Consider the following 121,896-nt stretch of genomic DNA (forward strand, 5'->3'; position numbering starts at 1 on the left):
TTACAACTGTATACTTTCATGCAACATTGCATCTTCACATTGAATTTTATGCAGGCACAGAAAAGCCCTACCTCTGCTGATTAAAGATTTTTTTAGATACAATGTCCAGAATATACCTACACTGACACTGAACATCACAAATGATTGCTCTGCACTCTTTTGTCCACTACTTTTGCCAGTCTAAGTTTCCAATATCGTGGGTGAGTCTCATGGAACACAAAGAGGCATCGTATAACTTCCATCCTCTGTTGTCTAACAGTAGATCACCTACATCTCTTTGCCAGCTCATACTTTTGTACTTCTCTGTGCAACCTTTTTAACGTTACGCTTCTCATGTTACCGTTTCCTAAGGATTGGTTTTGTTATAGGTATTCTTCATTTGGAAGTACCTGGGATTAAGTGATTGATAAATGATTTTAGCAACTATATTCCATAGAGATGAACAAATCTTGACAACGTCAAGGTTATACTGTTAAATGCGCACTAAAATAAATGCAGGTAATATAAGCAAATCCTTACCAGAGTCAGCAGCGTTTGCTATTGACATGAAGGTGGAGTTGTCATCAAAACCAGTTAAGTTAAAGGCGGTCAGGTTAGGATTTTGCTGAACGCTTGCAGTCATAATATTAATGGGAGATTGTTGGGATCCGTTGCAATATTGTGAGGCAATCTTGGGCCAGGTGATAAAATCTATTACAAATCAGGATTCCAAAAAAAATATACATTTAAAATTTATGATAAAAAATTATAGAGTTTTATGGTGTCGTGGAATATTAGGACACAAACAAATAATAGATAAACATATGAATAAATCACACTTACTGCATGCTGGCTTGTGATAGCACCATACTGTTTAGGGTGAAATCACAACATTAATAAATATAACCAATGAAAATTCCTATCAAAGTTTTTCAATAGCTTTTAGTGCCTACTTTAACAGGGTCACACAAAATAAAACTACATATTCCCAGAGTGATGAACTTCAGTAACACTCACCCAATGGAGTGTCCGCACTGCGGACGATGGGACACAGAAGAGCAACAAGGCAAGTTACTAGCAAGACAATCATCTGCATCAAACAATACATCAAATTAAAACAGAAACAATGCTGCTTATTGAATTGGATTATAGTTTGAAATGAGAAATGAAATCAATCACACACACACAGGCTAATGTCACCTATCCCTGGTCTTACCTCTTACCTCTGGTGTTACCTCTGACTTGATTCACCGGTGTTCATTCCTGCCTTTAGTACTCTTCACACATCACATGTAGTGGGTGGGTCACTTTCATCAGGTCATCTGCTGCCAAAAAACTGCATTCCCATCTGAAGCTCACATGGCACATTGCTAGGCATCATATATCTTTGGAGATTTCTTAAAAATTCATAGCAGTCACTTTGATTTCATCTTATCTTACAGTTTTTACATCTCAGCATCACATGGGTCATGTTAAGAAAACAAAGGTTACTAAAACAAGCTTTTGCTCAACAGCCTTTAAAATTAGTTAAGATAATTTTCTAGCTGTTGATTTCCAAATGTTTCCAAAATAATTGAAATATATGGTTGTAAATAGCACTGGTTTAGATTAATTTAAACAGTCTTGGGTACTGAATAACCTTTCATAAAGTTTCTTAAAAACAAGGATTCATTAGTAGCGAAACAACATTATACCCAAGATCAATCCATTTAGTGATTTATTAGCTGTAATTTAACTAACAGTGTCATCATAAAAGTGTCATCATCGTTTGATGATGTTATTCCAAACATAATCATTTTTCTGTAGCATTCAAAGGTGGAATAATGTTAACCTGTATTGTTAATATTATTATTAGCCTGTATTGTTACCGTAATTTCAGACTCACCCATAGCAACATGTGTCTGCTTGCACAAATATTAAGATGTCATCTGATTCTAAAGAGCAGTTTTCTGCATTGACAGCCATTCAAAGGTAGCTGTGTGTCAATCATCCTCATTCTTCTTTAGAGGTTATTGTAAAGGGCGTTTAAAATATCATGCATATTTAAATAAATGATATCATTTCATTTATAGACTATCCTACTTGATTTTGTAACCTTGTTTGAATTATTTAAAAAAAAAAAAATTTTTTTTAATTTGCAAAGAAATTAATGTCCAACACAATTGCATGACAAAACTAAATTATTTTAAGGAATGGCAATGCGATTTTTTATAAAAATAAATATAAAATGATGTCCATGAAGTATAAAGTATACTTTGGATATACATACTGTATATACATCTAGTCATATATTAGTTATATTAATCCACCTGATACCCGAGATACAAAAGTGGGACAGGTGTAAGCTACAGCTATTACATAATAAGGAAGTATTCCTTCAGCAGTAATTACAATTGCTCATTTTAAGTGTAGGCACAAAATTTCACAACACATATGTGTCCCACCTCAGCCAAATTAGATGTGTTAATATATTATTTATTCATATCTACACTAATGCTGGGATGTTCCATGAAACTAATCTTCCCAAATGAATCATGAAACTTGAATGCCATAATTTCAGACTCACCCATGGCAACATGTGTCTGCTTGCACAAGTATTAAGATGTTATCCGATTCTAAAGAGTAGTTTTCTGCATTGACAGCCATTCAAGGGTAGCTGTGTATATTTTTTCTCCCAGTTAACAAATAAACCACAAATGCATCAATGCATAAACATTTTATCAATCCTTGGCTCCTCTTAAAAAAATATATATATATTATTAAACAAATTTGAATGCATTTCTGTTATTTGGCAGTTTTAGTCATAAAGACAGAACAGAAAATGGCATGATGAATAGATAAAACATGCCTTTCTGAACCTATATCAGTTTGATCTCTTTCAGTCTCTTGGCTTATCGACTACAGATTCTTCTGACAACTGAAATCTATTTAAAAATATTAGTCTTTGTAAACTATCTGCTGCATAACCACCTCTTACCTGACTTACTTGTATTTTATTTCTACTTTTATGGCTTTTCTGGACAGCATGATCCCATTAGCCCTGGTGGCAGATGCCAAAATTTTAATAGCATCATTGACAGCCATTGAAATGTATCTTTGTATTGTGACAATGTTTTGTTTGTTTGTTTCTACAAGCATCAAATAAATTCAAAATTTTCCGTAATGTTTAGGGCTGTGAATCTTTAGGTAAACAGCAAATCGATTATATTCACTATCCATAAGGTTTCGATTCAATTAAAGAATTTATTTTTTTTTTAATTCAGAACTATCCGATTTTAGACAATTCACAATTAAATTAGATTCTGCATTTAAAGTAAAGTGCATGACATATGGCATATGTAGAAATTTACCCTTGTAAAAAGTCATATATTTAAAATTGCCTACATTTATTTCGGACTAATCTTTTAACTAATTTACTGCATCACTCGAGACTTACTGATATAAACATTCAAATGTAAACTTTGCTTAAAGGAGCTGTATGTAAGAAATATATTTCAGTTAATCATAAAATAGCCCTGAGGTGTCACTAGACATTAAGAAATCATGTTCATTTCAAATACTTATATCACTGACAACAGTAGTCCGGCCAGGATATTGTCATTTAAAAAGTGGACTTGCAGCGACTGATGTTGATGTTGTCATTTTGTGTTTTGGCCTGACGCGCTTCCCTCCACCTCTACCAATCTACCATCCACCATCTACCAATCACGAAGTCAGTAGTGTTTCGGGATCCATGTTGCCAGCTTTGCTGTAACCTACCCTAACTCCAGTCGGATAAAAATGTCTAATGTTACTAAATCAAAAAGACCTCGTTATAATTCAGAAATTCGTCATGACAAAGTCCGAAATAAAACCAGAATTTGTATTGGAGATGGTTTTGAAAGATGGAGACTTCTGAAAACGGAGAAGAATTTGAACACAGACGCCAACGTTGCTTATTTTCTCCTGGACAGATAAGATTCGTCTATGCTTGGCTAATTTGTACTTGATGTCAATGGACATTTCATATATTCATGACAGTCGAGCAAAGTTATGCATGTTTGTTTAAAGTAACATAACGTTAGCTCACATGGACGTATGCTAACATTAGCAATGCATTATAGGAGCACGTTTCTCTGTCATTATGCTGAGACGCTGAGGATAACAACATTAGCACGCCCATTATAGCAATTTGAAACGTACATTTGCAGAGTAGGTTAAAAAAATACAGCTGGCCACTTTCACTTATAGCATCAGCTAAATGAATAGCTGTATCTTTGATATTGGTTACACATAGAGACATAGGCTTGTACTTATACTTACATTAATGACAGATACATAACGTTACAAGTTAGACTAACAGCTACCGTTCTGTCTGTCACGTACGAGCATACATCTTTACGATTATACTGTCACATAAAGAGCATAAATCTTTACGATTATAGTGTCACATATGAGCATACATCTTTACGATTATACTGTCACATACGAGCATACATCTTGACGATTATACTGTCACATACGAGCATACATCTTTACGATTATACTGTCACATACGAGCATACATCTTGACGATTATACTGTCACATACGAGCATACATCTTTACAATTATACTGTCACATACGAGCATACATCTTGACGATGATACTGTCACATACGAGCATACATCTTGACGATTATACTGTCACATACGAGCATACATCTTTACGATTATACTGTCACATACGAGCATACATCTTTACAATTATACTGTCACATACGAGCATACATCTTTACGATTATACTGTCACATACGAGCATACATCTTGACGATTATACTGTCACATACGAGCATACATCTTTACGATTATACTGTCACATACGAGCATACATCTTTACGATTATACTGTCACATACGAGCATAGATCTTGACGATTATACTGTCACATACGAGCATACATCTTGACGATTATACTGTCACATACGAGCATACATCTTTACGATTATACTGTCACGTACGAGAATACATCTTTACGATTATACTGTCACATACGAGCATAAATCTTTACGATTGTACTGTCACGTACGAGCATACATCTTTACGATTATACTGTCACATACGAGCATACATCTTTACGATTATACTGTCACATACGAGCATAAATCTTTACGATTGTACTATCACGTACGAGCATACATCTTTACGATTATACTGTCACATACGAGCATAAATCTTTACGATTGTACTGTCACGTACGAGCATACATCTTTATGATTATACTGTCACGTACGAGCATACATCTTTACGATTATACTGTCACATACGAGCGTAAATCTTTACGATTATACTGTCACATACGAGCATACATCTTGACGATGATACTGTCACATACGAGCATACATCTTGACGATTATACTGTCACATACGAGCATACATCTTTACGATTATACTGTCACATACGAGCATACATCTTTACGATTATACTGTCACATACGAGCATAAATCTTTACGATTGTACTATCACGTACGAGCATACATCTTTACGATTATACTGTCACGTAAGAGCATAAATCTTTACGATTGTACTGTCACGTACGAGCATACATCTTTACGATTATACTGTCACGTACAAGCATACATCTTTACGATTATACTGTCACATACGAGCGTAAATCTTTACGATTATACTGTCACATACGAGCATACATCTTTACGATTATACTGTCACATACGAGCATAAATCTTTACGATAATACTGTCACATACGAGCATACATTTTTACGATTATACTGTCACATACAAGCATACATATTTACGATTATACTGTCACATACGAGCATAAATCTTTACTATTATAGTTAACTAATTTTTTTAAATACATAATTGCTTATCAAAATATCTCTCATGAAGCATAAACATAATTAACAGGAAAAAACTTACTGTGTACGTCTGTTCGTCACTTGCCATTGGAAGCTCATTGAAGCATCCTATGTTTCTGCTGAATCCTGCAGCTTATCTGGCAACCTCGAGTCAGGGGGTAGGGGGAGGGGCAGCCTGATCTCACAATCAAAACGTACATATTTAGACGTAAATTAAAACTGTCCAATACGTATGTGCTTTTACGTATTTACAGTGTCGTTTACGTATTATCTGGACGTAATAACATGTTCCATACGTATCTAAATTTACGTAAAAACAACCTCAAATACGTACAGATAGAACGTGTTCTCTGACCAGTCAGTTATCCATAGAAATTTGCTCATGAAGCTGCTTTTAAATGCGTATCTGATAAATATTTTTTATATTTATGTATATTTTCCCTTTTTATAATTTTTTTTGATAAATGTAAGATCCCTATACCCCACCCGAACCTAAACCTACCCATTTTATACAGAATGTTAAAAGATTAAAACATAATAAAACACAATTTTAGTAAAAATGTAACATTAAAACGTTATTTTGAGCCACTAACGTTAATCCTACACCTACCCCTTAACCTACCCATAACCATTTCTTAAAACTACATAACGTTACTGTTATAAATAAACAAATAACAGACAAACAAATGTAACATTAATCATTTATTTTTTGCGAAAATATCAAAAGTGGTACCAAAAGTAGTTCAAATGATAATGAGTTCCAGTCGCAGTCCTCTCTGGATGTAATAGTTTTTATAGTGTACAGAGCAGAATTTAATTTATTAATCCGTGAAATTATGTATCTGTCTTCTCTCCGTGAAGGCACACTGGCGCAGTAATGATTTCAAATGTCTTTCAACTGAAACACAACATGTCGCAATCTGTGACGAAATAGGTGAGAACCAATGAGCGTTCGATAACAGTGCCGTAAACCATGTCATAACGTGGTGGCGCACTGGCGCTATTTTCAAATTCAAATCGTAACGACCGCGGGCTTTGCCTTTGACCGTGACGGATGCTGTTGCTGAAAATGAAGATGAAGATCGTTTGATTAAGGGCTGAATTTGGATATGTTCCTTGCAAACATCTGGATTCTAAAGATATGGATTACAGCAAACAAATAAAATGGATGTGATTTGTAATGTTATGCTGTGCTTTTGTGTATCTATGGTTGTATGGTCAGTCATTGGATAGGAGAAAATCACAAAATGGTTAAACAATTAACGTTAACGTTACATAAATTGTATTCATTTTAAGGTTTCAAAGTGTAGGCTCGTTTAACATTACGTAACTTAATCCCCCGAAATGAGTTTGCAGCATGCACAGTGATGTTATTTCCTATTAAGTAGATGAGTAAACTGCTTTCAATAAATTCAATAAAAACATGTATTGATATGACAATTAAATATAACAGATTTAAATCATTAAAGCCACGATTTTAATATTAATACATGGGAATTCATATACATTCACACTTTACGTTAGATTATTTACGTTTTTTTAGCTGCTAACACGTAAGTATTTGTACGTTTTACTGCTATAAATACGTCTAAGTTGTAAGTTTTTATGTGCATGAAAACGTAAGTAAATGTACGTGTGGTAGAACCACATTTAACGTAAAAATACACACAAATTCTCATGGGATCACGTTGGGAGGGGATACATCGCTCTACAGTATTTTTATAGTGATTGCAGTACCAGTTTTGGCCACAATCCTACATATGGCTCCTTTAATATTAAGACCAAAATGTGTTTTAATATCACTAATGATGAGGGTTATATATGATTTTTAAATAATAAATGTCGTTTAGCAATATATTTAAAGTGTACCAGAAGTATACTTGAAATACAGTAGGTTCACTTTAGCACAATCAAATACACTTCAGTTCATCTTTAGTTGGACATCATCACTACTTCTGATTTAGCATACTTCATACCAGTTTAGGATATGAAAAGTAAAATTGCAGGGTAGTTTCATTAAGTAGGCAATATATTTTTTTTAATAAATTTAATACATTTTTAAATAGAATAAGTTTTATTCTTTATTATAATAAAATAATGTTTTGTTCCTAGGTTCATTAAAGTCTTCAGATCTTCCGAGGTCAAATGTGTGGAATATGTGCTGACTGCTACCAGGTCTTGTTTGATTTGTGATTTATTATGGCTGATAATAAAGATTGGATTTATATTTTCAATGTTTTGCTGGAAACTCAGAAGCAATGGCCAGGAGATTCTTTGGTACCTTTAGCAGGATTCTTTTATGAGAATGCCCTGCCTGGTGCTCCAGTCATTAAAAGTCTAACAAATTGCGCTTTTGCACAGAATGTTACAGCACGGTACAGTTCGATATGGTTAATTTTTGGAGAGTTTTCCACTGGCTACAGTACCTGTTACCTGGTAGTTTTTTATATCACTTCGGTTGCGGTTCTGTTTTGAACGAGTGCACCTTTTTTAACAGCCAAAAAGTTTTGATGACTGTTAATGAAGTACAGACGTTCCTTTCGTTGATAGCAGAGGAGCGGATCCAGCGAGAGCTTTATGGGGCGAGGCAGAATGAAAACTTTTTTTAGGAATCATGGCAGTAGAGGCGGCACAACTATAACGACATGTGAATAATCCCGTCAACTCTAAAGCGACACTAAACGGCAGTGCAAGCCCCGAACCAATGCAAACAGTGCTTAGCCAAGCCTTGCCAAACCATACTGAGCCGTGTCGTACCATGCAGTGGAAAAGCACCATGAGGCAGTTATACATTATAGTTTATGGGGGGCAGTGTTTAGGAATGGAGACAAAGCACCTGGGTGACGACCTTAAACAAAGATGGCAAATGAAGTATTTAGGTATAGCAACCTGCCCCATTTCATCAGTCCTAATCCAATCAGATTATTTTATCCAAACTACTCAAAGACTGGGGCAGGAGCACCGACAGCCATTATAAACAAAATCTGACTTACAGCACTCTTAAAAATAAAGGCGCTTAAAAGTTTTTCACAGCAATGCAATAGAAGAACCATTTTTGGTTCTACCAAGATCCATTCAATAATAAGTTATTTACCTTTGTGCATCCCTCCTGTACCTGTAACAAAAGTGTCCCCCGAAGGCTTATAATGACACAAATTTTTATTTCAGTACAGAAAGCTCAATTTGATCCATTTTTATAAAATAATAATTATTATTTTAAAATAAAAGAAACTTGAATTATTTATGTTGTTTTTTTCCATTTTTTATTTTACTTATTTATTTGGTGATTTTTGGAGACAAGTGGATAAAAGAAGGAGTGACAACAGTGTTGGACAAGAGATTCGAGGCGTGGAAATGTTAACAGTAACAGACTGGTGTGTAAGTTCTATGCCACGAGCTTTAAATATTTCACATACTTCTGAAAATTCAGCGTTTAGTTGATCCTGATAAGCGCTCATTATCACAGTTGTAAACAGCGGCGTTCTTCTTTCGTGGGGGGGTTTGGCATCATGGCCATAGACTATGGTAATGGCATCTCTGTTTCCAGGTGAAACGTTAAAGAACACGACACACGTCTACCAGAAATCTTGTATAATTCAACCAATTCAACGACGACTTCGAAACTCCTGAAGTGTTTCCACTTTTGTGTGCCGTATGCATCAGAAATTTAGCCAACAGTCCATGGGCTTGATGTCTGAGAATGAAACTAGAAGAGAGAGGACCAGGCCTGGACTCTATTTGTGTTTTGTGTGCAGTTTTCCGTGAGGGGCTGCTGTTTTACTTTCAGTTTTGTGTTTATTTTATTATTAAAGTTATGTTTAAATATTTGCCACTTCTCGTCTCCTTCTTCCCATTTTACGAAATGTTAAAATGAGCAAATAAGCAATATTGTTGCAGTATATACAAAAAAAGACAATTCCACTCTATTTTTATCAAAAACCTACAGATGCAGTTAGAAAGCGATCACTGATTGTTTCTAACGCCATCTGTTGGGGAAAATAAAAGTCATAAAATTTCATTTTATGGTTACTGGACGGATGTTTAAAGGGATACTCCACCTTAAAAATAATTTTTTTTATCAATAATCCTTATCCTTATGTCATTCCAAACCCATAAAAGCTTATTTCGTCTTCGGAATACAATTGAAGAAATTTTGGATGAAAACTTTGGAGAATATGAACTGAACGCAGAGTGTAAATACACACAGAAAACATTGTGGCATGACTGACACACTATAACATATGAAGTTTGCGTTCAGCTCATATTCTCCCAAATGGCGCTATGGTGATGTGGAGAGACCCAGAAAAGAGGAATTGTTGAATAAAGTGATTTTGTTTTCATTGTGTGCAAAATTATTATCCTCACTTCATAACGTTACAGTTGAACCACTGATGGTAGATGGACTATTCTGACAATGCTTTTCATTCTTTTCTGGACCTTGTTAGTTTATTTTACTTGGCAGTCTATGGACATTCACAAGCCTCCTGGTTTTCATCCAAAATATCTTCAATTGTGTTCCGAAGACAAACAAAGCTTTTAAGGGTTTGGAATGACATTAACAATGATTGATTCTTTCGCCTTTTTTAAATTATATAATAAAATGTATAAACAGTATACAACTGTGCACAACATTTACAAGAAATGTTGCCAGTCATCTCCACACCAATGGAAAAATTGGAATGCAAAAGAAAAGAATAACAGGGGAAGAAAATAGAGAAGAGTTTGTATTTGTTATTTATACTGCCATATAAAGTTATTTAGTCGTGCAAAACAAAAACAAAAAAATCACAGCTGGTACACCTGTGTACAAGATGTGAAACAATAAAGAGATTTGATTCGATTCGATTATATTTAAAGAGGGAGTGTTATTTATATTGCATACGAAATAAAAGAGTGAATTCCACTGCAGTAAAGACTCTCTTCTAAAATCTTCTCTTAAAACAAATGAGGAAAGCTTTTAAGAGAGAAAACAGAAGGTGGAAACTCATAGTTACATAACAAAACTTTGTGGAACAATGCATTGCCATCTAAACACTCAAAAACAATGAACGCTGAACCGTACAAGAGAGAACATCCTGAAAGAGGAGAAGAGGGATATTGAGTCAGAAAAAGACATTATTTTAATCGTGAAAAGCTACATCATTATCAATCATTATAAAATAATTCAAATAACTTCTTCTCACCACATAATAACAGCAGCTTCTTCATCAGCTCACTCTTCTCTTCAAGTCTGTCAATTACAGTGTCTGTGTCCAAAGCCACAAGAATGTCCTTTTCAATGGCCATCAGTGAATGGAAGACAGGCAACTCCTGAGCTTGTTTTTATGTATAACTTAGGTTATTGAGAGTGTCACCAAGAACTTGTATGCAAGTTCAAGCAGGTGATATGCATCTGTGCATGTTGAATCTTTGGAGAATCTGATATCATACTTGCCCAATAAAATGATAATTTCCAAAAAATGTCCATGGTCAATGGTGTCAATGTCCTACATATATGCATCCTCTTTCTCCACCTGTCTGTAGGCCTCCCTTTCTTATAACTTTCACAACCTCTACATATTCCAAAACTTGACGACTCCTCTTCACCTGATCTCTGTGAGCTTTCAGTTGACTGGCTCCTAAGTGGTTGCTAATGTCAGCTTTTGAGCATTTTAAAAAGTAAGCTTTAGCACGGTTTCTTTGTGCCTTACTTTTCTCATGCTCTTCAACTCTGTGGTGCACATGTCTCCAGTCAGAAATTCCAGTCACTAAAGAGCTTGAGTCAATTGCCTTGCTGAAGGCCAGGCAAACAAAACAAAACCATACAAAGCATGACGTTTGTTGCAATACATCAGCCACTGTCCTAGCATGCCAACTCTACTGGTAAACACCTTCTTCACCACAGGGTTGATCACATCTTGTCTGGGGTGGTGTTTTAAAAATGCCTGTATTTTGGTTGGGTCAGGATGAACAAAGTAATCTATTGCCTGATCCTCCACTCTCTCCTCCACTTCTATAACCTGGCTTGACTTGATAAAGAGATGATTAATTGAAGCTTTTTCCTGCCAAAATCTTGCTAAAATCAGTACAATTTAAACAATAACATTTATTGTTTGATGAGCAGACGGGATTATAGTTAATAATGTGTTACAATAGTCAGTCAAAGTTATGACTGCTTTAGGAACTAACCAGAAGTTTAGGCCTAAACATTAGGAGAGGTAACCTCTCTCATTCACCATTATATTGAAGCTACTTCTTACCGATTCAACTACTTCCTCTTCCTCCTCATCCTCCTGCCTTTCCCTGGTCTGGCCCTCATCACTTACAACAGAGCAACAATCCTGTTATCATGGCTCATCACCTGCTCAGCCTCTTGTTGTTGTTGCACAGACTTCGGCACTGCTGTCGAAGTAGAGTAGCTGCAGTAAACATAATTTTTACACATTTGGCAGCACCAGCCTCCAAACTTAAAATTCTCTTTTCCTGGAGCTTTTCACTACCACCTTTGCATTTTGATCTGTCCATTTAGAGACACAATTCATGCAAAGATTAAGTGGAGAGGGGTGAAGCGATCTTCATAGGCAGGGCCTATGAAGTCTGTCTATAGAGCATTGTGATTGGGTGGTTAATACTGTTCAGTGCAGGAGACAAAGCAATGGGCCACTGGCTGCTCGCTGTCCATGCTTGATGGTCCTTGGCAAAAAAAAATAAAAAAATAAAAAACCTTCTTGGTGATTTGGCCCATTAAGTGTGTCACCCCACTGGGCAAATGTACAGTATACCTCATTACCAATTCAGTCATGCTTCAAATTGGTTGATAACATCCCATTATATATGAATTATAATTTAACCATATTAATATTCATACAATTTAATAAACATATAAAGAAAACTTAAAAATATAAATATGATATAAACTCATTGGTCTCCACCAATCACTGAAAAAATAAATATTAATAATAATTTACAAAATGTCATTTCCCAGCAGAAACATCAAACGTGTTATAATGTGTTTCTATGAGAGTGTGTGTGTGTGTAACGTGTGTGCATGTTTTCAGCACTGGGTAAATTCTGTAGTCTCAGCCCTTCAACACTTTTTTTTTTTTTTTCTGTACATTCCATATTTCCATTAATTCCACTTACAGTTACTTTTTTTTAATTACTACTCAATTTTTGTGTGTGTATTCCCAGTTCAATTGTGACAAAAGTAAAGAAGCCTCGAACCATAACAATAAAAAAAAAGTAAGTTTTGAATCAAGACGCACAAACATGAAAGAACCGGCGCTTTCTTACTTTTTTATAATCTGAAGAACCTTCTTTCAAGACAAAGAACCTTTTGTGAAACAGAAAGGTTAAGGTTCTTTATGTAACCATTTAGACATAAAGGTTCTTCTATGGCATCATGAAGCATATTTTTAAAAGTGAATAAGAGAAATAGAAATGACATCTTGCGACAAACTTTGTTTAACAGAATCTTTCATCTGATGACATCATCTTTACCATGAACACTAAATACAATGTATTGCATCTTTTTTCAGGTGATTGTATGTTAGGACATAGGGTCAGTAGGTCTAAGACAGATTCTTAAATTTGTAATCGCACAGCTTTTATGGAGATGTACTGTTTTCTACAATTAAATCCTTCACTTTGGTCCTCACAGTCGTCCCTTAGAAGACATTTAAGACTAAAAGAAAAACAAAGAAACAAAACTTATATAATGTATGGGTGCAACAGAGATCCTCATTCCTAAAACTTTAGTTCCGAATTGTGCATCCGGGTGTAAATTTTAAGCAAACTTGCAGACAATAATTTGTTTTTGAGGTAACAAGATAGGAAAGTTTCCCTGGAAGAACAGGAATGAGAAACCATGTTCTTTAACAAACTTACCTAACAAAACAAGACACTCCTGGAAACAGTTTGCATGCACGCTTCAAATGACCAAACAAAAGGTTATGAAACAACAGTATTGTTTAGCAGGCAAAACCAAAATAAGAAATTCCTCACTGTCGTTCCCTAAAATCATGATAAAGAAAATAGAAAAACAAAACATATTAAACTCTCTGGTTTGTACAAATATTTAAATAATATAGATGAAAGTTTTGGCATAAATATTCAAGGAAAAGTCTGAGCTGAAATCCAGGGACTACTTAGCATGTACACTGAAACGGCATACCACAGTTACACTCACAATATTGATTGTGTGAAAACAGCCATCTTAACATCTGCTTGTAGTTGGATCCATGCCAACATCACAAGCCTGGAGCTTCATTCTGGAGTCATGAAGTCACAAAGAGTCATGGAAAATTGTGAAAAATGAGTATGACTTTCTATAAGATCACATGATGAACCAGCTCATCACACAAGATTGTTGTAGGGCTGTGGCCTTCAGTGAGCCGTGTCGACATTATAAGGTTTCCTTCTGTAGGAATCTCTGTCTCTGAGAAAGATTTGTTATGTTACACACATATATATACACATATATATATATATATGCAAGAAGTTTGAAGAATGGATGGATGATTAAATTATATTGATTACATTAATTACATTTACATCAAATTGACATGATCCATTATCCATTTATAAACATTTGAGTTTATTAATCATTATTTCTCTGTATTCTGTTTGTTGTCAAAAAGCGTCTTTTTACCTTTTTTGTAGCCATTTCCATCAAGCCACAGTGCTTTAAAACAACAAACAGTTTTGTAAGATGAAGTTATGTAAGCTGGCATCAAACCCAGAGAATAATAAGTCCAGGCAAAGCTCTTTGTCTCCTCTTTTATTCTTTTCATTTTGTGTGTATGTGGGAATACAAAAGGAATAAGGTCATGTGGTTTCAATGGTTCTTTTGAACAGTGGAGAGCAGGTTTTAAGTGACCCATAAATATGTTTGTGGGTGTGTGTGACCTGTCATTATACTAGGGGTGGAACAGTTCAAATTTCTCACAGTTCGGTTTGTATCATGGTTTGGTATGTTATGTTTAGGGGAAAACTATACTGTAAAAATAAAGAAAATAAGAATAATCTATCTACCTAGAAACAACAGCACAGATCAATACAAAAGAGTAAAGATACAGATAAAATAAACAGTGATTTTCAGGTTTGTGTTAGGAAGGTCTAACATTAGTTTATAGGTACAGAAATTGATAAGTAATGAAATGTAAAACAGCATTGCATATTTGACTATAAATTAAAGAGTAATCTTTATTAAAGTTACAAAAGCTATTCAATCAAGAGCAGTGACCCCAAACACGAATCTTTTCACTGGGCACCAGCTCGTGTCCTCTGGCTCTTAAATGTTTAATCAGCAGTTGATATCAGCATGTGCTGTTCAGGTCTTACGGGTGATGATGGAATAAATGACTGCTTTTTGTCTATCTGAGATGAGCTCAGGCCCAGAGAACCATGCTGCATCACTACATAGAATTGATGCGTAGCTTTCTCTTCAACACAGTCTCACTCTCTACTCGTCAAATGTCTGACGCATGGTCAAGGGATCTGGCGTCACTTTTTTGACGCACCTTTGGTGTTATTTTTCAACGTGCAGGTTAGTCCGACAGACTTCTATAGAACTCAGCAGCGTTTAAATTTGAAGTCTTGGGTCAGCACACCGCAACGAGACTAAATAAATAAAGATAAAAATGAATAGGTTACAAAAAATTATATATGACAGAGATCGTTTTTATCTGGCCCTCCAACTTGTTTTTGAGGTTTAAAAATCCTCGCAATCTGATATCAAAGTGCTCTCTCTGCAGGGAAAACGGCATTAAAAGGTGAGTTTAACAACGCTCCAAGGCGTGTGCAAGTAAGCGGTTTAACCGTTTTCTTACAACCAATTCTCGCTTATTCATAGTTTATCACTATGAAATCACGTTCAAGAAGCCTCATCAGTGTTGCCAGACGTACGATAATTATTGTATTTGTACGATAATTTTAACCTCTGTACGATGAACGATCAATAATGAAAAAAATCCCGTAATGTACGATAATTTCAGAATTTTATGAAAATTCAAATGATGGTAGTTGCAGTCATAGGGCTTCTATACTCATAAACGAAATCGGCTTATTACAGACACTATAAATGCGTTTGTATGCACTTCAGGGTGTGTTAAGAATCCAGGAGAGTGCCCTGCTTTAAAGCCAACGAGCACTTTGTTGCGGTCCATGACAGCAAGAACCCTTTCAACATCTGGCAACACGCAGTTTTCCAATGACAGCGGCTCAGATGTGGAGTTAACTGCACGCAGCAACAGCTAAATTCCTTCTTCACTGGATGCAACAAACAAGTGTTAAATATAATTTTAATATGTTTTAATATGTGCCGCGACGCAGAAAGTCACTGAAAATAATGGGATAGTATTTGGTCGCACTGCTTCCGTTCAACCATACGGCTAGTTATTTATTGTGGAAATATGCAGGTCGTGTCAAAATGTTGTTGGTTTAGAATAGATAAATAACTGTTTTCACTCGTGTACGAGAATTATTTCCCAAATACGAGAATTTTGAACTTCTGGTACGATACTTGGGAAGTTACAATCTGGCAACACTGAGTCTCATTCAGCACACATCACGATACTTGCCATCAGTTTCCATGTGCCACAGGTTCGGTGAGTATATGTAAATACGCTCTTTTAATGCCTGTTATAAAATGTATTCTGTCTTCTTTATTAATCAGATTAGCGCTGTATTGTTTACTCGCTGTATTAGATATTAGAAAGGACACATTTTTCCCCTCTTGCAGTTCATTCAAATCAGTTTATATTTTAAATATTTTGCTCACAAAACATTATTAAAATTCTGTTTATAATTCTATTTTATTCTAACCCCCCTTCTTATTTTTATTATTATGTTTAGTTTTAGCTGAAAAGATGTAAAGGAAGCAGTCAGCCCTGTGGTGTTTCTGGAGAGGTATTCCTTCAGAAATGGAGAAGACAGAAAGCTGCGGAGGCAGACATTTGCAGCAGTAAGTCTGTGATAGTTTGACCTTTTTATCAAACTGCTGTTATAAATTGCACAGAATTTGTTGTTTCTTAAACTTTTGCACTGTCCAAATACCCACACTTGCCATCTTTGCAATAGACCACTTGATTACTTATTTGACGTATTTCCTGTGTTTAGCCCAAGTGTTCGAGTGAGCATGGTGACCAAAAGTGTGTGTCGAACCTTTCATGACCTGATGACAGTGGTTCCCAATCCTGGTCCTGGAGAGCCCCAACACTGCACGGTTTTGGTGTCTCTCTTATCTGACAAACACACTCTTGAGGTCTTGGAGTCTACACTGATGAGCTGATTAGTTGAATCAGGTGTGTTTGATCAGGGAGACATCTCAAATGTGCAGTGTTGGGGTTCTCCAGGACCAGGATTGGGAGCCACTGCCTTATGGGACACACTTAAAGGTCCCATGACATGGGTTATTTCCTTTTCTTTAAATGCTTTTTAATGTTTCCTTAGGTGTACTTATATTGTTAGTATGATTTTTACATTTAAAATTTAGAAATAAAAAGCATTTTTATATCCTGATATTTGCCCTCTGGCTTGAATGCTCTGTTTGGAGGGGCGTGTCTACTGTGAGACTCCGAGTAAACGACAACTGTTGTGATTGGCTGACATCTTTGCATTTGAAATGCGTATTACATGTGGACCCCTCTCAAATATGTGTATATATATATATATATATATATATATATATATATATATATATATATATATATATACTACAGCTGTCGAGATTAACGAATCGTGGATTTGTTGATTATATAATTATTTTTTTGATCTTTTCCCATCACATGAAAGGCTGCAGTGATGAGCTGAGTAGACAGAGTCTGTTTATCGCGTGAATGCAGTCATCTGGTCATTATTGCAACACGTTTTCTCTCACAAAATGCTTTCACCACAACTAACAGCAAACACATGAATACAGTAAGAGCTCCGCTGTGCAGCATAACAGCGTCATTCATTGTAACGGCAGTTTGGGCAAGAGTGCAGATATATTCGCGATGTGTGACAGCTCCGAAAAAAAGGGAGCGTTCTTTGATCGCTCTCTGTAGTTAAATCACAATTTAAATAACAAATTTGTTTCATGCTACTAAGAGAAACAACGTGAAGTTGATCGTTTAGTCACTGGCTTGATTCACTGATGCATAAACAGTATTAAACGATTTAGAAAGAAAGTCTGTGTGAACTTGAATAATTAGCTACACATCAGAAATCACTGATCACAGATCAGGCATTAATAAACACTGTTACTCACTGTTTGTGCCGGTGCTGTCGAATCCATATCATAAAAGTCTGTTTCTACGCATGTCCTGACATTGCGACTGAATTATATGTAAATATTTGGGCGGGCAAAGCAGAGAAAGGGGAGGTAACATTTCTCTTTACAACGTCACAAAGAGGAGATTCCAGATCAGCGATTCCATTTTCTCAAAGGCAGAGAAAGATAGAAAAATCTCGATTTGCACCGATTAAAATTTCTAGAAACTTGGGGACCATATACAGGCTAGGGGAACTCATATTAATGTTAAAAAACCTCAGAAAGTGAAATTTTCATGTCATAGGACCTTTAAGTGTTTACAGAGATTTTTTTTTTTTTATTCAATTTAGCATTTTAAAATAAATTCTAAATCTCTTTTCATTAGTCCCTATTACAGAGGACAATAAAATTTTTGGTGCTTCTAATTAAGTGAAAAAAAGCAGTTGCAAATGATGTACAAAATAAATATACTTTTCTGTACACCAAGAAAACATGCAACACTTTGTTTTACTACCAAATTATTCTCAGTATCTAATTATTATTATTATTACTATTATTATTATTAATATTTCACATACATTGGAAAGGTTTCCGTGACCAGATCAATTTTACACTACTGATAGCAGTCCTTTAAGCATGTAATATTTTTTAAAACAATTCATATGAATATAGCTTGCTATTATTGACTAGCTTTTAATAATAGATGCATTTAACATTTAATTATACAGCATCTTTACAGAGGCTGCTTTTATGGTCAAAAAAAGTTGCATGTAATGAAATAATATTTCCTTCCTTTCTGTCTTTCAGGACTGTTTGCAGATAATGCAGTTCTTCTCCATCCTGCACAAGAACTCACCTCTTTAACTCTTTAAATCCCCACCACACACAGAAATGGTCCCTTGATCAGTGTTTAGACTTTGCAGTGGTTTGATTTTTGCAGAAAATGCTACTTTTTTTAATTCTAAGCTTATAATGAATACATTGTGACCTTCCAGCAACCCATATATTGTATACAGAACCAGTGATCAAAACAATAGTTGAAAATAGTATTTTCGTATATTGATAAAGCATTGTGTTCTCTTTTTCAAGCTTCATACATTAAACTTTACTTCTGGTGCTTTTATCATAAAAAAAATCATCAGTTCTCATCAGGAGTTTTCGTAAAGGACGTATTCATGCACAGCCATCCCCTAGTTCCAGCCATAGAGTGAATGATGTTATTGTCAGTTTTATTTCTGCATTTTTATGTAGCAGGTGTTGTTTGTTTTCCTGAACACATTATCTTTCTTCCATTGTTCTGACAATCAGTGTTTATTTGATTCTGTGCTGATGGAGTTTTATAGATGATATTGCACACTTGACATGCATGTCTTCATGGTTTTTATTTTCTGAGTTTGAAACAGTGTGTTGTATCACTTTTTGGTCAATTAAATTCTCCAGTGTTCTCGTAAAGACTATCTGTATTTACTCATTGTTTTTAAAACAATAAAGCAAATGGCTTTTCAAAATAATTCATCTAGTAACTCCCTTTATATGTATATATATATTAAAAAAAGGCATATTTGTGATTAAATATATACAATAATAACTTTCTGGTGTATTGTTGTTCCAGATGTCATTAATCTGATTTAAAAAAATTATGTCTTAAGTAAAAAATAATCCTGGTAATTAATAATATGTAGTTTTTCAAGTGTAGAATAAACACATATGAGCCTACCTAGTAAAATTATGAATTTACCAAGAATTTTCAACACACAATGTTCACCATTTTAATTTTATTGAAGCATAGACTATGAAGTTGATAAAGTAGCATCAAGACAAACACGATTCAAGGAAAATAATAATGGATAAAAAATTCATTAATATCATAAATTAATCAGTTCACACAGATGAGTGATGAAATGTCCTTAAAAGTAAAAAGATTCCATCCAGTCAACTGTGATACATATAAGACATTTGATACTGTTCCAGAAAATAATGATTCCCATCATCACATCTAAACTGGTTTCATCTCCCCATCATGATCTTCTTCTCTCGTGTCTGGAAACAGTTTGTGGCTGATATCCAGCACTGATGTGGAGTAGCCTTTTCTCAGCCAGAGGATCTCTCAGTCCAAACATCTCATTTTCAGACAGTTACCAGACCTGGTCAAAGTAAAACAAAAAACACAACAATCCAGATGAAGTTGTTTAATGGACAGAGAGCTCAGCTTACGTTCTGTGTGATTTTAGCAGGGTGAGCAACTATGACCCTTGTAGTACTGTACACTTACCATTCTTCAAGCTGCTTTAAGACCTTTTGAGAAGCTTTTTCTCTGAAGACAATTTACCACATCCTCTTCTTTCATTCCTTTCAAGAGCATCACTTGGTCAAAACCCCTCATTTGGCTGATGAGATCATCTGTACAAATTAAAATACTGCAATAAAAATTTCATTCTGCAAGAATTACGGTAAAGGACTTGCTCATGAGACACCCCATAGCATGTGACAGAAATTTTTGCCTCTATAATTCATCTATTGTTGCAGTAAATGTGTCTTTTTTTCCTCTAGAATCTTTCTCCAAAGTTCCTGACTTCTCTCACAAATGTGTTTTAGTCTGTGCAGTGTAAGGCCTGGCTTCAAACCAATCAACTATCAATTCTTAATTTATAACAAAACATGTATGAAACAATGAAATAATGTAAACCACTTTTATAAAACTTGTATTCTTTTATTTAAGACAAACAGGTGGTGTTTTTTTTTTTTTTACTTAAAATTTAAAAATGTTCCAGTCACACTTTGCCAACATGCTGTAATTGTAATAGCTGTATCAAAAAAAAAAAACATATTAGAAAGAATAATTACGGCTGACATGAACAGTCCTGTAAGATAAAATCATAAAGTCCTGTAACACATAACACAGCATTGCTTCAGCACACACATACCAGTGGACTTCTGTTTGTTTGAGCACAACATGGCCGTCTTCATTCCTCATCCTGAGCAAATAATTTCCTTGGTCTTCCTTATCTTCTGAAAAACAAGATAATCTCTACTTACTCTGTGTGCAATTAATATTGTTCATTAAACATATAATTAAGTTAATTTAAAGTAAGATTAAGACCAGAGCATTTGAGGAGTAAATGTTGATTCAAAAAAACTCTAAACAAATGAAATGTACCTGGGAAGAGCTGATCATGGCTAGATTTACTGAGACTCAGTAATAGCTCTTAGTTTTTAGGAAGATTTGTGAGGGTTGGCTCACCAAAAACTTCTGAAAAAGAAGAACAGCATTATCTGCAAACAATCCTGTAAGACAGAAAGAAAGGAAATATTATTACATTACATGCAATTTATACATTACTGTGTGTATGTGTGTGTGTAATTATACAGCCTCTGTAAAGATGCTGTATAATTAAATGTTAAATGCATCCATTAATAAAAGCAAGTAATTAATAACCAGCTATATTCACATTAATTATTTTAAAAATTATTACAAGCTAACAGGACTGTTATCAGTAGTGCGCAAGTCTTAATAATGCTAAAGTGCAGTGCCCTTAATGCACACTAAACCCACACTATCTCCAATACCGCTCCGGAGCTCTATACCAGGCTTAGTGTATTCCATCATGCATCATGTTTTGGAATAAATTGTGAGAGTTTTTGCAGAGATCTCACAAGGGGTCACGGAAACCTTTCCAATGTATGTGAAATATTAACAATAATAATAATTAGATATTGAAAATAATTTTTCACTTAATTAGAAGCACCAAAAATGTAATTTTCCTCTGTAATAGGGACTAATGAAAAGAGATTTAGAATTTATTTTAAAATATAAAGTTGAATAAAAAAAAAAAAAATCTCTGTAAACACTTAAGTGTGTCCCATAAGGCAGTGGCTCCCAATCCTGGTCCTGGAGAACCCCAACACTGCACATTTAAGATGTCTCCCTGATCAAACACACCTGATTCAACTAATCAGCTCATCAGTGTAGACTCCAAGACCTCAAGAGTGTGTTTGTCAGATAAGAGAGACACCAAAACCGTGCAGTGTTGGGGCTCTCCAGGACCAGGATTGGGAACCACTGTCATCAGGTCATGAAAGGTTCGACACAAACTTTTGGTCACCATGCTCACTCGAACACTTGGGCTAAACACAGGAAATACGTCAAATAAGTAATCAAGTGGTCTATTGCAAAGATGGCAAGTGTGGGTATTTGGACAGTGCAAAAGTTTAAGAAACAACAACATTCTGTGCAATTTATAACAGCAGTTTGATAAAAAGGTCAAACTATCACAGACTTACTGCTGCAAATGTAAAATAAAATAGAATTATAAACAGAATTTTAATGTTTTGTGAGCAAAATATTTAAAATATAAACTGATTTGAATGAACTGCAAGAGGGGAAAAATGTGTCCTTTTATTTATTTACTTTTTTTGGATTTACATAAAAAGGTATCAAAAGCATGGTACAGTAAATGTGTGATATGTCATATAAAAGCACAAAAACGACCATTACAGTTGTACAACCATAGTTAGTTTGATGATTTTTCTATTGTTGTATTGATTAGGTAAAAAACATGGTAAATGTCCCGTTCCTGGATTTTAACTTCAAATTTAATTTGTTACTATTGTATGTGTTGTGGTTACCATGATTTTACTACAAATTTACATCTTTGAACCTGAAATGAATATATTGGGAGTCTATGGCACGTCACGTGACAGACAGAGTTTAATCACACTAGTTAGGAGGTGTGTTCATTTAGTTAAACGCAATGAAACTCAAAGACAGCCTCGGATGACTGATATAATACAGCGAGTAAACAATACAGCGCTAATCTGATTAATAAAGAAGACAGAATACATTTTATAACAGGCATTAAAAGAGCGTATTAACATATACTCACCGAACCTGTGGCACATGGAAACTGATGGCAAGTATCCCGAAGTGTGCTGAATGAGACTTCTCGAACGTGATTTCATAGTGATAAACTATGAATAAGCGATAAGCGAGAATTGGTTGAAAGAAAACGGTTAAACTGCTTACTTGCACGCGCCTTGGAGCGTTGTTAAACTCACCTTTTAATGCCGTTTTCCCTGCAGTTGAGCGTTGCTTTGGTCAAACTCACCGCTGAATGCTGTTTTACCTGCAGTTGAGTGTTGTTAAACTCACCACTGATGAACGCGCTAAGCCTTTGCACAGAGAGCACTTTGATATCAGATTGCGAGGATTTTTAAACCTCAAAAACAAGTTGGAGGGCCAGATAAAAACGATCTCTGTCATATATAATTTTTTGTAACCTATTCATTTTTATTTTTTTATTCTCGTTGCGGTGTGCTGACCCAAGACGTCAAATTTAAACGCTGCTGGGTTCTTTAGAAGACTATCGGACTAACCTGCACGTTGAAAAATAACACCAAAGGTGTGTCAAAAAAGTGACGCCAGATCCCTTGACCATGCGTCAGACATTTGACGAGTAGAGAGTGAGACTGTGTTGATATTTTGGGAAAACCTACACCAAGTATTCAGTACAGTCATAAAGAAAAGGTTAGATAGACAGACAGACAGACAGACAGATAGATAGATAGATAGATAGATAGATAGATAGATAGATAGATAGATAGATAGATAGATAGATAGATCATAGGTGTGATCGACAAAGGAAAAAAAAGCACCACACGCACACAGTGACATAATTTACATAGTATAATAATAAATTAATAAAAAAAAATATTGTACTTGTTTTTTGTTTAAATGAATTTATAAATTAAATAATTAAAAAAGGGAAGAAAAATTTAAATACACATCTAAATTAAATGATTGAACAAAAAAATCATAAAAGGAGTAATGTGGGAAATATGCTTCAAAGACTGGGCAAAATAGGGATGAAATCTAAAAAAATCTGTCAATAACTCGCTGCTGACATGCACAAAAACTAGTCATTTATTGGGCATTTCTTGTCCTCCCAGATGTTTTGTTTTTCCTTATTTCTATGGTGTCCTTTACATCTATTAAAAATAACATCTTTATTTGCCTCTATTTTTGAAAGGTATCTTTTCTTGTGTTTTTGTTCAGCCATTTTGTCAGTGCTTTTTATAGACTTCTAATTCACAACAGAAGACGATTATTAGGTTGAACGTTCAGAATACGATTCCATAGGTTATATTCCAGCACGAATTTCGCGAATGGACAGCGACTCTTAAGTAGCACGTAGAACGCGTTCATGTCAAGTAAAGTTTTTGGGAAAAGCGCGTGGAATTGCGGCGAGCGTTTATAACCTTACGTTGAGAGCGCTCTTCAGAGCTAAGATACATTGTTATCGGGAAACTCAACCCAGATCAGATTTAAGCATTCTTTAAAGTGAATCGGTTCAAAGGAGTCATTAGTTTGCAAATCGGACGAGTCATTAGTGGACAGATATGCTCATATGCTCCGCGCATATAACCTTACTCCCAAATATATTTTTAGGTCGCACAGATTAAATTTCAGGAGCATATATGACAAAAATGTTGGCTATTTCGAGCCTTGTAGAATCTGCTAAACTCTCTAGCTAGAAGTAGCCTACCCGACCCATCGCAACCGCCTACACTCCGACCCCACCCCGCACTTTTTTTCTTTTTCTTTTTCTTGATTTATGAGAGCATCATTTTCAGGTCGGAAAAGCCGGATTTCCGGATTTTTCCGGAAGAATCACACCCCTGATAGATGTTTTTGTTTCTGAAAGAAATGTGTAGTAGTAATAGTTAATTGTCTCTTATTGGCCTGATTAGCCACAAGTCGTACAAATTAATAAAAGAATACATATTATATACACAGACACTTTGAGTTTGAAGGATTAGTGTAGATTTAATAGATTACATTTGCAAGAGTGTCTGCATTGCATCTACACTGCTTTGACCATCAGTGTCACCGGCTTATGCGTTTTGAGCATTTTAAAATAGTAAACAGCCAATTCAACTGATCTGGAATTTTTAAAAGCTCTGTTTCTCTCATCACTAAATTCTAATTCTTGGCTGTCACATAATTGTTTTTATTTTGTTTTTTTTGTAAAACCATCCAACCCGAACATCCTGTTGCAATTGATAATACATTAACACAGAAAGTTAGTGGGGTGTACAAGTCCAGAGAGTTCATAGGGATCTCTTTAGTTTTGGAGGGGTGAGAGTTGGGGAAGAGAGAACATGGTGAAGGATCTTTGTTGCCCCTGAAATCCGAGATGCAAACTTGGACGTGCAGTCTATTTATCTCCTCCCTCTCTGCTGATTCTGTTCTGCTGATGTTGTCAAAATAGTACAATCCTTTAAAAAGTTGCATCAGATTTTGTTTTTTTAAAGTAAAAAACTGAATACAATATCACACAATGAAGAACTTATAGAAATCACAAAATCAAACTTAAATCCAAAAAAGACCCATACAAAATCTGAGAACATAGTTAAAGAATGCAATTACAGTTTGAATTTTATGAAAAAAAAAATATTTTGCAATATTTAAAATATAAATCATTGCATAAATGTGTCACGATATGTGCCAAGACTATATAATCAATAAATGTGAGTTGTTCAAAGGTTTTTGGTTAAAAAATAAAAATGCTAAAAATTAAATACAAAGTATGTTACAATATGCTTTGTTTGTTCCTACTGCAGCTTTTAAATGGATAGTCCACCAAAAATCATTTACTCACCCTCAAGTTGTTGACATTTGTGAACATTTGTTGGTCCCCACTGACTTCCATAGTATTTTTTTCATACTATGGAAGTCAATGTGGACCAGCAACTGTTTGGTTTCCAATATTCTTCAAAATCTCTTCTTTTATGAATAAATACTGTTCTCTTCCCATGATCACAAAACCAGGACAGGTCATTTGGGAGCTCTAAACTTGTAAGAGCAGGATGAACCAAGAAAAGACCAGGATGACCAGTTTAAAAATGGAAACCAGAACAATACAAGCAGTTTTTTGACAGGTTTCAGTAGCTCTCTGCAGCTTATTGGTTCTTGTGTCCATGAGAGTGAGAGATAAAGATTAATGCAGGAAAGTAGGCTTTTTCATTTCTCATTGGAGGCTGAAATGAAAGCTAATGACAAAAAAAAAAAAAAAAACACAAATCAGTTTAGGCTGGAAATAGAAAAAGATAAAATCTTCTAATCATCAGACAATAGCCTATATATTTAACTAAAGCTGTGGTTCTCAACTGGTTAGACTGTACAGCAATAAAAAAAAATATAAATATTTGAATGTTCTCAATCCTCTATCCTTATATTTTACAAACTGTAATTTCCAGACAGAAATTTACAACATTTCACAATTATACCACTGAAATAAAAGCTATTATTGGAAGGGTTAAAAGTTTGAGGTTTTGAATATTTAAAGGTGAAGAATTATGATATGCATAATAGTATTATAACTTTAAGATGCATTTTTTTTCTCTCCATTTTTCAATCATCCATTTTTGTTTTACAGTAGAATTTAGTAATTTAGAATTAATATTTTTCTGTCATCCTTTTTTTTAATAATTGACAACAATTCAAATATTTTTTTTTTGCAGACAGATATATAGATATAATTTGAGGATAAAAAATATATTTTTAATTTATTTTATTTGTTAACAAATATCATATGACATCAAAGAACCATGAATATGCGAATATTCTGTTAAATTATAGAAATATTAACTTAAAATCTCTGTATTTATATATTCATTTGAACCCTTCTGTTAAATGATCACTTCCTATTTTTGCATGCTATTCTTGAATCTTTTATTTTGGTGAGACACCAGTTGAGAAACACTGTGCTAAAATATATTTGAGTATTGTGACAGAAGCAGGGGTACCTTGGCGAGTCGGGTGTGCTTTAGGGCTCTTTACTGTACTGCTCTGAGACAGAGCTTCCATAATCCACTGAAGAGAAGACGTGCAGTACTCTATCTGAAAACAGGGGAGCATTCATCTATCAACATCAGCTAGATATAGTTGATATGCAGCATAATACAGATATCGCATCATGTGCCCTTACATCGGATTCTAGTCCTCGCAGTCTGCGGTCAACATTGTCCACTCTGAAACACACATCACATTAACATTCTGCTTTAATCTGAGGAAAAAAAAATTTGATCACATTTTTATTTGATTTATCTGACTCGGATTGATAGTTTATACTTTTTTTTTTTTAGCAAGTAAAAGGCCTTTTATTATAATTGTATAAATATCCGCCATCAGGCAATAGTTCATCTGTCTTTTTGCTTTGGAATCTTTACTGATTTTAGACAAGTAAACATAATTGTGGTGTTTTGGAAAGAAGACCCTTTGGGCTTTACTTTTTATCAACCAGATTTGATAATGCTCAAAAATATTAAAAGTTATAGACACTGAAGTGCCTTGAATTTTTTTTTTTACCACATTTAAATATTTTTTTTTATTTGATATAAAAATACATGAAATCAGTCCTGGCGCAATCTAGAAAAGTAATGGGTTGAAAGTCACATGTCTCATGAGTTTCTATTTCAAATCTGAATAAAATGAGGCTCCTGCAAATATTTTTATGAGACTAAGGCTACGTTCACACTGCAGGGCTTAATGCTCAATTCCGATTTTTTGAAAAAAATGTGATTTTTTTTTTTTTTTTTTTGCAAGGCCGTTCACATTTCCAATTAAATGCGACCTTTTGTGATCTCCTGTGTGAACATGAAATGACCCAGAAGTTATCCGCATGCGCAGAAGAGTACTCAACGGCCAACGACGTCACTCGTTGTTTGCGGAAGTAGCTAAACATGGATGTCATAACAACAGTGTAGTCAACAGCGGAGGTCGTTTAGCAATATTAAAGTTATTTAAGCAGCATCGTCCGCCATGGTTGTTGTTTATCTTCTCATTCCCGCCTACTTCAACGCATAATTATGACGTTTGTAGCGTATCAATGACGTACGGGTCAGATACATGTGGCCTGGCCGTTCAGACGGAGGTCGCATTTCAAAAGATCGGATACGTATCGGATTTAGGACCACATACCCAAGTGGCCTGGGTCGCATTTGAAAAGATCGGATCTGTGTCGTTCAGACTGTCATGAAAAGATCAGATACAGGTCGCATTGGGGCAAAAAAATCGGAATTGGGTCATTTCAGCCTGCAGTGTGAACGTAGCCTATGTCTACACCCCACCCCCAAATATAAAAAAAATATTTACCAACTCTATTGAAGGCTTCTACAAAACTATTTAGTCATTAAGGCCCAATCCCAATTCTACCCCTTAGCCCTTCCCCGTTTCGCGCGTTCACATGAAGGGGTAGGGGTGTCTCGATTCTCTTTTGGTTGGAGGGGAAGGGGAAGGGCCAGATAGTCCTTCAAAATGAAGATTTTTCGGGACCACACTTCAACGAAGGGGTATGAATTATCTTGGCAACATGGCTGCTACACCGAACAAAAAGACACATAAATGTAAGCTTTTTTGGCATAAATAAAGATTTTAAGGAAATGTAATTTGTTTTATGTTACATTCAATTGTGAGTTCATATTAACGGTCATGTTACTCAAAGAAATGTTTGCAAAAAATCGCTAATATTTGCTAACGTCATATCATTACAGACTGCATGATAGTGCCACAGCATATGTCTGATCAGGGCGATAACTGCCGTAGACATTGATGGGGGCTAATCCCCCCAATAATTAGAAATCGCTAAACCCTTTTATCAAATATTGCCTATTCGAGAGAGAAAGAGAAATGGAAGTTGCCTGTATTCGCGTCTGTGCATTTAACTTTTTAGAGCGAGTTTACTTAAAAACAGTGATTGTATCCTCTCGTCTCTGGAAAATATAATGTAGAGATTCAGTATTTAAACTGTATTTAATAAAAGTCGTGGGGCGGCGTTGACAAGTTTATTTTCTCCTGGAGATGTGAGTTGCGTGATTTCCAATATGTGTGTGTGTCAGTAAACAGCTCATTAATACAGAACGATAATTAAAGTTCTAATGCACACCAGCACATGTGTGTATTGTAAGAGCTAGACGACGAATGATGGCATGTGACGTCATGGTAGTGGTGTCCCAATCCTTAGGGGAATATTTTCTCCCCTACCCCTTGACACTCTGTTTCAAGGGACAAGGGGAAGGGGTAGGCGGAGGGGTAGGGGAAGGGGTATAAAATAGAATTGGGATTGGGCCTAAACATACTGTCCCATTGCATAGTTTTTTTCAATTATAAAACACTAGACAGAAACTTAGACATCATATAAGTGATTTATTTGAGCACTAGAAAAATACAATAAGAATAATTTGAGTAAGAAAAATAAGAATAATAATAAAAATAAAAATAAAGATTTAACTTTGTATTCCAATTACAGAAAATCCTGAGATTGCTAGAAATGCAGCATTTACAATAAATTACAATGCAAATAAGTGCTGATGGCCACTTATACAGATGGTAATAACACAAATGCGCCATAAAGTAAATAATCCAATATCTCTATTCATATAGACAAGTTCACTTTGATAGCCGTGATCATACAGTAATAGCGAGCTGATTTGGGCTGATTTGCACTCAAACAGATGATTATCATGCAGATACATTCACATTCAACGTAAAACACACTCTCACATATATAAAAACTGTTGAAAAAACAAAAAACAAAAACAAAAGGTGATCGCTATAAGTTCCGCCTCCATTAGCTGACAGGTGCGTCAGAGCGCGCCACGAGCCGTCACGAGAGATCGCCAAAATTCAAATATACTATCTTTTGCCTATCTTTCATTCACTTTTTTTCTGGTGGATCATCTCATTCTGTTTGTGACACCGTACACTGCAAAACCATGACGTTTTTTTACTACCAAGACGCAGTTTCTTAGCGTGAGTTATTCCATAATGGAAACAAACAGTTCTGTCGCTGAAGAACTGAAATGTAAACAAAGGAATTATGATCCATATCACAACGTTATTGCTTTGTTGGACCAAATGTGCTCCATGAGATGCCATTCAGTGGACCCTTACCTTTCTAACTAAACCGGGATTTACAGCTGTGAATGTGTTTATGACTCGTTATTACGATGAATCTGGTATGTACTGCATTCCCATTATTCATGTTTTTATGTGTACTGCTTACACAAATTTAGCAAACACGGTCTTTATAAGCTTCCATTGAAAAACAGCGAACTGTCATCGATGTTTGAGGCTTAGATCTTTATAATGATATATAGTTTGTCAAGATTAAATTTGTCCCGTTTCATTTAATCTATTCATAAACACTGACACGTGTGAGTTTAGGGGCGTTGAGGACCTGGATTACAGGTTAAAGGGAGCTTATAAAGTAGGGGTTTTGCGATATACCGGTATTGACGATAACCGTGATAGTAAAAGCAACAATTATCGATAATGTGTTCATTTAGTGTGTGATGATATATTGGTATTCGATATATTGGTATTCGAATTCTCTTATGATAACACCACATGTAAATATTCCAGCGCCAGTACCTGGTTGAGCTCCCTGGTGGTAGTATTGTGCCTTAACGCTGACACTTGTCAAACAAGAAGACCTCGCAGCTACTCCGAGGAAAGCCGTCTTCATCAGAGTAAGTTGCCATTATTTTATTAGTCATAGAATGGGAAACGTTAAATTAACCTGTTTTCTGTGTTCATATATTGAAAGGTGATTATTTTAATAATTACCACTGTGTCGAGTGGGGCGGGGCCGAGGGATGTGGGAACGAGCGAGGCCAGTGGAGTGATTGGGAAATGAGCGACACCTGCAACCCACCACCGGTCTCGAGTCCCACAGAGGAGATGGAAGGATATAAAACAGGAGCGACGACAGTGAAGGACGAGAGGATGTTTATTTAATGTTTTTGTTTTTATTTATGCACATCAGTCATCCGCGTCCAGTGCCACCGCCAGGCACCGCAGAGGAGATCACCCAGCTGGTGGAGGGCCGAGCAGCAGTGCGTCTGGGAACCGTAATTTTTTTTTTTCTCTCTCCCCTCTCTAGTCTCTGTCGCTCCTCCTTCCATCTCCTTTTCTCTCGCCTCGTCTGTCCTACCCCCAGGTTCCTGCAGGTCCCCATGAGCGGGTGGGTGAGTAGAGCGCAGTCTCGGGAGTACCCCCCGGCCTGCGAGGTATGTGACGAGTGGGGCGGGGCCGAGGGATGTGGGAACGAGCGAGGCAGGTGGAGTGATTGGGAAATGAGCGACACCTGTGACCCACCACCGGTCTCGAGTCCCACAGAGGAGATGGAAGGATATAAAACAGGAGCGACGACAGTGATGAACGAGAGAGGACCAGGCCTGGGCTTTATTTTATGTTTTGGTTTTTATTTGTGCGCATCAGTCGTCCGTGAGGGGCTGCTGCGCTGTTTTGTGTTTATTTTGTTATTAAAGTGTTTGTTATTAAAGTCTTTTTTCTTGACTCGTCTTATTTCTGTATTTGCAATCAATACTGTGCGTAGTAACACTTTATTTCTTTGTTCAAATCTAGTTGCATGATTAAAACTGATCTTGAAAAACTGACCAAACACATTGCTACATTAAACTGTAAAATCTTAAGTTGGTTGCAGTGCCATGCAATTAAAAAGGGATAGTTCACCCAAAAATTAAAAAATGCATCTGAAAACAGATGCAACCGGTTCTTGACTCAATCTTTCGTTCGTTATCTGGCTCGGCTCGGTGTTCATCTTCAGTTCTCTCTTCACAGCAGTTCAGTCAGTGTACTGTTTGAGTAAATTAATTACTCCGGGATATTGGTTTGTTTTAACTCAGAGGGAGTGTCAGTCACGTTAAAAAAAGTTAACAGCTTAAGTCATTTGTGGATTAATGCTTATTGGAGACGCGAACTGTTTCACACGATTCAGTTCGATTTGGTGAACTGATTCAAGAAGTTCCGGTTACATCGAGTGATTATTTTGTGAACCGGACATCACTAAACAGCAGTGAACGTGCTCACAGTGCTCACAACAGACCCGGAAGAGAAGACATTGCTGAATAAAGTCGTAGGTTTTGCTATTTATGGATCAAAATGTATTTTCAATGCTTCAAAAAATTCTAACTGACCCTCTGATGTCACATGACTACTTTGATGATGTTTTTATTACCTTTCTGGACATGGACAGTATACCGTACATTTTCAATGGAGGGACAGAAAGCTCTCGGACTAAATATAAAATATCTTAAACTGTGTCTTGAAGAGGAACGGTCTTACGGGTTTGGAACGACATGAGGGCGAGTCATTAATGACATCATTTTAATATTTGGGTGAATTAACCCTTTAATGTCTCATCTGCTGTCATTACACCCCCCAACTCCTAATGCATTTAGTATGATCTTTTTTTTTTTTAATTATTCACATTTTCACAGATTCTGCAAGGGGTGCCCAAACTTTCGAGGCCCACTGTACCAGATTTGTCGTAATAGCGAGTCATAAACACATCCACAGCTGTACATCCCGGTTTAGTTAGAAAGGTAAGGGTCCACTGAACAACATCTCATAGAGCACGTTTAGTCCAACGAAGCAATAACATTTTAATATGAATCATAATTCCTTTATTAACGTTTCAGTTCTTCAGGGACAGTATTGTTCGTGTCCGTTATGGAATAACTCACGCTCAGAAAACTGCATCTTTGTAGTAAAAAAAACAGCATGGTTTCGTAGCATACTGTGTCACAAACAGAATGAGACGATCCACAAAAAAAAGTCAAACATAGGTGGAAGGTTGTTTATTTTAATTCTGGCACTTTCTTGTGATGGCTTGTGACGTGCGCTGTGATACACCTGCCGTCTGATGGAGGCGTAACTTAGCGATTAGCTTTTGCACAAATTATTCTTAATTTTTTTTTCTCAACATTTTTCAAATGTGTGAGTGTGTTTTACTGTGCTATTACGGTGTAAACACAGGTATCAATGTGAATGCCATCTATATTAATCTATATTAATAGAGTGTAATTATTGTCTTTATGGCGCATTTGTATGATCGCCATCAGCACGATAATTGACTATATGAGCAGAAATCAGTGTAAATTCTGTATTTCTAGCAATCTCAGGATGTACTGTAATTGGCATACATAGTTAAATCTTTTTTTATTTTTATTATTTATTTTTATTATTCAAATTATTCTTATTGTATTTTTCTAGTGCTCAAATAAATCACTTATATGATTTCAAAGATTCAGTATTGTTTTATAATTGAAAAACTATGCACTGGTATGTTTAATAACTGAAATAGTTTATAGAACCCTTCAATACAGTTGGTAAGAAAAATGGGGGGGGACTAGACATAGTATCAGAAAAATGGTAGCAGGAATCAAAATTTTCACGGTATCTTCTTTGAAATAGAAAAACTTTCAACCCATTACTTTTCTAGATTGCTCCAGGACTGATTTCATGTATTTTTTAATCAAATAAAAGAAATTCAGTGTGGAACAATTTTTTTCAAGGCACTTCAGTGTCTATAACTTTAAATCTTTTTGAGCATTATCAACTCAAAGGGTCTTCTTTGCAAAAACACCAAAATTATGTGTGTAACACACTGAAGTAAGGAACTGTTGCAATTTTAAGTTAGGTAGGGCACTTTCAGCTGTGAGTCACAAAATAGGGGTGCTGGCTAACAATTTTCTAAGATATTAAAAACCTGTTATTTACTCTGTCATTATAGTATATGGAGTGTACATTGATTTGGAAAAAAAAGTAATTTAAAGCAGTTTAACATGAAAAAATTTAATACTTTCGCCAGGCACTGTATATATATATATATATATATATATATATATATATATATATATATATATATGACCCCGGAGCACAAAACCAGTCTTTTTTTGAAATTGAGATTTATACATTATCTGAAATCTGAATAAATAAGCTTTCCATTGATGTATGGTTTATTAGGATAGGACAATATTTGGCTGAGAGACCGCTATTTGAAAATCTGGTATCTGAGGGTGCAAAAAAAGGGTTATGGTATCAAGAGCTCAAGCTCCTGCAATATCTGTGCTAGCCTTTGCGAATAAACACTCCACTATAAGTACAAGCCTGTTATCCTTACAGAAAACGCCCCAGGTTAAAAAGTCAGTCATCTGATTGTAATGTGCATAAAAAATACACTTTATTACACAGACAGGAGCACACACACACACACACACACACACACACACACACACACACACACACACACACACACACATATATATATATATATATATATATATATATATATATATATATATATACACACACTCATCTAAAGGATTATTAGGAACACCATACTAATACCGTGTTTGACCCCCTTTCGCCTTCAGAACTGCCTCAATTCTACGTGGCATTGATTCAAAAAGGTGCTGAAAGCATTCTTTAGGAATGTTGGCCCATATTGACAGGATAGCATCTTGCAGTTGATGGAGATTTGTGAGATGCACATCCAGGGCACAAAGCTCCCGTTCCACCACATCCCAAAGATGCTCTATTGGGTTGAGATCTGGTGACTGTGGGGGCCATTTTAATACAGTGAACTCATTGTCATGTTCAAGAAACCAATTTGAAATGATTCGAGCTTTGTGACATGGTGCATTATCCTGCTGGAAGTAGCCATCAGAGGATGGGTACATGGTGCTCATAAAGGGATGGACATGGTCAGAAACAATGCTCAGGTAGGCCATGGCATTTAAACAATGCCCAATTGGCACCAAGGGACCTAAAGTTTGCCAAGAAAACATCCCCCACACCATTACACCACCACCAGCAGCCTGCACAGTGGTAACAAGGCATGTCAATGTTCTCATTCTCGTTCTCATTCTGTTTACGACAAATTCTGACTCTACCATCTGAATGTCTCAACAGACATTGAGACTCATCAGACCAGGCAACATTTTTCCAGTCTTCAACTATCCGATTTTGGTGAGCTTGTGCAAATTGTAGCCTCTTTTTCCTATTTGTAGTGGAGATGAGTGGTACCCGGTGGGGGTCTTCTGCTGTTGTAGCTCATCCGCCTCAAGGTTGTGCGTGTTGTGGCTTCATAAATGCTTTGCTGCATACCTCGGTTGTAACGATGTAACTGTTATTTCAGTCAAAGTTGCTCTTATATCGCTTGAATCAGTCGGCCCATTCTCCTCTGACCTCTAGCATCAACAAGGCATTTTCGCCCACAGGACTGCCGCATAATGGATGTTTTTCCCTCTACACACCATTCTTTGTAAACCCTAGAAATGGCCCGTCTGGCATCAACAACCATGCCATGCTCAAAATTGCTTAAATCACCTTTCTTTCCCATTCTGACATTCAGTTTGGAGTTCAGGAGATTGTCTTGACCAGGACCACACCCCTAAATGCATTGAAGCAACTGCCATGTGATTGGTTAATTAGATAATTGCATTAATGAGAAATTGAACAGGTGTTCCTATTAATCCTTTAGGTATATGTAAAATACAACAGTATGAACAGATAACACTAAACTCATATTTCAGGAGGTTTTTTGACTCACTTAGCAGTCATGCGCTTTAGCTTCTCAGAGTCAGTCCCTCTTCGTTTTTTGCTCTCGAGAGTCAGAAAGTTCTCCTTCTGGAAGGTCTCCCATTTCACCAGCCTGTTAGCATCTTTACCCTTTAACTGCAGTGCTATTATAAAAGGCAAATGCACAATTTTTACTTTACGTCACATTTTAAATTCAACAAATCTGCTTGAACTGCAGATCATTTCTAATTTTACCAAATCGGTGGAGTTTGGTGGACGGCACTTTGCGTAAGTTTCTTTTGATTAAGAGGTTGATGAGGGATAGGATGATGAATGGTGGAGCGAGTGTTGGACGGGAATGATACTCCACTATCAGATTATACCGCTGAAACTTCCAGTATGTGTCACTGCGCTCCTGAACCTTAGAGAAGGTGTAGCTACAGAAACAGACACAAAGAGAATGGAAATACATGGATGGATGGATGGATACGTTGATGGCTACAAACAGCAGATGAATGACTAAAACAAATACCTGAATGTGGCGATGAGCAGGTTGACTAGAAGGATGTTGGTGACTAGCAGGAATATGACCAGCAAAATGACCACAAGCCAGTTGTGGCTGGTGTCTCTACATGGCTCTTTTCCTTCATTAATCAGTGTCAGATTATCTGTGCAGTCTCTATCCCAATATTTGCCAGCTTAACATACACAGATACAATATAGTCAATGGATGTTAATAGAAAGTTGTGAAATATTTTTAGTTGTCAATATAAAGGAATAGTTCAGCCTAAAATTTAAATTTGTAGAAAAATTACTTATCCTCAATCAATGTAAGATGTACATGTTCATCAGAACAGATTTGGAGAAATTGCACTACTTAAATAGCACTACTTCAAATAGCTCACAAATGGATCTTCTGCAGTGAATGGGTGCCGTCAGAATGAGAGTCCAAATAGTTGATAAAAACATCACAATAATCCACAAGTAACCCACACCACTCTAGTCAATCAATTAACATTTTGTGAAGTAAAAGCTATGCGTTTTTAAGAAACAAATCCATCATCAAGGCATTTTTGTTTTTACCTTTTAACATGCTTTCAGCTTAAATGAGTCTTCTATCCACAATTTCACTTTCTCCAGTGAAAAAGTTATCTTGTTTCAACCACATATGCACAGTTCATGAACAGTTTACAAGCAAAAACAGTCCAAAGCAGTTCTAAATAAATATGTTGGTGAATTTTGATGTGACGACAGGGGACTTTTTTTACTGGAGAAAGCACTGTTATGAAATATGGACTCATATTTTTCCCAGAAAAAATGGCGTAAAGATAAAACACCCTAAGGATTTGTTTATTTATAATATTGTGATGTTTTTAATAGCTGCTTGGACTCTCATTCTGATGGCACCAATTCAATGCAGAGGATCAATTGGATCCATTTTCCAAATCTGTTTCAGTGAAGAAACAAACTCGTCTCCATTTTAGGGCAGCATGTTTTCAGCAAATTTAAATTTTTGAGTGAACTATTCCTTTAAGTGTAAATCAAAAGTGTACATACTGTCTATTTCTTCAACAGGAATATGTCCAAATATATGCAAATATGGTCTGTACAAGACTCGTCGAAACACTCTATCAGGGCTTGGGTCGTATTGGTATAATAGAGCTTGATTGGCCACGCCATACGCAATCAGAAACACCCCCAGGAAGAATAAGAAGAAGAATGCATCCTTTATCTGTGGTTCAATCATAGGAAATAAAAAAAGTAGTGAGATGTGAAAGGTCTCCAATTGTTGCTTTAAATTTTGTTTAAATTCATTTTAAACATTTTTTATCTGTAAACAGTTGACACTGGGATTGGGAGTTTAGTGGTGTAGAAGTCTTTTAGGCTTGGACGGCTTTTAAAATCATGAAATCAATCTATATTTTTCAGTACGGTTGCTTGGAAAGGTCTTGATTTTATAGTAATGCATTGTATGCATAATGATTTTTGCTGGATGGCATCTATAGAGCTTCATTTTGACTTTGATTGCCTCTCTGATTGTCTCACCATTTTGCCAAGTATGATGATTTGTGGACCCAGCTGTCTGTGAATGGCAAAAATATGGATGAGTCGGAGCGTGAAGACCATGTAGTCCATACACAGTATACCGCGTCCCATGTTAAACGACCAACTGAACATCCTGAGAAACATAAAAGTACACATGAATACAGTATTAGCATCATTACTCCAGTCTTCAGTGTTATGTGATCCTTCATAAATAATTATCATATACTGATTTGCTGCTCACAAAATCTTTCTTATTATCATCAACGTTGAAAACTATATTGCTAAATATTTTTGTGGACTGTCAAGCATTACCTGCAGCACAATCCAGCAATAAAGAGGGAGATGGCAAGCACATCAAACTTATTCCAAACATCCTGAAGATACAGCATCAACCTCTGACAAAACATCTTACTGCCCACAATGAATGTCTGGGAGTAAAAGAGTAAAAAGAGTTTGTTTCACTTCTTTGATACAGGGGTAAAAAAATAAATAAAATCTTTTGACTGAACATTTTTCCTTGGCCAAACCCCATTTTACAGCCATACCTGTAACACACCCAGTTTAAGACCAGTGTTCATCTTCTTGTAATTAGGAGCACTTGTTGTCCTAATTTGAAAAATTTAGGTGCACCTTCTAATCCATAATAAAACATTTGTCTTCCTAATACAAAAGTGACAATTGATTTCTTTTTAACTTTGTAAATTATTTTTTATTTTATTTTATTAAATGTATGCAGTGTTTCCTCTAGAAATTTTTCCAGCTCTGGTGGCAGGACTATTTCTCATGGAACACGCCCCCTCCCCACCCAAGAATCATGTGCACTCAGAATTGAATGAACTAACAAGTAAATAGTAAATAATAAAATAAGAACAAAAAAATGAATGGCAATCAATAACACAAACAAAATCAATAACAAGATACAAATGAAATTAACAGTACTTTAATTTTTTCAGTGAGGTCTAACTATAATCTATTCAACTGTACAATAACACTAGATAATATATATCTTCACTGTATAATGAAAGACAGCAGCAGGTTTATTTAGGCTGCTGTTTCTTTAAGACCTCATGCAGGATCTAATATACTGCTACACAAGGCTATATGCTTAGTGCTTGTCCTCTTTAAAAATGTAGGAGAACCTTCTGAGCAATAACCAAATTCTGATAAAAATTAGCTTCCCTAATAAGAGGAGACATTTGACTCCTTAAAGTGACTTACAGGGGTAATTTCTTTTTACTTTTGTAATGGCATCACAAAATCAGGCAGTACTTGTTATTGAACTGTTGTATTAAATCAATTTCACATTTGCAAACTCCCTTAATTATTAAAAGGGTTCTATTATGCTTTTTCACATTTTGAATTTTAGTTAGGGTGTGGTGTGTATGTTTGGGCATAACAAAGATCTACAAAGTTAAAAATCTAGTCCACACCAAATGGATATATTTCATATATTTTTTAATCCCTTTTCACGAACTACAATGAACGGATCGTTTGGACTACAGCATTGTTTTCCAGCGTTTTGTGATGCCACAAAGCGGCCCATTAGAATATCATTAAAATAATTCCTGCCTACATAAATTCAAATGATTGGAGGGTGGGGAGGGGCAGGGTTGTGGTTAGAACGCTTGATTGAGTACTTCAGACAAGAAGACGACAAAGAAGAAGAAGAGCTGCTGTACTGTAGAGCCAAGTTTTTGCCATGTTGAAGGAACACAGTTTTTTCACCCCCCTGCCCAAACGTCTTTGTTTGGTCTTGCTAAAGCGGACGCTGTCAGGCCAACCAGTAACTGATTTACATAGCTGCACCCGACCCGCACCCTATCATCACATTCAGGGTTTGTACAGTCATGAAAAACTTGGAAAAGTTATGGAATTTTAAAACAGCAATTTCCAGGCCTGGAAAAGTTTTGGAAAAATAAATAAAACCATAAAGTTTTGGAAAAGTCATGGAAATCTATTTCACAGTTCTCTGTATAATAGAATTATGTTTAATCCGGTCCTGAATTTGCAATTTGCTGCAAAACATTTATTCTATATAGCGTATAGGTCAGATGTAAATAAATAAAAAAATAAATAAATCCACACAAACCATCAGATTAAATCAATCATTTGAAAACCAATCACATCACATTTTGTTTTTCGGAAGGTAGGCCTTCACCAAACCCATAACTAATCGAGTGGATTGTGACAGGCTAGCGAAAAAGGTATTTTAATAATGTAAATTATGTGAAAAATAAACCGTTTCTTAAACCACCAAGCATGAGAGCATGCTTTAGTACACCCCCAAAACAATATTAAGACTTTGTAAAAGAGAATAATAGGACCCCTTTAAAAGCTGTCACTCTCCTTATCACAATCTGTGGGTGCACATAGAATGAGAGCACGCAAGTGAGTTCTCAAGACTCAAAATCACGTGCAAATGATACATTCCATCACTGCGTTATAAGCATGGATCCTGCGGGAATGAGTAGAATTATTAATAATAGCCACAATCCCATGCCAAATTCAAGTCCTGCTCTGCATTCTCTGCTAATAACCCAACTGTGAATTATGAGAGCAGCGTTGTGTTGTCAGTGAGACACTGCAGCTGTGGAGGGGATGATTTTTCGTATGCCGGCAGAACAACAACAACGCACTAGACATTTCTTTTCCTCTAGTATTTTACAACTGACGGAAATCCGTCCTAGCGAAAAAAACAGGAAGTGATTTGAGAAATGTAGCATCTACCTCTCGGATTTCCTCGCAGATGAACGTGAACACCCAGAAATACAGCACATACTCAGAAACAGCAGGGCCTTCAGGCGGAGGCGGCTTGAAGTCGACCAAAAGCACGTAGGCGTACAGAAACAGGAAGAGGAAGTACATCACAACGTTGCCGATGAATGAAGTGACAGGGGCGTACCAGAACTGCTTCCAGCGGGAAACCCAAAACGGGCTCTTCTTGGGTCGGAAACTTGTAGCAGTACCTGCTTACAGGAAGGAGTCAACAGGGAAGCCAATAAGGAAGACCTATTTTGGCCAACCTGATCAAGAACGGGAAACAAAATTAGTCCAGTGGGTTTTAAAATAAAAAACAGACCTTTTGTTATTCGCCTGATGTTATTTGAATCCTCATGATCGCCTTCACTGCTAAATATTGCAAGAAAATAATGGATTAAGAAATGTTGGTCTACAGAGATCTTATATAAATGCATGTATCATATAAAACCCAATTTACTGGTGTTTGATGTCAGCGAAGGAGAAAACAGTCTCTTCGTAATTACAGTCTGTTGCTGAAGGTGGAGGTGCAATCACTGATTTAACTTCTTCTGCATTCTCTGCTTTTCTGTAAAGATGATATTTCAGTCATTCTTACTAAACAGTACATTTTCAAATTGTAGCCTATTGAATAACATTTTGTGAAAATGGAAATATAAGTTCATAATTTCACTAGTAGGTAATATTTCTATTAATCTATTAAGACATTTTCTATGTGCTACTTTTGTTTTGGTAATTAAAAGTCAGTTTATCCCTTAATGTACTGTTCATGTCTTTTTGACCCAGATAAAAAGTTTTATGTTTGTTTGTGTTCTATTAAATGTTTAATTTTGTTAGTTCAAAATATTACCACAACACAACAAAAACAGATAAGTACATATTTTTATTATTTTATTATATTTATATTTTTGGAGTGTCAGGGAGTTTGTATACTCTGGTTCAGTTTTTGTCAAATTTGTGCAAATTTTAGCAATAGATTTAATGTTTTCTGTTATGAATTGTGGCATTACTTGATTTGTATTATCTTCTATCCTGTCGTATTAAAACTTACCAAGTTGGCATGATGATATATTTATTTATTTATTTTTATATACTGTATATGTGAACCTTGACCACAAAACCAGTCTTAAGTCGCTGGGGTATATTTGTAGCAATAGCCAAAAAATACATTGAATGGATCAAAATTATTTATTTTTCTTTTATGCCAAGAATCATTAGATATTAAGCAAAGATCATGTTCCATGAAGATAATTAATAAATTAATAAATTAATAAATTAATTTTTAGCAGTAGGACATTAATAAATGTCCTACTGTAAATATATTGAAACTTAATTTTTGATTAGTAATATGCATTGCTAAAAACTTAATTTGAACAAATTTAAAGGAGATTTTCACAATATATTTTTTTTTTGTACCCTCAGATTCCAGATTCTAGTTGTATCTCGGCCAAATATTGTCCTATTCAAACAAGCCATAATGTGTCTGAAGCAAACATTGAAAAACACCAACAACACATTGGCCAGCGACAGCCCATGACATCACTATCAGTGTGACTATAGTATTAATAGGTGCTGGGAGAACACGTTATCCTCTTCTTCGTCTGAAGCTTGTGTCCGAAGCATGGCAGGAAGCTAGAGGACACAGTTTCTCATTCCCTACTCAGGGAATCATGGTTACATAAGTAACCTGAGACGTTCCCTTTCAAGGGAACTTCGAACTGCGTTCTCTATGAGTTGCTATGGGGAACAGTATACCCACACCACCATGCTGAGGGGAGTGCAGGCCAGAACCATGGCGAGCACAAAGTACCAACTCTACCATTTCCAGTTGCCCCTGGGACGTTCGATGGCTGTCCGTTACATTATCCATTATGGTCAAAGGCCTAGGCAATATACCCAAACTTACTCCTGGGCACGGGGTAGAGCTCAAGGCTTGTAATCAAGCATAGATTCCTTTAAAGGAATACAACCAAGAGCCTAGCATCATACTAAGTCTAGGCCTGTCATAAAGGGGCTACCGCTTACTCTTGCATAAGCTTGCTGTAGGAAATGTCTCAACAGATCCCTAGTAGCAATACCCTGTTTAAATAGGTAATCTGAGGATACATAGGTGGAGTGGCACCCAAGATAAATGGGGCTTTTACCAGCTCAAGAATGGGCATGAAGCAACCGCAAAGCCCTTACCATATAAGTTTTAGTAAAGAAGGCAGAGTACTAGCATGTGAACTTACCACAGTATGGATTTTAGACAGTGTGCAAAGACTTCATGTGCACACTTAACATAACATGGATTTTAGGATACTGTTCTAAGGGGATCTCGTGGCACTCTGAAAGAGCAGCTCATAGATGGAATCTTACATCCCAAAACCAATATGTTTGAAAGTCATCAGAGCCCAGAGGGTCTTCTTTCCAAAGACACCAAAATGATGTGTAACACAATTAAGTAAGGACTGTTACAATTTTAAGCTAGGTAGGACACTTTCAGCTGTGAGTACCCTAATGAGGGGTCTGGGTAACAGGTTAAACTCATAGACCAGATTCACCTGCGATCCCCACGAGCTCATTCTCCTCCGTGCCTCAGCAGCGGCGGGTCCTGAACCACGGGAACCAGATGGCTGCCCCTCTTTCCTTGAAAAGAGAGACAAACTAGAGCGGAGCTTTTTCATCTGAAAACGCTCACAGTGCATGCTAATTGTCCCCTCAAGTGCTCTTTGCCCAAACAAAAAACGAAGAGACTGTGTGTGTCATCAGGTGTCAAATAACGTTGACACTGATGCACACATCCTCTAAACGTTTTGCTAGTGCTCACCATGATAGAAAAAAGGTCGCTCTTACCAATTTCAAAATGTACGTTTCAATCAAAACAGTGAAAATGAAGAAGAGGATGACGTGTTCTCCCGGTGCCTATTTAAACTATAGTCACACTGGTAGTGAGGTCATGGGCTGTCGCAGGGCAACGTGTTGTTGGTGTTTTTCAATGTATGCTTCAGACACGGGTCACGACGAGGCTGAACTGAGGAAATTTACATTACTTATGTACTGACTTGAAATCGATGAGGTTGGTGTAGACGAGAGGAGGAATGATCATCGTCAGCGCGAGTTTCCAGAGCTCTGTTCCTCTTTGCATGTCACCCCACCAGATCTGAGACAGCAGGGACTAAAAAAAACTATTTAACAAGAACTCTCACCTTATTTCAAATGAAACAATGAATATCTGCATGCCAACAGACCTGTACTCCATCATGGCTGAAGAAATAACGGGCATCAGCAGCCATGGCCATCTTCAGACAGGTGGCGTCACCCCACAGATTTGATTTGCGGATCAGCAGCTTGTAGGAATAACTTGCTTTGGTTTGGTAGCAAGTGCTGAACACATCTATCAAAACAATTAAACTTAAACTTTCTTTACCACTGGTTTTATAAGACACCAATAGCAAAGGCTATCACACATCCTACCATGAGCCATACACTCAAACTTTGTGGCCAACTCCTTCACAGGGAGCTTAGCGTCTGTCTCATTCTCCAGTTTAGACAACTCCCTCAGTATTTTGCATCCTCCCAGAGCCGTCAGAACAGACTCGCCACACTGAGAGAGAAAAGCAGCACAGATGAGCGGTATGCTATGAAAACATCTCTATCTGAAACAGATTATCTAATAAATCACAATAAACTTATAATGTGTGTTTGTTTGATAGTGAGGCAATAAAGCACTTTTAAATATTAAAAATCTAAATAACCTTTTCCACTATAACGAACGTTTTGCACTGTGAAAAAGGTTCCATAAATGTTCAAAGTATATATATATATATATATATATATATATATATATATATATATACACAGTTAATAAGGGAATCTGATATAATATAATTGTAATTAATCATAATTAATTGTAATTGTTACGGTCTCGAGTCCCACGGAGGAGATGGAAGAATATAAAACAGGAGCGACGACAGCGAATGACAAGAGAGGACCAGGCCTGGACTTTATTTTGTGTTTTGATTTAGTTTGTGCTGTTTTGTCTTTATTTTGTTATTAAAGTTTGATTTGATTGTCCGCCGGTTCCAGAATCCTTCTTCCCGATGATTAGGAAGTTTGTATTGTTACATTGGTGCTGAAGCCCGGGAGGAATGAGGGACGCGCTGCCAAAGATCACTCGCCGCTGGGGTGAACCCGCGGTGCCATCGAGCAGGCGTAGCAGTTGGGCGCCGGGGATGCTCGAGGCGGTGGGATGGAATGTGTTGCCGGGGACAGACGAGCTCGCTGCTGTGATGTGGAGGGGCTGCTGCAGCCTGTGAGGGAGCGGAGGAGTCGTCACCGTTCGCCTGGAGGCGGGAGCCTGCTGCCGTCCGTCATGATGCGGATGAGCAGGGGACGGGGGACTCCTGCTGGCTGCCCAAAAACGGAGGAGCCGTTGCCGTCCACCAGGCGACGGAGGAGTGTCGTGCCGTCCACCGAGGGCCATCCAGTGCCACCGCCAGGCACAGTGGAGGAGTTCACCCAGCTGGTGGAGGGCCGAGCAGCAGTGCGTCTGGGAACCGGAACTAATTTTTTATTTTTTTTCCTCTCTCCCCTCTCTCGTCTCTGTAGCTCCTCATCCTTCCATCTCCTTTTCTCTCACCTCGTCTGTCCTACCCCCAGGTTCCCGCAGGTCACCGTGAGGGGGGGGTGGAGTAGAGCGCAGTCTCGAGGGTTCCCCAGGCCTGCGAGGGGCCGAGAGCTGTGGGAACGGAGCGAGGCCAGTGGAGTGATTGGAAATGAACAACACCTGCGACACTCACTGGTCTCGAGTCCCACGGAGGAGATGGAAGGATACAAAAGGGGAGCGACGACAGTGAAGGCCAAGAGAGGACCAGGCCTGGGATTTATTTTGTGTTTTGATTTTGTTTGTGTTTATTTGATTATTAAAGTTTGATTTGATTGTCTGCCGGTTCCCACCTCCTTCTTCCCGATGATTATGAAGTTTGTATTGTTACAATATATATATATATATATATATATATATATAGCAAATTAGCTCAAAAGGGAAATGTATATAAACAATTACAATTAATTATGATTCATTGCAATTATATATATCAGATGCCAGTATTAACTGTCGCAGAATTAAATTCCCCTCAGCTAATCTGTCCGTCCAGCGAACATTCAGTGTAAGTTCATATCCATTCTAGGAAAGGCTATTTTCTTGGCCACAGGAAATTCTTTTATACATTATTAATGCATTAGAGCATGTAGCAAGGATAAAATTGTAAAGGGACAATAATTAGCCAGGCTGAATCAGAAACTCATTTAATTTGTGCACAAGAGTTTTTTTTTTAACTAAACACTATCACAAACTAGTCTAAACAAACAAACATACATACACTCACACATTCATACAAAAGAGGAGCTAAAGTGGATGACTGAAGCCATTAGAGAAACCAGAAAATGCAGTTATGGAAAATGAGTCAGAACTACCAGAGTTAAAAAGCATCAGTGCCATTTTACAACGTGGTCTACCGCTTATATTAAACCTCTGTTTCGTTTAGTTAAATGTACGATACTCGCATTGTCTTTGTGGCGGGAGGAGCAAATGACAGACACAGTGGGTGTGGCGTCAGGCCTAGTAGAGGCTTTTATTGACAGAAAAATAACCAAAAGAGGGAATAAAAGTATCCAAAGGGGAAATCATCCAAAATGAACAGGAAATCTGGTGTCCTAGCCATGCTGAGGGGTACGTTGAAGGGCAGTCAGTGTTCAGGAAGGAAGTATCCAGGTAAGGGGCGGAGTATGTGAAGGGCGGCGATTGAGGGACGGGGTGGCGTTGATAATTAGGGGGGAGGCAGCCGACTCGTCACACTTTGGTCATTGAAAGAGTGTCCGGATGCAGTCTCGTATGAAAGTTTTAATTGTTTGAAAGTTTGGTGGTGTTGGAGTTCTTCCGGGTTTGAAGTGTGATGAACTGCAAAAGTTTTCTCCCAGATAAAGGTGATGAGAAAACTAAGAGAGACATCAGCTGAGATCCTAGGATCTTTTATGAATGGAAAGTCAAGACCAAAGCCTGGCTCAAACTTAAAATACAGGAGACTTCTAGCTCACATCCTCATCTTCTCCATATCTAACAGAACCGTAGACTTAAGGGCTATATGTTGGAGGCCACCAAGCAAACCTTTAAAGTCTGAGGCATGTCACGCCTCTAAGGATGGAGTTTTCCAATGAGAAAGGCTGAATTTCCAAGCTGGAGGTTGGAAATACTGGGGCAGAGGGGTTATGACTCTTTGTCTGAGAACATAGTAATTTGTAAATGGAACTGGATTGGATGTTAATGCAAAGACTACTAAAGATTCTTAGAACACTAAAATGTTGCATAAATATCAACATATAATATTCAGGTGCTTCACAATAAATTATGTCGAGGAAAAGTTAATTTCAGTAATTCAAATCAAATTGTGAAACTCATGTATTAAATAAATTCAATGCACACAGAGTGAAGTAGTTTAAGTCTTTGGTACTTTTAATTGTGATGATTTTGGCTCACATTTAACAAAAACCCACCAATTCACCTCAACAAATTGGAATACTTCATAAAACCGATAAAAAAAAACATTTAGTGAATTGTTGGCATTCTGGAAAGTATGTTCATTTACTGTACATGTACTCAATACTTGGTAGGGACTCCTTTTGCTTTAATTACTGCCTCAATTCAGCGTGGCATGGAGGTGATCAGTTTGTAGCACTGCTGAGATGGTATGGAAGCCCAGGTTTCTTTGACAGTGGCCTTCAGCTCATCTGCATTGTTTGGTCTCTTGTTTCTCATCTTCCTCTTGAAAATAGCCCAGTGCTCCAAGATTTCTTGGTAAACGGGTGAAGTGACCTTGGTTTTCAAAAAACACAATGCAGATGACATTGCAACCCAAATCATTACAGACTTTGTAAACTTAACACTGGACTTCAAACAACTTGGGCTATGAGCTTCTCCACCCTTCCTCCAGACTCTAGGACCTTGGTTTCCAAATGAAATACAAAACTTGCTATCATTTGAAAAAAGGACTTTGGACCAATGGCAACAGTCCATTTCTTCTTTTCCTTAGCCCAGGTAAGATGCATCTGACGTTGTCTGTGGTACATGAGTGGCTTAACAAGAGGAATATGACAACTGTAGACAAATTCCTTGACACGTCTGTGTGTGGTGGCTCTTGATGCCTTGACCCCAACCTCAGTGCATTCCTTGTGAAGTTCTCTAAAATTCTTGAATCCAGTTTGCTTGCCAATTCTCATAAGGCTGCAGTTCTCTCGGTTGGTTGTGCATCTTTTTCTTCCACACTTTTTCCTTCCACTCAACTTTCTGTTAACATGCTTGGATACATGCACTCTGTGAATAGCCAGCTTATTGGCAATCAATTTTTGTGACTTACACTCCTGGTGAAGGGTGTCAATGATTGTCAGAGACCATTTTGAAAGCTCAGGAAACCTCTGCAGGTGTTTTGAGTTGATTAGCTTATTGTCATGTCATCATATTATAATTTGATGAGATCGTGAATTGGTGGGTTTTTGTTAAATGTGAGCCAAAATCATTACAATTTAAAGAATCAATGACTTAGACTATATTAGTCTGTGTGCATTGAATTTATTTAATACATGAGTTTCACAATTTGAGTTGAATTACTGAAATAAATGAACTTTTCCTCGACATTCTAGTTTATTGAGAAGCACCTATAAATGCTTATTTGCAACATCAGAAGACAAAGGCCCCGTCCACACGGGACATCTGGAGTTTTGGGAGAGTGAAACCAATATTTTTTTAAACCGGGTCCCAGAGTGGATAAATTTGAAACATTTGCGTTTTCGTGTGGACAGCGAATCAGTATATTTTCTGAAACGATGACGTCATCAGCCCATGTCTTGCCCCAGTCAGACACCTCTACATCACGTAACAGCAACAAAAACATTAACGCACACTGAACTATTGTCTTGTTATTAACTAACATTAACACAGATTAATAAATGTATAGTTCCATGTTCGTTTGTGTACCACACGCAAGGTTTATGCACATAATCCATGTCTTCTCCATTTTTAGTACATCTCTGTGGCAGAATTACAGCGCCACATGCTGGTCTGGCATGTATACTATATTGTTTTGTGGTTCTGTGTGGACTGATATTTCTGGGGATGAGAAAAAAAAAAAGATTGGATAGGGAAAGCTCTGGCTTTGTGTGGATGAAGCCAAATTCAAAGAGACCAAGCATGGTATCGGTGGGGTGATCTATCATAACACACACTCAAAACAGTATGCAATTCAAAAGACAATATTCAAGAACTGTAATGGTTCACACAGTGTCCTGAGGAGATTTGTGTTCTTTTCACTGAAAGGCTTTTCCATGAATTAATTATGGCGCTATTCCACTGCCTGTTACGAGTCAGCACGGCTCAGTACCGTACGGTTTAAGCTCGGCTTGCATTTCCACTTCCAGTTTGGTATCAATTTAGAGTGGGCAGGATTATTCACATGTCATTATAGTTGCACCGCATTTACTGCTATTACTCCTAAGATAAAAATGTTCATTCTGCGTCGCCCCATCAAGTTCTCGCTGGATCTGCTCCTCTGCTATCAACGAGAGGAAGGTCTGTACTTCAGTAACAGACAAAACAACTTTTTTGTTGTTAAAAAAAGGTGTGCTTGTTCAAAACGGTTGCGCTCGATCCTTTGCTGGCTGTGCTGATTTAAATCTAGTGGTTCTTTTGTGTCGCAAGAGTGGTTACGCAGGTAGCAACGATTCTCTCCAGCCAATCCATGATCAGCAGAGTTTGCACGTCATATTTTGGTAACGGTATGGTCCATTTGGAATTGTGACAAGTGGGGCAGGACCGAGACCCGTGGGAACGGAGTGAGGCAGGTGGAGTGATTGGGAATGAGCGACACCTGCGACACTCACCGGTCTTGAGTCCCACAGATGAGATCGGAAGGATACAAAAGAGGAGCGACGACAGTGAAGGACGAGAGATGCCCAGGCCTGGATTTTATTTTGGGTTTGGTTTTTATTTGTGCGCGACAGTCGTTCGCAAGGGGCTGTCACGCTGTTTTGTGTTTATTTTGTAATTGAAGTTCAATTTGATTGTCCGCCAGATCCCGCCTCATTCTTCCCATGAATATGAAGTTTATATTGTTACAGGAACCTCAAATGAGGTGGTACTAAACAAAGTACCAGTTATTGTACTCAGTGGAAAACCCCCCAAAAGTGGACCGTACCATGCCGTAAGGTGCTGTACCATGCAGTGGAAAAGCACCTTTAGAGAAGAGTCCATTTTTATGGGTAGTGTGTGTCTTTCCAAAGGGTAAAATAATTGAGAGTTGCTCTGCCCGCATTCCTTTGAGCAATAAATACAGTACTATTAGCATTGGTTGCCATGGAACCAGAGGCCTCTTCTGCCTTTTTGAGATGTTCGCCGAATTTCGGGGGAAGGGTTCATTATCATAAATTAAAACTGCCAGTAGGTGGTTGTAAATGTCTTAATGATTAAGTTGGGGTGGTGTTGGCGCAGTGGATAAGACACGTGCCTTTGGTGTGAGAGACCCGTGTTCGAATCCACTGTGAGACACCAATGTGTCCCTGAGCAAGACACTTAACCCGTAGTTGCTCCAGAGGCGTGCGACCTCTGACATATATAGCAATTGTAAGTTGCTTTGGATAAAAGCGTCAGCTAAATGAATAAAATGTAAATGAAAGTCATCGACTCATTTATTCATTCATTTGATTCGTTCAAATGGCTGATTCTTTCAGGAGTGAAGTAAATGGTTCTTTATAAATGGTTCATTGAATCAATAATTTGATGTAAATATGACACACAATCTCAAACGGTTAATTGTATTAAATTTTGCCCCATATCTTTCATTTAAGGCACATTTTCTAGGCTCCATCATGCAGTAAGTTGTTGCCCTGCCTCAAATGCGTTAATATTTTTAATGCGTTATTTTACTCCATAATTAATGAATAAAATTTGTGGCTTTTAAAATATTTGATATAAATTTTCAGGGTTTGTTTTGTTTTATGGAGAGCTTGTATATATATAGCAGAAAGAAATATTAACTACTACTCATCCTTTTATTTACACAAATGTCTTGTTAAAAATGTCTACAAATTGATGAAACTTATCCAAGATCATGTAAAAAACATAGACGCTGTTTCAATGTTTTGCAGCTGGGAGGCAATCTCAATGAACTTACATGACTCACTGTTTCACAGAGATTGCCCCCCAATGGAGAGCCATAGAAATTTCAAAACGTTTCGAAACATTTATGACGTAATGAAGCCTCGTTTACTGAAATCACATGACTTTGGCAGTTTGATACACGCTCCGAACCACGGTTTCAAAACAAATCATTCGCAAAAGTTTCGAAGCTTCACGAAGCATTCCATACTAGGGATAGGGGGAGTTCTCTGGGTTCAGGCTATATTCCAGGCTCGGAGCCCTCCCCCAAGGACAGCACGCCAAAATACACTTACTATTTGCTCAATCAGATTATATGTAAAGATGAACTTGTGAATCATTTTACATGAGTAAACTGTATGTACGCGGATAAAGTTGGATATAATATATATCCAACTTTATAGAGCTTGCAACAATACAGTTTACATTTAGCAATGATACAGACAATCACACAGGCACAATGTATGGGAAATTTAAATTTATTTACATCTTACAGTTATTAAATTATTTTTATTTACTTGGAGGTTAACTTTAATTGAGTTTTCAAATGTAATCTAAATATAAAATGGGAGAAATTAGCATGATCAATTAAATATCCAAAATCAAACGATAATGACACAATAAAAAAAAATCTCTCAAATCAGTCCATAACTGATATATTGTGCATCCCTAACAATATCATAATAACTACAGCAGCTCATCGGTAGCACTTTACCATTTCCCAGCATAAGATCGCCATTTCACCACGGTTCTGCAGCACCGCCCAGAGGAAGAGACATAACCACGGGTGCTTGCACATGGTTTGATGATACGAGTACTCCTCCTTCAGGGCCTTGCAAACCCTCTGTAGGGTGGTATTCAAAGACAACGACATTTCATTTTTAGGTACTGAGTAGACAATGCAAAAAAATATATATTTTCAAATTATACAGAACTAAAGTGTGGTCTGGTACCTTCAAAGCTTTTCTTCTGGTAGATGCTGCATCCACTTTGAGCAAAGACTTATAGAAGGGCTGGCACACCTCTCCCAAAAGGTCCTCCAGCAGCAGACTCACCTACAGTAGGATGAGAAATTGTGACATTTACAACAGCACATATTCATTCACACGACTGGTGCACAAAACATCCATAGAACTGCAGCTCTCTGGTCAGTTCCTTTTATTTTAAGTCATGAATATTTAGATCAACTCTCACTAAAAACAGCAGAAAGTTTTAAAACACTTAATGGGTCTAACTGAAATTCTGGGCCCGGTTTTTCAAAAATAATCCAGTAGGATTTTGGATAACGGATTGGATCAAATCTTGAAAATTTGTTTTTCAAAAGAAAAAACGGATTACATAATCGGATTAGATCACGTAATCCAATCTTGGTTTTGATCCGGATCAAACCTTTAGTTTGATTTTTTTTTTTTTTTTTTACTTTTTTGTAGGATTTGGATCACTTTGACCCAAAAAGTCTGGATTAAACTGATCCCATCAGAGGGGTGGATTCAGCATGGATTTCATGGCCAAAATGTCATGAAAACTTTAAAAATGTATTAAATAATACTATATTTGGATCATGCAGTATCTTACAAGATATCCTATTTATTCATAAGGTTTAATTTTATTTGTTCATCCGTCCGGCTACAGTGATTAGGTAGGCTTTAACGTATTCAGCTTTTCAGTATAGGCCTACAGCAAAGTAGAAAGAGTTTGGTCTCATAAAATAATCCCCCAAACAGCTGTCAAAATTGACCAAAAACAATAAATTATATTCTGTCACTAATTGATATATATATTCATCACAATCGAAAATATTTTTGTTTTTGGAATATTTATTAGTGATGCATGCAATGATTACAGAATAACCAAAAAAATGCAAAGAATGGCAATCACCGATTTTTGAAATCCAAAACAAATCAAAATCAGAAATAGTGTCTATTACTATTGCTATTGCATCCCTTGTTGCACGTCCTGTTGTGCATCATTGTCAGCACAGAGAGGGACATTGTGCTTAGTAGCGATGTTGTGCAGGACAATACAGGCAAGGGTTATGTTGCATGTTTTCTGTGGTTCCGCTCTCAGGTAGTTAAGGCATGCAAAGCGCCTCTTAAGATCTTCATTTAAATGCTTAATTGCACATCTTGCTCTGCAATAAGCAGTGTTGAAGCGTGCCTGCGCCGGTGTATTTGCTGTTAGAAAAGGAGTCATCAGCCATGGTAGGAGTGGGTAGGCACCGTCTCCTAATAATATGCCATCCGGTCGGTTGGTTTGGAGGTCTCTATATAGAGCGCTCTCCCTCAGGATGCGTGCATCATGGACAGACCCAGGCCACTTGACAATGCAGTTGGTGATGATGAGGTCAGCATCACACACAAGTTGGACATTGATGCTGTGCCTCCCCTTTCTGTTTATAAACTCCCATTCATTCTCACGAGGTGCTTGTATATGCACATGTGTGCAGTCGATTGCTCCAATAGTATTGGGCATAGTCCCCAAAAGAAAAAAGCTGCGCTTGGCTTGGGCAATCTGGTTGTACTTTGGAAAAGAAACAAATTCATTGACCAGGCTGGCCAGTGCGATTGACACATCTCTCACCACATCACACACAGCTGATTTCACCACTCCCATATAGTCACCAACAACTTGATAAAAAGTCCCACATGCACAAAATCGGAGAGCAATGAGCATCTGGTCTTCCACAGATAGACCGTGACTCCTTTGGGTTCTGTGTTGAAGTTTTGGCCTGAGAAGGTTCACACGGTATTCTTTATCAGCCTTCCCAAAGCGAAAACGGACATACAGCTCCTCAGTGGTGTATTGCTCCAGTGGCTTGGTACGTTCAACATACACTCTTTGACGGTATCCTCTCCTAGCAAAGTGGTGGTGGCGGTGGACAACACCTGCCATTTCACTGTCTCTCTGTGAATCCTCTGAGAAAGGCTGATTTTATTGTCAGTGTAGTTCGTCTTTTCAAACACACCTATTACAACTGATTAGTTTTGGCTTGCGTTCAATTGAGGCAATTGGACCCAAGGCCTATAATTGATGAACAATGTTCACTATAGTAAAGCAACGGAACCATGGACTCAAGAAGCTGTAGCTTCACTGCTGCTGAAACCAATGCACTACTATAGGGTGTTTGGTGCTATTATGGAAAAATAGTGGGAAGTTTTAATTCTGCTAAGGATACCAACAAAAACAAAAAAATGATGTTTGGATTTTAATCACAGAAAATGTGAATGCCATAGGGTCTGGCCAGAGGAGGACCACAGACCAAATCAAATTGCGGTAGAGGAATCTTAAGGCCAGGGCAACAAAGGACCATGCTGAAGCCAAAACCCACAAACAGGCAACAAGCCATTTAAGAGGGGAGATTACACAGATGTGGTCCTCGACATCATTGGAGGTGAGAAGTCGCAAGCTCTCCATGGTATTCAAGGTGTTGTAGGGGATGGCGAGCCTTGGATTGAGGAGGAGGAGGAGAATCTGCCAGTTCCTCCTGAGGCTGATCCAGAGAGCATATTTATATTGAATCTCAGCTCTGTTCCTGAGGAAGAAGCTGGATCCTCATTGGTTGAGCCAGTGGTAGTTGCCACAGGATCTCAGAGGAAAGGCTTGAAGCGCCCTTCATCAAACAAAGATGATGATAACAAGGCACTTCTGCAAAAAGAGACTGAAAGGGCAGAAGCACAGCTTCGTCTGGCAGAGGAACAACTGACTCTGACCAAACTGCAGCAAACCAAGGCCAGACTTGAGATCCGCCTCCTGAAGGCTACGCTCAGACAAGCTGGTCTCTCCACATCAGATGAGGAAGTCTGAAATTATTGTGGAGTATTTGACATTAAGTATTTTTATTTATTTAATGCATCTATACTTGATACTTGTTATAAATATCATCAATGTACAGTGTTTGTGTTGTAGGAGCGGACTGCTGGAAGAGGATGGGGTGGGGTTTTTCTTGTTTTTAGTTTTTTTTTTAATGTGTGGGTTTTCATTTCAAATAAAAATAAACTTATATTGACCCCACACTGGCTATTCTACTTGTTGCTCTTTACATATCTATAGTTCTACATTGTGATTTCCTATCCTGTTTGAGCACTGGTTATCCAGATTTGGTGATCCTGAAAAGTTCCTATCTGGATCAGATTGATCCAATCCGAAGTTGCTTTAAAAAACTGGCTCCAAAAGTAAGATGGATTACGCGATCACGGATCGCATAAAAAGGATTAATAAAAAACCTTTTGAAAAACCGGACCCAGGAATCAGGACACATCTTATTGTTGATGCACACTTTATACAGGCAAGCGGATGAGCCAAGTATATGTTATACAGCATCAGAGATGTATAGTAACGAAGTAGAACTACTTCACTACTGTACTTAAGTACTAAAAGGCGGTATCTGTACTTTACTAGAGTATTATTTTTTTCTCCTACTTCCACTTTTACTTCAGTACATATTTTCGATGAGTTTAATACTTTTACTCCAATATTTTTTTTATGTGCTGCATCGTTTCTCGTTACAATTATAAAAATGTTACGAATCATTCCATTACAAACCCACATTACCACTGCCAGAACTGTAGATGGCAGGTTTGATGAAGCTGGCACATCGAGCGAATCAAGTGATTAAGAAGACTGCGCGTGCTGACTGAACTGCTGTGAAGAGAGAGATGAACACCGAGCCGAGCCAGATAATGACTCGTTCACGAGTCAAGAACCGGTTGCATCGGTTTTCGGATCACCAGTAGTTCTTTCTGACAGTTCGATTCAATAAACCAGTTGAAGAAAACAGTTCGCCGGTTCTTTTGCGCTCAACGTAATGGTTATTGGCGTTGACTGCAAGCCTTCGGTTTACCTGGGCTCATAACACTAGCACAGAATCTGTTCAGAATCAATCACCAAAAGAATCAGTTCGGTTCAGACGCTCTGTGTGTTGGTTTGCTTCAAGCTGAATCACACATGCGCAGTATCATCAGCTCCTCGGTTCTCGAATCGGACACGTCTGACAGAAACGGTTCTTGACCAATGATCTATAATATAAGTTTTATATATAGATCAGTGTTCTTGACTCGTGAACGAGTCAGTCTGTTGTTCGTTATTTGGCTCGGCGTTCATCTTCAGTTCTCTCTACACAGCAGTTCAGTCAGTGTACTGTTTGAGTAAATGAATTACTCCAGGATATTGGTTTGTTTGAACTCAGAGGGAGTGTCAGCCACATTAAACAAGTTAACAGCTTAAGTCATTTGTGGATTAATGCGTATTGGAGACGCGAACCGTTTAAAACGATTCAGTTCGATTTGGTGAGCTGGTTCAAAAAGATCCGGTAACATAGAATGATTCGTTCGCGAAATAGTAAAAACAATATGTTCAAACTTTTGACTACTTTCTTTAATAACTACATAACACAATACTTGTACTTTTACTTTCAGTACTTGAGTAGTAAATTTTCAAATAGACTACTTGAAATACTTAAGTACAAAAAATGTTGAATACTTTAGTACTTCTACTTAAAGGGGGGGTGAAATGCTCATTTTCACTCAATCTCCAGTTAATCTTGAGTACCTATAGAGTAGTACTGCATCCTTCATATCTCCAAAAAGTCTTTAGTTTTATTATATTTATAAGAGAAAAATAGTCTGTGTCGATTTTTTTCGGAAAAACACGAGCTTCTGGAGGCGTGACGTGTGGGCGGAGCTAAAGAATCACGAGGGAGAGTAGGCTTTTGCGTTGAGAGCGTTTGGAAGTTGTGACATTACCGTGAGGAAAAAAAAACCATCATCCAAAACAAACCATGGCTAACAGTCAGATTCAGCCGTTTATTTATGATCCAGAATCAGATCACGAGGCTGAAACTGAACGAGAGCAGCAGCAGCAATGACTACAGCAGGACGTCTCTATGTGGTATGTATTGAAACTGTATATATTTGCTTAGCGGTTTTGGAAAATGACTAAGTTCCACTTTGTCGTCTTTTTTTTTTCTTTAAAGGTGTACAAGGTTTACTTGATGTGCTTACGCGCCGATAGCTAAGTTAACAACACAGATATATTTGAAGCAGTTTTACTCAACGCCTGCGGTTCCAACACACGATCGTGACCCTTTTTCGTTGGGATTGCATCATCCTTAAGAAATAAACGATATGCAAATCTGGCATCAAACTGGGCCTTGTTTGTAAAACAAGCATCTTCGAAATGCAGGGAACAAACAAAAACACTTGCACAACTCCGTCGATGCTCTGTAAAAATAAACTCCGTCCACTGGTCCCTTAATGCTTGTTTTTTTTTGGTAATCTGTGCAGGGTTGTCTTGCCCTTGCAACCAAAAACACACTTCTTTTGTGACATTTCGCGACGCTCTCGCACTGATCAGTGAATGTCTCTGCTCCGCTCTGCTCTACTGGAGCGCGCGCTCTTCCGGCAGAAGTGCCATTAGGACCCATATAAGGAAATTCCGCTCCATCTAACGTCACACAGACCCATACTCAAAAAAAACTTTCCGAAACTTGTGACAAACCGGAAGGAGCATTTTTGGAACAAAAATACTCCTTCAAACGTACAACTTAATTTTTGAAACTTTGTCCATGTTTAGCATGGGAATCCAACTCTTTAACTCTTTAACTCTTTAAAAAACTCAGTATGCATGAAATAGCATTTCACCCCCCCTTTAAGTGTGGTGCTTAAAGAGCACTTCAACTTCTACTCAAGTCATTTTTTTGATAGAGCACTTGTACTTTTACTCAAGTCTGGGTCTCTAGTACTTTATACATCTCTGTACAGCATGTTAGGAGTTTTCTTAAAGGCATAGTTAACACAAAAATGAAAATGAAGATATTTGTAATAAAATCTGAGAAATTTCCATCCTTCCATTCCAACTAACTCTTTGACGCTTCAAAGCATCCATAAAGAGATTATAAAACAAATCCATATGAATTTAATTGTTTAGTCCAAATTTACTAAAGAGACCCAATCACTTATCATGAAGGGACTGAATTTAGGCTTTATTTACATATAAACATGTGAACACTGATGTGCAAGAACAAATCTCACTGGTTATGGTGGAAACTAAAAAATGGAGCCATTTGCGTTCTGAAGACAAACGAAAGTCTCACAGGTTTGGAATGACTTGAGGGTGAGTAAATGGCAATTTTCATTTCTGCGATAAAACTCAGGAACAGTTCAAACCATAGTTTCCTGGTTATTTACTCTATTTACTCACCCTCAGGTTAACCAAGATCAATGTTTTTCCTGCCATTATATTAGGGGGACGACCCATCCCCCCAACAGCCCCCACCGGTCCACCTTGAAGGTTGTTAATTTCATTTAATTTAATTTTATATATAGCACCAGATCACAACAGAAGTCATTTTAGGTTTCATTTCCTATAGAACAGGTCAATACCATGTTCTTTTATTAAACAAACTAAAAAGCCTAATTGACACAAGACATGTAATTTCTATCTCTACATGGTCGCACATTTACAGTTCTCCTCTTCTCTGTATTGCACAGAGCAGAGTTGCGCACACACAAAGTTTCCAGCAGACAGAGAGCATGCGGCAGAAAATATGTCTCACCAACCACCTGAAAAGCAGACAAAAATATCTGTTCCTCTTCAGGAACTCGAGCTGCGTCAAGCGCTTTGGGGAAACGCCTTTGGCAAGATCAACTCTGAATATTGTGTGCAATCTGTTCAATGGAAGGGCGTGACGTCACGGGCGGCGCAGCTGACTTCAGCTTCGCGTCTTTCAGCAAGCACTCTGTGTGTGCATGTCTAAAGTCTGTCTTGTAAGTCTTATTTATTGTTGTCTGTCCCAATACACAACATAATGCCAAAGAGCAAAGCAAAGACAAGACATTTGAAGGGCGATTCCAGATCGTGCTATAGATTGTGTGTTCCTCCCTGCCCACGCTACATCACGGGTGGGGATACAGACAGTCTATGCGTGGTTTGCCTGGGATCGACGCTTCGATCCCAGAGGGCTCTCTTCGAGGAGGGAGCCTTCACCAGCGTTCCTCGCGATACCGGTCCTGCTTTCGCTGAGGCGGAGCCGGCATTCGTTGGGTTCACAGATCGATCTGATAGAGGGAATGGAGACGGGCACGTCCTTATCTCCTACCTTACCCATCAGATCTGCCCGATTCCTGGGTTCGGAAGCCTGAGTCCGAGCCTGAGTTTTTCCCCCCGAGCATCGGCTTGACGCTCCGCCTTTCTTTCTCCGAGGAAACTGACACGGAGGGCATCGCCGCGCTTGTAGTTGCACAAACATAAAGTTGCATAAGCAGTATACAATAAACAGTGTTATGCCTAACATTATACGGGCAGCGTTAATGAGCAGCTATTTAATCTCCGAGGGGATTAGTATTGTTTGTGTGACTAAGCTATTCGCGCGCTGTCGAGGCAACGCGTGTATTAAATCATTTTCAGTTTTGATGTGTATTTTTCCATACCCGACCGCTTGTCTGGTTGTTTAAACTCCATTTAATAAGGAGGAGTAAGTTCAATCACTTCAATGTGTACTTTATCACAATCTAGACCATGTTTACTTGTCTGATTGTTTGACTACAGTCGTGGCCAAAAGTTTTGATAATTACATAAATATTGGAAATTGGAAAAGTTGCTGCTTAAGTTTTTATAATAGCAATTTGCATATACTCCAGAATGTTATGAAGAGTGATCAGATGAATTGCATAGTCCTTCTTTGCCATGAAAATTAACTTAATCCCAAAAAAACCTTTCCACTGCGTTTCATTGCTGTCATTAAAGGACCTGCTGAGATCATTTCAGTAATCGTCTTGTTAACTCATGTGAGAATGTTGACGAGCACAAGGCTGGAGATCATTATGTCAGGCTGATTGGGTTAGAATGGCAGACTTGACATGTTAAAAGGAGGGTGATGCTTGAAATCATTGTTCTTCCATTGTTAACCATGGTGACCTGCAAAGAAACGCGTGCAAAGAAAAGCAACACTCTGGGCTAGCGACTTCCCAGCCTAATCCGAATCCGATGGAGCCGTACTTCAGGCTGGGAGGTCCACGGCTAAGAAGTCATGACGCATTTCGGTCACGACTACAGAGGGCGGCCCCTACTGGGGTAGAGCGGTGTCCACCTCATTACACGGTGCCCGTCTCACCTCAGTGCCCTCGGGAGGTGGGTCTGCCAGCCCTGCCAGAGTTTCAGGGCGCAGCGGCTTCCAGCGAGCACTGCTCTCAGTTATTTCCGCCCGTGAGCGTAGCGGAGCTGAGACGCTCGCCGTTCCTTCGGGGGCCTCTTATACCAGAGGTCAGTCTCGAGAGACTGATTCCCCTTAGTACATTTGTTAGCAGCGTGGAAACTACTGCCAAATGTATCTCAATGGGTCCTGCACACAATAGAAAGAGGCTATCGTCGGCCATCCACCGCCGACATTCAATGGGGTTACACCGACAGTAGTCGGCCCCCAGCAGGCTCTGGTGATGGAACAAGAAGTGAATACCCTATTAAGGAAGGCGGCCATCGAGGTGGTCCCTCCTCTAGACAGGGAGTCCGGGTTTTACTGCCGGTATTTCATAGTTCCAAAGGAGGATGGGGGTTTTGCGTCCGATCTTAGACTTACGTCATCTAAACCTCTCAGTAATGTCACTGGAGTTCAAAATGCTCACTGTCAAACAGGTTGTAGCTCAAATCAGATCCGAGGACTGGTTTGTCACAATAGATCTCAAAGATGCATACTTCCATATATCCATCCTTCCACAACACAAGAAGTTTCTGAGGTTCGCTTTCGGGGGCAAAGCCCACCAATATAGAGTACTTCCCTTCGGCCTTGCACTCTCACCCCGCACGTTCATGAAATGTGTAGATGTGGCTCTGGTTTCCCTTCGTATGCAGGGCATCTGCATTCTGAACTATATCGACGATTGGTTGATTTTAGCTCAATCAGAGCAGATGGCAGTTCGACATCGAGATGTCGTTCTCACACATATGGGGGAGCTGGGTTTGAGACTGAATGCCAAGAAGAGTGTACTTTCTCCAGTTCAGAGAACCACCTATCTAGGCATAGTGTGGGATTTGACCACGATGCAGGCACGTATGTCTCCTGCTCGGATCTAGTCAATCCTTTCCTCAGTCAAGAGAGCCAGAGAAGGCCAGTCACTCACTGTCAAGCAGTTTCAGAGACTGTTAGGGCTTATGGCAGCTGCGTCCAATGTGATACCTTTTGGCCTCCTGCACATGAGACCCCTAAAGTGGTGGCTCAAGACCAAGGGATTTTCCCCGAGGGGGAATCCATTACGAACTATCAAGGTCACGCGGTGATGCCTTCGTGCCTTAGACATGTGGAAGAAACCTTGGTTCTTGAAATAGGGCCCGGTGCTGGGAGCTCTTGGTCGCCGTTTTAACGCTAGCGACAGACGCGTACCTCACCGGTTGGGGTGCAGTCATGAGCAGCCACCCTGCCCGCGGTCTGTGGAGCGGTCACCATCTGACATGGCAAAACCAGTTGTCTAGAGATGCTAGCTGTGCATCGAGCATTGAAATATTTCCTCCCAGACCTGAAAGGTCACCATGTGTTGGTGCGCACCGACAACACATTGGCGATCTCTTATATCAGTCAGAATCAGAATCAGATTCAGAATCAGAATGAGCTTTATTGCCAGGTATGTTTACACATATGAGGAATTTGTTTTCGTGACAGAAGCTCCGCAGTACAACAGAATGACAGCGACAGAACATAAAACACATAATAAAAGAATATAAAAATACAAAAAATACAAATAAGTAGATAAGGAATGACAATATACAAATTAACAATTGTAGGCAGGTATATTACAAAAATGCAGTTATGTATGTACATGTATATTATGTGCAAAATTTAAGTGTATACTAAGTATGTGTGTTAGATAAATTAAGTGTATGTGTATATAAATATAAAGTGTAGTGTGTTCAGTGTGTATCAGCTGTTCATAAGATGGATTGCCTGAGGGAAGAAACTGTTCCTGTGTCTGGTCGTTCTGGTGCTCAGTGCTCTGTAGCGTCGACCAGATGGCAACAGTTCAAAGAGGGAGTGTGCTGGATGTGAGGGGTCCAGAGTGATTTTAACAGCCCTTTTGCCCACTCTGGATAAGTACAGTTCTTGAATAGATGGGAGAGTTTAACCGATGATTCCCTCAGCAGTCCGGACTACCCTCTGTAGTCTTCTGAGGTCAGATTTAGAAGCTGAGCTGAACCAGACAGTTACTGAAGTGCAGAGGATGGATTCGATGATGGTGGAGTAGAACTGTTTCAGCAGGTCCTGTGGCAGGTTAACCCTCTGGAGTCTAAGGGTGTTTTTGGGGCCTGGAGAAGTTTTGTCATGCCTTGACATTTGTGCTTTTTTCAGTTTCTTATAAATATCTAAATGGGTAAAGACTAATCTCACTGTAATCAGCACAAACTGGGCTGTAATAATATGTGAAATGCATGTATGTACATGATTGTGTTTTTGAGAAAAAAACTATTATGCGTGGTTAGTGAAAAACTAAAAATGTTAAAACACTTGAATAAGGCAAAAAAACACATAAAGAACAATGGTTCCCGGGATTTTTGAGAACTGGAGCTTGTAGCCTAGAATTTTTCTTTCTAAATGATGTGAAAATCATCTTGTTTACTCACTCACAGAAAACAATATATTGATTTAAATTTTCCAAAACACTTTTTGTTGGTAAAAGTCATATGCGAGTAGGCGTCAACTACCATGAAAATCATTGTGATTTACACCTGAGAAGACAAAGGCCTGAATAATGAGCTGCATAATGAGCCTTTCAGTCATCTGTGCCACTGAGAGGGAAGAGTTACAAGAAAGAATGCAATAACAAAATAAATCTATATAATTTTATGTTTGTAGTTTATTTAGAATATATTTAATTATCCCACAACATAATTTAATATCCACTTGGGGGAGCAGTTAAACAGTTTATTAGAAACAATCAAAGCTGACTTTCAAACAAATTGTTTGGCATGCTTACTCCAGTCACACAATCCTTCAGAAATCCTTTTAACAATCTTATTTTCTACAAAAAAAAAACAAACATTTGTTGTTATTATTATCATCATTATTATTAATGTTGAAAAGAGCTGAGAATATTTTTCTGGGTTTTTAGGGGGAATAAATGGAAAGAAAAGCATTGTTTTTACATTTGTTACAGTTATCTATTTGTTACATTTATATTATTTACATCAAGCTTTTGAAGGGTATAGTGTTGTATATTGTTATTGAAACTTCATAATGTTTCACTTGATTATACATTTAGTCAGGAATTATAGTTTGGAAAAAGTCTAACTAGTAAAACGTTTACACGTTATGTGAAAACTAGTACAAGTATATAAATAAATAAAAAGAGACTTACTCATGTTTATGATCTCTGCTGAATAAAGTGCTTCATTCTTTTTTTCTGAGGAAATCCATTTCTCAAATCCTCAACCACATGACATCTTTTTGGGGTGAATTATGTCTTATTCCTCTCATCGCGAAGCAAACAGTAAAATAAAAAAAACTTGAACAGTCTCGCTGCTTTTTCTTCTGTTATGGGCGTATTCAAGCTGCGCGCTTCAGTTTGAATCTGAATAGCGCGTTCGGCGCGGGAGCGTGGTCACATTAGATATAATGAAGGGAGACATGAAAAACAGACATCGCGTTGTTTTCATATGGATTACTTTATCACAGAATATCTGTTTTCGGCGGCACTTGTTTAGTTTAAAAATAGACATGTCAAGCTTTCTATAGATATCTCTCTCATGTATTTTCGTTGAGTATTCACGGAGTTACAGTTCATTTAAATTACGTGTTTGTAAAAGAAGATCAGCGCAGACAAAGGCTGCAGACAGCGCACCTTGTTTGTTATCTTTATTTTATAAGTGCACAAAGTTTTGTTGTTATTATGTCTGTATCCAAAAAAAAGTAGACCCTTTACAGATTCGATTGATGTATCGCTCTTATCTGTACGATTAAAACTGAAAGTGTAATTTAAGTTCTTTTCGGGGGTTATCAGGAGAAAATGACTCAAAACGCGTATCCGCGTTAATCGACTTGAGAGGGTTAAACTTCCTCAGCTGGCGAAGGAAGTACAACCTCTGCTGGGCCTTTTTCACAATGGAGTCAATGTGAATGTCCCACTTCAGGTCCTGAGAGATAGTGGTGCCCAGGAACCTGAATGACTCCACTGCAGTCACAGTGCTGTTCATGATGGTGAGTCGGGGGACTGCAGGAAGGTTTCTCCTGAAGTCCACAATCATCTCCACTGTTTTGAGTGTGTTAAGCTCCAGGTTGTTGAGAGTGCACCAGACAGCCAGCTCTTTAACCTCCTGTCTGTAAGCAGACTCGTCACCGTCCTGAATGAGGCCGATGAGTGTGGTGTCATCTGCAAACTTCAGGAGCTTGACAGAGGGGTCCTTAGATGTGCAATCATTAGTGTACAGGGAGAAGAGCAGTGGGGAGAGAACGCAGCCCTGGGGAGCTCCGGTGCTGATTGTACGGGTGCTGGATGTGTATTTTCCCAGCCTCACTAGCTGCTGCCTGTCTGTCAGGAAGCTGTTGATCCACTGACAGACGGAGGTGGGCACGGAGAGCTGAGTTAGTTTGGGCAGGAGGAGGTTTGGCATGATCGTGTTAAAAGCCGAGCTGAAGTCCACAAACAGGATCCTCACATAGGTCCCCGGTCTGTCTAGGTGTTGCAGAACATAATGCAGTCCAATGTTTACTGCATCGTCCACAGACCTGTTTGCTCTGTAGGCAAACTGAAGAGGATCCAGCAAGGGTCCAGTGATGTCCTTCAGGCGGGCCAGCACCAGTTTTTCAAATGACTTCATGACTACGGATGTTAAAGCCACAGGGCTGTAGTCATTTAGTCCTGTAATTTTGGGTTTCTTTGGGATGGGGATGATGGTGGAGCATTTGAAGCATGAAGGGACTTCGCACAGCTCCAGCGATCTGTTAAAGATCTTTGTGAAGATGGGGGCCAGCTGGTCAGCACAGGATTTAAGACAGGCTGGTGTAACACAATCTGGGCCTGGTGCTTTTTTCCTTTTCTGCTTCCGGAAGACCTGGCGCACCGCATCCTCGCTGATCTGTATTGCAGGTGTGGGGGAGAGGGGGGATGCAGGAGGTGTGAATGGTGAGAGCGGTTGTTTAGAGAGGTGTTCAGGATGGGTTGCAGGAGCTGTTAATGGTGTGAACAGTTGTTTGGAGAGGCATTCAGGGTTGGTTGCAGGAGTTGTTATTGGTGTGAACGGTTGTGTGGAGAGGCGTTCAGGTTCAGGTGATGGGTGTTCTTTCAAACCTGCAGTAAAACTCGTTCAGATCGTCTGCCAGTCATTGATTTTCCACAGTGCTGGGGGTTGTGTCTTGTAATTGGTGATCTTCTTTAGACTTTTCCACACTGATGCCGAGTCGTTCGAAGTGAACTGAGTCCTTATTTTTTCAGAATAATTCCTCTTTGCCACTCTGATCTCCTTTTCCAGTGTGTATTTAGCCTGTTTATACAAGACATTGTCCCCCTTCCTGTAAGCATCTTCTTTGGCCTGACGGAGCTGTCTGAGTTTTGCAGTGAACCACGGTTTGTCATTGTTGTCATTTAGTTGAGTCTTGGTAGGAATGCATATATCCTCACAGAAACTGATATATGATGTTACGGTCTCTGTGAGTTCATCCAGATCGGTGGCAGCAGCTTCAAAAATACTCCAGTCAGTGAGGTCAAAACAAGCTTGTAAATCCTGCTCTGCTTCATTAGTCCATCTTTTTAAAGTCCTTAATACAGGTTTAGCTGATTTTAGTTTCTGCCTGTAGGTCGGTATAAGATGAACCAGAAGGTGATCAGAACGTCCCAAAGCTGCTCGTGGAACAGAGTGATATGCATCCTTTATTGTTGTGTAACAATGATCCAATATATTACTGTCTCTGGTGGGACAGGTAACATGCTGTCTGCATTTTGGCAGTTCAAGGGAGAGATTGGCTTTATTAAAGTCCCCGAGAATGATTAAAACAGAGTCCGGGTGTTGTTGTTCTGTCTCTGTGATCTGCTCAGCGAGTTTCTGTAAAGCCAGACTTACTTGGGCTTGCGGAGGAATGTAAACACTAACCAGAATGAACAAATGAAACTCCTGCGGCGAATAGAACGGCTTGCAGTTGACAAACTGCATTTCTAGATCAGGACAGCACATCTTCTTTAACACAGTTACATCTGTACACCACCGTTCATTGATGTTAAAGCATGTCCCGCCGCTGCGCGATTTCCCCGTTGATTCTGCGTCGCGATCCGCTCTAAACAGCTGAAAGCCCGGCAGATGGAGCGCGCTGTCCGGTATGCCGTCATTCAGCCAGGTTTCCGTGAAACACAGAGCAGCAGAGTGTGTGAAATCCTTATTTGTCCGAGAAAGCAGAAGGAATTCGTCCGTTTTGTTGAGTAGAGAGCGTAGATTTGCCAGATGGATGCTAGGCAACGGTGTTCGAAATCCGCGCTTCCGGAGTCTGACGAGCGCGCCAGCTCGCTTTCCCCGCCTGCGCGTCCTGAAGCGTTTGATCAGCGCCGCTGCTCCTCCAAAAACAATGTTCAGTAAAACGTCTGAATAATTGAAATCCGGAAAACCATCTTGTGGTGCGTTCTGCCGAATGTTCAGCAGTTCATCCCTGGTGAAACTGATTGCAGGAATATAACTAAAGACAGGACAAACTAACAAAAAGACAAAAACATATGCAGAGCACGTCACGGAGGCAGCCATCCTGTACCGTCGCCAAGTGCCAAGAAGAGAGAGATAAGTGTCAACAGAGAGATCTGCATTCGCGCCCCTTGTACAAGCTGGCACACCAGATCCTTCTGTGGTCCCAGGACAAACTGCTCTCGTTCAGAGCAGTGTATATTCCTGCGAGATTGACTGTGGGAGCAGACATACTGTTGAGACAGGGGCCGAGGCCCGGGGGGCTTCACCCCGAGGTGGTGAAGTAGATATGGAGAGTTTTTGGACCTCTTTGCGACTCTAGATATATCGCAATGTCCCCTCTGTTCTCTCTAGTTCATCCAGCTCCTCTGGGACTGAACGCTGTGGAACAGACCAGGTTGAGGCTTTGTCTGCACGCCTTTCCCCCTATTGCTCTGCTCCCGGGAGTTCTGGCGAGAGTACGCCGGGAAGGGGTCCGTCTTCTATTAGTAGCCCTGTTCTGGCCAGGCCCAGTATGGCTCGCAGATCTTATCTCTCTCTTTACCGGCTCTCCATGGGAGATTCCGATCAAGACAGATCTACTCTCTCAGGCGCAGGGCAAAATAATTCACCCTCGCCCGGAGTTGTGGAAGTTGTCGGTGTGGCCCCTGAGGGGGCACAGCTCATAGCTTCCGGTCTCTCAACCGAGGTTTTTGAGACCCCCCCTCCAATCCAGAGCTCCCTCTACGAGGTAACTGTACGCCCTGAGGTTGAAACTTTTCTCCTCATGGTGCAGAGACCGCCAGCTTGACCATGTTAACTGCCCAATTGGTACAGTTCTGGAGTTTCTACAAGCTAGGCTCTCTGCGGGGTTAACTCACTCCACCTTAAAGGTGTACGTGGCGGCCATAGCTGCTTACCACGTCCCTTTCAACGGTCAGTCAGTGGGTAGGCACCCCCTAGTTACACGTTTCCTCAGTGGTGCACTGAGGCTGAGACCTCCAGTACTGTCCCGTATTCCCCCATGGGACTTGGTTGTGGTGTTAGAGGCTCTTTGTAAAGCTCTATTTGAGCCAATACAAGATATCTCAGATAGACATCTGACCCTTAAGACTGCCCTGTTACTGGCTATTACTTCTCTAAAGAGAGTAGGAGATCTTCAGGCCCCTACCTTCAGGCCCCTTCAGGCCCCTACCTACTTAGACTTTGCCCTTGGTATGGCCAAAGCATTCTTATACCCTCGAGCGGGTTATGTTCCTAAAGTTCCCTCTGTTACGCCACAACCTATAGTACTGCAGGCCTTCTGCCCTCCTCCCTTTCGGGAGCCAGACCAGGAGAAGCTAAATTGTATGTGTCCAGTTCAACGACTGGACGCATACGTCCACAGAGCTGCCCTGTGGAGAAAATCTGACCAATTGCTTGTTTGATACGGTCCTCCTAAGAAAGGTTCCCCTGCCTCTAAGCAGACCCTTAGTCGTTGGATAGTCGAGGCTATCAATGTCTCCTATGAGTCCTCTGGTCTTCCCCTTTCTTTGGGAGCCAAGGCTCAACTCGGGGTATGGCTGCCTCTAAGGCCTTTCTAGCAGGTGTGTCCCTTTAGGACATCTGCAACGCTGCGGGATGGTCCACACCCTCTAAATTTGCTATATTTTACAATCTCAATATGCGAGCCGCTCCTGGCTCTTCTGTCCTCTTGCCTTAGCTGTGCTCTTCGGCTACACACTAGGCAGGGGATTGGCAGTCTGGCAGCGTTGGCACATCGTTCCCCAAAGTGCTTGATGCAGCTCGAGTTCCTGAAAAGGAACGTCTCCAGGTTACGAATTTAACCCTAGTTCCTTGAAGGAACGAGACGCTGCGTCGCAGAGCCATACTCCCGGCACCCCTGCCGGCGCTTGCTTCCCTACTCGAAGCTGAAGTCAGCTGCGTGGCAGGTGCCTTTATAGCTTCCTGGTCGCTACGTCACCCCGCCCGTGACGTCATGCCCTTCCATTGAACAGATTGCACACAATATTCAGAGTTGATCTTGCCAAAGGCGTTTCCCCAAAGTACTTAACACAGCGTCTCGTTCCTTTGAGGAACTAGGGTTACATTCATAACCTAGAGACGTTTTTTAAAGCTGCACACTTTGTGGATAATTGTTATAAATAGAAATGTCCCAATGTTAAGTTCAATGTACAGTTCAAATAATTGTTCAGTAGTTATATTGACAGCCGTCATTAAAAGAAACACATGAACACCATGATTACTTAAGTGTTTGTGTTGGTGTCCATCTACTAACCCCCAGAGCCCCCCCCCCACCCCCGAAGAGAAATTAAGATTTTGAGGAAAAACATTCAAGGATTTTTCTCCATCTAAAGCTAGTGAACAGGGATCAAAGTAGACCATTTTGACATTCCCAAATCCATAATTAGGCAGCTTCAAAATAATCTGGATGACCCGAACTGACAAATAAAGCTCTTTTCTAGTGAAGCAATCTGTCCCAGCAAGAACCACCCCACATTGCTGACAAAAGGAATGTGCAAATTCTACATTTTAAGTGACCTTCACGATGTAACACTGTGCTGTGCAAACCAAATATGTGGGACGATTTAAAAGAGAAGACCTGTACTTGATGGGTGGGGTCATGCAGATTACTTTGAAGCTGGCTGAATATGAATTTTGGACAATCAAAAATTGTCAGGAAAATAATCAGGAAACTGCCTGCAGGTGGGTGTCATAATTGGTGACACCTGCCGATATTTGTCAATTTCCAGATCTCACCTCATAAAGGCTGACTTGGCACGTCTGACCACTGGACTCGTTTATGCGCTCTTCCAGGAAATACTGCAGCAGCATGCCGGCCTGAGAGGATTTAGAGATGGAGTCATAAAGACCCTCCAGTCGGCAGTAAGTCAGGTAGTTCACAATGTTTAGACCGTTGTCAATGAAGAGACGCACAAACTGGGGTTTATCATTCACCAGGGCATCAGTCATGGACTCTTCAAGGTCTTCATACTGTTTATGTCAAAATATAACAACTTCAATCATTCACATCACATAATGCATAACAGATCAGTAGTGGACATTTTAAAAGGGGTCATATGACATTGCTAAAAAGAACATTATTTTGTGTATTTCGTGTAATGCAATGTGTTAATGTGGTTTAAGAAAAAAATAAAATAACATTATTTTCCCCATACTGTACATTATTGTTTCTCCTCTATGCCCTGCCTTTCTGAAACGCATCGATTTTTACAAAGCTCATCCGTCTGAAAAGCAAGGTTTGCTCTGATTGGCCAGCTATCCAGTGCATTGTAATTGGCCGAATACCTCATGTGTATGACGGAAATGTTACACCCCTCACAATACTGTGATGCCGTGTCCCAGAGCGATGAGACAAAAACATTAAAACCCATTATAAATGAGGCATTCGTTGCATTCGTTGGGGACATAATTACGGATTATAATGTATCTTGTCTTTTACGCGTTGCATTGCATCGTGCCACGTAAATATAAAACCATATCTGCATTTGTGATCAGAGAAACAACAAACAACAAGAAGCACTACTCTACCCAAAATCTTCCCACATGGTGACGTAGACATGTGGGGGCGTGTTTGACCAAGGCGTTTTTGAAGGGCGTGGACAAGTCTTAACTTTTATAAAGAATATCTTTTTTGGTTTAAGACTTCAGTCTTTGCAACTTTAGGAATCTTATCTATGCACGAACAGCTTGTTACACTCCAAAAAGAAGGGAAAACTTGAAATCGCATCATATGACCCCTTTAGTATGACTAGAGGGAATGGTTTTGAGATTGGTCATAATTTCCTGTGCTCAAATGTATTGATCAGTCTGAAATCTGAAGAAATATGGTTGGTCAATTAGTTAAAAGTATATTTAACAGTACCATAACCTCTCAAAAGATACAATACCATTCAAGTTTGGGATGGTAAGACTTTTTGAAAGATGTCTCTTCTGCCCACTAAGGCTGCATTATTTGTTAAGAAATACAGTAAAAACAGTAATACTGTAAAATATTACTACAATTTAAAATAAAAAAAATCTGTTTGAATATAATTTAAAGTGCGGTTTATTCCTGTGATGCAAAGCTGTGATGCATCATTTCTCAAGTCTCAGGTGTCACATGATCCTTCAGAAATCATTCTGATTTGCTGCTCAAGAAACATTATTATTATAAACTGTTGTAAACTTCTGCTTATTAATAATGGTGTGCTGATTAATATTTTTGTGGAAAATTTTCAGGATTCTTTGATTAATGGAAAGTTCAACAGAACAAAATGAAAATGTTTTGAAACAACATAAATGTCTTTACTTCCACTTTTGATCAATTTAATGTGTCCTCGTTGAATAAAAACATTAATTTGTTTATTATTGACCCCAACCTTTTGAACAGTAGTGTACATACACATTAAAAAAAAAAACACTTTCAGTTTTGCCACTTTTATTAAAGGAGTCATGACCCACAATTTGCACTTTTACACGAGAATCAATGTATGTTATGATTGCCTAACGATTATACACTGGCCGGGAAGCCGATATTTAAAAGTGAAGCGTTTGTTTACCTCAGGGTTTGTAAAATAGCCCACGTGCACGCGCACTCAAATACGAGATTTTGATTTCTTCCTCGTCTTGACGTCAAGACGCGGCAGGATATACCATATATGGACACCGCAGCAGGAAGCTCGCCCTTCCCCTCTCCCCCTCATATTCAGTCGAGAAAGACGCTGGAACTAGTGCACACGTGAGTTGCTCTGTGGTTGACTGCCAGAATCAACATGTAAATGTGTTTTCTCTACCAAGAACGGACCTACCTATCAGAGACCAGTGGATTAAATTCATTTTTAATGAAGCGGTTCCTTCAACCCTTCCCACTGGCTTATCGTTACGTGTTTGTGCTAAACACATTGTACGCTGAAATCCTTCACAAATTTGGGGCAATATCAGGCAAAGTTGGCATCGAAGCTCGGGAGAAGCGCCATTCCAACAAAATTGCCTGCAATTGAAACAGTAAGACTGTGTTTTTTATTGCTCTACTGTATGTAACAAACAGCATCTAACTGCTAATGCGGCTATTGTATGCTATTGCGTCTGTCACTAGACAAATAAACGAAAGACTCGTGGTGAAGTAATTATTTATGTTCCCTGTAAACTGACTGCAAAAACGGACTTTTGACTACATTATAATGATTTCTTAATTCAGAATATGATCAAGATTGCGTAGGTTGATGTGTTCGGGGAATTTGCCAGTTAATAGTAACATTTAAAGCCCCTTAAGTGAACGAAATGACTCGAAAAAAGATTTGTTCATTTTGATGAACGAGTTTGATTAAGAGAGTCTGGCGTTGCCAGATTGGGTGTTTTTTCCGCTACATATTAAGGCCGGTTTACGGTGTGTTTTCACCTAGAAGGCTTTATAGAAATCTGGCATCCTACTGAACGAAGTTAAACTGAGAGAGAGCGTGGCGTTCACAGACACCAGAATGAACGACTTCACAGTAACGATCATCAGGCAGTAATGCGGTACGTTCAGTTCATGTTCGCCCAAAATATGAACGAGTTCATGAACTATCGTTCAATGAACGCGTTCAGGCACAACACTGGCAGGAGTATTAGCTTCGAGGTATGGGGAATGGCTGCTAACGTACTTTGCAAAAAACTAATGACTGAGATCATCATGAATTCGGTTATTGTTTATTTGTTGCCTAACACTTACATGAGGCCCCGTCTAGTTTGTGTGTGTGTGCTGTGCTCGTCTTATATTTGTGTGTGTGTGCTGTGCTCGTGTCTCATATGAGTAACGTTGTGTGCGTGAGTTCATATACATGTATGTGTGACCACTTAGTATATATGCAAGCGTGTTTCATATGTGTGCGTGAATGAAGTTTGATTTAAGCCCTAAACGGCGCCTCATACTTATACACTGGCCAGGAAGCCGGTCGCGTTCATTCACAACTTGCGCCATGATGTCAGTTTGTAATGATATGCTAAAGCGTTACCTGCGTTGTCAACCCCCCCCTTCCTGCAACCAATCAACGCGCCCCTCATTTGCATTATTATAATGACCGTCCACGACAGCCAAAATATCGCATCAGATCTCGCGAGACAATAATGCCTACAGAAATAAGGGTCTGAGGAGCTCTGTGTTTATTTTTTTTCCACTTTTCTTTTTTAGAAGGGCCTGAAAGACTATAATACAGCAGTAGGTATCCAAGGTAATACGAGGGTATGACTCCTTTAATTAATTTCACAGACGCTTTTGTCTAAAGTGACTCTTCATTCAATGTTTACATTTAATCAGTTCATTCTGGAAATCAAACCCAAGATGTTACCCCTTTTTAGTGCCATGCTGTGCTGTTTGAACTACAGTAACATGCAACAACTTGCTTTAGTTCAGAAACTAATTGAATATTTCTCACAATTCTCTACTGTACCTTCCAGTCAATGTTTCCATTGAACAGTTCACTTTTGGCAATATCCACTCTGTTCCAGGTTACAGCCAGCTTCAACTCATCAACATAGGGGTTAGTAGTCACCGAAACTCGCTGTTCACTCGCTAACACATTCACACAGCAAAATTATGTTGATTAAAAATATTTGAAATGTATTAACATCACAGTACACTGTAGACAGAAAAGGTTAGAAGTTAAAGTGACACAAACACCGCAATAACCAGTTTAATCTACCTTGAACAAGTACTTTAAGCATCACAGTGTCAAAATCATCCGCTCCTTCTGCGTGATAAATGGAGATGAGGTCTTTCTTCAGGTAGATACTTAAAACCTTTCAGGAGCGAGCCAAGCAACAAGAAAAAAAATCAGTGCTTAAAGAAACGTGCCTGTGACATGTCAACTTAACCAGAGGTCCAACTAAAAATAATGACTTTTTTTGCTTTTCAGCTGAATTAATAACAAAAGTGAATGAAAAAAAAAACTAAATATTAAATATCATGGCAAAATTTACTGAGTAATCCACTATTTTGTAGAGGGGGACATTTGAAGCCAAATTACAGAGGGGATGACTTTAGAAAGATGACAGCATCATTATTTTATTTTTATACAGTTATTTTCTTATACAGTGATTGAAAATGAAAGTCAATTTGTCGTTCATCATTATTTATGTTTGATTAAGTACAGAGTGTGACATTTACCTTATCAACAAGCGTGTCCATGTCTTGCTCTGAAGGAAACTGTTTCTTTACTTTCGTGGTTATGCATTCTCTAAGCTCCATGTTGGGAGAACCTTCCTCCTTCTCTGCTCCTCCAAACGCAGAAATCGGAGCATATTGCACATTCTCCACAATGTCGCTCACAAGATTAGCAAGCCCACCCGAACCAGCCAGGACCAACCAGGGCATTGAATTCTTCAGAGAGATTTCTAATGCCTGAAATGAAGAAACATGGAACAATTTAAAGGGGAAGTTTGCTCATTAATGAAGAATGGCTGTTACTTTTCTCACCCTCAGTCCAAAATATAGGTGACATTTTTTTTTGTGGTAGTACAGTAAAGAAGATTCTTAGCTGAAACCATGGTCCTCGGTGATTCATAAAAGGCAAGTTAGAGGCTACCAGCACGTGAAAGTTAAAAAACCACAGACAAGACAAAATTGATACCTGTGACTCCTGACAATATATATTGAGGTATTATGAAGCAAAACAATTGGTCTATGCAAGAAAATCAACATTTTTTTACGACATTACTACCTGTAATTCATAGCCTCAGGAATCTGATTCTTTTCCCCAAACTGGTTCACACAATGATGTCACATACACAGACACAGCATATTACTGGAGGAACCAATAATGATATGAAATGCTGATGTTTTACATGGCTAAAACTAGGGCTGCCCCCAAATAGTCGACTAACCATTAGTCAACAAGAAGAGGTTTGGTTGACCAAAATTTTATTAGTTGCTTAGTTGCAGAAAAAAAAAATTACATTTGTGAAGTCACACTGTCCGTAACAGATAAATTGGTAACAGCTGGTCTATGTGTTAATACATCAGGCAGGACATCCTAACACTCTTGCCATATATCAACTGAAATATGCAAGTATTAGCAACTTTACATGGCTTCTCAATCTTATATTAACCTGGAGAAATGTGCGCTATTCAGTGTATGTGCGGAGTGTGGAATCGTAACAGGTAAGCGCTCTGCATGACAGATGGAGGTGCTGGTGCACTGCTCTTAAAATACTCTGTAATTTTTGGCCACACAGATAAGAAAAATGAGTCTTTTGAATATGTAAAGACTCTACATTAATTTGTGTGCTCTCATAATAACAACAAAACATTGAGCTTTTGTAAAATAAAGATAAAATATGAAATTGAGCGCGATACTCTATGTATACTTGATTTACAGATATGAAAACATATCTATAGAAAGTAAATATTTAATATATTCTCAGATTATGTAATCCATAACATGCATACAGGCACATCACTGCTTAGTCGAGGGCAGCCCTAGCTGAAACATATGAAGTGAAAAAACTTCATCAGCTCATCTTTTTAGAAGCATTAACAAAGAGAAAACAAAACTTTTTTGGCCCCTTCATTCAAGTACTCATTTCGAGTTGAAGTGACTGTCAGGCAGATTTAAAAGTGACTTTTGATTGAGTACCTTGTAGATCTGTGCTGCTCGAGTGGTCCTTCAGATGATTAAGTCTGATTTGATGAACTGGTTCATCCAGTTTATTAAAAAGAACCAGTTCAAATGAATGATTCGTTCGTGAAACGGACATCACTCCTGACCATTTGCTTGAGGCTGTGGACTACAGGCAGTAATGTTTTAAATAATGTTCAGTTTCATGCACAGACCAAAATACCTTAATATATCATCAGGAGCCATGGATATTCATTTAGTCTTGCCTTTATATGCTTTTTTGACTCAAGTGCTGGTATCTGCTTACATTATATGAATCACTGAGGGCTGTGGTTTCAGTTCATAATCTTCTATAATGTTCTACTGAAGAAAAAAAATCACCTACATCTCGAATGACCTTGGGGGTAAGTAAATTAATAGCAAATCTTAATTTCTTGGGTGAACTATCTCTTTCAGATGTAGGACAGAGGAAGTATTGTTTAATATAATTGTAATATGCTCACCTCCACCATGGAAACTTCTCCAGATATCAGCATATTCAGAACAGGAATGTCAATGCTTGCGCTGCCTGCTTAGATGACATATTTAAGCAACCACAGTATGAAATCCTTGTTGCTTTCATTAAAGAGATCTTACCATAAAATACATAAAACACATAATACGTTTATACATATTAAACATTATCACTGACTACGGTGAATATTTCATGTGATAAGCTTTGTTGCCTTTACACTTGAAGCTTTGTCTTCTCTTGCAATAGCTCAAAATGACCTTTAGGTGGCCATTTAATCTCCCTATTTAAACCAATGTTTGCTGGTTAGCTTGTTACAAGTCTGTTCAGTGAAATAACTGGAATGAAAATAAGCAATGTAAAGTAAACGCTACATCAGTTACATTCTATTAAACACAAGTAAATGTGTACTTGTCACTAAAAATATATGATACATACCCCCCCCCCCCCCCCCCCCCAAACACCACACCACCGTAAATAGAATATACTTCTGTGGGAAACACTGACCTGGGCGCTGACGTGAAATGTAACCCTCCAGACGGCCTTGGAAACCGACCTCCCCACCTTTACGTCCTTCAGACCCATCGTCCACCAGAAGGAAAGCCTTGTAGTTATTATCCAGAGAGCAAGTGCCACGTGAAGTGCTTTGGACAAAATACTTAGCGGGAAAACTTCCCTAAGAGAAAGAGAAAGACACCGTTTTTCTGAAAGACTGTGAACCATCTGCAATATGCAACTTGCAGTTCTGGTTTATTCTACAAACTGGGATATGTTTTTTTTTCTCCTGAGTGAATAGTTTGACTATTTTAATGGCTATTTTGAAATGGCATACTAACAAACTACTCTTACGTTTTCTGAAGTGTATAGCATGTTTGCTCTAAACAGTATGCTATGGAAGCTTGTTTTTGCCACAATTCTGACTTTTTCCATTCGCAATTGTAAGTTTATATCTCACAATTCAGAGAAGAAAAGTCTGAATTGTGAGATAAAAAGTTGCAAATACCTTTTTAATTTTTTTATTCCATATATTTACAAATCAAATGGAAGTGGAAAGTTAGTAAAAAAAAAAGAATTGTAATTACAGAATCTCAAACTCAAAACACCTGCAAAGGTTTCAAAATCGTCTCTCAGTTTGGTTCACTAGGCTACACAATCATGGGGAAGACTTCTGATCTGACAGTTGTCCAGAAGACAATCACTGACACCCTTCACAAGGAGGGTAAGTCACAAACATTCATTGCCAAAGAAACTGGCTGTTCACAGAGTGCTGTATCCAAGCATGTTAACAAAAGGTTGAGTGGAAGGAAAAAGTGAGGAAGAAAAAGATTTACAACCAACCGAGAGAACCGCAGCCTTATAAGGACTGTCAAGCAAAATCACTTCACAAGTTGAACGTGAATGAGTCAATGTATTGTTCATTATCTGGCTCAGCTCGGTGTTCATCTTCAGTTCTCTCTTCACAGCAGTTCAGTCAGTGTACTGTTTGAGTAAATGTATTACTCCGGGATACTGGTTTGTTTGAACTCAGAGGGAGTGTCAGCCATATTAAAAAAGTTAACAGCTTAAGTAATTTGTGGATTAATGCGTATTGGAGACGCGAACTATTTAAAACGATTCAGTTCGATTTGGTGAACTGGTTGATCCGGTTATATCGAATGATTCGTTTGCGAACCGGATATCACAAACTGCTTTGATTTGAACTCTCTCACAACACGGAAGAGAAGACAATGCTGAATAAAGTCGTAGTTTTTGCTATTTTTGGACCAAAATGTATTTTCGATGCTTCAAAAAATTCTAACTGACCCTCTGATGTCACATGGACTACTTTGATGATGTTTTTCTTACCTTTCTGGACATGGACAGTAGACCATACACACAGTTTAAATGGAGGGACTGAGAGCTCTCCGACTAAATCTAAAATATCTTAAACTGTGTTCCGAAGATAAACGGAGGTCTCACTGGTTTGGAACGACATGAGGGTGAGTTATTAATTACATAATTTTGATTATTGGGTGAACTAACCCTTTAAACTACTTTAGTCTGTGTGCACTGAATTTATTTAATACACAAGTTTCACAATTTGAGTTGAATTACTGAAAGAAATTAACTTTTCCATGACATTCTAATTCATTGAGATGCACCTGTAGAATATTAATAAATATATTATTTATTTAGTTTTCTTTTTTAATTAAATAATAAACAAAATAAAAAAAGTGATAATACGATTACATTTTAAAATAAAAAGGGAACATTAAATAAAAAAAAATAAAAACATTTTATAGTAAACTTAAAAATAAAATATTAATATTTACTTATTTTATATACTGTATACTGAAAATGTGGAGGGGGGTGGGGTGATCTCGTTACAAAATAAAGGTTCTCAAATACGTTAGCCACAATTATTGACACCCTTTTATTCAATACTTTTTGAAAACTCCATTTACCAAAAAAAAAAACTGCTCTGAGTTTTCTCCCATAATTTTTGATGAGTCTGAAGAACACCTAACAAGAGATCAGAGACCATTCCTTTATCCAGAATCACTCCAGACCCTTCAGATTCACAGATCAATGTTGGTGCTTCTCTTCAGTTCACCCCTTCATTTTCTATAAGGTTTAAGTCAGGGACCAGAGATGACCAATTTTTTGAGTTTATTTTTTTATTTATTGATAATTTTTCTGTTGGAAGATCCTAACATGGCCCATTGTGTGATTTCTAGCACAGTCAGTTTTTTTTTTTTTTCAATCTGTTGTTATTTGATAGAATCCACGATGCCATGTATTTAAACAAGATGTCCAGGACATCTGGCAGAGAAATAGGGCAAAAACTTTAAAGACACAGCAGTATATTTCATCGTACACATGAGGTACTTTTTTTTACTCGGGTGTTTTCCAAACCCATCTTGAGTGTTTACTGCTAAAAAGCTTTCTTAGTTTTATATGACCATAGAACCCAGTGCTATCTGGTTAATATGTTGGAGTGTGTATTTTAATGAGATCATTTATTTTCCTTGTATTATTTTCTTGAAACCCTCCCAAACAACATATGGTGATGTACTGTAGGTGCTGTTTGATCATATTTTTAAGGTTTTCTGACCTCGAGACTATTTCCAGCAGCTGTGATCCTTGGTATCCTGATACTTATTGTGATGTATGATTAAGGGAATTTGGCCTTTGTTTTCCCTCATATTTATATTCCTGGGAAACAAAAAGCCATGGATGGATAAATTCTTGTTCATAATCATCCTGGTGTGCTCAAAATTTTAAACGTGAAAGGGAATATACTTTAGAGATATTTTACTCATATTTTCTAGGGGTGTTAATAATTGTGTCCAACCTGTATTTGAGAAAAACATTTATTTATTCATGAGATTTCCCCCATTTTTAATTGTTTCAATTTAGTGAAATAATTTATTTGAATAAAAGAGAGTATTTAGTTGAATAAAAGGTCAACATGATTAACATTTACCAAGGGTGTCAATAATTTTGTCCACCACTGTATGTATATTTATATACAGTATATACAGTATATATATATATATATATATATATATATATATATATATATATATATATATGTTGAATCACCCTATAATAAAATGTGACATTCTGTAGTTTTGTCTCACAATAATTTTTTAACCATATCTATATTACACAGAAAACGGAGCAATTTTGTCTTTACTGTCTCAATACTTATGGAGGGCACTATATATATTGTAACACCAATGAGCGGATTCCATATTAATGAATCCTGACTCTCTAACACATTCTGCACTCAAAGATCAGAGTGTGAGTTAAAGTAAAAACAAGGACTTTCGTTTTATAACATCTTCCAACATAACTCACCACGCGGGCGCCGCCATGTCGGCAACATCCTGGCGTGGGTGACAATTATTACACCTTGGAGACTGTCCAGAGATACCCGCGCGAGCCTCAAAAAAAAGACAAACACCCGCCCTTTTCACTCACGGCGCGATCACACATTCCACAGAACAGACACACACATACACAAACAGGCACGAGCATTTTTGGCTAGCACATGGACCTTTTTCGATAAAACTACCTCTAAGTGTATTTAAATGTCTCCCTTTATGTGCTCAAATGTATTTATGTGGCATAGTGGAATAGATGAATGTTACTGTGTGTTTAATCAAACTTTATATGGATGTAGTAAGAAACAACTCTGTATCTTTGTATCCCGGATTTGCAAAATTATAGTTTTTGGTGTCTTTATAATCTTAAAAACCCGACTGTAACAAATCTTGACGGCAAATTACAAAAAGATGCATTGTTTCAGAGGAACAATCTTGCTGAGGAAAAATTTTTAATTTTGTCATCGACATAAACTAGACCAGTGGGCGGAAATCAGCAAACAAAGAAGATTTTTCCCGCCTCAGTTTCTCACATTTCATTGGTTCATACGGAAAGATAGGTGTAAACATACTTTTCCATAAAAACAAAGGGAAACCCTTGTTCTTAGCATTCCGCCAGAGAAAGAGGGGTTTCTCAGCTTCGTAATTGGACTTCTCAAGAAGTTTCTCCGTTTGTTCTTCTTTACTTTTCGTTTCATTTTAGTTTTTCTTTATTGTCTTCTGATATTTGACTTCGTTCAATTGTCTTCACGAGCCAAACAAACTTAAGTCTAATCATCTTTTGGCAAAGTTTACATTCGCGTTAACCATCGAGCTCGCGCATCTGCTCTGGAAAGAACAACACTGAAGCTGCACCAACGGACAATTTGAACTCAGCTACACACAAGAGCCAGATCAAAGCAAGTACTTTCTTATATCGCAACTTACAATTGCTGTTTAAGGTTGTCTAGGCTATTCCATTTTTGTGAAATTATTCAATGACTTGGGGTCTCTTGCAAATTAACTGTTTGAAAATTGTCATTGAAATCTGCCTTCACTCTTTCTCTCTCTCTCGTTTCTCTCCCACTCTATCTCATTACTATTCTCGTTCATTTATCTCATTTAAATTGTACTGTTTGTTCTGCCATATACTCATATTTACTCCGTGTGAATTGTAGTTATGTACTCTTTAGTCTGTTTTTATTAAATACCATAATTTGCTAGAATTGAACGGTTTTATTGATCATCGATATCGAAGTCCCTGAATCGTGTGATCTAAGCTACAAGCTTTGTTTTCTAAGAATTATTTTCAGTAATCTAAATAGTACAGACACAGAAAATATTGTTTTTTCCTGATCAGAAGATTAATATTTCTTGGAGTTTGTAAGAAGGGTATTTTTATTGATTTTTGATTAGGAAGTCTAGCTTCCAGTTCGCGGGACGAACAGATTGTCTAGATAACTTGAATTAAGTCTAGTAAACGTTACCTTTAAATGATTAAGCGGTTGTAATGATAAAACCTTTTATATTCATCCGGAAGAAGGAGGCGGGAACCGGCGGACAATAAAATAACATTTAATTATTCAAAATAAACACAAAACAGCGCACCAGCCCCTCACGGACGACTGGTGCGCACAAAATAAAACCAAAACACAACTAAAAGCCCAGGCCTGGTCCTCTCTCGTCCTTCACTGTCGTCGCTCCAGTTTTATATCCTTCCATCTCCTCCGTGGGCCTCGAGACCGGTGGGTCGAACAGGTGTAGCTCATCTCCAATCACTCCACCGGCCTCGCTCCCATGTCCCTCGGCCCCGCCCCACTGGTCACAGCGGTGATGGAGCTGGCACATGCCCATCCCATGGCCGGCCACCTGGGGGCCCAGAACACCGTCCAGCGCATACGCGACCGCTTCCACTGGCCGGGCCTGGAGTCCGAAGTCAAACGCTTCTGTCAGGCCTGTCCCACCTGTCAATGGACGACTCTACACACCCCTTCCCCCAGCCCGCTGATTCCGCTGCCCATCATTGAGGTGCCCTTCGAGCGGATCGGAATGGACCTAGTGGGGCCGTTGCCGAAGTCGGCCCGGGGACACGAACACATCCTGGTCATCCTGGACTATGCCACCCGCTACCCTGAGGCCATTCCCCTCTGTAAGGCCACCGCGAAAGCCATCACCCAGGAGCTCTTTCTGCTGAGTAGTCGGGTCGGCCTACCATCCCAGATACTGACTGACCAAGGCACCCCCTTCATGTCCAGGGTGATGGATGACCTCTGCAAGTGCATTCAAGTTAACCCTCTGGAGTCGATTAACGCGGATACGCTATATGAGTCATTTTCTCCTGATAACCCCGAAAAGAACTTAAATTACACTTTCAGTTTTAATCGTACAGATAAGAGCAATACATCAATCGAATCTGTAAAGATTGTTCCTAATAAACTGTTTAACTGCTCCCCCAAGTGGATATTAAATTATGTTGTGGGATAATTAAATATATTCTAAATAAACTACAAACATAAAATTATATAGATTTATTTTGTCCTCACATTCTTTCTTGTAACTCTTCCCTCTCAGTGGCACAGATGACTGAAAGGCTCATTATGCAGCTTATTATGCAGGCCTTTGTCTTCTCAGGTGTAAATCACAATGATATTCAAGATAGTTGACGCCGACTCGCATATGACTTTTACCAACAAAAAGTGTCTTAGAAAATGTAAATCAATATATTGTTTTCTATAGGTGAGTAAACAAGATGATTTTCACATAATTTAGAAAGAAAAATTCTAGGCTACAAGCTCCAGTTCTCAAAAATCCCGGGAACCATTGTTCTTTATGTGTTTTTTTGTCTTATTCAAGTGTTTTAACATTTTTTGTTTTTCACTAACCACGCATACATTTTTTTTTCTCAAAAACACAATCATGTACATACATGCTGCTCACATATTATTATAGCCCAGTTTGTGCTGATTACAGTGAGATTAGACTTTAACCATTTAGATATTTATAAGAAACTGAAAAAAGCACAAATGTCAGGGCATGACAAAACTTCTCCAGGCCCCAAAAATACCCTTAGACTCCAGAGGGTTAAACAGCTCTGCACCACCGTGTATCACCCGCAAACGGATGGCCTGGTTGAGCAGTTCAACCAAACGCTCAACCGGATGCTGTGTTGAGTGGCTGCTGAGGACAAGCGCGACTGGGATAAGATGCTGCCCTATGTCCTGTTCGGCATCCGGGAGGTACCCAAGGCTTCCACCGACTTTACCCCCTTTGAGGCTCCTCTTCGGCCGACAGCCCTGCGGCCTGCTTGACATCGCCAGAAAAGGCTGGGAACAACAGCCAGCCGTCTACCGCTCTACGATAGAACATTTCCAGGAGATGCAGGAAAGGATCGACAGGGTCATGTCCATCATCCGGGAACACCTTGCCAAGGCCCAACAAGCCCAGCAACAGCACTACAACAGGGCGGCCCAGCCACGGGAGTTTCAGCCAGGAGACCACGTCATGGTCCTAGTCCCCACCGCCGCCTGCTAACTCTGGGCCAGCTGGCAAGGTTTCTACACCGTCACAGAAAGGATTGGCCCTGTCACCTACCGAGTCCGGCAGCCCGGAAGGCAGAGGGAAGATCAAATATACCATGTGAATCTCCTGAAGCGCTGGAGCGGGACCTCGCTCATCTACCTCCCGTAGCTGTTGACATGGACCCCCACCTCTCGGCTGCCCAAAAGTCGGAGCTGCAACACCTGGTCAGTCAGTTCACCGATGTGTTCTCTCCCCAGCCTGGGCGGACCCACGTACTCAAGCACGATATCCGCACAGCACCCGGAGTGATCGTCCGGAAGTGGCCCTATCGTGTTCCGGAGGCTCGCCATTGAGGAAGAGGTACAGGAAATGCTGAGGTTGGGCTGACCGCCAACCCCCGTATGTGTCACCTGGCCCTCACCGAAGCCAAGTACCTCGGCTACCAAAACACAGGTACGGGCCTTTTTGGGGTTGGCGGGATATTACCGCTGTTTTATCCCTAACTTCTCCTCCTTAGCCTCTCCCCTCACAGACCTGACCAGGAAGGGGCAACCAGAGAAGGTCCCGTGCAACTCGGAGACGGAGAGCGCGTTCCAGCGGGTGAAGGCCGCCCTCACGTCAGAGCCCTTGCTCAGAGCCCCCGACTTCAATCGCCCCTTCCTTTGCAAAGGGATGCATCTGATACCGGGTCGGGAGCCGTCCTCTCCCAGTTCCTCGACGGCGAGGAACACCGGGTAATCTATTTCAGCCGAAAGCTAACCTCAGCGGAGTGACGGTACGCGACCGTCGAGAAGGAGGCACTGGCCATCAAGTGGGCAGTCCTGGAGCTCCGCTACTACCTTCTCAGCCACCAGTTCACCCTGATCATGGACCACGCACCCCTACAGTGGATGGCATGGGCGAAGGACACCAATGCCAGGGTGATTCGGTGGTTCCTCGCGCTCCAGGACTTCCACTTCACCGTACCACACCGGGCGGGGACGGCCAAAGCGAACGCCGATGGTCTCTCGAAGATATGATCAGCTTTCGCAGGTCTGTTAGGCTCCACTCCCCGCCCTCCCCTAATCTCCCCACTTCTCCACAGGGACAGGACGATGCTTGGGGGGGGGGGATTGACATGTCCTGAGCTGTCATCAGCGTCGCCCTGGAAACGGAGCAGGCACACCTCCACCTGCTCATAACGGGCTGAGCGGTCACAGCTGCGGCCCATCAAGACCTGGCTTTATAAGCCACACTGACGAACAGAGAGGGGAGAGATGTCTCCAAAGACTCGTCTAACGTATCTATGTTGTTTTCCTCCAGATAGCAGCGTGTGACCACCAGCCCTCACTATACATGGACTACACGGACCCACACAGCACTGCGCACGGAGAGAGAGAGAGAGAGAGAGAAAGAGAGAGAAGGAATAAAAAGCTTAAGACAAAAAGCTTTTTTTTAATTATGCACGGACCACAAATGAAAAAACAGTTAGCTATATACTGTTATCAGCATATAGTATGTTGAAGTAGATTTGTCTCTCCTTTTCTCTGAGAGAATTTGCGGTCCTGTCAGTTCAGTCAAGGACTTTATCAGGGCAAAGAAATGGAAAGTCTTAGACTGCACAAGTCAATCTCCAGATTGAAATCCAAATGAACATACATTTTACCAGCTGGAGAGGAGGATTTGGGCAGAAACTCCCCAAAACAAGCAACAGTTAGAATTGACTGCATTAAAGGCTGGGAATCATCATCAGATAGTGGGATGAACTCTAAAAAAGCTGCCCTTTTTATTTGGTAAAGCGTGTTCTAACATTTAGAAATCATTTTAATATTCTGATTTATTATGAGTGTTGGAAACAGTTCTGCTGTCTAATATATTTAATGAATAAAAGTTTAAAAAGAACTGCATTTATTAAAAATAAAAAAAATTCTAATAATATATATATTCTAATAATATATTTTCTTTACAATCACTTTTTATCAATTTAACACATCCTTGCTGAATAAAAGTATTGATTTTATTTTAAAAAAAAAGAAAGAAAAAAAATTACTGACCCCAAATTACTGACCATTAGTGTATATTGTTATTACAAAATATTTATATTTTAAAAACATAGCTTCTTTTTTTTTCATTTTTTTTTTCATCAAAGTATCCTAAAAAAGTATCACATGTTCTGAAAAAATATTAAGCAGCAGAACTGTTTCCAACTTTGATAATGAATCATCATATTAGAATGATTTCTAAAGGATCATGTGATAATGATCCTAAAAATTCAGCTTTGCATCACAAAAAAAAATGATAATTTAAAGTATAATGAATTTTAAAACAATTATTTTAAATTGTAATAATATATCACAATATTAAATTTTCTTTCCGTATTTTTGATCAAATAAATGCAGACTTGATGAGCAGAAGAAACTTCTTTCAAAAACATTAAAAATAGTAATGTTTCCAAACTTTTGGTCTGTACTGTATATATATAAATATATATATATATGATCATATACCTCTTCGTTTATTCAAAAAGAACACAATCACAATATATTTGTGATTCACAATATATTTATCCAATTAAAAAAAATAATTAATTAATGTGTACTTGTACATTCTTTATACAACAATTCTGGTTCTCAACTTTGACCAAAGTTCAAATAGTGATGGTATACAAACCGATTCCAAATAAGTTGGGACACTGTACAAATTGTGAGTAAAAAATGAATGGAATAATTTACAAATCTCATAAATTAATATTTTATTCACAATAGAATATAGATTATATATCAAATATATATATATATGAGACATTTTGAAATGCCTTGCCAAATATTGGCTCATTTTGGATATCATGAGAGCTACACATTCCAAAAAAGTTGGGACAGGTAGCAATAAGAGGCCGGAAAAGTTAATTGTACATATAAGCAACAGCTGGAGGACCAATTTGCAACTTATTAGGTCAATTTGCAACATGACTGGGTATAAAAAGAGCCTCTCAGAGTAGCAGTGACTCTCAGAAATCAAGATGGGCAGAGGATCACCAATTTCCCCAATGCTGCGGCGAAAAATATTGGAGCAATATCTGAAAGGAGTTTCTCAGAGAAAAATTGCAAAGAGTTTGAAGTTATCATCATCTACATTGCATAATATCATCCAAAGATTAAGAGAATCTGGAACGATCTCTGTGTGTAAGGGTCAAGGCTGGAAAACCATACTGGATGTCGGTGATCTTTGGGCCCTTAGACAGCACTGCATCACATACAGGAATGCTACTGTAATGGAAATCACAACATGGGCTCAGGAATACTTCCAGAAAACATTGTCGATGAACACAATCCACCTGCCATTTGCCGTTGCCAGCTAAAACTCTATAGGTCAAAAAAGAAGCTATATCTAAATATGATCCAGAAGCGCAGGCGTTTTCTCTGGGCCAAGGCTCATTTAAAATGGACTGTGGCAAAAAGGAAAACTGTTCTGTGGTCAGACGAATCAAAATTTGAAGTTCTTTTTGGAAAAGTGGGACGCCATGTCATCCGGACTAAGGAGGACAAGGACAACCCAAGTTGTTATCAGCACTCAGTTCAGAATCCTGCATCTCTGATGGTATGGGGTTACATGAGTGTGTGTGGCATGGGCAGCTTACACATCTGGAAAGGCACCATCAATGATGAAAGGTATATCCAAGTTTTAGAACAACATATGCTCCCATCCAAATGTCGTCTCTTTCAGGGAAGACCTTGCATTTTCCAACATGACAATGCCAGACCACATACTGCATCAATTACAACATCATGGCTGCGTAGAAGGAGGATCCGGTTACTGAAATGGCCAGTCTGCAGTCCAGATCTTTCACCCATGGAAAACATTTGGAGCATCATAAAGAGGAAGATGTGACAAAGACCTAAGACAGTCGAGCAACTAGAAGCCTGTATTAGACAAGAATGGGACAACATTCCTATTCCTAAACTTGAGCAACTTGTCTCCTCAGTCCCCAGACGTTTGCAGACTGTTATAAAAAGAAGAGGGGATGCCACACAGGGGTAAACATGGCCTTGTCCCAACTTTTTTGAGATGTGTTGATGCCATGAAATGTAAAATCAACTTATTTTCCCCCTAAAATTATATAATTTCTCAGTTGAAACATCATCTATGTTGCATTCTGAATAAAATAATGAAATTTGAAACTGCCACATTGCATTCTGTTTTTATTCACAATTTGTACAGTGTTTTTTGGGAATCGGGTTTGTAGAATGTTTATTTTCAATGTGTTTATTTGTATCAAGAGTAAAATATTTAATGTTAAGTATTCTAGTACTGCACCATAAGTAGAGTTACCTCAGGGTCAACGAGCTGCAGGCGATTATGTACCATTCCCCAAGGAGCAATGCCTATAGGAACCACTTTATTTACATTGAGAGAAGACACTGCGTGATCTCTCACTGCCTCTCCTACACACTTGCCGATGCCTTCCCTCAGCCCTGAGGTTATGATCCACGCTCCTATACATCCAAAATCCAAAATTAACTTTTTTAATTGCCAAAGAAGTTCAGCCGAAGAAAAAGCACATCACACCCCTAATGATCTACTACCCCTGGCTCCCAGTTGAGGCCAGAATCTAATTTAAAGAACCCTGTAGTGAAAATCAATGTTCTTTACATGTCTATCTGGTGTTTCTAATATGATTGTAGACCAACCACATGTAAATTCATCAGCTGGTACACTGGCAGTGTACCAGGCTTGCTTCTTAATCTAGCTGTCCAATAAATCTGGTATTCTATTTTACAAATATTATTGGTTCTTTCACAAATTGATTTGTTCCTTGTGACTACTGATAAAAGTGTCTGTTACATGCAAAAACTGTAATGTAAATATAATTAAATTAAGGACATTTACTGGTCATAATTAATCATTAATTTAATATAAGATTTTACTGTCTACATTTCATCATCAATATAATTATTACTTTTACATTTATATTATTTTTTTTTATTTTTGGACTATATTCACACAGAGAAGAACCTGTTGAGCAACTTTCCTGACATAACCCTGAGATTGATTAAATAATTAGTGAATTTGTGTCAGGGTAGCTGGGCCTTTGATGGCTTGCAGTTAGTATAAAGATGAATGTATGATTCATATAATAGCTTGCAATGCCAGTCACTATGTAAATTCACTGTGGTCACATGTTTCTTTTTCTCATGCATTTCAGGTGACATCTACAAACAAAAAGTCACATTACATACAAACATCTTCACAAATAAGAGGACAAAACAACTAACAGGTTCTTTAAACAAGCATGTCTGGAGATCTAAACCTTGTACTCAGATATCAACACTTGGTAACACCGATTTGAATGTAGCAAAAATTAATGTGAAAATGAATGAAGAATAAATTAATAATCTTATGTGAGGGAAGAATACGACACCTGTACTCTGTGCTGCTTTAACCAGCCCCTGCCTCAAGACCTCTCGCACCCAGCTCTTGACCTTTGACTTTCCTTCACCGCCAACCACTGACACCACCAGGTTGGGCTGACCCAGTTTCCAGTGTTGTCTCATGATATCAAAGACCACAGAAGGATCTGTGGTGCTGGAGAGACGCAAGAACTGGAATACAAAAAGAAGGATTAAGATTTAAACTGGAATCAATCTGTAAAAACAACTACATGTTTTGTACTGTAAAGTTTCTTCAACTATGGAAAATGTTGATTTCACGGGATTGATTTTTATTTTTAAAAAAAAATTTTGTATAAAAGTCAAAATAGAATTATACACTTTTTACCATGACAGATATTTTGTTGCTTTTTATGTCAATATTTAGAAGCACTCGAACTTAGTTAATTAGTTAAAAAATTAAAAAATAAAAATAAAGATATTGAAGGTGAAAACATCTGTAAATTACAAACATACAACACTGTTTACAATCACAATTATTTTTGCTGCATATCAAGTGCTTCTAATGTGAAGATTAAAAATTGTTTTGCCCTAATCATGGACCAATATATTATTTTATAAATAATAATTATTTTGTATTTGATTATTGTACATTAACTAGTGTAAACAAGTAAAAACATAATCCACTTATTTTAAAAATTATAAAAAGGTTTAAGTACAAAACTAGAATCAAATCCAAAAAGCAATGAAATTTATGAAGAAAAAAAAATATTATTTTAAAATTAATAAAAAAATAATAATAATTTGATTCTATTTTGTGACATATGGTTGTTTCACAACTACAGGCCATTTTTATGTCCCTGTGGTTGATTTTTATTTGAATTTTTTCTTCTTTTTTTTTGTAATGTGAAGTCTAAATTAAAACTGTATGCTGTTTACTGTAACGAATGTATATATATGTTTAAGTAAAGAAAAAAAAAGCTTTCTATGTAAAGAAAATGCTTTAATGTAAAGATTTGATTATTTTACTCAACACAGACCAAAATATTATTTAATGTTTACTTATTCAATATTAATAAACCAATTTTAAAACAAATGATTGTTTTACTTTTTTGGGCAACACAGCACCAATTATGTGTGTGTGTGTGTGTGTGAGTGCTCTTGTTTTAGTGACATATCAAATTAAATTAAAATTAAATTAAATTTATGCATTTAGCAGACACTTTTATCCAAAGCGACTTACAGTGCATTCAGGCTATCAATTTTTACCTATCATGTGTTCCCGGGGAATAGAAACCCCCAACCTTGCGCTTGATAGTGTAATGCTCTACCAATTGAGCTACAGGAACACATATCAGGACTCTGTATAATGACATGGGTACGACACAGGTAATACAAGGAGAGGGTGACTTATGAGGACATAACCCTTGTCCCCATTTTTCAAAATGCTTATAAATCAAACAGAATGAGTTTTTTTTTAGACAGTGCACAAAGAAAAGAAAATGCACAGTTTCCTGTGAGGGTTAGGTTTAGGTGTAGGGTTGGTGAAGGGCGATAGAATATACAGTTTGTACAGTATAAAAACCATTACGCCTATGGGATGAACCCACTTTTCACAAAAACAAACGTGTGTGTGTGTGTGTGTGTGTGTGTGTGTGTGTGTGTGAGAGAGAGAGAAAGAGATCTATGGCACAGGTCTGCCATTGTTTCACTGTCTGCCACTGTTCTACAGCCCAGATTAGGCTTGGGCGGTAATACGGTAATATGGTATACCGCAGGATCTAAAAATAGCAACGGTATCAGTTTCAATACCGTCATACAGTCAATAAAAAAACAAAAAACACTGCACTTATATAGGAGACACGGATTAAATATTAAATATAATTTATTTAATGCCTAAAAATGCATATGCGTGGTTGTCATCGCGTGACAACGAGACGAGGAGAAAGAGAGAGAGGGGGAAAGATGGCGAGTTGCACACCGAGTGACCTGGTCGTGAAAAAGAATACAACTTCTGCAGTTTGCCAGTATTTCGGGTTTCGACCGAACGAGAAGGGAGAGGCGGTAAATACGGATGAGGCTATTTGCAAATTATGTCCTCATGAAAAAAGATGACTGGGAATATGCTGCAAAAAAAAAAAGCCGATGCAATGGCAGGTCCTGTCGGCATCGGCAACGTAAAGGACCGAGTCGGAGCTGATATAACAGCCTACTGTTTGGAGCCAAGGAGACGAGGACCCACTTCATTCACGGAAAAATGCTGCCTGGTGTTTTCCCCAGATGTCGCGAGTGGCACAAAAGTACCTATGCGTCTGTGCTACAAGCACACCATCGGAGCAGGTTTTCAGCACCGCAGGTAAAGTTGTCGGTCCACAACGTGCCCTAGCGAAAAATCTTGACTAGATTGTATGCCACTTGCCATTCGTTCCTATTGGCACGGTGTTTATTTTTTATTTATTTAATGGATTCAGGTATTTTTATTTGGATTTAATTAAAAAAAAAATTTGGAAAGAAGACTGGAAAGAATAAGTTTTTATTTAGACCTATTGCTTTTCAATAATTTTTATTTTATATATATATATATATATATATATATATATATATATATATATATAATATGGATGTTTATTTGGTCTATTTGCTCTTTTTTTTTTTATAAGCTGCTCTTTGTTATTAAAAGTTGTTCGTGCAGTGTGATTTTTAAGGATGGGCGTTTTCCGCAAATATCACATTCAAATAATTTTGAGCTCACAAAAAAACGAATATTAGAATATTCGTTTATTTAAATTAAGTTTAATGAGACAGACGTTATTTTTCAGCACCATTTATTGTTTCTGTCATTTTTGAACAAGCTTACACACAATGAGCTTGAACATTAGCTACACATCGTGTTTTGTAGCTGAAAACCTTTAACAATGCATGCAAACAAACAAAAGTACAGATTAAAAGCAAAAAAAAAAAATAATGAACAAAGAAAAAACGTAAAGCATCCTGCAGCAATTCGCATCAAGGAAAGTGTTCTGATATTGTTCAAAAAAGGGTTTTTTTCTTACTTCTCTCATGTTTTCATCGAGAAACCTGAGATGTTTGTGCCGAAGGTCTAGGGCAGACGCAAGAAGAGGAGTTTTCACTGCATTCTCCAAGTTGGGGGTGTTTATTCGTTGCTTGAGAGATGCCACAACAATGTTCTTGAATGCGGTTACTTTCTGTGATTATCCACGGCATATTTGAAGTACTGTAGAAGATAGCAGTTCTTATTCATTCGTTAATTATTTTTGCTTGCATACATATTCAAATATGCCGTCGAGAATCACAGAAAGTGACCGAATTAGGTTTTATTGTGGACTTTTTTTCTTTTTTTATGGTAAGCAAAAATATGTCAATTTGAATATAATTTTTATTTATGGAATAATTAGAGCAGAACGATATTCTAATGTTCGACTATCCGTGCACAGTGATTTTATTGATTTGTTTGCGCGTCTCTGCGCAAAAACTGTTGTGAGACTGGGTTGGTATGTTTATGTTAATTTAATTCTGTTTGACTATTGCTATTTGTTGCTAATAAAAGTTGTTAATATTGTTGTGCATGCAATTTTGTTATTGTTTCAGTATTAGTGTTTGGTATTCAGTTTCTGAATGGTTTAGGCACAAGCCAACAGTTTGGTGATGCTGTCTCAGCCTTACGTCATCATTTTTTAATTATTCACGGTAATACCGTATACCGAGGTAAAATAGGGAGGAGGTTTGACGGTATCAAAATTTGGATACCGCCCAAGCCTAGCCCAGATCCTCCAGTGTTTCACAATTTAGGCCCATCTCTGCTCCATATTTTACACCTGCCCTTGCTCCAGGTCAACCACTGATCCATGACCCATGGTTTTGCCCACTGATCCATGTCATGATCCAGGTCCTGTTTCCCTGGTTTTGAGTTTTGTTCGTGATTCATGGCTTTCATGTCTTTAATTTTGTAGTTTTGTATTTATGATTTCTGGCATGTGGTATTTTTGTTCTTGTGTCATGTCTTGATTGTTTTCTTAGTTTGTGTGTCATGCTGTCATTGGTTAATGTCTTGCCATGTTGTTATCTGTTCTGTTAGCTCATTGGTTAGTTCTTGTCCTGTGACACTTTTATTTGATATAACTAACCCTCAGGCACATGCAGAGGGGGGTCCGGTGGGTGCTTGAGCACCTACCCATTTCCCCTTGATGCCCAAAGCGCCCTTTTGTCAAGGCAATTTTTTTTATTAAACACCATTTGGTGAAGGCCTGTCCAATCTAACTATTAGTAAAATTAATGAATAATAATTTAGTCATAAATTTAATTATCCACATGATGATGACCTTTCACCTGACGATCTCATCCTGGACGATCCCTCACATTCAAATACCTCTAATTTAGCGCACTACCAGGATGCTTTCATAACGTCTACAGCTGCCGGTAAATGTAGTTCTCAGCGGAATGCACAGCTGTTGTTTATATTGCTGTCTGTGGCCTGTGGAAGTAAGGACGGCTGCAGTAAGGGTCTATAATATTTTTGTTCAATATTTTCCTAATGACAATTAATTTAATTTCATTACATTTATTTATTTATCACAAATAGACACAACAGAAGTTGACCACAGTTCTTTACAGAATATAAAACTAAAGATACAAATAAGAGAAAAAAAGCAATAAGACATAAAAATAACAAAAAAAACATGATTAAGAATTGCTAAAAGCTCGGGCCAGAAGTTAAGACTTTAACTTCGATTTAAACTCATGGACAGAGGACAGGGACCTCAGATAAAAAGTAACTCTGTTCCAGAGCCTAAGTTCAACAACGGCAAATGCACAATCCCCTCTTGACTTTAGTCGTGTTCGAGGCTGAGCTAGAGAGTAATTGTTTGCAGACTGCAGGCACCTGACTGATGTATTCAGATTTAAAAGTTCAGACAGGTACAAGGGTGCAAGACCATGAAGAGATTTAAAAAAAAACATCAATATTTTAAAATCAACTCTATGATGAACAAGCAGCCAATTTAGAGACATTGAAATAGGAGAAATGTGTTGCCGTTTGCGGACTCTCACTAGAAACCTGGCTACAGCATTGTGCACCATTTGAAGCCTTGTAATAGAGGAGTGGGAAATTCCAGCATACAAAGAATTGCAATAGTCTAATCGAGATAAAACAAAAGCCTGTGTGACTCTTTCAAGATCTTTGGGGGACAGAAATGGCTTTACTCTAGACAGAAGTTTCAGATGGAAAAAAGCCTGACTTAACTACTGTGTTAATGTGTTGATCAAACTTAAAGGCAGGGTCCAGACTTTTCACAGTTGGTTTGATATAAGAGTGCAGATTTCCAACATCAACAATGTTTTATTTATTTCCCCACAGAGGGCCAAAACACAACTGCTTCAGTTTTACTCGCATTGAGGTGTAGAAAATGTAAGGACATCCAAGATCTTATATCATTTATACATACAAGCAAGGTTTCTAAGTCTTTCTTGTCAGTGTGCTTAAAAGGCAGATAAATATGACTGTCATCTGCATACACGTGAAAAAAATACTCTATGACTTCTAAGAATAAAATTCAGAGGTAACATATATAATGAAAACAGAATTGGGAGCAAAATGGATCCTTGTGGAACACCACAGGTAAGAGGAGCTAAGGATGAGACAGAGCCTCCAATGCAGAATGAAAATGACTGCATTGAAAAGTGCTGGCTAATGTTAAATGTAAATACAGTAAGATTGTTATTCATGCCGGCTCTAATGATGTTCGACTTCGCCAGTCGGAGATCACTAAAAATTAGGGATGCACCGAAATGAAAATTCTTGGCCGAAACCGAAAAAGAGAAAACCAAGTCCGAAAACCGAAACCGAAACACCGAAAGAAATTATGCCAATTATTAGTACCATTGCATTTATTGCTATGACCGTGTACTAACTTTAATATTAATTTATGCAATTGCAATGTCTTAATTTTAGTAAAGTTTCAAAGATAATTACAATTACATAAATTATAAAAAACATAAAAATACATAATTACAAATTATGCTAATATTTATTAAGCACATTGCAACAATGCACAGGTTAAAATAAAATTCAAACTAAAAATATATCCCACTCATGTGAATATTAAATCATAATGTACAGGCCTACTGGCCTGCAGAAAGGTTTTAAAATGAACTGTTCTCTCATAAAAACAAAGTGCATTTAGGTGAAGTGCATTTGAAATTGTTCTCTGTAGGACTAGAAAGTGCATTACTTCTCCAGTATAGGCAAGAGGGTTATCACTTATGGGGATGGGGACTTCAGACAGATAACCATCGAGCAGTTGAGCTTGTCATCTACCTGACATTTGAGAAATATTTGAGAGAGTGTATTTAAATAGGGCCAGGGCATAAATAAACATTTTTATCAAATTAAAGCAGAAATCTAGCAGAAATATGGCTACAATCTGATATTATGTATGTATATGTATATATATATATATATGTGTGTGTGTAGCCTAAGAACAAAATAGCCAACGTATTATTATTATTATTTGAGGCACTTTCTTGCAGAATTTCACTGAACATATCAGACAACGAGGGTGCATGCGCCTCATCTGGTGCAGAGACGAGTCTTTTTTTCTGCGCTCTGATCTGTCTCCTGCGCTTGGCGCTTCTCGGTCTCCACGCGGGTTCTCCGCATCCAGCGCGGCCTGGATCATTTCTCGTGCGCGCTGCCTTACTTCTGCATCGAAGTAATGGTCTTTATAACGTGGATCAAGCATGTTCGCGATGAAGTGCAGAGGATCCGAAAAGATCTCAGTGAGACGTGTGCTAACAGACTCTATAAGACTGTACTTTTCTTTGTTTTCACTTCGTGGTCCGTCTCAATCTCTTTGTTAGGAGACGCTTTAGTGCTGCGAATAAAGGAATAAGAATAGAGAGAATGTTTATTATCTATTAAGAGCTATGCAGGTGCATGTGCAGGTCGCGGTTTCTGTTTGTGTCATCACAACATTTCGGCCGTGTTGTTTCGGTGATAAGTCTTTCGGCCGAAAACCGAAAATGCATTTTTAGGCCATTTTCCGCGGAAAATTTTCGGTGGCTGAATATTCGGTGCATCCCTACTAAAAATAACATTAAAGAGGTGTGTGAACTTGCAAGCATGATGTCAGACACTGTAATATGCTCTGGTCCCCTCCCTGCTTACCGTGGTGACGAGATGCATAGCAGATTGTCATCACTCAATGGCTGGATGTCTAATTGGTGCCCACAGAATAACATAGACAATTGGACGAGCTTTTGGGGCAGACCTGATCTGTTGAAAAGAGATGGTCTTCATCCCTCCTGGGGTGGCGCCGCTATTCTCTCTAGAAATATGGCAAATAGTCTTAGTGTTTATACTTGACTAACTGGGGCCCAGGTCAGGAAGCAGACTGGCAAAACCGACCGTCTGCTAGCTGCCTCACGTCAAAGAGGTCAGTTAATTCTCAGCACATAGACTCTTTCACCTAGATATCACACTATAGAGACTGTGTCTGTTCCCCGAACTAGAAAATACAAAAGACGTCCAAACCAAGTTAAGATTAACAATTTAATTGAGGTTCAACAAATAAAAAAACAGATGCAATATGGATAAACAATGATAAAGCTTGTTTTATTGAATATCAGATCCCTTTCTACGAAAACACTTTTTGTAAATAATATGATCACTGATCATAATATAGATGTGCTGTGTTTGACAGAAACCTGGCTAAAACCTGATGATTACATTATTTTAAATGAGTCCACCCCCCAAGATTACTGTTATAAACATGAGCCACGTCTAAAAGGCAAAGGGGGAGGTGTTGCTTCAATTTATAACAACGTTTTCAGGATTTCTCAGAGGGCAGGCTTCAAGTATAACTCGTTTGAAGTAATGGTGCTTCATATAACATTATCCAGAGAAACAAATGTTAATGATAAATCCCCTGTTATGTTTGTACTGGCTACTGTAAACAGGCCACCATTCAGACTTTATTAAAGAGTTTGGTGATTTTACATCCGAGTTAGTTCTGGCTGCAGATAAAGTTTTAATAGTTGGTGATTTAAATATCCATGTTGATAATGAAAAAGATGCATTGGGATCAGCATTTATAGACATTCTGAACTCTATTGGGGTTAGACAACACGTTTCAGAACCTACTCCTTGTCGAAATCATACTCTAGATTTAATACTGTCACATGGAATTGATGTTGATAGTGTTGAAATTATGCAGCCAAGTGATGATATCTCAGATCATTATTTAGTTTTGTGCAAACTTCATATAGCCAAAATTGTAAATTCTACTTCTTGTTACAAGTATGGAAGAACCATCACTTCTTCCACAAAAGACTGCTTTTTAAGTTATCTTCCTGATGTATCCAAATTCCTTAGCATATCCAAAACCTCAGAACAACTTGATGATGTAACAGAAACTATGGACTCTCTCTTTTCTAGCACTTTAAATACAGTTGCTCTTTTACGCTTAAGGAAGGTTAAGGAAACCAGTATGACACCATGGTATAATGAGCATACTCGCACCCTAAAGAGAGCAGCCCGAAAAATGGAGCGCAGCTGGAGCAAAACAAAACTAGAGGTATTTCGTTTTGCTTGGCGGGAAAGTAAACTATCCTACAGAAAAGCATTAAAAACTGCTAGATCCGATTACTTTTCTTCTCTTTTAGAAGAAAACAAACATAACCCCAGGTATTTATTCAATACAGTGGCTAAATTAACGAAAAATAAAGCCTCAACAAGTGTTGACATTTCCCAACACCACAGCAGTAATGACTTTATGAACTACTTTACTTCTAAAATCGATACTATTAGAGATAAAATTGCAACCATTCAGCCGTCAGCTACAGTATCGCATCAGACAGTGCACTATAGACCCCCTGAGGAACAGTTCCACTCAATGTCAACTATAGGAGAGGAAGAATTGTATAAACTTGTTAAATCATCTAAACCAACAACATGTATGTTAGACCCTATACCATCTAAGTCCCCAAAACCTTCACACTGGCTGTTATTAAGCCTCTCATCAAAAAACCACAACTTGACCCCAAAGAACTAGTTAATTATAGACCAATCTCGAATCTCCCTTTTCTGTCCAAGATACTAGAAAAGGTGGTATCCTCACAATTATATTCCTTCTTAGAGAAAATAGTATCTGTGAGGATTTCCAGTCAGGATTTAGACCGTATCATAGTACTGAGACTGCCCTCCTTAGAGTTACAAATGATCTGCTCTTATCATCTGATCGTGGGGGTATCTCTCTATTAGTTTTATTAGATCTTAGTGCTGCGTTTGACACAATTGACCACAACATTCTTTTGCATAGACTTGAACAATTTGTTGGCATTAATGGAAGTGCATTAGCATGGTTTAAATCGTACTTATATGACCGCCATCAGTTCGTAGCAGTGAATGAAGATGTATCATATTGATCACAAGTGCAGTATGGAGTACCTCAAGGCTCAGTACTAGGGCCGCTACTCTTCACGCTTTATATGTTACCCTTGGGAGATATCATCAGGAAACATGGTGTTAGCTTTCACTGTTAGTGTTGTCAAAAGACCCGGTACTTCGGTACCAAGTCGGTACTAAAACAATGAAAATGTCACGTTACCAGGTTTCTGTAAGTACCGGTGGTACAGAGGACCCGTTCAAACCCGGTTCTGGATGCATACAGCGCTATGATTTCTGCGAAGCAGAAAACGCGGACGGAATCTCAAAATCCAGTCATGAAAATGAAACTTACATTTTAATGTGGACAGTCACGGAATTTGTCAAAGTTAGCATAAATTAATCAAATCAAAACTCCATATGGACCAGTATCTGTAAATTTTAAGCTGTAAAAGTTGGTTGATGTTCTGCGTGCATGTCTCTGTGTGAATGAATGAATGGTTTGTTTACGACATAGACTGAATCACATGACGCTTGCAATAATGAGGACACAAATACACAAACAACATCACCAGAACTGTTCTGAGTCACTTCACAAGCATTTTACCGTTTCATTTGAGTAAAACCAGTGTCAATTTAAAGGTATTCACGGAAAACCGTCAAAACAGCCTCTACATTGCGAGTAAATCACTATCATATGTGAATAAATTTTACTCAGGGCGACTAAATTGTCTATTGTTAGCCATTGGCTAATAAATTCTTAGATTTTACTCGCCAGTGTGTGTGTGTTCGAGGCTATTATAAGATTGGCGCAGATATATTTTCACTCGCTGAACACTGAGCGCTTCAGAGTTCTCTCTCCATCAAGCGATCTGTACTTTTCAATTCATCTCAATAGACGCACAGTACATCTGTATTTGCCTCTTTTACTGTCTATGGTATTTGCCGAACTGTAAGCTCTGTGTGAAGGAGCTCGACTCGCCGTCGCTTTGCTGATAGCTCTGTTTCTCACACATTCAAAGAGAGAGAGCGAGAGCCTTACCACGCTGAATCGACATGCTACATGTAAACTATATTTGTTTTCTTCTGTCAAACTAATGGAGTTCATTTAGAATTATTCATATTTTCGAACAAGCAGAAGATATGCCTGTTTCTCCGGTAGTGGGCGGAGCTAATGCGCAAATGGCAATTTCATTGGTTGGCGCTCATCTATTAACGTCCCTGTTTTGATTTCAGCAAATCAGTTCGACCGAACGCAGACAACGTGATTAATATTCATGAACCAGCAGCTCATCAATCCATGGTGCATTGTATATTGTTAGTATGGTAGTAGAATTAGTAGTATTATTATCTTCTAATAATAATTATTATGATCTATTACTATTACTATGATCTATTCATTTTTACATAAAGGCATTGTGCTAAAAATATTACTATTATTTTGTAAAATGTATGTGATACTGCTACTACGGTTAATTAAAAATTAATCACACAATATTTCTTCCATGTTTTAATTTTAATAGCAAATCCCCTTTATTTACCAAAAAATAAAATGTGTTTAAATTTCATAAATTAAAAGACAAATTAAATTTGGGTGAAACTTGTTTACTGTTTTTCATAATTATATTACTTGTAGAAGAACTTTAAACACAATTGTAAATAAGTATAAAGAATGGCATTGGTTTTATTTTTTGTGATAAAAAGTTTTTTTTTTTGTGTGTGTGTATTTTGCTTTGGTACCGAAATTGGTACCGAGAACTGTGGATTTTCACTGGTATCGGTAACGAATACTGAAATTTTTGTACTGTGACAACACTATTCACTGTTATGCTGATGAAACTCAGCTCTATATTTCTTCGCGGCCCGATGAAACGCACCAATTTGAAAAACTAATGAAATGCATAGTCGATATAAAAAACTGGATGACGAGTAATTTCTTACTGCTAAATTCTAAAAAAACAGAGGTGTTAATTATAGGACCTAAAAACTCTGCTTGTAATAACCTAGAACACTGTCTAAGACTTGATGGTTGCTCTGTCAATTCTTCGTCATCAGATAGGAACCTAGGGGTGCTATTTGATCGCAATCTTTCCTTAGAAAATTTTGACCTCAAGGTTAGGTTATTGTAATGCTTTATTGGGTGGTTGTTCTGCACGCTTAGTAAACAAACTACAGCTAGTCCAAAATGCAGCAGCAAGAGTTCTTACTAGAACCAGGAAGTATGACCATATTAGGCCGGTCCTGTCAACCCTAAACTGGCTCCCTATCAAACATCGTATAGATTTTAAAATATTGCTTATTACTTATAAAGCCCTGAATGGTTTAGCACCTCAGTATTTGAATGAGTTCCTTTTACATTATAATCCTCTACGTCCGCTACGTTCTCAAAACTCAGGCAATTTGATAATACCTAGAATATCAAAATCAACTGCGGGTGGCAGATCCTTTTCCTATTTGGCGCCTAAACTCTGGAATAACCTACCTAACATTGTTCGGGAGGCAGACACATTCTTGCAGTTTAAATCTAGATTAAAGACCCATCTCTTTAACCTGGCTTACACATAACATACTAATATGCTTTTAATATCCAAATCCGTTAAAGGATTTTTAGGCTGCATTAATAAGGGAAAACCGGAACCGGGAACACTTCCCATAACACCCTATGTACTTGCTACATCATTAGAAGAATGGCATCTACTCTAATATTTGTCTGTTTCTCTCTTATTCCGAGGTCACCGTAGCCACCAGATCCAGTCTGTATCCAGATCAGAGGGTCACTGCAGTCACCCGGATTTAGTAAGTATCCAGACCAGATGGTGGATCAGCACCTAGAAAGGACCTTTACAGTCCTGAAAGACAGCGGAGACCAGGACAACTAGAGCCCCAGATACAGATCCCCTGTAAAGACCTTGTCTCAGAGCACCACCAGGACAAGACCACAGGAAACAGATGATTCTTCTGCACAATCTGACTTTGAATCTGAATTGAACTACTGGTTTCGTCTGGTCAGAGGAAAACTGGCCCCCCAACTGAGCCTGGTTTCTCCCAAGGTTTTTTTCTCCATTCTGTCACCGATGGAGTTTCGGTTCCTTGCCGCTGTCGCCTCTGGCTTGCTTAGTTGGGGTCACTTCATCTACAGCGATATCGTTGACTTGATTGCAAATAAATGCACAGACACTATTTAACTGAACAGAGATGACATCACTGAATTCAATGATGAACTGCCTTTAACTATCATTTTGCATTATTGACACACTGTTCTCTTAATGAATGTTGTTCAGTTGCTTTGACGCAATGTATTTTGTTTAAAGCGCCATATAAATAAAGGTGACTTGACTTGACGAGACAGGCTAGTTAGACCAGATGCCAGGCTCAATTTTAGCCTGGCGACTCTACCGCCACTTTTTCCTCTCCTCCTATGCCATTTCCATATGGCACAACCACACAGGTAGAGTTGTTAGGAAGGGAGGAAGTGGATTGTTGGGGCACACAGCCATCACATCTTTGATGCTGCATACACCTACTGTTTTTCAAATGTTAAGGAGCATCTGGCGGTCATATACAAATGGTGCGAAGACGTGTTGAACAACATTCTGATTTATTAATAAAAAGACAAATACGGCTACGGACAAACAAAGAGACAGATGGGAAGCCATTGGCACTGGTGGCATCTTTCCCTTTAACATCAATGATATTTGAAGTTAAAGGGATAGTACCATAAGTCAATCAGTACTACATTATTCATATATTTTATTCATTACCTGGAGATAACTTGAAAAACTCACATAAACCATATGTTTTCGCACTCGTGTGATGTCTTCACATTTTTTTTCAGCTTTTTATTCAGCTCAGCTACAGCCATAGCAGACGCTTTTGTCCATATTAGTTTTTTTTTTTCTGCACATCCTAAGTCAAGGAATGACTTATGACCATGGCCGTAGCCAGGCTTTGAAAACTAGTGAGGTCCATGGGGTTTCTATAATAACCCCCTTATTATAGTATTGTGCTATAATAACCCCTATAAATACAACTAATTATATACACTTGAAAAGAGACAGAAATGTATATGTTTTTGTAGGGATGCTCATTTTGCTCATCATAGTTTGTTAATACTAAATTTATGGGGCGGATAATTTTATTATTCATGCAACCATACATATTGCCTAGCAAATGGCATTACGAGGCATTATATTACTGTCAGCTCCAGTGGCACAGATGGTAAAGCGTCATATATATTTTTGACGTGATCGACATGGGTTCAAATCCGCCTTTTGGTGAAATTTATTCTCCATTTTCAAATTTCACATCAGATCAGAAAAGCATTTATTTTCAATGAAAATTAAGTAAATAAGCAAAAAGTAAAGGGTAAGTGTAGGGAGGGCTTTATTGTCCCCAAAAGGTGCCATCCATTAAATTAGTCTCAATAAGTTATTATTGCATACTGTATAATGTACTACAATATTGAGGTGCAGATAATTGCCACTATTTGCAGTAAGTTGTATAAATAGCAGAAAATCCTGCTATTTTAACATAATATAAATAGAATCTATAGATATTTGCACTTAGTGTCTTTTTGGATAACTGCCAAACTAATACCGGTGATGCAATGTTGTCAGATGTTGCTATTAAAATAAACAAAAACCTATAAATAAATAAACCGAAATTATTCCAAATATTTTGGAAATTATATGAGATAAAGTTATCCCTGACCCTAAAACGCAACTTCCTACTTTATTAACTTTCTAAAGTCTTAAATTAAGTGGAAAACAAGTCAAAAAACGCTTATAATAGCTGGATCTGACAACACGGAGGCTGCGTCTCCAACAACTCTCTGAAGACTCGTTCACTTCGGAAGTGTCTCGCAGCTATTATTTTTATACCACGGACGCTAATTAGTCAATCAGAGTATACATTTTATTTTCGACATGAAAAATTTAGGTGACCTCATAGCTGGCTACGGCCATGCTTATGACCTGTTTTAGACTAAGACTATGAGTTTTAGACTTTCTGCACAAGAGCATCCTCAAGCTTTGAGTATGAATTAAACATACACTGCATGAGAGTGTTGAGCACTCCAGTTTACTTCTCCTCATTTTGGATATTAATAAAATGTCAGGTCATGCATAGATCTTGTTTCATAGAATTTAAATCTAGAAACCTCTATGTGGACACCTGCCTGAATAAAGTGTGGGGGACGAAAATACATTTATTTCAAGTTAAATATTAAAAATGCGTTCTACACACAGCAGTACAAACAAATGCTGGGTTTCCACCGAAATTACCCGGAACATTTGTACCAGGAACTTTTTTTCCCCAGGAACTTTTCTCCCCCCAGACCTGTTGCTTTCTGCGTTTCCACCACGTTGTAAAGACGTAGATCTGCGCGCGTTTCTCAATACTGTAGTACGCTGATTCCTCTGTAGTGCGGACATTGCGCATTCGACTCGGGAGTGTGATGTGTATATATACAGCCATTACAATGAAACGAAATATTATATAAATTTGCCTTTTTTATTTTCATTTTAACATATAGATAAACTATAGATAGACTATAGATAAACTTTTGGAATAACGCACTGCAAAACCTGCTGACTGCAATTAACCAGCTTGAAAAATCAAACAAAATTTTTAATATAACTCAAACTGGATTCATTTGAAAGAAGGTCGTATTCATCTAGGATGTCTTGAGGGTGAGTAATTTATGGCCTAATTTTTCCTTTTGGGTGAACTAACCCTTTAAATGTCCCATAAACTAGAACTGAAGGAAAGAGTTTTATAAAATCTCAAATGACGGATATATGGCAACAATACTGCGATATAAAGGATATGGGTTGACATCTTAATAATATTCAGGAAAAAGTCAGTATAGGCAAATTGAGGGGCAGAAAACGAAAAGAAGAGGTTTTGTTCACTTGGCTGAGAATAGGACATACTGGACTGAATCAGACACTATTAAAAATATGCAAACATCCAACAGGTTTGTGTGAAAATTGTGAGGTGAAGAGAAGGGAAGAGAAAGAAGGGAAACTCGTAGACGTGAGATATGGATGTATATTGGCATGCTGTGATTACCTACAGCACTTGGCCTGTTGCCGAATCACATCCAGTGCCGATGTATCTAATGCCATATCTCACATCTACGAGTGTGATATTTATATATATATATATATATAGAGAGAGAGAGAGAGAGAGAGAGTTGGACTTGTAACCCGAAGGTCATAGGTTCGAGTCTCTGTGCTGACAGGAGTTGTAGGTGGAGGGGAGTGAATGAACAGTGCTCTCTTCCACCCTCAATACCCATGGCAGAAGTGCCCTTGAGCAAGGCACTGAACCCCCAGTTGCTCTTTATAAAGAAAATATTGATATATCGTACAAACTCGATATACCGCCCAGCCCTATTAAAAACTATGAAGGTGAAAAGTTCATCGAGGGCAGAACTAAGCTGCTTTAAACACAAAGTTTGGTAACACCTAATGCTGATTTAATTTAGTTAATAGAAGGTAACTGATAAAGAAATTCTATATTGTGACATTATTTTTGACAGCATCCTCATTTTACAGTACTTTTACACAAGTGCCAACACTATGTGTGTGTGTGTGTGTGTGTGTGTGTGTGTGTGTGTGTGTGTGTGAGAATATATATACACACACACACAGTGCTGGCACTGTGTATATGTATAAAATATTTATCACTAATATCATAAAAAAAGTTTTTTGCTTTATATAAAGCTCATCCAGGATTCATCCAGCCTCACTACTGCCACAGTGGCATTAATTTGAACATATGCACAAGGAACTCACATAGCTGTGTCTTTTGCCAGACCCGGCAAACTCCAGCTCTCCATAGGCATCTGTGGGCTGCTCGGAGGAGTGCTGTATGCTGTCCCAGTGACTGACGATGGCCGTGCTGAAGTTATCGCCCAAGGCCACTGAAGGATGAGAGTCCCGCATGGCCCCACACTGACACCGACCGCCATTGCTACAAAAGAACAGATGGAGGATTTGTGCTCTGACTGTTCCACAGAAGAGATACTGGATACTCAATACTGAATAGTCAACGATCTTACCTGAAAGAGTCCTCCACAAATGTCGTGCACACTCTCTTCTTCAATAAATTTGGAATCCAGCTCTAAAATCAATAAATTTACAGAAGTATCCCATTTATTAACATTAGTTAATGCAATTGCTAATATTAACTAATAATTAGCAAATAGCCTATTTTTTAAGTATTTCATAAATTTTTGTTAATGTTAGTAAAAGCAAAGTTGTTCAATGCATATTCATGTTAGTTAATTGTTAGTGTATCGATTAATATTAAGAACTGCAGCTTTTTTATTTTTAAAACGTATGAATAAATGTTAAAATTAACAATGAATAATTCAAGAAATATTTCACCAAAAATTTGCTTACATTTAAAGGGGTCATATGACATTCCTAAAAAGAACATTATTTATTGTATTTGGTGTAATGCAATGTGTTTATGTGGTTTTAGGTTAAAAAAAATAACATTATTTTCCACATACAGTACATTATTGTTGCTCTTCTATGCCCCGCCTTTCTGAAACATCCCGATTTTTACAAAGCTCATCGTACTAAAAAGCAAGGTGTATGCTGAATGGCCAGCTATCCAGTGCATTGTGATTGGCCAAATTCCTTAAGCGTGTGATGGAAATGTTATGCCCCTTACCATACTATGATGCCGTGTCCCGACGCGACAAGACAAAACCAATAAAACCCATTACAAACGAGGCATTTGTTGCATTCAGTGGGTACATACATACTGATTATAATGACTTATACTGTCTTTTTACATAAAACCCATGTCTGCATTTTATGATTGGAGTAACAACAAATAACAAGCTCTAACATTTACTCTACACTGCTTAAAACTCACATTTGAATTGTCAGTGGCAAATTCTTTAAATATGTTAATGTACTTACAGGTAGGGCTGGGTATCGATTCAGATCCCAATTTGATTCCCGATTTGAGCAAGACAAGATAACTTTTACGACCCAAGAGTATGTAAAGAGAATCTTCATCCTACTAAAATCTCTCTGAAACATACTGCTATAAAAATGGACTCTTCTCTAATTAATTCATAGAAAAACCTTTCTTTGAATGAACCCACATATACTTCAGGTCATTGTGTATGTTGTTACTGTTCTTTTATATTGTCTTTTTGTCTTGTATACTGTTTTATGCATGCTTATGATATGAACCACTCGTTCATGTAATCTTACCATGTTTAGTATCTATGAATTCATCTTCTACGACAAGCCCTTCCTAAGAGGAGTGAGCCGTCTTAGACTTTAAAAGCCTCACAGCAGTTCCGCCCTCTCTTCGATCTCTTTTCCTTTCTTCTGCTAAGAGTGAGCTTGAACTCTCTTGGACCCCTAAGTCTGTGCCAGACCTCGTGCCTTGACTTTCCATTCACCAAAGATATCAGCTAATGTCTATTTAAGCTCTTGTCACTTTCCACTGGGAAGAAACTCCCAATCACCATCAAGTCATGACAACTTTGGAATCCATCACTCTTCAAAACCGGAAGAACGTGATCGCGACTCTTACACCACCGAACATCCAAACCATCAAGACTTTGCATCCAGACACTCATTCCAGGCCAAGGAAATGCCAGTATCATACATTTAACTAAACGAAAAAGCGGTTTAGTATAAGCTATAGACTCTATAAGCTATAAGCTTTAAATGGTGCTGATGGTTTTACTGAATTGATCATCAAATCTCATTTGCCCTTTTCCATGTATGAGTGATTGTATGTATGTACATTTGTTTGTTTGTTTGTTTGTTTGTTTATTAGACTAGATTGCATTAGTGTTTAGTTAATAAAAATCTTGTGCACTAATTACACGGTTTACTACAGGCTCTAATCACAATTATTTAACCACAATTAATTGTAATTATTTATATACCTTTCCCTTTTGAGCTTAATTTACAATTAATATGTATTAGCAGTAGTAGCATTAGGTCTTAAAACTGCTAAATAAGAATATATTCTGACGTTTCTTAACGTTAAACTATAACGTTACTTTATTTTGATGGGTTGCCATGAGGAACTTGCAGCTGCGGTGTAAGTGATATGATGGTAGTTTTCTCAAATGAAGTGACTCTCAGAGCAGCTGGAGATGATATTTTGTATTCATATCATCATATCAACACTGCGAGCGTCGTCCGCACTTTAGTATGTGTATAAGTTACATTAGTAATAGTCAGTGTTGGGAAGGTTACTTTGGAAATGTAATAGGTTACAGATTACAAGTTACCCTATTTAAAATGTAATAGTAGTGTAACTTTTTTAATTACTTTAATAAAGTAATGTAACTAATTACTTTTGAGTACATTTTGATTACTTTTATAAATTTCTAATGAATGTTAATTTGCAACTGTTAATCATCTTCAACCATTTTACACCATGCAGGTTTAACCTTACAGTAGTGCTCAATACTGTCAGACTTTCACCATCCTTCATCACCTGAATTAAGATGATCACATTTGAACACATCCACCACACAATCAGACTTTACTTAGAGATTGATCTGAAGTTCAAAGCAGATTTAAAATCAAAAGAAATAGTTTATAGATACTGTTTTTGAAACCAAATCTTTGCATAACTACAGGCATCTAACTGCATCTAACAATGGTTTGGGGAAAAATAGTTAATAAAAAAATAAAAGCATATACATCAACTCAAATACGGTTATCTAATAAGCATGTGTCCTATTTTGTGTACTAAACTCCTGAAACATTGGTGTCTTTTTGAAACACTGCTGTCTCTTTGTATATGATATGATGATAGTTTCTCAAAATAAGTAAAAAATGCTCATGAAGTGACTGTTCTAGAGATTAATTTCCATGAGGGGCGGACTGGGGAAAACAATAGGCTGGGAAATCTCACACTCATACACCCACAACACATTCTGAAACATGGACAACCCTATTTTTTTTATGGACCTGATATGAAAAAGATTTGAATCCTTAGGTTGGGGACTTGCAACGTAATTAAGAGTTTTCTCCTGAACTGCACCTTCACTTCCATTATCCACCCACCTAGATTTGTATTTGACTTTTACCATGTTTTGTAAGTGCAATTTTGTTTTTTTGGCAAATGAATTACCACTTGTATTTATTTTTACTACAAATTCCATAATTAAACCACAGTTAGTGCCATACCATAGGCTATATTAATTTTCCTAATGGTTTTGTTTTTGTATCCACTAGCTCCCCCTAAACCTATGATAAAATATGATGATTTGTCTGCTAAATTACTACTGTAACATTACAATAGATAATAATGACGTCGTTTATACAGTATTTTGAGTGATTGCGAGCAATGTGCTGCTGCTGCTTGACTAAGTAAACAAAGACAAAACTACATTAGCATATTTACAGATGAAACTGACCTGCACCTGAAACCCTGAACAGAAGTGTCGCTTCTCTGCTCCAGCTGTGCGCTTACACATCTCACTCCGGTCTCTCTCTCTCGCATTGATTACTCTGAGTCTGATCCAAACCGTTCGGCGGAGGCGCGGAGAGCGCGCGAGCCCAACCATTGCCAGTCACGACTAACCGATTCATGATTTATTAGAGATTTAATTATCGAATGGCGGATTCGGAAATAATCGCTTTAGTATATTCGGCCTGCAATTATACAATAACAATATTAAAGTAGAAGGCCAAATCGTCTGCCAGGCCACCGGGAATAGTCCCGGTTCTCCCGATGTCCAGTCAGCGCCTGATTTCCACAGACACGCAGAACGTGCAGGATTCATATTCAGTCTTTTTGCGGCTTAATATTCACAGACATCAGTCCATATCGGGTTTTGATTCAAGTGTACTGACCTACTTTTGATTTATTCGTCCAAAATGTGGCATATTGTGTCCGCGTTAGCCTATAGGCTGAATTCCATTTTTATGACTCGATTCTACGAATGTGTTTTCCGCGTCTCGGAGATTATGGGCCATATGTCTTAGTGCAATTTGGGAAAGAAATAAGCTGTATGTGGGTGTGTGTAAATATTCAAATGTAATCCTCTTTGTAATCGTTACAATTTTCATAAGTAACTGTAATTTAATTACTCATTTTTTCTTAGTAACTGTAACTGATTACTGTTACATTTATTTTGTAATTAAATTACGTAACGCCGTTACATGTAACTAGTTACTCCCCAACACTGGTAATAGTTACGCCCTGCCATTCATTCGTTGATTGCGGATATCATGACGCCTTATAAGTGATATATAGCTCCTATAGCATTTCACCTGAGCATTGCGAATCACGCGTAAGGCTTTGTTCTTGGTTCTCATCAACAGTATCTCCAACACGATAAGCGCTGAATGAATGACAGGCTTTCCGTTGTAATATCGCGCAAGGTAAATAAGGGTGACATTTACTGGAAAAGAGTAATGATAAGATTCACGTTAATCAGATCTTGTTTTAAATGTGTACTGAAATAAATACAGGAAAAGATCGATTCATGGCTTTTGAGAATCAATATCAAATCAACGTCATTTAAAAAAAACGATAAATCGAAAAATAGAAACCATTCTGAACCATTGAACCATTCTGGAACAGTGCTGTAGATACAACTTAACCACTGATTTCTAGAATAAAAGTTACACCTCTTTTCTATGCGTGAACATTTGGGCAGCGTTATGCAAATCTTCCCACATCATGAGGTAGATACGTATGTGGGAGCGTGTCAGAATGAGACATTTTAGGTAGGCGTGGTTGACTAAAGAAAATCTCTTTGGATTTGAGACTTTAATCTTTGCAATTTTACAGATCTTCTCTATGCACCGAGAGATAAAATTACAAAGATTAAGGAAAAATTTAAATTGCATCATTTGACCCCTTTAAATTTAACTCAAAGATGCCACTTGCACTGCGCTCTTCTGTTACTTAAATGTATAACTCATCCTCAGGCCTCCCAAGATGTAGATGAGTTTGTTTCTTCATCAAAACAGATATGGAGAAATTAAGCAGTGCATCACTTGCTTGCCAATGCGCTCTGCAGTGAATGGGTGCCATCAGAATGAGAGTACAAAACAGCTGATAAAAACATCACAATAATCCACATGTGTTTCTTAGAAACATGCAGCTTATCCCTTCACAAGATGGTACACTTGTAATTTCATTATTAGGTCCCCACCCAGCCCATTCATCAAGAAATCAAGCCAGACCAGTTTAACCTTTGTAGGACCTCATCACTTATTTAGAATATAAGAACTTGTGTTTAGTGTCCCTGCAGTGTTTGTCTGGAACACTGAAAAACCAAAGCACAAACTTTATTCATGTACAGTACAAAAAAACAACAAATATTCTTCAGAGGAATATAGGGTAATTATTTGTTGAAGAAATAGGATAAGAACTTTCAACTTTCAAGGTACATCTTCTGAGAATTATTTATTTAATGGATGCAACTTTGAATTAAATGATGTGTGTGCGCTTGTTTATGTGGTCTATGAGGACACAAATTTGTATAATGACATAGGTATGACATGGGTATTACAACATCAAGCTGATTTATGTAATTCAAAAGGCTTACAAATCAAACAAATTATTTTTTTCAAAGTATTTTATTTTTATCTAAAAAGGCACAAAGTTTCCTGTGAGGGGTAGATCTCATTGTAGGGTGATAGAAATACTATTATGTTTTATGTTTATTGTTATTTGCACCTCTTGCCACATGTACAGTTTAGAGATCGACCGATATGGGTTTTTCTATAGCCGATGCCGATGTTTAGAGGTCAGGGTCAGCCGATGACCGATATGTGCTGCCGATTTTTAGGGCCGATATCTTGAAGTTTTCCCCTTCATTTGCATGCTAAAATGAAACACTAATAATAAGTGGATGCACAACATTTCTAAACTTATCATCATTTATTGAGCACTGACTTGAACCATCTCTCGAATCTTAATTTTGTGCACTGCAAAGTAGATCATTTGCATTAAAGTTTTAGAGCATTTATCAAGTAGAATTTTTCAAATTTGTTGGAACATAAATGTAAACTTAAATATACATTTAAATAAATACAATTTTAGAAATAAAAATCAATTAAACTGAAAAATATAAAAAAATAAATATATAAAAAATAAATAACAGTAGTGCTGCAAACACACTAGCAACCAGCAACATTTGTGTTTGATATAAATGACACAGAACATCTAAAGTGCATTCTAATTTCAAACTTACATCGCAGTCTGTGCATTATTAAAATAAAGTACAGTCAACCAAACATTTAAAAGGTTACACTGGTCAGTTTAAATAGACTGTAGTACACCGGTGCACTCTGCTGTTATGCCAAAGAGGTTTTTGCTCATGTGTAGAGGATGATCTTTCCGTCTAGTTTACATTAAATAAATAAAAAATATTATAGTTTAACATTCAGATGCATTGCAAATATGGAAACATTTGGATATGTGCAGAACGAGACGTGAGCAATAACCTCCAAATTAGGGCTGGGATAAACGATTATTTTTTTAAACGATTAATCTAGCGATTATTTTTTCGATGTATCGATTAATCTAACGATTAATTTTTCAGACCGGTTTGATTTCGATTATCTCCCCATTAATTGACTACTAACAATTTATACATGTTGATTTACATATCTGAATGAAAAAAACATCAATTCCTTAACATTGCAATATATGTTTATTGCTCTTAAAGTTACAAAATAAAAGACTGACTAAGAATGCATTACTTTGCACTTGTATAGAGATAGCATTCAATAAAACCTTGAAACCTTGAAAACACATAGCTTACTGAAACAAGCTTACTGAACACATAGGGCCTAGCTTACTGAAAAAAGAAGTTCTTTCAGATGAAAATAACAACAACTTGATGTCTAGTAGGCTATTCAATAAAAAAGGTCACCCAAAATACTTGTTTAGAGCAATTGAAAGAATACAGTATGTAAATGTAAACTTGAGGGCTTTAAGCTAATACAGAGAGTGCTTTTACAAAAAAAAAAAAAAAATTAACAGTGGGAGCCAGCAGCCTGTCATGGAGAAAAAAGAAATCCAAATGCTCCACGTGAAACTTTGGCGTTCCGCCCTTTTTCTATCGTGTCTAATGATTTTGGTTAATATGCACAAGGGAGGGAGAGAGCAAGAAGCGCTCGTGTAGTTTGAAGACTGTGAGTGCGCGAGCGCGCGTGAAACTTTGGTGTTTCGCCCTTTTTCTATCGTGTTTAATGATTTTGATTAATATGCACAAGGGAGGGAGAGAGCAAGAAGCGCTCGTGTAGTTTGAAGACTGTGAGTGCGTGCGAAGCCGGGGCTCTCTCTCGTACGCACCCTGTCACTGTCACTCACCGATCAAATAAGGCTTTGACAGCCGCCAAAAAAAAAAGATCAATGCAGAAAAACCCCTGGATTGGTTATATAACGTTGGACAGAATGTTGATCCGGCCATCGCGTATATTCAGCGCACATAAGGTAAACGTTTTGCAAACGTTTTTTAGAGAAATAAAAACAGGTCGACGAATCGATGCGCATATTTTGCGTCAACGTATTTTTTGCGTCGACGTCATCGATGACCTCGACGCGTTGTCCCAGCCCTATTTCAAATACATCTAGTCAAACCCGCGCTCGCTCGTCCTCGTATGGATCGGATCATTTTTCGGATCAGCAAAAAAAAAAAAGAAAAGGCCAAGACAAATAAACATACGTTTTGTCTTTTTTTATTAACATTAAATTATTAAATTAAAATATATGAAATCAACTTAAAGTGCACATAATATCTTCTTTTTAACATAATAGCCCGACTTCTCATTTTCCAGTGTGCTGTGATGAAGTGAGCAGTTATCGTCACACAGCTCTCCATCCCCCTGGACATCCACCCTTCTGTCGTGAGCGCAACAGAGGATGCTCGGGATAGTTCATCCACAACTTTTTTCTTCTCCTGTTCATCATTATATCTGACAGGGAATCCAAAATGCGCTTGGCGTTCAAGCTCCTCCGTTCCTCCGCTGGCCATTACCACTGAGTGTGGACTGAACATGCGCAACTTTTTTTTTTTCATAAATCAATCCAGGGGTCACGTGTGTGCCGAACCGAAGATATTGATCAATGATGATCTGTTGCACCACTACTATAGTGTGTCATTTGAAAACATTGCAGTTGCGTTTTAAAATACAACAACAAGCACCACGAAACCATTTAAAGAGGCGCATTCAGCGGTCTTCCTTGACGGGAAACAGTCAACAAAGTAAAATGATCTCCAACGTATGGCGCGCTCTCTTCATTTTATCAAATGATCATAATCACATCTATTCATTTTATAGTCCTGCTACTAGCATTTTATTCAGACTAAAACCCCTTTAATTCGGGTGAGAAAGCTTTTTTTCCAAGTGGCTTTTGCACATAATAATAATACCGCTGCAGACGCATTATGCAGCATTAAGGTAATTAATTGATCATTACTTTAAACGACAATCGATCATGGAAATTATCGAATATTGACATCCCTAAATACAAATGAGTTGGGTGGAAAACTGGTTATTGTCTGCATCAAACCATGCTTCCGAACAAATGTCATTCACCGACCTGGGCAGCTCCAGGACAGCTGTCTCTCCGAGCATGCTGCTGTCTGTGAGCGGGGCGGAGTAACGTCAGAGACAGTTTACTTTGGTAACGTCACGCTGCAGTGTTTGTTAAAGCTGTCAACTTCTCCACCCCATTTACAGAGTGAAATTCTCTGACTACCTTTATCTCCCAGGACTGTTGTTGAATCTTCCAAAACTTTTGGCTTAGGGTGCTTCACATGCGGCAGCAGCAGCACTTTCCACTGCACCAATAACACGGGGCTGCCCGCCGACGTGCCTGACTTTAAATCGGCGCTACTAAACACGGATATCGGCCGATGCCGATATATTAAAAAATGACAAATATCGGCCCGATATATCGGCCGACCGATATATCGGTCGACCTCTAGTACAGTTTATCTATCTCTGTCGCTGATGAGGGATTCACATGTGATAAATGCAGGGAATTAGTTAGGCTGACAGAGAAGATTTCAGAATTAGAGACACGCATCCAAACTTTAATTGAGGACAGTAAGAATGTTAGGGCTCTAGATACGGCTTTGGATGCGTCTAGCTCAGGGATTCCTGTACATTGTTCGGTTCCGGAAACAGAGCCCCTGCAGCAGGGCAACTGGGTGACGGTGAGGCAGCGTAGTCGTGGGTCAAAACACCGCTCTTCTGTTCCGATCAAAACATTAAACAGGTTCTCCCCACTCAGTGATGTACCCACTGAGAAACCTGATGAAAGTGCTCTAGTTATTGGTGATTCTATTGTACAGATTGTGAATATAGAGACACCAGCCACCATAGTCAAATGTTTACCGGGAGCCAGAGCGCCTGACATCTTGGCAAATTTAAAAGTGCTGGCTAATGCTAAACGTAAATACAGTAAGATTGTTATTCATGTCGGCACTAATGATGTTCAAATTCGCCAGTCGGAGATCACTAAAAATAACATTAAAGAGGTGTGTGAACTTGCAAGCATGATGTCGGACACTGTAATATGCTCTGGGCCCCTCCCTGCTTACCGTGGTGACGAGATGCATAGCAGATTGTCATCACTCAATGGCTGGATGTCTAAGTGGTGCCCACAGAATAACATAGGGTTTCATAGACAATAGGACGAGCTTTTGGGGCAGACCTGACCTGTTGAAAAGAGATGGTCTTCATCCCTCCTGGGGTGGCGCCACTCTTCTCTCTAGAAATATGGCAAATAGTCTCAGTGTTTATACTTGACTAACTGGGGCCCAGTTCAGGAAGCAGACAGACTGGCTAAACCGACCGTCTGCTAGCTGCCTCCCGTCACAGAGGTCAGTTAATTCTCAGCACATAGAGACTTTTTCACCTAGATATCACACTATAGAGACTGTGTCTGTCCCCCGAACTAGAAAATACAAAAAACGTCCAATCCAAGTTAAGATTAACCATTTAATTGAGGTTCAACAAATTAAAAAAACGTAGAAATATGGATAAACAAATGATAAAGCTTGGCTTATTGAATATCAGATCCCTTTCTACGAAAACACTTTTTGTAAATGATATGATCACTGATCATAATATGGATGTGCTCTGTTTGACAGAAACCTGGCTAAAACCTGATGATTACATTATTTGTATAAATGAGTCCACCCCCCAAGATTACTGTTATAAACATGAGCCGCGTCTAAAAGGCAAAGGCAGAGGTGTTGCTTCAATTTATAACAACGTTTTCAGGATTTCTCAGAGGGCAGGCTTCAAGTATAACTTGTTTGAAGTAATGGTGCTTCATATAACATTATCCAGAGAAACAAATGTTAATGATAAATCCCCTGTTATGTTTGTACTGGCTACTGTATACAGGCCACCAGGGCACCATACAGACTTTATTAAAGAGTTTGGTGATTTTACATCAGAGTTAGTTCTGGCTGCAGATAAAGTTTTAATAGTTGTTGATTTTAATATCCATGTTGATAATGAAAAGGATGCATTGGGATCAGCATTTATAGACATTGTGAACTCTATTGGGGTTAGACAACACGTTTCAGGACCTACTCATTGTCGAAATCATACTCTAGATTTAATACTGTCACATGGAATTGATGTTGATAGTGTTGAAATTATTCAGCCAAGTGATGATATCTCAGATCATTATTTAGTTCTGTGAAAACTTCATATAGCCAAAATTGTAAATTCTAATTCTTGTTACAAGTATGGAAGAACCATCACTTCTACCACAAAAGACTGCTTTTTAAGTTATCTTCCTGATGTATCCAAATTCCTTAGCATATCCAAAACCTCAGAACAACTTGATGATGTAACAGAAACTATGGACTCTCTCTTTTTTAGCACTTTAAATAAAGTTGCTCCTTTACACTTAAGGAAGGGTAAGGAAAACAGTTTGACACCATGGTATAATGAGCATACTCGCACCCTAAAGAGAGCAGCCCGAAAAAATGGAGCGTAGCTGGAGGAAAACCAAACTAGAGGTATTTCGTATTGCTTGGCGGGAAAGTAACCTATCCTACAGAAAAGCATTAAAAACTGCTAGATCCGATTACTTTTCTTCTCTTTTAGAAGAAAACAAACATAACCCCAGGTATTTATTCAATACAGTGGCTAAATTAACGAAAAATAAAGCCTCAACAAGTGTTGACTTTTCCCAACACCACAGCAGTAATGACTTTATGAACTACTTTACTTCTAAAATTGATACTATTAGAGATAAAATTGCAACCATTCAGCCGTCAGCTACAGTATTGCATCAGACAGTGTACTATAGACCCTCTGAGGAACAGTTCCACTCATTCTCTACTATAGGAGAGGAAGAATTGTATAAACTTGTTAAATCATCTAAACCAACAACATGTATGTTAGCCCCTATACCATCTAAGCTCCTAAAAGAGGTGCTTCCAGAAGTCATAGATCCTCTTCTGACTATTATTAATTCCTCGTTGTCATTAGGATATGTCCCCAAAACCTTCAAACTGGCTGTTATTAAGCCTCTCATCAAAAAACCACAACTTGACCCCAAAGAACTAGTTAATTATAGACCAATCTCGAATCTCCCTTTTCTGTCCAAGATACTAGAAAAGGTGATATCCTCACAATTATATTCCTTCTTAGAGAAAAATGGTATATGTGAGGATTTCCAGTCAGGATTTAGACCGTATCATAGTACTGAGACTGCTCTCCTTAGAGTTACAAATGATCTGCTCTTATCATCTGATCGTGGGTGTAACTCTCTATTAGTTTTATTGGATCTTAGTGCTGCGTTTGACACAATTGACCACAACATTCTTTTGCATAGACTTGAACACTTTGTTGGCATCAGTGGAAGTGCATTAGCATGGTTTAAATCGTACTTATATGACCGCCATCAGTTCATAGCAGTGAATGAAGATGTATCATATCGATCACAAGTGCAGTATGGAGTACCTCAAGGCTCAGTACTAGGGCCACTACTCTTCACGCTTTATATGTTACCCTTGGGAGATATCATCAGGAAACATGGTGTTAGCTTTCACTGTTATGCTGATGATACTCAGCTCTATATTTTTTCGCGGCCTGGTGAAACACACCAATTTGAAAAACTAATGGAATGCATTGTCGATATAAAAAACTGGATGACAAGTAATGTCTTACTGCTAAATTCTGAAAAAATAGAGGTGTTAATTATAGGACCTAAAAACTCTGCTTGTAATAACCTAGAACACTGTCTAAGACTTGATGGTTGCTCTGTCAATTCTTCGTCATCAGTTAGGAACCTAGGTGTGCTATTTGATCGCAATCTTTCCTTAGAAAGCCACGTTTCTAGCATTTGTAAAACTGCATTTTTCCATCTCAAAAATATATCTAAATTTCGGCCTATGCTCTCATTGTCAAATGCAGAAATGTTAATCCATGCATTTATGACCTCAAGGTTAGATTATTGTAATGCTTTATTGGGTGGTTGTTCTGCACGCTTAGTCAACAAACTACAGCTAGTCCAAAATGCAGCAGCAAGAGTTCTTACTAGAACCAGGAAGTATGACCATGTTAGCCCGGTCCTGTCAACACTGCACTGGCTCCCTATCAAACATCGTATAGATTTAAAAATATTGCTTATTACTTATAAAGCCCTGAATGGTTTAGCACCTCAATATTTGAATGAGCTCCTTTTACATTATAATCCTCTACGTCCGCTACGTTCCTAGAATATCAAAATCAACTGCGGGCGGCAGATCCTTTTCCTATTTGGCGCCTAAACTCTGGAATAACCTACCTAACATTGTTCGGGAGGCAGACACACTCTTGCAGTTTAAATCTAGATTAAAGACCCATCTCTTTAACCTGGCTTACACATAACATACTAATATGCTTTTAATATCCAAATCCGTTAAAGGATTTTTACGCTGCATTAATTAGGTAAACTGGAACCAGGAACACTTCCTAAAACATAATGTACTTGCTACATCATTAGAAGAATGGCATCTACTCTAATATTTGTCTGTTTCTCTCTTATTCCGAGGTCACCGTAGCCACCAGATCCAGTCTGTATCCAGATCATAGGGTCACTGCAGTCACCCAGATCCAGTACGTATCCAGACCAGATGGTGGATCAGCACCTAGAAAGGACCTTTACAGTCCTGAAAGACAGCGGAGACCAGGACAACTAGAGCCCCAGATACAGATCCCCTGTAAAGACCTTGTCTCAGAGGACCACCAGGACAAGACCACAGGAAACAGATGATTCTTCTGCACAATCTGACTTTGCTGCAGCCTGGAATTGAACTGCTGGTTTCGTCTGGTCAGAGGAGAACTGGCCCCCCAACTGAGCCTGGTTTCTCCCAAGGTTTTTTTCTCCATTCTGTCACCAATAGAGTTTCGCTTCCTTGCCGCTGTCGCCTCTGGCTTGCTTAGTTGGGGTCGCTTCATCTACAGCGATATCATTGATTTGATTGCAAATAAATGCACAGACACTATTTAACTGAACAGAGATGACATCACTGAATTCAATGATGAACTGCCTTTAACTATCATTTTGCATTATTGACACACTGTTTTCCTAATGAATGTTGTTCAGTTGCTTTGACGCAATGTATTTTGTTTAAAGCGCTATATAAATAAAGGTGACTTGACTTGACTTTAATAGCATTTTACAGTATTTTAATCATGCTACCTATTCTAAAATCTAAAGGTATTAGGGCTGTAGCTATCAAATATTTTAGTAATCGAGTATTCTACCAAAAATTCCATCGATTAATCGAGTAATCGGATAAAATGTGTTTTTGCTTAATTAAAGTGCAATATTAATTTTGCAAGAGAAAATAAGACTCCTGGGTCTTGTGATGGTCACGGAGGGACCGCGCATTCAACATGGACGTTAATACGCACACATACGCACAAACACACACCGAGACTGTTTGGTGATATAAACAAGAGTTTATTGTAATTATTGATCAGAGAGTGAATGAAATACCTGTAAACTATTTATACTGTTCCCGTGTAGCGTTTGTCCCGTGAATTTTAAAGTCCTGGTAAGAAACAATGGCAGGAATCATTGGTTCCGCTTAGGGTGGGAATCTACCATGTATTAATTGAGCGTGGGGGTTTCAGGGGCAACGTGGCCAAGTTGCTGCTGTTATTTCCTGTTTAATGTGAATGAATTAATAACATCAAAGTAGATTTATTAAGTATAACATCATGCCAATATGTTTCTTTCAGACTCTGTATATTTAAGGGAACATGTGTAAAGTGTTTTCTGTGAGTTTGTCCCTCCACATATGGTAATGGTGCTGGCCACTAAATGTGAATGCCTTTGTAATGGAAGGTAGTCTGTGTTTGTTTCTGCAGTGGAGAGTGTGGCCTGAGGGTTGCAGGTATTTTATTCACTCTCTGATCAATAATTACAATAAACTCTTGTATCACCAAACAGTCTCGGTGTGTGTTTGTGCGTATTAACGTCCATGTTGAACGTGCGGTCCCTCCGTGACCGTCACAGGTCTCAAAATGAACAACTAAGTTTCCTTTTTTAGAAAAAAAAATATTTGTATTTTTTAAATGCATAGAATGCAATGCATACATCAAAAATAAACATTTAATTATGACCCATTGTTTCTCTGTCTGTACTTGTACTGTGAACAATGACAAGAAAGTGCATTTAAGTGCCATTCAATTGGGGTTTTAAATAAAGCATTTTCTGAGATGCACATTAAACATTAAACACATAAAACATTAATTTAATTTATCTTTTAATTATTGAAAATTAACTTAACTTTTTGGTAAACAAAGGGGATTTACTATTAAAAATAAGACATGGAAGAAATGTTGTGTGATTAAACCTTAAAAAATATAATAATGTTTGATTTTTTTTTTTGTAGTAGTAGGCTATGTACATTCTGCTGAACAATAGTCTTTAACCAGACTTTTACTTTGACGGGTTGACGTACCTTTACAGTTCTGTGTATGTGATATGACGCTAGTTTTACTCAAATCAAACGGTCAAATGCTCATGAAGTGACTTTCAGAGCAGTTCTGGAGATGTTGTTCATGTGTTCACATCCTTATTTAGTGAGAGAGCAGACTCTGAAATCACCGTCACGCGCGCTTCAGTGTGTTTAATGATTGAAGACGTGCTTCTGCTCCATTCATTAACAGAGAGATGCAGAACATGCAGGATTCATATTTAAATAGGCTGTTCCGGCTTAATATTTACAGATATTAGTCCATATCGTGATTTGATGTAAGTGCAATGACCTATTTTTGATTAATTCATAAAAAATTTGGCAAATTCCGTGCCATTCCACGTTTAACTGTAAATTCCGTTTTTATGACTGGATTCCGCGATTCCCTCCGTGTTTTCTGCACAGCGGAAATCATAGGGCCCTAGTTGTGGTATGCCAGCTCTATCTTGCAATGGACACACGCCAAAAGGTTCTCTTTACATTTGCCTGCGCCCTCAAATCAAAACACTGCTGACTCCTTGCAGTATGCGATTTCGGACGCAGCGCTTGTGTCTCCTTCCGCTTTGTGGGTGACGTAAACGCGTTGTGTCACATTAAAAGAATCATTGCGAAAGAACCTGACGTGAAATTTAAAATAAATTAAAAGAGGCTTCGAGGCAGAGAAATTTGCCTCGATCATTTTTTGTAATCGAGTTACTCGAAGAATCATTTCAGCCCTAAAAGGTATATGTTAAATATTATCATCATTAACAACAATAAAACTAAATACATTTCGCTGCATCACACTGAAACAATTCCTATTGGTTGTTTTACTTTATTGCTTTGATCATAATTGGTTAATCTGGCTGTCATCCAGGAAACTGGACAACGAAACACTGCTTGTAAATAATTTGTTAATATTGTAAACTTTGATACATTAAATAAGTTCTAAATGAATATAGTTGTGCACTTTGTTTCCAACCCCACTGTTACTGAACAGTAAAGTGACAATAGTTTGTGATTTGTTTTGCATTCAGTTTTCAGTTTTAAATATTTTCACAATATCAAAGTTGATATTTTATGCGGATTTATTTTTGATATTGATTTAAATATCATTGTATTTTTATTGCACTTCTACAGGTTTTTAACAATACATCCATTCACAAACACTGCTAGGTAACGTTTGGGATTATTTTCATCTGTTTTATACAATATGTTTCCAAAATAAAACTGCTGTTATTTTGAGGAGATGGTAGTTTATTGAAGTTGATTGTAAAGCCAATGCTGTCAGTCATTTGATTATTATCCTTTAATGTATATAGTGTTGATCTGAATGGAAACTAGGCTCTAATTGAACGTACAGTTGTGTATTTACCCATTGTGAAAGGTAAGACAGTGAAACAGTCATATAACGTTGATCCAATTTGCAAAGGTAATTCAACTTTGATTCAACCATTACCTGACGTTGTTTCAACGTTGAAATGCCGGCTGGGTAGTTGGTAAAAATGTGACAAATAATGACACTAACTAAGAACACACGCCGAACGCACATGCACAGTCTTGTAATAACCCCTGGTCTGTTGTTTTAGATAAACTCCCTGCGGTCATGCTCTTTGCCAACAAAAAATCTAGACGATACCGAATCGGTCTTTCTTTGCATTATTAATAACATCATAAATGACCATTAAACGGGCGGAGCATGTTTGTAACAACACAAAATCAACTAAAGAAGCGTTTCGGTCGTACATGTGCCGTAAGCAGTTTTCTGACAGACCTACCAGATCTTGTTTTGGCATCACGGCCACTGCACCTTCCTCATCCTCCTTTTCATTCATCTTGCTTTGTTTATGGACTTTATGAAGTCGCTGTTTGTTGTGAGTTTCACCTCAGAGCTCTCTGCGGCTGCAGCGCGTGGAGTCCCAGAAACCCGCGAACGAGGAAGTCCGGGGTCGCTCGAGACTCTCTCGGTGTAGGCTACCTGAGGAATCAGGTGTCACCAGCGCAGGGTGTGGTTACAGAGGATAGGCAAGTGAGTAGAGGAAGAAAAAAGGACGAGATGATTTTCGCCTGAAGCAGAATCCTGTTCCTTGCACGTTACACAAAGGTAAGGCGTATGAGCAGGTCAGCTCTGTATAATTGACTTTTAGAATAGAGATCACCGTTCTCCCACGATTCTGAAAACAAAACATTTGACAAAACCAAATATCATATAGGCTAATTCACTTATGTTTTATTTATTGGTATAAATGAGTCTAAAATTTTATAAATTATAACTTATTTTTTAGAGCAAGGCTTTAAAATAATGAAAATGTGTGCTTCTTAACGTGATCACAATTTAATAAAAATATTGGGCCGATTAATTATTTAATTTCAACGGTTATTTAAACAACGAATAAATCATATAGGAAACTGAGCAAAGAACTTATAGGCCCGGTTTCACAGACAGGGCTTAGACTAAGCCAGGATTAGACCATAGATCAATTAGGACATTTAAGTAATTTTTATAAACATGCTTAAAAAAAAACATTACCGATGTGCATCTTAAAACTAAAAAGGCACTGATATATTTTTAAGATCAGTCAGTGCAAGTTTATTTCAGTGGAAACAGCTCGACTTACATTTTAGTCTAGGACTAGTCTTAAGCCCTGTCTGTGAAACCAGGG

The 121,896-nt window shown here is 38.2% G+C and overlaps 2 protein-coding genes and 1 long non-coding RNA gene across 8 annotated transcripts in view; 1 reads left to right on the plus strand and 2 right to left on the minus strand.

Annotated features, from left to right (window-relative positions):
* The window catches only part of LOC132122588 (carbonic anhydrase 4-like), a 4,095-nt gene extending 2,800 nt beyond the window's left edge, over positions 1–1,295 (minus strand). Inside the window, exons 1-4 of one of the 2 annotated variants that reach the window (XM_059532968.1) lie at positions 1,203–1,295; positions 997–1,069; positions 823–849; positions 520–690 (exon numbers count right to left, since the gene is read on the minus strand). In XM_059532968.1, coding sequence (XP_059388951.1) covers positions 520–690; positions 823–849; positions 997–1,069 — 271 coding nt within the window. In that variant the 5' untranslated portion in view covers positions 1,203–1,295. Of the gene's footprint in view, positions 1–519; positions 691–822; positions 850–996; positions 1,070–1,195 lie in introns of both variants that reach the window. The other variant, XM_059532967.1, reaches the window with a different exon arrangement.
* Positions 1,296–16,346: 15,051 nt separating this feature from the next.
* On the plus strand, positions 16,347–18,975 carry LOC132121965 (uncharacterized). Of its 3 annotated transcripts, none has more exons than XR_009426333.1 (3): positions 16,347–16,404; positions 16,666–16,760; positions 18,858–18,975. It is a non-coding gene; the product is annotated as an uncharacterized LOC132121965 (long non-coding RNA). The 3 variants fall into 3 exon arrangements; XR_009426334.1 differs by lacking the exon at positions 18,858–18,975 and adding an exon at positions 16,916–17,047; XR_009426335.1 differs by lacking the exon at positions 18,858–18,975 and adding an exon at positions 16,916–17,047 and having other exon boundaries at positions 16,348–16,404; positions 16,658–16,760.
* A 6,683-nt stretch (positions 18,976–25,658) lies between these two features.
* LOC132121974 (transient receptor potential cation channel subfamily M member 4-like) lies at positions 25,659–121,235 on the minus strand. 3 transcript variants are annotated; one of them, XM_059531749.1, is made up of 28 exons: positions 121,012–121,235; positions 104,354–104,415; positions 104,088–104,265; positions 87,920–88,100; positions 86,830–86,993; positions 75,662–75,830; positions 75,147–75,211; positions 73,194–73,427; positions 72,730–72,826; positions 72,478–72,599; positions 68,807–69,040; positions 51,379–51,480; positions 51,141–51,269; positions 43,696–43,825; positions 43,470–43,615; positions 43,284–43,396; positions 40,700–40,807; positions 40,562–40,611; positions 40,210–40,451; positions 37,795–37,910; positions 37,483–37,615; positions 36,994–37,168; positions 35,969–36,134; positions 35,692–35,873; positions 35,468–35,600; positions 27,038–27,080; positions 26,856–26,949; positions 25,659–26,099 (listed from the first exon to the last, which is right to left on the minus strand). In XM_059531749.1, exons 1-28 carry the CDS (start codon positions 121,066–121,068, stop codon positions 26,071–26,073), a joined length of 3,654 nt encoding a protein of 1,217 aa, XP_059387732.1. In that variant the 5' UTR covers positions 121,069–121,235; the 3' UTR covers positions 25,659–26,070. The 3 variants fall into 3 exon arrangements, with proteins under 3 accessions (XP_059387732.1, XP_059387731.1, XP_059387733.1); XM_059531748.1 differs by having other exon boundaries at positions 75,147–75,214; XM_059531750.1 differs by having other exon boundaries at positions 40,210–40,448; positions 121,012–121,234.
* Positions 121,236–121,896: the final 661 nt, after the last annotated feature.

Source organism: Carassius carassius, chromosome 40 (genome assembly GCF_963082965.1).
Source record: "Carassius carassius chromosome 40, fCarCar2.1, whole genome shotgun sequence".
In the NCBI taxonomy this organism is placed as follows: Eukaryota; Metazoa; Chordata; class Actinopteri; order Cypriniformes; family Cyprinidae; genus Carassius; species Carassius carassius.

Coding starts and splice junctions, on each gene's coding strand:
- LOC132121974 (XM_059531748.1), bottom strand. CDS start 121,068: ATGAATGAAAAGGAGGATGAGGAAGGTGCAGTGGCCGTGATGCCAAAA. Junction 104,266..104,353: donor TTTGTGGAGGACTCTTTCAG/GTAAGATCGTTG, acceptor GTTCTTTTGTAG/CAATGGCGGTCGGTGTCAGT. Junction 35,601..35,691: donor CACCAAACTCCACCGATTTG/GTAAAATTAGAA, acceptor CTTTTATAATAG/CACTGCAGTTAAAGGGTAAA.